Source organism: Cydia strobilella, chromosome 9 (genome assembly GCF_947568885.1).
Source record: "Cydia strobilella chromosome 9, ilCydStro3.1, whole genome shotgun sequence".
In the NCBI taxonomy this organism is placed as follows: domain Eukaryota; kingdom Metazoa; phylum Arthropoda; class Insecta; order Lepidoptera; family Tortricidae; genus Cydia; species Cydia strobilella.
The window spans coordinates 11,393,364-11,501,012 of NC_086049.1; the positions used below are offsets into that span (position 1 = coordinate 11,393,364).

The following is a 107,649-nucleotide window of genomic DNA, read 5'->3' on the forward strand; positions in this document are numbered from 1 at the left end:
TTTACCCTTTGGGTACGGAACCCTAAAAATCGATTGGAAAGATTTTTCTTAGCGGATTTAGAGATATTCCTATATTTGCATATACTCGTCAAACACTTTAGGTTTCAAACGTTTTTTTGGGCAAACTCAACAACAGAAGTCACTACGAGCTACGTAAATAAAACTATTATTACCCTCATAAACACATGTGTTTATTTCATTAATGAGGCTGTAGGACACTGGGATCAAATTCTTTTCCTTTGAAAGGGGAGCCTTCGGCATTCCATGCTCTCTTAAGAATTTCTATATTCTTGATTTCGTCACTTGTTGGTAATCCCTTGAGTTTCTGCTCTTGATTCCACTGCAGTTCTCTTACCTACAACGAGGATTTATTTGTTATAAATATATGCAGGACTGTTGCGCCGCCTGGCGGCTATTTCATAACATAGTTCAAGTACCTTGTCGATATGGTCTTCTGGCAATTCGTTCAATGGCCTTGAACAATCAATTTTGTCCAAGTCAATAGCTTCTTCACTATTAACTAGTTTCGTCCACCAGCGCTCCTGTACCTTCTCTGAAATGATAGATAAATCTTATAATTTATTTTAGATAGTAACTATTAGCGATGAAACTCTCCCACTCTTACAAATTTCGCATGTCTGGTGTGCGAGCAAGACATTGCTATATATGTATGTGCATAGCACTGTCTCGCTCACACACCAGAGCGAGCGGCGTCCGCATCAAGTGTGACATGCGTATTAGGTAGGTAGTGTGAAATTTTCATATAAAAATACCTGCAATAGACCGACGACGGTAGGTAAGTATCAAGACGATGGTAAGGTCAAGATTAACCAAGGTACCTACAATTTCATTAATTCACTATTATTCATCATGACTTTCCATGTAACAATAGGTTTCTCTAGATTGAATGGATTAGAATTACTAATTGAATAGCAAATCCACACCTGCATTTTTAATGACATAAGACATAAACTATGAAGAAACAGTGATATAAAAAATCTATAACTATGTAGGTACTTTGGAATTAAAGTAGGTAAGGTCAGTATGGGCATAGAGTAACTTATACTAGAGCGGTACTGTCATAGTAAATTTTGTAACCCCAGTAAATTCACTGCCATCTGTAGACACACTTTAAAACTAAAAATGAATATTTATAAAAATACGATAAAATGTATTTAAATATGAATAAATGATTTTTTTTATTTGCATTAATTATTTTTATGATTTTGACCCATGTTCTTTCACTGATATGCGTTAAAATTGTTAAATAACAAACGAAACCGTCAACGCCATCTATACGACAGTTGGCCAAAGCTAGTAGCGCCCTCTTAACGAGAATCAAATTTTCTTGATTTTCGAGGCACGTTTTTTCCTTAGACTGTATCTATCTATTACGGAGTTATATCTATCTTTGGTATGGGTAAGTGTGGCTGGCCTTCACTTTGGGGCCATTTTATGAGTTGATTAGTGTTAATTGCAAGTTCGTACATAATATATATGTATACTACTTGTGTTTAGTGGCAAATGTATGAACTTGCAAGAAATATTAATCACTATTTAAACAGGCCTTAAAGATAATTAAAATGACTATAACACCTATATGTACCATGGATTGCAGTCAATAAATGAAATGAAATAATGCTAGACACACCCATATTGACCTTACATATTTACTATAAGTATGAAGATTATAGAAAAAAAATTGTAGAAATAAATTAAGTGGAAAAAACACTGTCTTGGGTGGGACTTGAACCCAAATTATAAACTGAAATAGATAACATACACTAAGGAAAAAAGGGCCAAATCCACCGGTGGCCGAGGCGGGAGTCGAACCCGCGTCTTCAGCTTACGCAGCTAACATCCTGACCACTAGACCACCCATCCCAAATTTTCAGGTGTATGCTATCTTTGAAAAGCTAAGCGCCTTTGACGAACTCTTAAGGGTGAGCAATGTGTGCTTGCACCTCTTATACTAGCAATTTATATATAGTAGTGTGACTACTTAAAAACACAAATCAAAAAATATTTCATAAAATAATTTGATTTGTTCCCTAATCCCTAGTTTTGTAATTCCTAAAAATCTTTATAATTTAAAGATTTTTTCACTTGCACTTTTTCAATAGAAGTAGGCTGCAGGCTGAGTGACTAGTGTGAGTGAGTATTATTAGAATTCACATTTTTTTTTTTTTATCTTTATTAAAGGGCTTTTTCGAGTGAACGAATATGTCGCCCCATAAAACATCACTTAATTAACAAAGTTAAAAAAAAAACAGCCAAATCTAGTATGTACATCACACATTTCTGTCCCTCAGACCGCACTTAACAACATTTAATACCTTTCCAACTACATCGGACATGGGATTCGATAGGTAGGTATTACATAACATTGCCAAGCTTTTCTATCGTACTTGCCATAGACAGGTAGGTAAATCTTGCCAGTTTTGCATCAAAAAGTGGGAAGCAAGTCATTAGTTAGTTAGTTTTACTGGGCATTTTCCGCAAGTCGACATCCAATGTGCCTATTTTGCGTGAATACGAGGTAGGCCTATTCTAACCACCCCAGCTCGTTCATGAAACCTAGCAAGGTCTTCAGGTTGCTAACTGCCTCCTTCAGTGTGCACGGATTCCCTAGGTATTTGCTCCTGTGTACTTCTACCTGTTTACAGTCCAGGAGAATATGTTTTGTTGTTTCTTCTTCTTCCACACACGCTCTGCACATGGGGCTGTCCGTTTATGCAAGTCATTATAATAATTACCTAAATGGATTAACAATTTTCCCCCACTGATGGTCCAAACACTATCGCTGGCCTTGATCTTGTACTGCAGCGTATCCTTGATAATTGTATCACCATTTCTGTATGCAACATATATGTCATTTGGATTGATTGTTACTTTCAAGTCTTTTGCCGACTTTATGTCTGGAGGCAGAGGCACAGTTACATCTGAAAATTATGACAATAATGTGTAACTTTTACTGTCTTAGATTTTTATAAACATAAAACATTATATAGTAGATGAACTGAATAAATAATTTACAAGTAACAATTCACGTTGGGTTGGTACAGCAGAAGGAGCACATCTCTTCCTATATTATCTTCTCTTTTTTTATCTGACTGTGGCTGTGACATACATATACAATTACAAATACAAGTTCTTGCCACATGACGGTCTTCCTAAAAAAAAATATATGCCGGTCTTTCCCACATTGGCCTTAATTAGAATAAAAGATTAACACATTCGCAGACACTAATGCTATAGCCCCCATAGCAAAAGGAAGGTGGGAAATCCTATAACAAGGTGGTCCAAGGATATCATAGCCACAGCTGGAGAAAATTGGCTAATCAAGGCAAAAGACCGAGAAAGGTGGAAAGATAAGGAGGAGGCCTATACCCGATAGGGGTCCTTAATATAGTAAAATGAAAAAATAATAATATTAGAAAACTTTTACTATGTAAAACGATTTAAGGAAAAATAAAGGCTTAAATAAAATAAATAAATGCTATAGCATTCATGTAGTTTTTTGTTTCCTTTGGCCTATGACACATGACGTCACTTACCATCCGCAAACATGTTAGTTTAAAATGTGGTTTTCATATAGAATGACAGAATACACATAGTAATGTTGGCATGATGTACTTCAGGAATACAACAATTAAATAACAAACCATTTCTTTATTTAATTTGCAAAACAAATGTTGATATTTACCATTTTCTGTGATAGTTTGTGACCAGGAGTATTTATCTCTCACAGCACCATTATATGATTCACTATTCTTTTGCACAGGGATAACCGGTGGTTTGTATTCTGTTTTTGTTTCACCACTTGATGACGCTTCTAGAATTTTTCTCTCCGGTTCTGCAGGCTGAGCAACTTCAGCTTCAATAGCTTCATTTTTTAATTGATCTTCTTCATTCTCAGCTGATACTTCAACTTCTTGGGCCACCGTGGAGCACATGATCTCATTGTTAAAGTTGCCCGGTTTACGGGCACCGTTTGTGCCCTTCCATTTTTTAGGATCGCATGTTCTTAAGACCTTTATGACTAGCTCTTCTGCCACTCCGGGAGGAAAGCCCATGTTCTCATAGGGGCCGTCGGGAACATAGTAAAAGTCCGTACTGAAATAAAACAGTCTTATGCTATTAAGTTTCATAAGTATAGGCTAGACTGTAACTAAACAAGACAAGTTTATGCTTACCGTCTAGCAAGGAAGTTGAATATTGCCGATAAAAATCCTAGAATTGACTGTTCGTTTACTAAGATAGATGATAAAACGTCATCGTATTTGGCAATATTGGAATCCACCGACATATTGATTGTGTTACGGATAAAAAACGAAGAAAAGTTTGATATATATTATTTAACTGAATATGATCAGGCGTTTGTTTTTGTGCTGGAAAGACACAGACAAGCGACATACGTCACATACGTGTTATGTCAATAAGGAGCGTTCTAATATTAGCAAGGTGATATTATTTATTCTAAAATTATAAAGTAAAATATAATCCAACGAAGAATGGAATTTTATGTGATATGACATTTTATTACTATTTTCGTATTGTTTAAAAAAAAATATCATTTAATATCATTTTGACTTGAAATGTACTAGTTATTATAGTAATGTATAGTGTAAATAACAACTAAAATCAATAAAAGTATTGCGATATCTAAACGCTCTTACAATAAAAAATGGCGGTTAATGACAGTAGCGACATTTGTAGTGTTGCTAGTGTTACCATCGGTTCTACTATTACCAGTATAAAACACTGGCGAATTGGTAGTTTGTAGCAGGGACCGGCCCGCTATCCCTTATCGGGGTTTTATAAGGGTATTGCATAAGGCTTAACTCACCATAGCCTTTGCCAGACGGAACCCTTTGTTTTGGTTTTAAAAACTCTTATATAAAGCTACCACATTTGAGTAATCGGTAGCCCAAATACCCTTACAAAACCCTTATCATCCGCTCATCAACACCTTGCATATTGCTTATAAGGGTTAGCCTTATAAAGGGCTTTCCTTTTAGCATATAAGCGTGCTAATTTAAGTCGTCTACCTTGTTCATAAAGCACACATTACTTCGAATCCGAGCGATCGTCGGCGGCGACGGCGGCGTTCTTTGACTAGGCACGTATTTTCTTTCCTCTTCATACACTACCGTAGATATATACTAATCCTGTCTCTTTCACGCAAAGGGAAACCTTTATAAAAAGCGCTTAAAGATAAGGGTAACCCTTATTAAGAGCTACCCTTATTTTGGGTTAGCTTTTCGGTAAGGGTTAGTCAAAGGTAAGGGTATGAATGGGCTTGCAGTTCAAAAGGGAAAGTCTTTCAATGTGTTAGCCGTGTTTAAGTGTCGCCCATTGAAAGGGTTTTATCGCGGAAAGGGTTGTCCGGTTCCTGGTTTGTAGATATAGCTGGTCCAACAACTTTGTCAGTGGGAAAAGGCGCGTAATTCAAGTTTTCTATGGGATAGAAAATTTGAATTTCGTACCTTTTTCTACTGACAGAGTTGTTCGATAGACATGACATTTTGTCAGTAACAGTAGAATAAAAAAAACCCTAAAAACTTCATATCCATCTTTTTGGGTTAAAATAAAAGCGATAGAAAAAGACAGTATAATTATTTCTGGTTATGCCCTCAGTTTGGGCTAGAGGCGTAGAGGGCACGCAGAGATTTGCGTATACCCTTTAGGGTATTCTCCTACTAGTCAAATTAGTTTCTTTTTAGAACTGTCAAAACGATTTGCTTATATGGAATTTATATGAAACGTTTCACAATGACGTCACGGTCAACTCACCTACTTTTGATTAAATAGAAATTGTCAAATTTATTAAAACATTAAGCTCATTTTACTTTAAAACATTACATTTAAATTAACTAACAAAAAACACACCTTAAATAAAAAATAATTTTACACAGCCTAAAATAACCCCCCCTGCATCGTACCTAATTATCTGGTGATTATGAAATAAAGCACCAGATAATTATTAGAAATATTAATTAGTGAAATATTAATTTATTTATTTTAAATACAGTGTTGGCAGGATCTGGAAAAGTGGAGTGCTCTCGTTTCGGAGGCCAAGACCCTCTTTGAGTCGTTGAGCCATGTTAGTTAGTTTAGTTAAATACAGTGTAATATATTGTTCGCTAGGTCAAGTCAAGTCGCTTAAATTATCTAAACCCTTACATTTCTGCGTCTTCGAAATCGGTCTGTTCGGTTCAATGCTCCTGCGCAGTGCGCACTCCAGTTGACAGTACGCTGCAAGATTGCGCCGAGTAAGCGGCTAAGCGCGCACCGGCGAGAGGCAAAATAAGTAAAAAAAAAAAGAAATTTTATCTTCGTTATTTGCACCGTGCTTTATTTAACCTTGTGCTTTATGTGCTGGAATATGCTCAGTCGCACTTTCGGCTAATCCTGGAACATTATTAGATTGCAAATACGAGTGTTACCCACCTGTTGTTTTAAACTAACACTGAGCTTTTTTCTAACATAATTATTTTACCTCAGTTTTGTAACTTTTACTTACTATTCCCATTTTTTAGGGTTCCGTACCTCAAAAGGAAAAACGGAACCCTTATAGGATCACTCGTACGTCTGTCTGTCTGTCTGTTACAGCCTATTTTCTCCGAAACTACTGGACCAATTAAGTTGAAATTTAGTATGCATATGTAAGTTTGTGACCCAAAGACGAACATGTAACGTAAACAAATGAATTTAAAACATGGGGGCCACTTTTGGGGGGTAATTGTGAAAATTAAAAAATAAAGTTTTTCAAACTATATCGTGTTACATATCAAATGAAAGAGCTCATTGCGCGAATCTCAAATATATATTTTTTATAATTTAAGAATAAACAATTTAGAAGTTATTCAAGAAAATAGGCAAAAAATTACCATTCCCCCCCCCTTTATCTCCGAAACTACTGGGTCTAAAATTTTGAAAAAAAAATACACAAAATAGATCTTTACCTATAGATTACAGGAAAACCCATTAGAAATGTGCAGTCAAACGTGAGTCGGGCTTAAATACTTAAGTCTTTGATCCGACCCCTACGGGTTTTCACTCACGTTTCACATAAAAAATACATTGTTTGAATTATGTAATGTACGGAACCCTTGGACCGCGAGTCCGACTCGCACTTGGCCGGTTTTTTTACTAATAATAATGCTTATTAATGCTATTTCTTTCGGTCTTTTGTTCCTATTAAAGCGCGCTTTTTCGCCGGGAACGATGCGGGGTGGGTTATTCGATTAGTTTTTAAAAATTAACTTAGTTTTAGTTTTATTTAAGAAATGAATGAAGACGTACCTTCTTTAAATACAACAGGAAAATAATTTTAATTTAAACATATCATAATGAACATAATGATTTATTGTAATTTTAATTCTAGACATACTTTTTTTTATTATTCTCAATTAAGTTTATTGATTGTATTACAATGTTAGTAATTGATTTATTGACTTTGATGTTGTTCATAAATATCTCATTAAAGCGCTTTGGGTATAGGTTTGTTTTGTAGCATGTTTTGTTTTGTTTGCTTGCTTCAGGGTATAAAATGGGAGCGCATTTCTAAAATTATGGCCCTTGTGCCAACTTAAAATGCTTGCTCAGATGATGGTAGCAACTCTTCCGAATAAGAAACAGAATGCCACGGTACTCGTACTCTTAATATTCGCCAAGAACAAGATTTCTCTGATGCCTGTTCCGAACCACTTTCAATACCGTCATCCATGGAGTTATAATATTTCACGTTAGCGTTAAGTGTCAACTTTGCTAGTTTTTGCTAAGAAACTTGTTTTCTTACTTTTTTTCTCAATTCTGTACATTTAGCAATGTAGTCTAAAAACTACATAACTGAAAATGTAAGTATTGGACAATGTCGTTTTTTAACTATCATTTATCACTCAATTTCAAAAAACACTACCTTGGGCTTTAAAGGGTTAAAATAATTGCACAGTCTGCCATGTATTGGCTGTTATAGCTCAGTGGGTCCATAAATTAGAATTTTTTTAGGACTGTAAATGAGAGAACTTCTTTTTTTTTTCAAGGACTATAAAATGAGAGTAAAACCACGAGTAAAACTATACTTAAAACTCGAAGAAACTAAATAAATCCATAGCAATAAATTACCTAGTTGTGAAATAAGGTATGTTGTCAATGAAGCGACATGTTTTTACCTTGGTGACAACTTGACAAGCTCTTAAATGAATAGAAAATCTAAATTTTTAACACTGGTCGTAAATATGGGATGCCAGTGCGATAAGATAAAAAATTACCATTTGGTAGAAACTATATTTGGAGCTGGTATCATTTAAACCTGTTTTTAATTTACATTCCCGCCACTTGGAGGAGTCGCATCGCTTTCGAAAGTTTCACATCCGCAAGAGAGCGGCAAGGCAAGGCAAAGAAAGAAGTCTCGCGCGCGAACTCGGTACGCTGCAGGCGATGACCGCAATTTATATGCGTTTTTATTAATTCGTGAGTGTGCTGTCGTGATCTTCGTCCACAAAGTGTTTACAAAAATGCTGCATAGGTGAACTTTCGGCTAGATAAGTGTTGTGATTGTGAATATCTTCTAGCTCTTCCTCATTACTGTCTTTCAAAGGTTGTTAAAATGCCTTGCTCAGCGGTAACTTTGTCTATAGCGACCATTACAGCAATCGTGGCTGCTGCCTTAATGGCAATAGCATTTTCGACGGATAACTGGCTTTACATTGAAGTGAAACGAACCAATATCCAGGTAAGATCTAAAAATATTTAAAAATATTATTGTAATTTTTTAACACAAATATTTAGTTAACACACGAAAACCGGTTTGACCTTCGTTTAATTTGGCATTGCAATATTTGCAATACGAGGATATAGCGAAATCATAAATAAATTTAACGATTTGTTGCCTAACCAGTTTGAAAACTTTATGTTCATCGCGATAAGGTTCAATTTGTGCGAGGATTCCCTGCAATTGCTACAACCATTAATCAAACTTTAACCCTTCAACTTTTCCCTCAGGCAGCAAAATGACCTGGAATCTAGATAGTGACTAACTAGTTGTAACTCGAGCTACAACTTAGTTTACAGATGTGAAAGATGTGGAGTTTTCAAAATTGTGGAAAAAATCACAGGCATCAAGCGAAACTTTCATTGGAAAATGGAAAATTTTGATTCCCATAAAAAATATGCACCGATTTCTTTGCATATGGAAATTTCGCAATTTAGGACACTTTCCGTCGGCACATCAGTATCTTAGTTACTTCTAGTTTGTGAGTGATTTTGATAGTTTGTATAGGTACCCGTTTGATTTTCTAACTTAATATTAATACTGCGTGTTTTAAAATATCGACTTCGTTTTTTGCTTTAGCGTTTGATTTGATTATACAAGATGCAAAAGTGCGGTGCGTAAGTAAAGAATATGTAATTGTATTACTATTGTATACAGGTACCTTTGTCTTTAGATACCCAAAGAACAATGGAAAAATCGAGATGATCGCAAATCTAAACGTCTTGTGTAACACTATCCTATTGTTTTGGAAATTGCCATCTACCCTAATTTCGATACCTTTACAGATAACGTAAGGTACACTTACTAACGAATATAGTTAAATTTTCAGGACAGTGTAGAAACTTCACGAGTTCCCAAGTTGACATACGCCTTACCTCCCTGGCAACGGCAATGCACTTATTTTTTGGCCACCCTGTATAGATAGAATTTAGGATTTTTAGGCGGAACAGAGGAATCGGCAAAGGTAGATTTTTTTAAATTAGGTTCTAACTGATCGGTGATTATTGGCCCTAGTCTAACCTGATGGAAAGTGAAGACAGGGCCTAAGATGGGCTCACCGGTTCAGTAATAGACCATTCTCTCTTGCTTTAAAGAGACCGAGGGCATATTTATCAGGGAATACAGAAGGCGGGAGCGCAACAGCGCATTCCATTCTTTAGCCGTCCGCACCAAGAAAGTGGAGGCAAACCGTTTTGTGCGAACACCCGTGCATTCGCTCCCCGCGCTTGGATGTCCGATGATGGAAAGGGGAAGGTGGAAACAGGTCGTGCAGTTTTTGTGCGCAGTGCGCACTCCCCGGAATGTATCCGATAGAACACCGATAGGCAAGCGACTCGAAGGCGATGCTCAAGGCTCTGTAACTTTGACTTGAATGATGTGTTATCGTCAAAGAGTATGAGCCCGGCGGTCTATCGAGTCCAGGGCTGCCAGCTGATATTTGGCGGAACCGTCCGTCCCATAGGTGGCAGCAGCAGTAGATATTGTAAAGAAGGCCTTCCAAGGATCTACACAGGCGCCTATTATTAGGACGGCGGTAAATCGTGCAGAATGGAGAGCCTTGGTGCACAAAACAACGACCACATGTGGTTGTGACTCAGACATGAGGAAACGAGGAAGAAGATATGATTTTGTTTAATTAAATATTGCTGAATTCTTACCGTATTAATCAATTCCGTTTAGATTGAAAACATTGCTAACATGCGCGCTCTCTCTACCTCGTAATCAAATATTCGCAAGATCAGATATTCTAGACTTTAAATTAAACTCTGAGCGACATAATGAGCGTCGAAAACCACTCGGCCCACATATTCCAAGTCCTTGCGTTACTACCGTTACAACGTGCGCGTTACGCATAAGTATTCGGTAACAGTACCGTGCAGGGCCCAGTGCAGATAACACCAAGACCGATAGCCGCTATCTATACATCATCTTGGTTTGGACTTCAGGATATCTTTTAGAAACTAGGTGACCCAATTGGGTAATAGAGCCCATCTAAGCTTACCACTTTATGAATTAATTCCATTACATCAATTGCAATTTACATGAAGTGATACTTCAACAGATTTAAAGCGAAAGGGCCGTATGTCGTGCCAATGTAACGAATGATATACATAATAGGCATGTTAATTAAAACCCTATACCCTTAACTACCCAAAACCTTAAGTAATCGCCAGCTTACGGTATTTAATACCAAAACTGGCCGCGTAATGTTACATTTAGGTTGACTTTTCAGAAAGTGCATAATTCACGAGAACTGGTAACGCTTACGCTTAATTTGCTTGAAAGTTTTGTCTGGCATTCTGGTTTCTTTCAAGCCTTTTTGCGACCCCTCTACCTGCGTTACTTGACTTTTTTCGTCAGGGCCGTTGTATAATCTTTTCGAAACGTGACTTTATCTTTACACCCTATATTTTGCTTTTAAGTTGTACCTGCTAGCTTCTTACTATCTCAAAAGCTTTCTGGGAATCTAATTTAACTTCGGCCCTAGAAGGACGATTTGTGAACGAACCTTTGAAGTTCATTGTCAGATTTAATAACCTGCTTGCGTAAGGCAATTAAATAACCACTAATTAAATCAGAAGTCCGCATTCTTTTGGTTTATTATACCTACTTAGGTGTGTAATATTTTAAAACACATGTATATGAAATGTGAATATTGTGAATACAGAAAAAACATAAAGTAAACAAACGTTTATATCACAATAAAATCCCATCTCAACATGAATTACTATGGGGCCAACCCCCAAATCGCATGAAAAAATTTGGCTGTTTAATACATTATGGCTGGTCCATTTTCTATGGGAGGGTACATTTTTTTCGCGATTTCGTGGTTGGTCCCATAGTAAAAGTTGCCACCCTGTATACTATCGAAAGAATCTTCTCTGTTACTCAAGTGCAATAACAAAAAGGTAGAATCACACAATAAACACTTTAAGTCAAATGGAGTATGAAGTGTGATCTATGAAACCACAGTTTTACATTTGGCAACCACAGCCAGAGTTCAAGAGAAATCGATCGAGAAAGTCACGCCCGTGAAATGATCCGCGAACATGCATACGTATACGCGTATACCTGGGAAATGCTCAATACCACACAGTTAATACTTAATGTAAACGAGGCTTTTACTACGTAATAGTTATTTAAAGTCGCACAAAGCCGGAGAGGAGACTTTCTATTGGCTTAGCGATCGGTTTTCGTTTGGACATCGTCCACGGTATTTATTATGCAAGGATCAAAGAAAGTTTTACGCAAAAGTGAGAAACTTTGTGCTATCCAATTTCTTAATATTACATAAGTATACTAGACAGACTGTATGTCACTTGTAGTTTATGTATGATACTTGAGATGAGACGTATTGGATATGGGATAGCTATAGCCAACATTGTATACCTACATGTATTGATTCCTTGCAATATCCAATGCGCCAATATCTAACTTCATCAATAACTTCAGTCTAGTGTTACTTTCTTGTAATTTGACATATCGCCTAATGATTTGTCATCTCATCTTTCAAACGGCCGAGACATCACAGACTGCATACCACGCAAGTGTAGCGATATGGCAAACATTATTGGTAACCAAGTAATCATAACTTTCTCGAGTCGAATTGGGCCCCTAAAGATTCAAATATAAGTACTGTTACTTAATAGTGGTCATGTTGGACATGGACATGCTGAAAATAAAAGTAGTGTTGCATGGCTTTCAACATTTTGTCCGATTAAATCAATTGACGTTGACTGCATGTAGCCGCCGTGCAGGTCATAGGATCTCGACGACTCAAATAAAATGCTTCAATTTGTAGTAAACTGATATATTTTTTGAAAAATACTAGTTTACAAGGGTTCTTGCCAAAACGGTTAAATGCAGAAGTGATTGTTGATTGTATGGAGGATGATGAAAAAGGGATATTGCAAAATTGAACAGTAAAAAAGGTGGTTTAAATTTAGGTGCCTTTAATTTAATTGTATAATATGTGGAGCGCTCCTATTGGTACTTTAGAAAAGCCTCCGAATACTAGCCGAGCCCGACGGCTGCGTTTAGCTACTGCATAAGGAATATTTTTATACAATAATAAGTTGCATTCGCAACACTGCATATCGGATTTAACTCGGCGCCCGAATGAATTATTTTATCCAGTCATCCTATAGAAATCGTGACGTGAATCTGACAAAATACCTAAAAAGTACTACCGACACGACAGGAAGAGAACAAATAGTAAACACGACTTTTTATTATTATACCTGGGAAGGGACCGGATGTTATGTTTGTTATGCACGTTAAAAATACAACTCATCTGGGGTGATGATGAAGAAGGTTTGTGACTGTGTACGGCTTGAGTACGGCCCATTAAGAAATGGTAACGGACGACAAACTAATCTGTTCCTTTTTTTCCTTGACTTTTGGATGATGAGTAGGTCTCTTGTCAAATTTGAGCTTAATAACCTACCTAAGTAAACGCTTTCCTACCTGGTTATGCATGTCGATGCAGGTATTTATAAACCTACATAACCACGAAACAATTACCTAATTCACGAAGAATTAAGTTTGAACGACTTTTCCAATTAACATACCTGATAAATGTTACAAGTAATAAACTTGATTTTATAGATACTAATGATTTCTTATAAAGCCGCAATAAATATTACTTACTTACTTAAAAGTCAGGAAAGTGCCATTGATTGAGTCTATTGAGAAAGATGGTTCGTCCTGTGACAATGGCTGCCTGGGTGTTCTCAAAAGGCCACCCTATAAGCGATTGTTGACCGCTTCATTTCCTTCTTGTTTCTACAATCTAATATTTTGATTGCTTTAGATTATTCAATTCTGGTGCGCTAAACACAACAGTAAGGATCTGCATTTGAAATATCGTCGAACTTTGTAACTTATTTTATATGAGGATAAGGTATGCAATGCGCCAATACTATATAGTAGCAATATTGAATATCAGCAAACAAATCAGACACGATGTATGTATATGCAATATATGCGCGCGGACAGAATTCAGTCAGGTAGGTATTGCCCCTGGAGTTACAGGCGTCCATAACCTACAGTAACCGCTTACCATCAAGCCATCAAGATTGTTTGCCACCGATGAGGTATTTAAAAAAAGGCCTAGCTACAATAGCCTCATTTTTAGGGTTCCGTAGTCAACTAGGAACCCTTAAGGGGCCCACTGACTATCAGTCCGCCGGACGATATCGGCCTGTCAGTTGTTCGGAACTGTCAAATTTTTGTTCTAACTGACAGGCCGATATCGTCCGGCGGACTGATAGTTAGTGGGCCCCTTTACAGTCGCCATGTCCGTCTGTCCGAGGCTTTGCTCCGTGATCGTTATATCGTGCTAGAAAGCTGCAATTTTGCATGGATATATAAATCAATAAATCCGACAACTCGTAGTACAATAAAATTAAAAAAAAAAAATTTGGGTACCCTATAAAAATGTTTTTTTTTTTTTTTAATTTACTTTAACTCAATAGTGTGGGATATCGTTGGATAGGTCTTTCAAAATGAATATGGGTCTCTAGCAACCATTTTTTGATAGTATTAAATATATATTAAATATATTAATAACGGGTCACTCACGTATTTTAAGTCCAAAACGCTCGACATGTTTCACTCCGTACCGAGGATCGTCATCAGGAGCTTTTTTTGATAGTGTTTATTTTCGGAAATAATCGCTCCGAAAGAAAAAAATATGCCCCCCTCTAACATAAAAAAAATCGTAAAACAAAAGCTTAACAAATACTTTCAATGAAAAGTATAAGTAGCGAATATAATCGGTCCAGCCGTTTTTGAGTTGTTGCAAAAAGTTTTGTCTACTTTAAAAAGACGTACAAAGCGCTGCGAAAGTAAAGGTATTAGGTACTCCCTTTTGATGTAATATACATGATACTTACTAATAGCCCCCGTTTAGCCTATTCTGACAGAATGGTAACTACGGAACCCTACACTAAGCATGGCCCGACATGCACTTGGCCAATTTTTGTATTTGTAAAAAGAACATTAATATTCAAATTCAAAGCAGACTATATCAAAGATGGCACAGACAAACCTGACAAGGGTTATAGTGATCTAGACGATTATTAGGCGTTGCGTGATGTTGTCACTAAGTGCGTCAACAATAGCTAATTAAAATACAGCAACCTGCTTTCTTCGGCGTGGTGTCACCTACTTCTCATGACTTCCGACGATGCCTACACTTTTTGTGCTATTCGCTTTCTTACGGACAGATAATTCGACGGGCTTAGTGGTGCAATAATCGACGGAAGTATCGGAATTTAAGTAAAATTTGCACTTAAGATGCACTAATGTGATCTCATATAGTTCCGAAGAAACTATTGTAGTAGTTTGTTATTTATTTATAACATTGCTGCGCTCTTGCAGGGTCCATATTATGTAATAACTAGCGACCCGCCCCGGCTTCGCACGGGTTACACAAAACCTTAACAAATTATATACTTAAACCTTCCTCAAGGATCATTCTATTGACATAGGTGAAAACCGCATGAAAATTCATTCAGTAGAATTCGAGTTTATCGCGAACATACATACACACACACAATTGACACAATGCACAGACAGACTCGGCGGGTGACTTGTTTGCACTTGCAATAAAATGCTTTTGACTTTGTAATTTAGCACTTTGCTTTAGATGCGGCAAAAATGTCACGCGAAGTAGTGGACAGTTGCAATTTTCTACTCATGTGTTCTGTTCTGAATATTTTTATGGTTCTTTTGCGACACGGCTTGGCTGTTGATATCACATGTTGTGATAGTGATGTATTTCGCAAAATATACTATAGCCGTGTGGTAAGTGGTAATAATCTGTCGTTTGCTTGCCCAAGCTGCGTGCGGATATTGCAGTCAAGCGTCATTGCGGCTGGTAATAGTGGTGTAGTGTAGCGTCCGGGGGAGGTTACAGTTTCTTGGGCAGAAAGGATACTTAACCACATGTGGTCACGTGGAAGAGGCTAGTTGTGAAGTCTGTTACTCTGTTGACTGTTACGATATTTTTAAAGGACCTGAGCGCTATAAGCGGTTATGCCACTTTCGTCGACGTTACTAAATAAGTATATAGTTGGATGCTCTAGTAGTGCATTCCTATTATAGTATGAATTTTCTCAAATTATTATTACGCCTAATCTGTTAATTGTGTCTGAGCGCGTGCCAAAGCAACAATGTCGTTTAAAAAGTGTTGGTTTAAAGGTTCAAATCTATGTACTTGTAACATGTTTTGGTAATGTAGGACCATCGACCACCTCAAAGTAGGCGAGCGCTCATATTATGACATAGATGCAAGCTCGGTTCTCCATTCTAATGTAGTTACGCTCTCATTTTAAAACGACTAGCTCTGCTCTGAAACCTTGTACTTATAATAGGATAAGATATATCTAGGTCTGTAATTAGTTTATGTAGCTTCAGATACTATAGTAAAAAAAAGCGAATTTAAGTTTTTCATACAAAACTTGTTTTTGCTCTATTTCGTTTGTTTTCTATACTAGATTTATATAAACTAATTACAGTAATTACAGACCTAGAATTTTGAATGATTCACGGTTAGTTTCACTAGACTTATATTGACCGAATACATAACAAAACAATTGATTGTCAAATGGGTGACCCATTTGACATTACACATAATTTTTTAGTCATCACATCACACCAAGACTTTAGTAGTACTTGCTGTAAAAATAACAATATTTTTAATAAAACCTAAGTGTTCCTCCAAACCTGCGTTTAATTCAATCACTAAATACAGTCAAGCAAGCAAGACCCTAAAAATATTCTGTAACGCAACGCTGTAACGTAAGCATATGCTCTAATATGATTTGCTCCGCCACTATGTTACTTCATGTTTTGGAATGAAATAATAAAACTTAAGCTTGAAAGTGTACCTAATCTCCTATCATTACATTGCTTTCACGATTGGATGAGTAACCATCATTTATTTTATAGTTTTCCGGACTTTCACTGTTTACTTTGAACTTAACGAGTCTTACTTACCTCAATAGGAGGTGTAAATTGACTAAGATTACTATTTTTAAGGATTCGTTTTTCGGCATATAGGTACGATTTTGTATGTAATTTTGATAAGAATACAATACAACATCCATATGTGCTCTATTTGGGTAGGCAAATGTTATGCCAACATTTCATGTCAATGTCAACCATACTCTGCTTTGAATAGTCTACCTATTTTTTTTAACTGTTCTAATTAGTCATTATCATGCATAATATTAGTACACAATGTCTTCGACAACGATTTATCTTTGTCTAATGTTTCTTCACACAGCGCGGTGTCTCATGATTGTGTCATTTGTTGCAAACTCGTTTTGCGAGGCTTGAAAGGCAATTTAGATGTAAATATTTTTTAACAATTATAAAGATCTCTAAGTCTTTAAGTATAAACATCCAGTGCTTGGTCGTAATGACGAAGGTATTCGTCTCTTAATTTTTTATTCAAATTTTGTGTTGTTGTTGAGATGTTTTATTGTAGCAAGAAAACTGTACGATTAGTGCTTAGGAAAAAATTAATAAAAAGGCAATCTAAGTACACGTTCCATTGTATGTATATTATAGATATCGGTAAACCACAATTAGCACGTGTCTTAGAAAGATGATTATATACTCTTACAGGTAATGCTAGGATTATTCACTTGCGTGACTTCGATGCAGCGGTCACGTGCTACAAACTTGTCTGTCTCACGACAAAACAGCTGAGCTCAACATATTAGCAGTAACTATTACCTATTACATTTAAAAATGTTTTTGTCTAGAAACAAATGATACATTTTTCATTGATCGATACCTAATTATTGATACATAGTTGAACTTATCTCGGCGGAACAGACGCGCACAACTAAGTATTATCAGTTTGTTATAGACGAATAAAATGCTACTAATTTGTAATAAAAATGATGTAACTGAATGCGTGTTTTTCTCCAGTCGGAAGATCTGTTTTTTTTTCCGTACGCAGTCGAATGCTGATAGTGATCCTGCGGCGCTCCTCTACAAGGCGGAGTCGGCTTTCGTTGGTGGTTTTAGACGGTAGTCCTACCACTGGTTAGTCCGTCATCGGCTCCCCCGGGCCAGGTGGCATGCGTAAACGCATATCCCCAACGTTAAAAAAAGAATGTTTTTTTGTGGCATAAAGCTCCCTCGTTTTTTAAAATTTAATTTTTATCGTGTTGGCGCTTCACAAGCGGCAGTCATTTTAGAGAATGTTTATTTTGATTAAGTACCTACTTATGAAGTTAATTCAAGTTGTGTCTAAGAAAGCTAGCGATTTCCGACAAAAGATGATTATGATGATGATGAAATGGGAGATTCTTCGTTAATTTGATATATAGGCAAACCAAAATTTTATTACAACCGCAAATTACCAATCGTCACAAAAATGTTGAGTTTAGCCCTTAATTACACAGTTAGTGACACGTCTGAGAAGACCAGCACCATATAATCAGCCTGGACCTAAGGCCATGTCAGACCATTGTTTCAAAGGCGCACAACGTCATGGCGTTAAATTACTTTGTGGCAGATGATAGGAAACGTGATACCTACGCGACAGGTGTGAGTTATTTATGCATCACAAGCGGTTTACTTTAACAAGGAATATAATGTCCTTAACACACCAGCAATACCTACCGCTAGGGAAAATTCAAGTGACTATTGTAAAGGTTTGAAATGAAACAAATCGAAGTGAACTTGAAAGTCAAAGTTTGTAACATTAAATGGCATAAAAATTTTCGGGTCTGGTGGCTCTTAATATAAGAGTAATGGTTATGGTTTCATGAATTTCATGACACATTAGAAAACTACCGGAACGAATCAACTAACTAAGAACAATTATTCATTTAAAATATATTTTTTAAGAAAAAAAAAAAGACTTCAATGGGGGATACCGGTGAAAGATTATTGTTGATGGTGCACTCTTAGATTCCATACAATGAAATGAAAAAGACAGCATATTTTGCCTAATTATGTAAAAACTAAAAAGCCTTTTGCCTAATCAGTTCTAACCTGACCCACTTTTCTGATAGCATTTCGTTTGTCTAAAGGGTCGCAGTTCTAACCTAACCTAACACACTTTTCTGATAGCAGTTCGGTTCTGTGAGGATCGCAGTTCAAACCTAATCTAACCCACTTTTCTAGTAGCGTATTCGGGCCCGGGCCCGGCGTGTCCAAGTTTGGGTCTGAGTTCGGTCCGGATCCGGGTACGAGTCGGGGTCCAGGTCCGAGTCCGGGTCCAAGTTTGGGTCCAGGTTCGTAACGAAGAGGACAAATCGCCAAAGTCGCCAAACGTGAACTATGTGTCGTTGAAGAGTTCCATTCTGAACATCATCAGCAGTTCCACTTCATCAAATGTCACTTTTTTAAATGTTAATGCTGGATTTGTTGATGAAGATACAAAAACCACTATATGTATGCCTTTCACATTTAAGGAGTTCCCTCGATTCTTCATGGATCCCATCATCAGAACTCGAGCTTGACAAAAAGTGTCTTGAAAACCTAACTTGCTTAACAATCATAACGATGAGGACAAATCGAAAAAAGGTGAACTATGCGTCGTTAAAGAATTCCATTCTGATCATCATCAGCAGTTCCATTTCATAAAATGTCACTTTTTTAAATGTAAATGCTTGATTTGTTTAAGAAAATACTAAAACCACTATATGTATGTCTTTAACATTTGAGGAGTTCCCTCGATTCCTTATGGATCCCATCATCAGAACTGCGTTTTGATAAAAACGGAACTAATCTGTATGTATATACTTACAATCAAAAAACAATTTTCATAATCGGTCCAGAAATCACGGAGATATGGAGTAAAAACATTAAAAAAAAAACATACATCCGGACTAAGAACCTCCTCCTTTTGAAATCTTGAAGTCAGTTAAAAAGTGTTATTGAGTTACTTATGTTGAAACTGTGCTTGGATAAGTTTACATATAATTATCACTAGTAACACAATTAGGAAACAATTTTGTAGATTATTTTACCATAAATGTGTGAAGCTTATTAGAATGTACACTTCCGGAAAATGGAGTATTAGAAGAAATTTGTGAATCTTTGCCCCTAATAATAAGCAAGTACCTACCACTATAAATAGGTACCTAGTAGTTTCCCCAAGAAAGCACCAGAGTACACACGTACAAATTACAAAGCAAATATTTACATCTACCTACCCAGACCTACCCATATTTATATTTACATACAACATTCGATAGGTATGATGAGAATTCTGTCGGCAGCAACACAAAAGCCTATAAGAGCGGACCAACTTTCTTGTACAAAAGGGCGTTCTCTATATAAATATAACGTCAGTTAAGACTATTACGTAGGTATTGTGAACACACACACACACACACACACACACACACACACACACACACACACACACACACACACACACACACACACACACACACACACACACACACACACACACACATACAAGCCCGGGGTGAAGAACTTGCTCATGGCATTGCAAGGTGAACGAGACGAGTCCCGAGCCCGAGGCACGCGCACCAGTACGTATAAATATGTACGTATTGGTACAATGGTACCTACTGTACTACCTAGGTATACCTATAGATACCCTATTGTTTGCATCTTGAGATGACATTAATACCTAATGTTCTAGGTCGTAGATATCTTAATAGACTATTGTTAGAATATTTATAAAACTTTTTTTACCGGAATGCGCAACAGCAAAGATCGGGTCTTAATAATACTATACTCGCTATGATTGTTTCTCTCCATAGGATTGCAACAATTGTTTAACCGCTTGGCGTTCAATATAGCTGATATTGCATATTCATTGACAATGCTTTAGCTCAGCCATTCTCAGTGTACTGCGCGACCCCTAGAGCTCCGCAACGCAATGCCTCTGTGGGGGCTCCGCGAGAAAAATCGAAAACAAATCAATAACCAGGTCTTCTACATCTCTGGGCTACAGTTATATAGTGACGAACGATATATTTTTTTGGGTCTCCGTCATATATTTCGCTTTCCAAAAGTTTGAGAACCGCTGCTTTAGCTAATCTAGCGGTGGAAGCGGAAATTGGACATAGGAAAAAAGTGGTGTTTGAGATCTTTGGATTCTTCTCGGTGATTATTTAGGGCCACTTGCACCGACAAGACATAAACTTATTTGGGCCATTTTTTTTTTTCAGATTTTGATAAAAATTGGTAGGTTTGAAATCTCCTTATTCTGGTCGGAATAAACACGAAATCCAAAGGCCGTGCCAGGATAAGCTAAGTGAATCTGCCCCCAGCGAGTTTTGGCTTGTAATTTTTTTTGATGATGTGGCTTTCTATTAGTAACAAGTATGCAAAATTTCAGACCCCGGAACTTAACAAAAAAACGAAATATGATCGAAAAAAGATCCCGCTGGGGGCAGATTCACTTAGCTTATCCTCGCACGGCCTTTGGGACAAAAAAAAATAACGTATGGAATTTTTCCGTAACTCAGTGGAAGATTTTGTAGGACATACAGTGAAATTGCGCTTATGTTGTACAGAGTAAGTATCTATCCACAAAATTTTATCAAAATCTGAGAAAAATAAAAAATGACCCATTTATCTGTTGACAATAGACAGGTTAACAACCCTGACTTAAGCCAAGAACGCGTATAAAAATTAGTATTTACAAAAATAAAAACATTTTCATTACTTTTTAGATTTTATATCACGACACTATACGAGTAGGTTAGTTACTGTAGTGTAGGCATAATTTATCAATGAGCTGGCTCGGGGAAAAATCAACATATACATATACACATACATGTATCTAATTTCATATTAATAGCTTGTAGAAAACGTTCCCAGACTATATAATATCGTTTTCTTAAGGAATCCATTTCATTTACTTGTTTATATTGCAAATAATCTTGTATTACTACATTTATTTTAAATTTACACTTTACAGCGTGATGGCGTTTATTCACTAGACTCGACAATCTTTAGATATTTTATTTATCTTTCTGTAAATAATAAGAATAAAGATGCTGCCTTGACGGCCTCCTAGTCTTTTAAAATCGGATTTAAACATACTTAACTGGTCATCGATGGACCTCACGTCTTTGGAATAAGATTTACGAATCGTCAGTTATCAACGTGGACGATTGATACAATAACTACGTCTGGTCGCCGTTGCCGTAATAGAAAAGATATCAACGGGCGTTACGTCGAGCGACGAGCATGAAATCATGTTATTTTCACTTCCAAATTAGGTAACTGGACTTTGAAGAGAGTTTGAGTTCTCGAATTAAGAACCTGCTATTATTTCGTTTATTAGAGTTGATAGTTTGTTAGTATAATTACTAAAACCAAATTTTAACCTTACACTAAACTAATGCATGTACAGTCAAGGACATAAATATTTATACACATTCTTCTCAAAGGTGGAGAAATATATACATATTTATGGACTTGGCCATACATGGCTTCACGTAAAATCGCTGTAAACGTAGGTCCTGGCGGGTTATTCAGTCAGTGACCTTGAATTATGAGGATTTTACAAAGACCAAATCAGTTAATCCTAGCGTCTTGGGGAGTACGTAACGAAAAGGTCACAATATTTAGTTAGAAACATAAATAGAGAAGCTAAAGCTAAACAAGCTAGCGAAAGTCCCAGACAATGGCGGCGCTTGTAATTACCGAACGTCGTGGGATGCCGGGGAAAGTAGCCAAAACAAGCACGTGTGTAAGGCTGTCGTGTCGAGTGATCGGTGTGAACAGACTTTTAGGCTGGGGTAGGTAGTGGGTACAGTAATGTGAGGTGCACGAGCGATGTTGCGTGGAGATTGTCCAAATATTAGTGGCAGCGGCTAAAAATGCATTGCTCGTAGTATTGCTGAGTTCTGGAATGGCTACAACGTAGGTAGAACGCAGGTGGCTAAACTTTCCACAAAATGAATCGCTCTAGTAAAGAGTAGACTTGATGAGAGTGGCAATAAGGGGCAAAAGTTTGTGGAGTTCAAGGAAGAGGGAAGCCTATGTCCAGCCCAGCAGTGCCAGTGTTTTGTCTGGTTTGATGAAAACTATTACGTAAAAAAGCTTTTCTCACCAATAAATCTTCCTATTCAGTAACACAAGTGGGTATAATTGTCGATTCATTCACCATACCATTAACGGTTGCACCGGGATCCAAGTCACGATCGTACCACCGTTGACCACTTCCTTGGCCTGCTTTTGGTCTCCGCTCAACTGAAAGGGAGGTCGCTTTTAGTAAGTTACGCTTAAATTGTATACTAATTACTATTAAACGGTGCGATTCGGCCAGAATGACTTGGCCTTTCACAGTAATACTGTTTCGATGGAGTAGTAATTAAAACAATTTATATAATTCAACCAACTCTTGCGTGACGCTGCATCCAATTATGCAGGTATAATAATTGGATTGATTTGTTATTATTAGCCTTTTCAGATTAAAAACAATGCACGATTTGTATCATCCTTCATTCATCTTAAATACCGAATCATCGCGTTCATGTTAATGTACAACATTCAATAAGTTTACAAAACATTTAGTATAGTATTAATACAATGTACGCTTTTGCTACTATGGAAAGAAAATGCTCACTAATATTGCATACCACCAATTAATTTCATTATTCACTTATCATAAATATGCAGTTATATGTTTTACTTGTACTACTTGAGTAAGCTGCAAGAAACAATTACTTGAATAGGTGCAATAAAATCAATCAATTAGTTAAAACTAAGAGAAAGCCAAATCAAGCATTTATCTTGCCTTGTATTTTCTTGCTATTTATGAATGCTTGTTGTATAGCCGTCGATGATAATAGTACATTGTGCTACGAGGGACGTAAGTGAAATTTTGCAAACAACCTTGTTTGCAAAATTTAGATACACGACAGCCACAGGCTGGAGTGCATTAGAGACTCCAGTTTTCAATATTCTTACCCTCCCCCCAAGTTACACGTTACACACGATGTTTTTCGTCACACATGCGAAGAAAAAAACTAAATTTACCTTCCGCTACACATGCGTGAAATAGCACGCTTACGGAGCAAGTGTGATGAAAAGTTTATTTTTCATTTCTCATGTTCTGAAAGAGGGTCATTGTTGTTCTAAAAGGTGTGCAGAAAACGATACGTGCAGCATTTTACGTTCGAAGTACGATTTTTACAAGCTTTTATTTAACTTGCAATGTACATATGTAAATATGTAGGTAATATGGATGTAACATGTTTGTAAGGGTCAAATCTTGCAAGTTAAATTTGACCCACTTCCCGGTTTCCGATGAAGCTGAAAATTTGCATACATATAAATGTATGTCGGGTGACAATGCAATATTATGGTACCATCAAGCTGATCTGATGATGGAGACAGGAGGTTTATCGGAACTCTGTGATAAAACAACGCAACCTAATTGTGTTTGGGGTTTTTAGAATTGTCTCTATGAGTATTAGTTGCCTGTGGAAAGAAAAGTACAGTCAGCGATAAAAGCTTGTACCAAAAATGTTTTTTTTTTTTTTTACGATAAGCAATTGAAATTTGATTTAAAATGGATTTTTTATACAATTTCCATTCTGATATTTGACTCTCCATTCCATAAATAACGATACTTTTGTCTGAATTGTTGAAAGTACCCTCAAGAAATACTATAAAAAATGTATACTTAGTCATGTGTTAAAAAAAACCACATGCATTTTACTTTCATCGTATTCGAAATGAAAAGAAGAATGTTTAACTCTGGTGAAAGGCATCATTTCTGCTTCTGACTATTGGTCGGACTATTATTCGGACTCACAGAACTATATCAAGATAGAAGTAAAGAGCTCGGCAAATTGTAGGGAGACCGAGCGTGTAACATTTTGCGTAGGTACTTTGACGTCACGAGCGTAATTTAGTGATGAGAAACATAAGCCACGCGAAACGATTCAAAAGCATCGATTCACAGATCGATTAGAACACGGCATCGACTCTAAAATATCGATAAGAACCGACAGAGGAAATGATAATTATTTTCGACAGAGGAAATGATAATTCACGTTGACGATTCAACGGAGCCACGCCGTTCTATTGCCAAATTTGTGTTTAGTTTTTAAGTTTATGAAATTTATATGTATGTTAGTCTATAAGGTACATGTAATATGGGCCTTGTTGCCCGAATTAAATTTTAAAATAAAAATCACAGAACTATATCAAGATAGAAGGAAAGAGTTCAGCAATTTGTAGAGAGACCGAGCGTGTAACATTTTGCGTAGGAAACCATTTTTTACGACCAGTTGCTTCAATCCATATATTTTTAATATTAGGATCATTCGGAAAACTTAAACAAAATTGCAATATAGAAGTAACCATAACCTGTTTGTTAATAATATTTGCTTTTCACTACGTACATTATATAGCTGCATAATAATATAAGAACGTAGTTATCATTTCGTCTGTTTTCAAAATCGATTTTAATAATCGAGTAAGAAAATCGCAGTGTACATACTTTATTCTTATTCTTACTTTTGACAGAAAAAATGAGAAATCGACCTTGAATGTGACTCGACAGTGCTCGACAGTTTGAATAGCTTATTTTTACATCGCTGGTTTTGAACGCACGCCAAGTCTGGCTCGTCAAATTTAAGCCGCAATGGAAAGCTAGCACACAATCGCCCGCTACTGTTTTGATGAAAATAATAAAATAAATAGTTTTTTAATCAATAATAGAGATAAGAAATGAGTGGCGACGTTAGTTCGAAGGGTTACTCAATTGCCCACCTGTTGAAATTCACATTGATGTACCAGAGGATACTTCACACAGTACACAAGTGGAAACGCCCAGTTTTGAAGAGGTTGGAAAGGCGATAATGAGGCTGAAGAACAATAAGTGTCCAGGTGTTGATGGCATACCAGGAGAAATATGGAAGTATGGGGGGGGGGGGGGGGGGGGGAGCGGTACAGTCCAGACTGTATGAAATTATTGTTAAGATCTGGAATGACGAGAGACAGCCACAGGAGTGGAACCTGGGTGTAATATGCCCTATACATAAGAAAGGTACAAGGAAAAAAAGTGCGAACTACAGGGGGATTGCGCTGCTCCCGAAAGCATACAAGATACTCTCTTACATTCTTCTGGGTCGTCTGGAACCATATGCGGAATCAGCTCTCGGAGATTACCAGTGTGGCTTTCGCCGTAACCGGAGCACTGTGGATCAGATCTTTCTCCTAAGGCAACTTATGGAGAAAAAATGGGAGTATGGCCAGGACATCCACTCAGTGTTCGTTGACTTCACTAAGGCATATGATAGTGTCGACAGTTCCCTGTTCGCTTTTCCAAATTCTCAAGGCCTTAGGACCCGACAAGCTGGTAAAAATGGTCAAAGTTGCCACTCAAGTAAGTAAGCTGCGGGTTAGAGTGGGTAGCGCCCTCACAGAGGAGTTTGAAGTCGTTACAGGGCTCAAACAGGGCGATGCACTCTCACCCTTGCTGTTCAACTTGATACTTGAGTACGTCATCCGGAAAGTCTTATTGTATGATGGGGGAGTTGAGTTGAACGGCCAACACAAAATAGTAGGATACGCCGACGACCTGGCGCTACTGGGTGAGTGTGAGGAGCAAGTGCGAGGAATGGCGCAAGCTCTAGATGAGGAGGGTAGGAAAGTGGGGCTTAGGATCAGTCTGGAGAAAACGGAGTATCTCCACATGAGAAGACGGAGAAGGGTACGCAGAGATGGGCTAACCGTTAACGGGAACTATTACAAGCGCGTATCAACGTTCAAGTATCTCGGTTGCACAATAACAGACACCAACCAGAGAGAAGACGAAATCGACATCCGTATTCAGAATACCCTAAGATGTTCAGCAGCCCTTCACAAAATATTAACGTCCAAGCTCATCAGCAGGAGAACCAAGATTAGAGTTTATAAGACCGTGATAAGACCGATCTTCGTATATGGATGCGAAGCGTGGACGTTGACCTTGACGTTGATCTTTAGAAGGATCTTAGGCCCTACGAGACGGGAGGATGGCTATTGGAGAGTAAGGAAGAACTTGGAGGTGGAAGAACTGGTGGGCGAGCCCAACATCATCGGCGAGAGCAAGGCTGCTCGGCTTCGCTGGCTCGGTCACGTGGAGAGGATGGGAGAGGTTCGTGCGGCCAAGAGAGCTTATCTGGGGCGACTAACTGGGAGACGTCCGGTCGGAATGCCTAGGTACCGGTGGATCGATGAGGTCCAGAAGGACCTATGTGACATCCAGGCGGCTGAATGGCGTCGGATCGCACAGGATAGGAACGAATGGCGAAACCTAGTATCGGAGGCCAAGATCCACTTCGGGTCGCTGAGCCAGCGAAGTAAGTAGTAAGTCAGTATTTATTTCCATACGGAAGACCGTAAAACGTCCACACTCACAATTATGCGTGTAGACAATTTGTGGAAACGGAACGGAAGTTACTTTATGGAATTATTATCCGTATAATATTTCATACTTGTTCCGTAACAGAAAATGTACTGCAGTTTTTTTTTGTTGGAACACGTATGCTACAATTTACATATGGGGTACTTAATAAAAATGCACGACGATAATAAATCGCGCACACTTTTCACATAATAGAATCATATCGTCTTTCAAGCATTAGGTTTCCGATTCGGCCTTTCTTATTTTCCCATCGAATAGCATCCGATACTGGAAAGACTGATTCAAAGATCGACGAACTTAAGTTGAAGGAACGTCTCGCTCGGTTGGTTGATCGCGCTCTTTTACTATTTGTAAATCTACATTAACATCCATAACCCTACGGCATAAGGTTTATTACGATAGCCGATGCCGGTGAGAATTACTAAATTAATGTTCGTGGGAATGCGCTCGGATTGTTCTTATTAACTATCAGGTAAAAAGACGATTTGATGACGAAACATGACAGCCGCTACGTTATACAATACTTATCTATAATGTTACCTATATTCCTATAGGCTGCGTGATTTCTAATGTACCTGAGTCGTGTCATAGAAAAAAAAACCGGCCAAGTGCGAGTCGGACTCGCGTACCGAGGGTTCCATACTTTTTAGTATTTGTTTTTATAGCGGCAACAAAAATACATCATCTGTGAAACTTTCAACTGTCTAGCTATCACGGTTCATGAGATACAGCCTGGTGACAGACAGACGGACAGCGGAGTCTTAGTAATAGGGTCCCGTTTTTACCCTTTGGGTACGGAACCCTAAAAATCTGCGATCATGCAGCAGTTTAGAGTTTAGACCTTTAGACGCAGGTTACAGTCGGTCGGATACAGGTTACAGGTCGCGGTCGGATAAATACATTTGCAATAGACCCACAATGAATTATGTTTGATATGATGTTATTGATGTTATAGTTGATTTGATACTTGAATACTTGACACATGTGTTCAAATTAAAACACGAACGATTATGAATAGAAATACTGTTAGCCCAAGCAATAAGAAGGTATAGAGGGAAATGCAAGGAACACAATTTTTAACTTCGTAGCTTTGTTTGGACTAGTTAGGAGATGAACATATCAAAAGTCCCCGGCCGTAACCCTGGTGCTGGGGGGGGAGAAGGGGGTTTGAAGGTTCCATTTTTCGGTTTTTCGATTATATCTCGGAAACTATGCGTCTGAGCGACTTGGCCACTTATACAAAATGAAAAGAGATTTAATTTGTTACAAGTTTTATTCAGTCAAGTTTTTCGATATCTTATATAGTTTTTGAGATATCCGCTCTTGAAGGTATATTCAGGGCTGTCATTTTTATCTTGATTATCTACATCAGTAAAGCTGCTAGGCCGGGTTTGGTAACGTTTTCGTATAAATCGGGGGTGCTGAATTCATTTATGGTATCAACAATACACCTTTCCAAAGTAAAAAACATATAAACTTTAAACAAATAACTTTTTTTTTAACTCCTCTTTACGCTTAAACCGCTGAACCGATTTAGTTGAAATTTGGTAAATAGGTGTTTTAAGTCCCGAGACAGGATATAATATAGTTTTTATCTCAAAAATCATACTTTGAAGGTGTGAAATTTGGTGTGAGGGGAATTCAGCGTCTTCGCCGAAGTTGAATTCCTGAGGCTAATACTGTTTAAATTTAGGTTTGAAGTCATGTTTGGTATCATTAGCAACTAAATCAAACTATTTAAATAATTTATTATAATAATTTAAACAATTATTTAAATAAGTTCAGCGGTTATTGATTCCCTATACAAATTTCCACCCCACTTTTCACACCCTTAAAAGATGATTTTGGTTATAAAAACTATCCTATGTACTGTCCCGGGACTCAAACCATCTCTGTACCAAATTTCAACGAAATCGGATCGGCGGTTTAAGCGTAAAGAGGAGTTTTATAAAAAAACATTTTTTTAAATTTTGTTTTTTCTTAGGAATGGTGTCAGTGTTGATACAATAAATGAATTCAGCACCCCCGATTTATACGAAAACGATCCCAAACCCGGCCTAGCAGCTTCACGGATGTAGATAATCAAGATAGAAATGAGAGCCCTAAATAAACCTTGAAGAGCGGATATCTCAATAACTATACGAGATTTCGAAAAACTTGACTGAATAAAACTTGTAACAAATTAAATCTCTTTTCATTTTGTATAAGTGGCCAAGTCGCTCAGACGCATAGTTTCCGAGATATAATCGAAAAACCGAAAAATGGAACCTTCAAACCCCCCTCTCCCCCCAGCACCAGGGTTATGGCCGGGGACTTTTGATATGTTCATCTCCTAACTAGTCCAAACAAAGCTACGAAGTTAAAAATTGTGTTCCTTGCATTTCCCTCTATACCTTTTTTTGGACATTTATTTCCCGGCCTATGTCGAAACAAAGTTGAGTTGATGGGAACCTGCAGTAAAAAAATTGATAGTTGGACAAACGACAACAAACTAAAAGGGGATTGTGTCAGATCAAAATCAATTATGCTGCTAATAAAAATAAATAAAATAAAATAAATATTATTGGACATTCTTACACAGATTGACTAAGTCCCACGGTAAGCCCAAGGAGGCTTGTGTTATGGGTACTCAGACAACGATATATATAATATATAAATACTTAAATACATAGAAAACACCCATGACTCAGGAACAAATATCTGTGCTCATCACACAAATAAATGCCCTTACCGGGATTCGAACCCAGGACCATCTGCTTCACAGGCAGGGTTACTACCCACTGGGCCAGACCGGTCGTCAAATAAATAAATTAATAATTTAAAATTTGTATCCTTACGCATTGCAATTTCAGGAGAAACATTATCTTCCATGAGCTGAGCCCCAGTTCCTCCGGATTACGGATTCTTTCTCATTCTTAATTTCTTACCCAGTCGTAGACAGGTGACGTTGCGAGGTTGCGACTTGCCCCGTACCGCGGTCTCCAACCGGTTCCTAGGAATTCGCGGCGCACACAGACGGAGAAAATTTTGTTTGAATAACCGAGACCAGAAGCATCGCTTCAAGAGCATTTAAAACCATATATTCGCGAATGACATGTAAAGTCTTACTGGCTGAAAGTATTATTAAAACAAAAGAAAAGTTTTGGTGTCGTTGCATCTACGATTTCGTTATCTGTCATTTAAAGCGGGAATTTCGTTATTGCATATAAGTTTTTCAAAATTAATGATCAGAATATGAAGCACTTTCTAATAGGATTATTCAAAATTGCCTTTATTTTACGAGTCTCATGCTAAAAAGGATATAGTAAAACACTTTCTTCAAGTAAAAGCTTGACAAACTAGTATATATAGAATAATAAGACTTTATGAAGACACTGGTGAGATTAATTTTAAGAAGATTGCGGTTAGAAATAGGACAATCACGGTCCCTGAAAATATTAACCGAGTTAAATCTACTTTTGATAAGACTCTTTAACGTCCGTCAGAGTGGCAGCGGATAAATTAAAAGTATCAAAGTCGTCTGTCGCCAGAATGAAAAAAGAACGATCTAGGTTTAAAACCACATGAGCAACAAACTGCTTCTAGATAGGAATGTAAAGGACCAAAAGGAATATGCCAAAAGAGGTAACCAATAACTTTATAAAAGTTAGCTGAAAAAAATACTCAAAGATTTATTGAGGGTTGAACCTATGTTCCGGCGAATCCCAATGATGCTTATGAAGGAAACATTTCCGTACAACCACTCATTAACTTCCATTCAGTCGTATAGATGTGACTTAGGACCAATTTTTTTTACCAAAAACGATTTTTTTTAGGAAATAGTTTGTATGGCAAAAGGAGTGGCTGCAATTTGCTACAAAATCCTGAAAAGCTGTAATGTGACTGGCGGTGGCCGCGAAAAATCTAAGAAAAAAAATATTCTGTTGTCCACGTTGTCGTAGGTGCAAATTCGGTATCAATCTAATAACTTAATTAACTTTGTGTCTACTTTTAACCAAAATCATTACTTTTAATGGTTACAATAAATTTCATGTTTTGAAAAGAAATTTTTCTCTACTTCCGGAACACCCTATTATTATTACATTTTTTAATAATTACGGAAGACGCGGTCTTGGCGATTGTATTCACACACTCGTTCATGTCTAACTCTAATTCACCTCTGTAACTAACACTGTTACCTATTCTTATTAGCGTCACATATCTTGTGGTAAAAAACTGGAGCAGGTTTTTATTTTACATTGTATACGTGTGTAGTTTAAGTGATCTGTGCCTGTGCCCTAATTCCTACGTAAAGCTACCAATTACATAACAAGTAAAACCATATTGAAGAATTTCAATGAAGCCCATTTTAATTGCCACTTGACAGTCTTTAAGTTTCTGTCAAACATTAAGTTTTTGATACACGCTCTTATTGCAGATTGTACTTTTCTTTACACACTAGATAATAAACGGTACTCTTTAATATGCATAATTGTAGAAAAAAAATGTATGACTGTGAAAACTGCTGGCATCTTACTCTACATTAGGTTATAATGCCGGTTAGAGTAGTGAAATTTTTAGAGATAAAGACAGGCGTTATTGTTTCATCAGGTTACGTTACGTCTATAAGGGAGGAATATCTACTTTTGTTGCCTACTACCCTTGTTAAAAGTAAAAGTAGTCACAACCAGTGTTCAACCAGTGCTCGTAAATAACGGCACGGCCGAAACGTGTCCAGCAAATCAAAACAAGGCGCAACGGTGCGCCGCAAAAACGAGAGCCACCGGCGCATGAACGAATATTAAAATATGGACTGCACTGTAAGTGTACAGTGCAAAGACTTGTATTGTATACAATGTTCGCCTTATTACAAGGGAATAAGGTGCTACAGTGTAAACATATATACGACGTCGACCGTACAAGCTGATGAAGTCGAGACACTCGAGACTGTGTATTTTATGCAAGGTTTTTACCTGCAGTTTTACTCGCAGTGAAATGCTTGTACTTTTGGTTGTTCAGTTTAGTTTTTACTATGCCTACATATTATTATTATTTTTAACTGATGATTTTAAAAAAATCAGGGGCAATATACAGGGCGAGTATGTATAAGATAAAACAATCCTGTAAAATATGCAAGCAATACCTACTATTATTCTGTCTCAAGCCTGCGTGCTAATTGCCAATGAATGGTCATAAGGCGATACCTTCCAAGAATCTCCATAACAAGGCGGCTTGGGAAAGCAACCTTCATGACTGTTGTCGATTTAGACAATTCTTATTGTCTAAATACTCTAAATGTATGTATCTATGAATAGGTTTACCGATAAGGGCATATTTATACAACTCTTGCTCATAGCAAGTTAATGACTGCAGGTTTACATAGGGAATTTTGTCGCCAATAGGTGGTAGCGCGTAAATAAAATTCGTGCTCAATTCATTTACAAACTTCCGAAAAACGAAAAATACGTCTCAAACTATCAAAAATAGAAGAATAGGAACAAATTGGATTTCAGCCACTTAGCTCAAGTTGCGTAGGAGTTTTCTAGTTTAGATATTTTTGGTTTTATTGTTTTTACAAGATACGAGTACAAATACAAACCACGCTATTAAATCTACGTTCTCAATATAGTCAACTACAATAACTTCTCGCCAACAGTCTGAGTTAGATGATCTACATACCTATAGTATCCATAAGAACTAGGAGGTATACATATTTATAATCGTATTTTTTATAAGACAGGATTTCGGGCTGATCAGGCTGATGCAAGTAGGTAACAGTAAAACCTGTTTCCTAAACACGTTATGTCTAAATTAGAATTTTGATGTTGAACAACGCGTCGAGGACCCGAGGTAACTGTACCCTATGTCAAACCTACACAGTCTATTCCAGCTTGACTAGGTAATTTATAATGCTTTCGTAGCGATTCGTTAAAACGCTATTTATACCTACTAAAATATAATTGTATCCTTTTAGAATCAACGCTTCTTATTTTAACCAGAAGCATACCTTGGATCTACTGCTTGAGATAGTCGTCTTATCCTTTAATTGTTATCCCCTGGAATGTTTTTTAACTATCACTCAATTCCAGTCTCTCGTTCTGGCTTCGAGCTCCTCTCTGTGTTTTAACATTAATCACACTTAAAAAGAACAAACTCGCAAGAGAAATCTCGATACATCATCGGGATCTGCACCGTCAGCGTCATAGCGAAACTCTAATACTTACCGTTCACATGATGAATAGGACATGTTAATTTCCTCCGTAGAACAATTTCATCGGTTCCCACTGCTTGCTTTCGAACCAATTCGTATCACGACTGGGAACAGCTCAAGAATGCGTGTGTAGGAGGAGGCTTTTGGCTGCCTAATTACCTTTTGTGTAGTTTTGTGGCCGCTGCAATCCTTTTAATTCAAGTTAAATAAATTGATTCTTCTGTGTTTACAAAGAAATTCCCAGACATTTGACTTATGCTTGACTTTTTCAAACTTCAAAGTTTTATAATAAGGGTGCGGCCACACATATAGGGATTCGGCGAATATTTGTGATGTCGTCTCTCGCTATCCAAGGGAAATGAAAGAGGCCATCACGAATATTCGCCGAATACCGATAAGTGTGGCCGTACAATAATGTCTATATTGTCTTTGTTGTAAATAATGCCGTGATAATGCCATCATCTGACAAAAGTTGTCATTCTTTATCCATAGATTAACTTTTTATGAGATGCCCAGGTGTCATTAATATGGAATGTGTCTAAATTTTACTAATAATTAGAAACATGGTTTAATTCAAGAAAATAAATATACTATTTTTGTATTAACGACAGATTCTTAGGTATTTTTTACATTATACTTCTTAGGTATACAATTAATAAATCTACAATCGCGGTCTGTTTGTCTACTTGCTGTAAATACATAAAAAAGCCTGATTAGATCTCTCTGCTTGAAATTGCCTTAAGGTTGACTGGTAGAGAATGCCTCATGGCATTAAGTCTGTCCTTTGTATTGGAAATATTGTAAGGTTTTGTTTTATGCGATCATTATAAATTCAACATATAAGCTGGACTACATTTTACTTTTACTTACCATCCAATATCATGCCATTGCACCTACTTTTGCTGAAGCAAAAGCTGAAGGCCAACCGAACGTTGAGTTTAATAGAGTATAATAATTGTTTCAGACATATGCTGGAGCTGAGAGCTCGTCGGGCATCAACCCGCAAGCTCAGGCCATTCTTGACAGCCTCAACACGAAATACTACTTCTACACGAGGACGAGGGGGCTTTTCCGGATCTGCTACCCGAAGGAGCGACCTCCTACAGGTTAGTTCAGTCCTACCAAAGATAGATATAACTCCGTAATAGATGGATACAGTCTAAGGAAAAAACGTGCCTCGAAAATCAAGAAAATTTGATTCTCGTTCAGAGGGCGCTACTAGCTTTGGCCTACAGTCGTATAGATGGCGTTGACGGTTTCGTTTGTAATTTAACCATTTTAACGCATATCAGTAAAAGAACATGGGTCAAAATCATAAAAATAATTAATACAAATAAAAAAAAATCATTTATCCATATTTAAATACATTTAATCGTATTTTTATAAATCTTCATTTTTATTATGTGAGCATGTCATGGATAAAGCCAATCACTCAATCAAGTTTGATAAGCCTCTGGTTCTTGCCAAGGAGAAGCGTTACATACCCAGAATGCTGCGCGAGGCCATTGAGATTAAGAAATATCCAAACTTTAATAGGGAAGATAGCTTTTCTCTACCACCAGCTTGGGATCCTGTAGTCCATCTGATAAAGGAGCAAGCGAGACATAGACTGTGAGACCTTAGTGTTGGATGATGCTGGACATTCTGATGTTTTGAAAATATGTGTCCCGCCGAGTTTGTTGCCGGTCCCATATTGGGATACCCTCCTACAATTTAGGAGGGAATTAAATCTTCTCGGGGCGTGGTGTAGGGTTGGAGCCGGCGTAGTTTTTATCGCGTATATATATATCTTTACTTGAAAATAATTGGTGTATAACTAGCCTTATGAACCGATTTTGCATGTACAACTAGCCTTAAAGTTTGTAGTCTATGATTATTCATTATTTTAGTATGTGGGTATTTTTGCACTTTGTAATTTTTCCTCAGTCACCCGTTGACCACGAACGCTGTAAAGGGTTCGAAACGTCGGGATGTATTATAAATTCAATATACGCGATATAATCCGTTTTTCATAGTTTTATTTCATGAGTAACTATCGCGGTAACCGAAGACAATATTATCTTCATTTTTAGTTTTAAGTGTGTCGACAGATGGCAGTGAATTTACTGGGGTTACAAAATTTACTATGACAGTACCGCTCTAGTATAAGTTACTCTATGGTCCTACTTATGAGTTCATGTTACGAGTTAGCCTGTAATTTAGACAAAATGAAAGTAATTTGACACCACTACTAGAATGTAAGGATTGAAAGCAGTTGCAATGAACCGATTAGCATTTTCCTTCATTTTTTTCTTCTAAAACTCTGTATTTGGAAGTCAAATGATACTTGATCATCAGAATCACAGATATTCGAATCTCGCTAAATACCATCTTCATCGAAACATAGTATTGTAGTTAATTATAATTACACATTCCGTAATTTCTCAGAAACGCCACAAAACAATCATCACAGTGTTAACTTTAATGAACGCCCATGGTAATGGTAATGATCATCTCAGCCTATTGGAGCGTAAACTGAATTTTGCGGAAGTATAAGCTCAAACACCCAAGAAATATGACTTACAATGGTATGATATCACTTCCATTGCTATGGTCAGTGGAACAGGTGTGCGGTAAATCGCTAACTGTTGCTAATAAATACAATACATAACGTCCTAAATAACTGGTCTCATTTGTATTGGAACTTCCAATGTCATTTAACCACATTGTAGATTGAGTCTGATTTCTAAAAAATGTTATTGAGAATTAGGTTTAGGTTGCCTTGATTTCATAAATGTCTGGTGATAATTCCTTAGTTAGGTATAAAGGTAAATTTGGGCTCCGAGAGTTATGATGATTAATATTGATTGTGCTAGGTAGTGGAAACAATATTTTTACCGTCAATGAGTTAACAAATGAGTCAATAAATAAAATGATGAATGAAAACCAAGTCTCTTCATCATAATTATGGACGATATCTACTGACACCTTAAACTTGCAAGTAATATTGAATTTGAAGTCGAATTTCACTTTCAATCGGCATCCATCCAACTTATAAATTATAGAAAGCGATAGGTACATGTAACAAGCGCAGTACAACGCCTCGGCCCATAAAAAAGTAGTCATGAAAATTAATAACATTCATAGATAGGTACGTTTTAACGAGATAGTATTAAATGTTTTAGATTAGAGCATAAGGCACCGGTTTTTCAATTAATTTAAACCTTGAATAGCAATTGAGAGCGTGTTAGCAAACACGTGACTTCGATTCAACAATACAAAGTGACGAACTTATTAGACGATATATGTATTATTGTTTTAAAGCATATTCGTTCACAGATTGAAGACAATAAAAGAAAGTTTGTTTTACTAAAATTTACTTATAAACTAAATAACACTCGTTACCTTTCTTTGATCTCATTTGGGTTATGTTTTGTGGAAATTATATTTTATTTACACTTTTTAGGGTTCCGTACCCAAAGGGTAAAACCAAGACGCTATTACTAAGACTCCACTGTCCGTCTGTCTGTCTGTCACAAGGTTGTATCTCATGAACCGTGATAGCTAGATGATGCATGCATAGCACAGATGATGTATTTCTGTTGCCGCTGTAACAATAAATACTAAAAACAGAATAAAATAAATATTTTATTTATATATATATATACATATATATATTTGGGGCTCCCATACAACGAACGTGATTTTTTTTGCAGTTTTTTGCTCGATATTACGCAATGGTATGGAACCCTTCGTGCGCAAGTCCGACTCGCACTTGGCCGGTTTTATTTAACTTTCCGTAGAAATAGATATGTCCGTGGTCCGTGAATTTTTCCTAATTATTATTGGGTTATTTATTGGTATTCGGTTGCTTCCGGTTCGGCCATCAGCTAGTCGCCTTCGAAAGTGGCCGGGCTTTAATTACCTCTCATATATTCAGCTCAAGTAAGACGCGCCTTAACGCCGTCGACCATACTTGCAAGGTTGGACATCGATTTCGTACATGTTAAACGTTTTGTATGCAAAATAGTTCCTATAAGGTCTAGGTCGTACGTGGATATTTAATTTGTGTTTAACGTCGCTTCATCTTGATTCAAATGTTACGTATGTGTTAAGTATTGTCAATTCAAGATTGTGTCAATTAATATTAACACATGTTTTTTTTACTAAATTCCAAAATTATGACATTATTTCCGTCGCCGTGTATGACGGACCGTGTTACACGCGACGTTATTTGACCGCAAGAATTACAATTAGTCATTTGTTTGAGCATAATGTTGATTAAGTGCAAGCCATCTATATCTTAGTCAGTACAGTAATTTTAAGAATAAGAATATTTATTTAAAAGAAAAACCTTAATAACATTAGATATTATCCTGTGGCCCCACACTAGGCTATGCTAGGCTATTTTAATTATATTTAAGTGTTATTGCCATTTGGAGTCTCAATATCCGCACTCATTATAACATTCTTATGCCTAACAAGAAGCATTAAATAGCACGTTAGTTTTGATTGCGTGCTCTCTAACTGTAATTCTATCTTTTCCTATGTATATCATTTATGTGAGTATCAATGCAATAAGCATACGTACGGTCAAATATAGATATAGCTCCGTAATAGATGGATACAGTCTAAGGAAAAAACGTGCCTCGAAAATCACGAAAATTTGATTCTCGATCAGATGGCGCCACTACCTTTGGCCTACTCTCGTATAGAGGGCGTTGACGGTTTCGTTTGTTATTTATAATTGAAGTGAAAGAACATGGGTCAAAATCATATAAAAATAATTAATGTAAATAAAAAAATCATTTATCCATATTTAAATACATTTTATCGTATTTTTATAAATATTTATTTTTAGTTTTAAAGTGTGTCGACAGATGGCAGTGAATTTACTGGGGTTACAAAATTTACTATGACAGTACCGCTCTAGTATAAGTTACTCTATGCTTTATTTACACAAGCAACGGTTTCTACACGATACTTGGGTAATACAATACATGCAGTTAAATTTTTTAGGTAGTAAACCGATAACAACATGCTTTCGTGCTACTTATACGTATTGGCTACCAAGCTTTACCAGCAGACAGACATTGTTAGTCTATAGCTGATGGTATGTAGGACTCGTACCACGGCTGCGTGTACGCATGTACGTGCCGCGCGTTACCCACTTCGCCAAGGCTTCACAGGCGAATCACGTTTAGATTGTCACTGCGCCGATAACAATGACACAACGACTTCAAGGGTGCTTTACTAAGAATAACATGTTTCTTGTTAGGAAAATAATAGATTTCTTTCTTAACAGGAGATAATAAGCTGATGAAAGACATGGTATTATGGGCTGAATGAAAATAGTTTTATTCCTTCCATTTTTTTTAAATCATCTATCGAAAAACATATTTCATGATCACCAGTTTATATTGTAATATTCTGACTGGTCTTGCATTGTCTGGGTTGGACACAAAAGGCCTGGGGGGCTGGCGACAAGAGGGGTTGCATGGACTTTACGCTGCGTCTTACGTAAGCGAATAACTCGCGAATGCGAAAGCGAAGCGGCGCGGCGGGCCCACGGCGTTCGCGTTCGCAACGAGATCGCCCACGTAACACTTCGAAATATAGGTATCAAAGGATTGATTCACCCCGCGCCGCATCGCTTCGCTTCACGTTCGCGTGTTGTTCGCCTACGTAGTACGCTGCGTTAGTCCTCACATTTGCTAAACCTAAATGCGAATTGGTAAAATCACACGTAACCCTTTGAATTTCTTCGCAGATGTATGCAATTTTGCGGACGGTGTTTTTCTTTATTGTTACGAGTTGGGGTTAAAAACTACGATTTTGAAAATTAAGTAAGTAAATTTATAGTATTTATACCTATTACCTATGTCTTATATTTATATTTATAAGACGTAAAAAACTAGCAACACATGAAATGTCATTTTAGTCTACGGAATAAAAACCAGACTATAGCAGATCTCAAATAATTAGCAATTATAAGATTTGTGTAGTAAGAATCGTTAATAGTACATTGTGCAACGAGGGGGGTAAGTGAAATATTGTACGAGAGTATATATTTACGACAGCCGCAGGCTGGAGTGAATTAAAGACTCGAGTAACGATATTCTTACCGCCGGAGTTTCACACAATGTTTTTCATCACACTTGCAAAGAAAAACTAAATTTTAAGCGAAATAATTCTTTAATACGTTGACATGACATTCGTCTTCCATATTGTCATATTTTTACTAGTTATTAGCAGAGATGGGCATTAATCGATTAATCTTTTAGTTAACTAATCAATCGATTAAAAATATCAATCGTCATTTTTTAATCGCGATTAATTTAGTTGCGATTAAATTAGTTGTGAGAATGTTCGACTAACAACTAAATTAGTTTTAGTTTCAATCGACTAGATTTCACGATTAAATCTATATTAAAACTACGTAGTCGCCCGTTTTTGCATTTTTTATCTTGCAATATGTAACTACAAGTACGTATGTATGTAACATACGGAGGTACTCGTATGTTGTAACTATGTTAGTTTGGGTAGAATTTTGCGACTTATTTTGAAGCAGATATCTTCATCCGATTGAGCTAAAATTATGTATACACGTTTAATTTGAAATGCTTGAATGACAATGCAAATAATGCCATAATATTATTATAACGATATATTGGTAATAACGACAAATAGCGAAAAACTGCATTGTTTACAAATCGCAAACAATAAAGTAGGTTGGTGCATTATTAATACTTTGAATTATACGATACTGAGTAAATCTTAGACATAGAAACTATCAATATTTTGCTGTCTCTGACAATAGTAAAACTCTTTTTAGTGTCACGCGGTGACAAAACAATGGGATAATCCTACTTACCTGGAACTGGAAGTTGTTTGTTGCATTTTGGTGCAAGTGCCGACGCATCTTCTAAAAATAACACGTTCTATTGAATGACACATCTGCATGTTGTTTATTATCTACGCGGTCAATTTTGTTTTCAACGTGTGGTCATTAAACTTACTTACTTTAGTAGCAAAATAATAGTGAGAACAGATCTCACTCCTTAGAAACGGTCAAAATATCGTAAGTAATACATGACTAATATTGTCTTCGGTTACCGCGATAGTTACTCATGAAATAAAACTATGAAAACGGATTATATCGCGTATATTGAATTTATAATACATCCCGACGTTTCGAACCCTTTACAGCGTTCGTGGTCAACGGGTGACTGAGGAAAAATTACAAAGTGCAAAAATACCCACATACTAAAATAATGAACAATCATAGACTATAAACTTTAAGGCTGGTTTTGCATGTACAACCAGCCTTAAAGTTTATAGTCTATGATTGTTCATTATTTTAGTATGTGGGTACCACGAACGCTGTAAAGGGTTCGAAACGTCGGGATGTATTATAAATTCAATATACGATATATAATCCGTTTTCATAGTTTTATTTCATAATACATGACTATTTTATTTTTAAACATCCGTTAAGATGTCCTAATCAGTCTGTCAACATAGTCATACCGAGGTATTCTATTCAATTTGCTTCTAACATTAGTCGCGAGAAAATAGTCTAACTAATTAGTCGATTACAAAATTTAGTTGTCCGAAATCAATCGGCAACTAATTTAGTTGCAACTAAATTAGTTGCACTCTATACAACTAAGATTGATCAATCGTCGTTTTCAATCGTCAGTCGCAATTAATTCTTCACGTTCTTAATCGTTAATCGTTAGTCGATTACATTTTGCCCATCTCTGGTTATTAGGCATCGAAGGACCGGACGGCATTCAACTACGATTGAAAATTGTGTAAAAATATTTTAATAGGCTTTAAATTAATGAAATGAAATATTTTTAAACATAAACAAAACAATTAAATTATAAACGCTAGCATTTTAAAAGTAACACTCTTTTTTATACCTTGACTTTTAACTAGTATTTTACTTAGAACCTAATTTAAAAAAAAGCTATAACTCCCATAGCAGTAAAATGGACGTTACCTCCCGCTGCACATGCGTGAAATAGCTCGCTTACTAAGTGTGATAAAAATTAAAAAAATACGGAAAATTCGATGTAGAAATTTTAGAATATGATATAAGAATCCAATCCTATAGGTTGGTTATAACCAACAATACATACATTTGTATAACTTCAATACGCCATTAGTTTATTTTGGTGATAAATTCTAAGCACAGAAAGAAGCAATTTCGCATTAACTCTTACTATCCTGAAATCGCGCGTCTGTGCGATTGTCGCAGACAATAGATCTGCCACTACACCTAAAGTTGAACTGCAGAGGTAACAACCTTGACCGCTCGTTTTTTAGTTGTAGTCCTTCGATAATTGGTGAAGCTATTGTCGTTTTACCATGCTGTCTGAGCAGAAGTCGAGTTGACCTTTGTTACTTCTAACGGTTGTTGAAATAAGTAGCTTAATCATCGATTCGGGACAATCTACAAGTTACATCCAAGTACTGTCTTCGTCTTTTAGGGTTCCGTACCCGAAGGGTAAAAACAGGACCCTATTACTAAGACTCATCTTTCCGTCTGTCACCAGGCTGTATCTCATCAACCGTGATAGATAGACAGTTGAAATTTTCGACAGATGATGTATTTTTGTTGCCGCTATAACAACAAATACTAAAAAGTACGGAACCCTCGGTGGGCGAGTCCGACTCGCACTTGTCCGGTTTTATTAATAGATGGCCCAGCCATTGGGATAATGGCCCATTAACCGAAAGTATTTTACATTCGTTAAAAATGAGCATGATCGTAATAAATTCGTACATATGTGGCTTTGCCTTTATGTTATGTTATGACACTTATGACTGTTTAATATGTATTAAATGTTTCTTATAGCGTTAGTAAAATCACTGCTAAACAAAGCATTTACTTTTACCGCATCCAAATAAATATAGGTACATTTGAACAAGTTTGGGAACAAATCAAATTATTTTATTAAATATTTTGATTTGTGTTTTTTAAGAATTCGGCCTTCACCACTGGAGGGCTTCGTCACTTTTTCTTTAATATATGACATCTATTACAGTTTTTAATTTATATATACATTTACTAAATTATAATGCTAATTAAAATTTCTACGTCGTTAACTCTTATGATGAACGTTAACTTCGTCGTCAACATTTACCTAAAATTGTTCTCCATAATTTGCGCAAGTGTTGACTTATTACTAATTAGTAACTACATTCCGCTACTGTCTTGACAAACTACATTGGCCAGCTGTAACGTCGCAGGTTTCGAGACAATAAACTCGAGCATTTAGTTGAGCAAGAACCAGCTTTGATACATGTTAGCAAACGGCCATATTCAAAGTCTTGAGTCACGCAATCCAATAACTCAAGATATAGTAATCAGCATCACGCATACATAATAATATTAATAATTTAATTTTATAGGTCATGTAGACAAAAGTTACTATGCTTAAAAAAGTGACGTACTCAGAAAGTGCATGACGAACTCTAAATGTGACTAACTCAGAAAGTGACGAACTCAGAATGTGACTCAGAGAGTGACGAACTCAGAAAGTGACGTCCTCAGAAAATGGCGTTCTCAGAAAGTGACGTACTTAGAATGTAACAACCTCAGAAAGTGACAAACTCAAAATGTGACGTCCTCAGAACGTAACCTCCTAAGAAAGTGAACATACTCCGCCTAAACCCTAAAAATCATTTTGGCGACACAGTTTTCTGTTGCGTCACCTGTTCCGGTGTAGGATGCATCCTGTCCTGTATATCAAGACGGTGAGCATTGAGCATTCGATCCATGATCTCATGTTCGTAACCGTCTGGTCTGAGTACAACAGTACCTACAGACAAATTGCATCTTAATTTCTACGTTACTCTTATTGTAGATTTTGCCCAAACGATGCCTACAAATATTACTGCTATGTACATGTGACCATCATCTTATTTTTGATCTAGCTATGCGATACGAATTATCAAAAGACAATTTAGATTGACGCGTTGCAATAATAAATAATGAAAATAATCGATCATGTGGCCTAGAACCAATTGAGATTGCATTAGATTCTCGGTTACAAATCGTCGTCTCATTGCTTTCTCGGTGTACGACGATTATAATCGCTTTGTATCACACTACAGCAAAAACGTTGGTGCGAGGTATCACAGGTGAAATCTTCGTTCTACAAACCGACAGACAACCGGTCCTGAGACGGCTATACTCTCGTCTTGGTCGTGTGTAGAAGGGAGATGCGCGGACCTTTTTTTTATATGCGATTAAGATAAGTTTGAGGCAAATGAAGGTCACGACGAGCCTACGGCGGCATGCGGTTGGCTTCTAAAGAACTCTTCGGTTAAATTGTTACCTGAGCCTGATAATTATTTCAACACTAAGCCACTAAACATGCAATTTAGGTCGAGTAAGCCAGCTACTTATCGCTACACGTTTAGAACTATTCAGACGTAAGGTCACGTTTCCGCCGTATTCATTGTCATTGGGATGTTAATTGTTTAAGTTATTTGTGGAAGCGGATGACATCGGTACACTAATGAGAACTAGAGGGCACTTGTGTTTTTAATGGATCCTGCAAACTTAACATTTTAGCTTTAGGTAAACATCATACAGTCTGTTGCCACGGTGCTAAATAATATGAGGTGAAAGACGGTTAATTGGTACATTTATCCTTATTTATTAATAGTATGTTAGTGTGACTATGAAATGCGTATGTTTGTCCGTTCTTTCGTACACATAAGCTGATAAGTACCTAAATAGGTTACGTGGCGTGTGTATTTATAAAAACAATGTGTGTATGGACAACGGTACAAAGACATAAGATAATTACTAAACTACTGCTCAGAACGTACAATGAACATTCTTACATTCGGATTTCGGAATGCTGCCCTAGGCTAATATTCCTTAAAGAGATAAGGTCTGTGAGTCATTTTTTACTATTGCTGAGTCTCACTTTGTATGGAAATCGCTAAGTCCATAATCATAATCATTTATTTCGTAAATGCACACAAAACATTCCACGTCAGAAACAGGAAAATACATTTTCTATCATTAACATAAATAATAATAAAGACCTCGTACTCGTATAGTTACACTTACAAACTGACTAAAATTCTATACAAAATACGATATTTGGTTGTAAAATGTCCCACTTTGTGGAAATTATACCATGACGTGCATTTCAGGATTTGTGTAGTTTTCATCTATGCACGTACATTTCTAAGAAAAATGATATTGCATCTTATAATTCTCTCATCTTACATACCTATGGTATGATCGTTTCTGATGATTTTGTGGTGATACGGACTTTGGAGGGTCCTTCCAAATAAATAATACGAGTAGGTGTAGGTAGACTGCAATGAGTCAGAGATTAATGCTTACTGTTTGTTGATGAAGTCGTATCGTGGCCAGATGTTTTGGTATTTCTGCATGGCGTGGATGGTGAACTCATGGCAATTGTACATATGTCGTTGTCAGGATGTTTTATCTGCATTTCCATCTTAGGGTTTAATAAGATGACTTAAGCCTTCGTTCGTGTGAAAGTAGTTAAAAATCTTCAACCCCCCTTGGAATTGAATTTATAAAATACTGTTATAGCTTTACAACGTTTGAAAACTATGTGTCAAATATTTAGGATCTGAATGTGCATTGTACCTTTATTATGTGTGCAACTTCTTCTTACTAAGTGTCACAATATAAAATAACGCGGTAATATATTTTGTAATATTTTTGATTCGTCTGATTAGCTTGTAAGTGGAGCTAATAATGCATGTAGTTGCTCTACAAGACCTTTATGACCTCGAATTTAGAAATTAACTACTTAATACAGTGTAGGCGTTTAAAAAACTTCTACCCGTATTGCAATTGTCAAAAGTGCGCAAGGTTGAGCCTTGTTCTCGCCTAATAATTATCATCAGCCATTAGCATTGTATTCAATTCCGTCCACGCTGAATTATTTTAGCCGTATTTAGTTTACAATGTTTACATTAAGTAGTTGTTTATCAGTGGCAGGACACTAAATGAATTGAATTACCAGATAATTGGGCAACTTTAAAAATAAATTAATACCAAAATGTCGTTAACACTTAATAGGTGTTACAAATAAATAATAAATATAGTGGGTCAAGCAAATCTGTCAGTAGCAATGTAAAGCAAACTAAAGTAGGGCAACACTCAAACAGCAGTATTCATGCAGTATTGCGCTAAGAAAAGCAGCAATGTACATCGAACCAAAAAATGTTTTTTCACTTCTCATGCTCGTAAAGTTCTCCTTTGTGCTAGATGTAGGCTGCACAAAATGCTACTTTTATGCTCTAGTGCACAAAGTAATTTTTTTTAAAGACTAAGACAATCAAATCACTGCCATAGTACACAATAAAACATAATCGGATAATATTGTTATTCCACTTAATTTGGCCCGTTTTTTTTAATAATCCGTGTTTTATATATTACTAAATCATTAAAATCTTGCAATACAGCATAGTTATTATAGAAATAAACTACAAAATGTAGTTATAATTTGGCGGTATGAATAAAGATTTAAAGCCCCTCCACACGAATTGCGGCGCGAAGCCGTGAACGCGAGTGTGGACAATCGCTAATCAGCGAAATCGACACCACACTCACGTTCGCGGCTTTGCGCCGCGATTCGCGCACGAGTGTGCAGTGGGCTTAAGGTAAATATGACGTGTTAAAAATTAAAAAAAAAGAAAAAAAATGTATTTTATTTGTTTGCCATTGTTTTATTTTACTCACAATCGAAGTGAAAAGCAGTGTGTATAATATAACTCAGGCACAAACGCCTATTTTTATCCTCGGCTATATTGGTCCTCGCTGCCGCTTGGACCAATAAATTACCTCGTATGAAACTAAATCGCTTTGTGCCCTTGTTGTACAATCTACTATTTTTTCCCGCTGAGCGCGCTCTTCGTACGTCAACTCAAATTGCCGATCGCGGTTTATACTTTATTGAAACATTTTGAAATGGTTATTATTATGGAGTAAAAACGATGATAATATTGTTAATCAATAGGTGATTAACAAGTTTGACAAGATCAAAAAATATTTAGAAACGGATTATGTTGGAAAAAAGAATGTGAAACAAATCATTGCTTCCGCAGGTACATATCCTACTGGATTTTAATATTTTAGCTTACTGGGCGGTTCCATCCCCTTAGATCATTTTTAACCGACTTCAAGATTTCAAAGGAGGAGGTTCTCAATTCGGTTGTATGTTTCAGTTCAGTTTTTTGAACTGCGATTCTCACATAACAGAACTGCTATCAGAAAAGTAGGTTAGGTTAGGTTAAAGCTGTGACCCTTACAGAAACGAAATGCTATCAGAAAAGTAGGTTAGGTTAGGTTAGAACTGCGACCCTTACAAAAACGAAATGCTACTAGAAAAATGGGTGGTTTTACCTCCTTTTCTACATAATTAGGCAAAAGATGCTGTCTTTTTCATTTCATTGTCTGGAATCTAAGAGTGCACCATCAACAATAAGTGAACTTTCAGCGGCATCCCCCATTGAAGTCGGTTTTTTTTTTCTTAAAAATGATGTAAAACTAATTTATTAAGTAAATAAAGAATTTTGTATTTGTATAAACCACTGAGCAGTCACTGGTAGGGTATCACTGTAACTATTCCTCTCACGATTACAGGACTTACACTATAATTCAGGTCATTCATCGAAAGAATATTATTAAGTTACAAGATATATCCATTGCTCTCAATATTTTTGTTAAATTTCAAATAATAAGTTTATTTTTCGCCTTGGTTGCGTTGTACTAGGGATTGCAGAACCGGTACTTTTTTTTAAAACCGGGATTTTCGGTACCAGGCAAGGATGGAACCGGGATTTCCCCGGATTACCCGGTACTTTCGGGAGTGCTTTAAAAAATCAGTTTTTACATCAATTTTCAGTAAAAAAATCGTAAAACGACCGTAAATCTTTCTCTTAATACTGGTACAATATAAAAAGTACCATAGTGAAGGTACACACACTTCTTTTTTACGAAAATATTATTATGAGTCTAACCATTGCCTACATTAACAAAGAAGTTTAACACCCGAAAATATGGGAATGAAATTGGTAGTGTACTTACTTCGAGAATCATGTAAGAAAACCTGTGTGATGGTTTTATTGGTGATGGCAATTTGAAAACCAATCTTGGTGTATGTGTCATGGAGTTTTTTTTTAAATTACGTACTAATGTAATGTGTGTGAGACCATTTCGTGGCACTTTAATCTTATTTTATGTTTTCTTTTATATTATGTAATGTCTTTTGTTTGTTTGTGCTTACGATCAAAATTTTATTCTATTCTATTCTACTATGTAGGTAAAGTATTAATAATATTATTGTTCATTTATTTCTAAACATGCCACATTTGTTTATATTTATAACATTATTATGGCAGTTATAAGATATCGATAATATACGATATCGATGAACTAAATCTCGGAAGGAAGTCACTAGCGTTGCCTCGTTCGTGCTAGTAAAAATCTCTATGTCTACATATGTGTCACTGTAATAAATTAACTCATTTTAAAAAGGAACGATAATCATTTTTAATCGTTTAATTTTCTTTTCTAATCTGTTTATATTTTTATTCATAATTACACAGGTCAAAAATACAGAAATGCAAAATACAAAACTTTAAAAATGGTATTATCATTATGAGTTTCTAATACCTTGTTGGAATTAAAGGGAGTATTATATTAATTCCAAATGTCTTTCTATTTTTTGCTCCTATTTAGTACTTATACAAATAACTAATTGTTTGTATAAAATCATTTATCTTAGAAAGAAACACTTATGCACATAAAGTTTCAAATTGCGCTATTTTATATTGTCAGCATTTTCAAACCCGTAGACTATTTATATTTTGATTTTAATATGTGATCAGCCTTAAAATTGATAAAATATATTTCTTTAAAGAACATGCTATTTCATGCTATGTAACAGAAAACAGTCAAATATTGTACCGGAAATAATAATTTATATATCGTCGTTTGCACTTACTAAAACAGATTTAACAGTGCGAGATTTTAATCAAACCTTATTATTAGGGTTTGATTCCAAAAGTACCGGTATTTCCCGGGATTTCAAAATTAAAATCCCGGTTCTTTGCTTGGCTCTAAATCCCGGGAATTCCCGGTACTTTCGGTTGTACACGTACATAAACCGCCGTAGGTAAGTTGTCTAAAGAGAAAATACTACGAACGCCTTATATTGGGCGAGTTTTAATCCTGCAACAAAATATGTAAGGATGTTGCGAATGAACGGCGATATATTCAAGGTTCTTAATCTTAATACTGCTTAAAAAGTTTACCTTTGTAAAAAGTCGAATCAGTCGCTGAAAATATAAGACATGTGGGCGGTTTTCAGAACTTCATTTGTGGTCTTATTGGATAGATTTAGGCATACTTTTTAATTTTATTTATGCCTTTTAACCCTAAAACAAAAACAGCACAATCTTATAAGTTCAGTTCTTCCCAAGTTCTTCCAGTAATTATCATAACCTCAAATTTTAGAAATGTTTACAATCAATGAGCACGATTATACATTGTAGCATAGAGTAACTTATACTAGAGACAAGAGAGGTACTGTCATAGTAATATTTGTAACCCCAGTAAATTCACTGCCATCTGTCGACACACTTTAAAACTAAAAATAAATATTTATAAAAATACGATAAAATGTATTAAAATATGGATAAATGATTTTTTTAATTTGCAATAATTATTTTTCTGATTTTGACCCATGTTCTTTCACTGATATGCGTTTAAAATTGTTAAATAACAAACGAAACCGTCAACGCCATCTATACGACAATAGGCCAAAGCTAGTAGCGCCCTCTGAACGAGAATCAAATTTTCTTGATTTTCGAGGCACGTTTTTTCCTTAGACTGTATCCATCTATTACGGAGTTATATCTATCTTTGATTGTAGGTTGTAGGCACCTTAAGTTCATGCACATTTGCATAATCTTATTTAATATATTGGTATTTAATGGTGACAATGACAACAGAAATTCTCCTATAAAATAGAGACGATTCAGAATATAAACAAACAAGATGGCGATCCACATTCCACAAATAAGACACAGATGACACGCGATTTTGGAATTATTCGAACACAGTGTTGCTAACCCGCGATTTTTCAAATTTGCCGCCTTTTTCTACTGACAAGATTTGCTTGACCCACTATAAATATCAATACTTTAACTTGATAAACCTACCCAAAATGTAAAAAAAAATAAAGTGGGTACTCGGGCACTAGAACACTCTACTGCAGTGATCTGAATGGTATTTACTGCTTGTAAACTAAAGAAGCATTTCAAATGGTATTCACACAGGGTTTTCATATGATACTTTGTTTAGTATTTCTTGCTGTAATTGATCTTTTATTGTATATGTTTGGTTCATCGGTGTTGGTATCTTTTTCTAGTTGGCTTTCTTTGCGTTAATGGCTATTTCGCCAAGTTAAAATTTATCGGGCTGGCATATAATAGCCCTATCCGAATACTATCATATTCTTGTGTACTTAACAAACTCTGGATGTCATGTCTGGACATCTAGCTCATCATTTATATGATGCCTCTCGCTAAGGTTATTTACGAAATTGTTAAATGTCAGCACGTCATCGTCATTAGCACTTCCTGCATGATTTTTCATGGTGCTCTTTTTGCTCTCTTGTAGCTATATCACAGACTAGCGTAGTTGAGGAGAGCTAAGCAGACTGATAAAAATTTATGATTTTTTTGAGATGTATTGTTTTTATACTTATTACTAATAAGTGACTGTTAATTTGATTTGTGACCGCCTGAGGTACCTTCACAATATAAAAAATATAATTTTATATATTTTAAATATCTCATGTAAATTTACGACTAAAAATAAATGCATATTTTTTTAAGGCTACGTGGTCAAAGAATGATGTCATGACATGGCTATCATGTTGACTTGATAGCGATGCCTGCGCCGTGTGCCACATTGTGGCAAGCAAACAGACTTAATATCCGTAATTACCGGATTAGAAAATGAGGCTCTTACGGCGTAATTTTTATCAGTCGTTAACTCTTTAACTTAGAGCATAAATTGCATCCAGCCAGCCAAGGGCGTGCAAATAATCTTACGTCATTCCTAAATTAAGGTTTTATGGACAGTCCTTGACCGATTTACTCATAGTGTTGTATTCCTGTCGGTGCGTAAGGCTCAGTAAGGCTAAGGTCAAGCCTCAACGAGGGTGCGGACTGCGGAGCGTTAGGATCGGCAACGCGCAAGTAACACCACTGGAGTTGTAGGCGTCTTTAGGCTACGGAGAATGCTTACTATCAGGCGGGCTATATGCTTGTTTGCCACCGACGTAGTATTAAAAAAAGATTTAACTCCTTCAATTACGTATACGCGACATAGGTTCTGGAAACGCGTACGCCACTGTATACATTATACATATTATACCTACTGTGTACATAGCATGGCCACTTTTGAATTTTAGGCGCTCAATTCATCCCACGTGTCGTGTGTCAATAAAAGACTACTAGCCTTGCGTTTAGTTCGATAATGATTTATCAATAAAAAGAGTAAGCTTTAAATTTGTCCTTTAAGTTGTCTAAGATTTACATTAGAGCATTTGTTAAACAAGTAGTTGCCGGGGTGGATCTAATTTATGATCAGAAATTGTTAGGATCCGGTATCCGCAACTTTTGGGTTTTGTTTTTATTTGATCATTAGGTTTATTTTTAGCGTTGACATATACAGGATCAACATATTACAATTTATATTGCAATTGCTGTTATACTTAATTTACCTGTAATTAAAGGAAGTGTAGTATTTACTCGTACTAGCAAAATAAATATTATCCGTACTGTATGTTGTAATAATCACACTGAAAACATTTTGCGGTCAAGCTGTCAATTAAGAAGGTATTGTTCCACTGTTAACCAAGTTAATGATGCATATTATGTGCGAAGACGCGGCATTGAGGATTTCGCAAACTGAATCTACGACCGAATCTAGTGTTGTAACTAGTGCATTCGATGCCGAAGCGAAAACGAAATAATTTCTTATAAATTCGAAGACTTAGGGCCAGTTGCACCAACCACCAACCACAATCGACGGACTGATCAGCGCCATCGCCACACAGCACAGAACTATGAAAAATCCCATACGGTAAAATGCGGTTGGGTTCAACCGACCCTTAAGGCATTATTAGTTATTAGCGAGCGACCACACCAGTCGATGGGAAAGAATGTTGCCCGAAACCCAGTGAACCTAGTTTGGATACTTGATTAGACGAGTTAGAGCTAAGGTAAGCTTTCAGATGGCTAGCGTAAGGTATGCTGTATTTGGTATGCACCGACTTTCGGTTTGAGTTATGCAGGTATGCTCAGAGCAGGTCAATCGTTGAAATCCGAGATAGAGTCACTTTGGCAAATATTTTGGATTTTGCGTATTTTCGATTAATTACATAGGTACTTTCGGTTAAATTTTTGATAAGAGGCCTTAATACTGATTATAAACCAAAAAACGATTATGTTTAGGTACATTTAATTTTTTATTAATAATTAAATGTATACAATAAAATACGAATATAATCAGTAATAGCAGTGTTATAGAAAAGCTCTTGAAAAACGTAATGCTTTTCGTGTTAAGGATCCTGAAATAAAGGATGTGGAGTTGGCCGCTGTATAAACATTCCTAGTATTATGATTATTATGAATCATAATTTATGTTATTATAATTAAACTGCTTTACCAGTAGAATTAAGATTAGCTAAATCTCTCCCCATATTCAAAAATCAGCTAAAACTATACTTTCTATCTCTGCCTTAAGTTGCCATTTTATATATTGTATATATGCTTGTATAAATATATTATATATATATATATATATATTGTATTGTATATTTATTTGTGTGTTAGGTTTCGTTTTAATACTTATATGTATAAGTAGTAATTGTAGTATGTGTGTTTGTGTTTAATAGTCTCCATATTTAGCTCTTTGCACTACCTGTTGACTTTTGTATGAGTTCTACATTTCCTGCTACCCAAAGGTTGTCTGGAAGAGATCGCTTTTTAGCGATAAGACCGCCTGTTGTTACCTGGTTCTATTTTTTCTTTTAATATTTCTTTGTAGTTTTACATGTATGTAAAATGTATAATTTTGGTGCAATAAAGAATATTTACTTACTTACTTACTTACTTAAACATAAAACGGCGAATAACTTAACTTTCTTCCAAACCAATAAAAATGGTGATTGAAGTTTTTGGATTTACAACCTTGCTTCTTGACAAGGGGATCAATCAAACTTGCAGCGACGTTCCTAACCCGCATTTTATATACAATTATACCTTGCAAGTTTAACTCGGTAATGCACAATCAATCACAACGATATTATCACTTCATTTAGCTCGGCATGCGTGCCGGCCGTCCAATCCCGTTGCTTGACCGTTCGCAGCCTGCCACGCTCAGCAAGGCACACACGAGTTGCTTGTATGCTCAATCTGTATCTTTCCATTGCTCAGAGAGTATAGGTGAATCGAACCCTAATGCAAACCACTGCAAATGAGACCTCATGATACGTAATAGCTGAAGCCTGAAAAAATATGATTACCTACTTTCACCAACATTCAACTCCTTATTACTATTAGCCTGTCAATTAGATTAGACTGTTCGGTTCTGTTATTTTTTTGTAATCAATAATAATTATGAATTATTGCCATTGTTTAGATACTAATAGTAACACGAGTTGATAGCGTATAATCGGAGAGCGCGTTTATAGTGGTTTTCTTGAGCGATGGACGCACGTGCTCTTGCACAGCGAGTATTCCCGGGCAGATCAGAGGCAAAAACTAACAGGTACTCGTACCTGCTATGCAGATGGCTGTTCCAGGGACCTGGTTAATAATTATAGCGTTTTTGCTGACAAACGTTGTTTGACATGATTTTTAACTGGGTCAAGACAGTTTGGGATTTATTGAGTACCTATTATATAATTAATAAATTACTTTTGTGTTATTCTTTACATTTCTCTGTGTAACATATTTAAAAATGATCAACGTGTGATTACCGACTGTTGCTCTTGCGCAAGCAATTTCAACGAACAATATCATTTACAACTTTTTTATGTTTTGTGCTATTGCTTTTTTATGCTAGTGCATTAACTAACAAGTGCTAGACTGCTAGCACATAAATATGTAATAAATCTGAATCGATATTGCACTTTCTAATGTTAACATAACGAGACACGTCAGTTCAAGCAAAACAAATATAACATAGAAATTATACTATGTGTGTACATACATAAAGTCTGTAGGTGTACTACCTATTTGCTTTTATTGATCAAATAACAGACTTTTGTTATGTTCAGCTAAGGCATTATTTTGTAGTAAAACTCGTGGCATAGTTAATTGTTATTATTATAAAATTAATAGAAATTTAATATAAAATAATGTGCCGTGGTTGGTCCATAAGCTAAGCCGTTTTAATGATCATGAATAACATAACGATAAAGCCAATTTTCTTTATACCTCGGATAGTTACCACGTAATTTTATTAATTTACCATTTATCATATCAGAATGCACCTCGAAAGGTGCGTTTTAGAGTCATAATAACGTAAAATATAAATACCTATAGTCATATTAAAACGTGCCTAATGTGTGACTTCTCGCCTTATAGGTTGTACCATACCTTTAAGCTCGTTGTATGAAACTCCATACTGTAATGTAACGCAAGGCTTATCACCATCGGAACAGCATCGTCTCACCTCGGCCAAAGTTAAGCGGTGCGTTGATAACTCACAGTAACAGCACAGAATAACAGTGCGCTCACATTTGGCTGTCACCGCGCCGCTGTCACACAGAACCTGCAAGCGCGATGGTAATAAGCTGTAGCTGTGCCTACGACTACATCTCCTAAGTGATGAGTCGCTTCCGTTTTGTGCTTACTTATGGTTGACAGTGTTGACACCCAGTTGATGGCGAGCCAATGAGCTAGGGCGGCGCTGGTCTGGTGTCAATCAAGCTTTTAGGTGTCCTCCAACCTTATGTGACGTTACACAGGTAAAACCATATAGCGGTTGGGGCTTACGCTACGACCCTCCAATACTAATGTTACGAGACTTACGAGTAACCCGATTACGCGGCAAAGAACGCGTGACGCGTTTTTGTTGCCTTTTCCATTTTGGCCAATTGCAGTATCACGATTCACTTGTTTTTCGACTGGATCTATGCATGGACATATCGTGCCTCATGTTTATGGATAGGCACGGGCACGACGTTTAGTACTCGTTTTTATTAATAGTTAGGTTTCTTTAAAGTGGACTGTTTGCTTTTTTGGGGCGTTAGTGACAAAAATAGGTATTCGTAAAGCATTAGTGTATAAAACATTTGTGATGACACCAAATAACGATTATGTGCCTTTGATAGCTAGCTTTACTTACTTACTTATAGGTCTATTTTGTTCCAGTAAACTGATAAATTTGAAAACGATTGTTTATTGTTTTTATGAATCTCAAAAAGATGATACAGTTGATACAAAGTAACAATAGGTTTTTAAAAATAAACTATAATTTCATATGATGTATGTGTATTCAGTGAGAAGTGGTTTTGTGATGAAAGCAATAAATTCCAAGGCAGCAAGCCACATTGAGAGATACGATCCTGCGCTCTTGAGCTCGTCCGGACTTTTGCAACTCCGGCCGGTGACGCAATAAAAGAACAAAATGCCAGATATAATTGAAAACAGTTCTAACACATCGCTTAATATGCAATGCCTGTTACACTGTGCGAATCTTAATCAAGATGGTATAACAAGTAAGGATTTGAAAATTGTTTAATGATCAAACATGATTAGCAAAATGTCTTCGGCCTAGGAACTTTTGGGTTTTTAGCTAACATTGATATTTTGATACTCACTAGTAGTGGTTTTTCTATCGACATTTCGATTTTCTAAGCCGATCTTATTATGAGATATGCTTCATATGCTGCATATAGGTAAATTTCTACCTACCAAGCACCTACTATCCAAAATTGCATTGACTTATAAACCTAACGCTACATTTGGCGCTTTACAAAAACCTCAGGGCGAGTTTAAATACATCGATTCTTTTTTACGTTACTTATTTAGGGTGGTTTTCCACTGACCACGATCACCAGTTTACGTGGGGGCTTATTGTATCTGGCCTAGCCCTAGAATATTATGCCATCTTTTTAGCCTCGGTATGTATAGGTAGTCTTGTTCGTTTAACAGGTTTCTGGCTAATTCGTTACAGTTGTTTTAAAGTCTTTCCTTGTACTTTTTTGCAGTATTCGTTTATCTCTTGTTTTATAGTTGGCATTTCTGTGTATTCATGTATTTCACTATTTCTAACCAATAATGGAACATACGTGATCATTCTTAGGGTTTTGTTTTGGAATCTGAAGTATTTCTAGGTTTGGGTTGCTGGCTGATCCCCACAGCTGTATTCCATATGTCGATATCGGTTTTATTATACATTTGTATATGAGTAGGTAGTATGTTGTTAAGTGTTAGAGTTGATTGTCTTCCAATCAGCCAGTATAAGCTCCTGTATTTGATATCTGCTTCTTTTCTTTTCATCTTGATGTGGTTGGCCCAGGTCAGTCTTCTGTCGAGTTGGAGTCCTAGATATTTGACGCAGTTTTGGCAAGGAAGGGGTTCGCTTCACCTCTCATAGTCACTGGTGGGTTAGGTGGGTAGTGTTCCTTGCGTAGTATGAAGGTTATTTGGACAGATTTTGTTACACTGGTTTTGATCGTCCAAATCTCGAGCCAGTGTTCTACATTCTTTAGATGTGTTTGTAGTTTTTGTGATGCGATTTCAGGTTTTTTGTCACTAGCAAGACAAGCTGTGTCATCCGCATATGTTGCTGTAGCTACTTCATCAGAGACCGGTAGGTCAGCAGTGTAGATTGAATATAATACTGGACCGAGGACAGATTCTTGTGGAACTGATGCTTTGATGTCATATAGGTCGGTCATATTTACATCGAATGGGACTCTAAATTTTTCTATGCAGGAATTTTCTAAACACTTTAGTAGGTATAGTAAAGTGTTTATACCATTAATACTTAAACCACGCCTCTACATTCCAAACGGCATACATTACGAGCACTGAGTAAATTAGCACCTGTTGGCCTTCTAGGCACGATGAAAAGTGCGGGGAAAGTGGAACTGGTAATGGCCGGGAAAAGTGACCCGTTACTGGATCGCCATTTTTGATTTCCTTTCCTGTCGTTTACTGCTTGAATGACGGGATACTTATACCTAATTATTTCACTAGAAATTAATACCACGACTTTTCTGTTCCACCACGCAATATTGCCATAACACCCGAGCCGTTGGAACACCAGTATTAAGAGGTAGGGGACGGCCGTTTCTCTATACATTTTCCTCTCTGGATTGACATTATGTTTTTTTTTTTACATAATTGGATGTATATTAACCATAGCTATGCCCCTACGATTGACTTTTTTTAGATTTTTTGATTAGGTATGGTAAAAATTACGAGCGAAAAAATATTTCATACAAATTTTTAAATGCTCTCTTAATTTATAAAAAAAATTCTAAAAAAAACACGTAGTTGGCATAGCTAATGGTTGATATACAGCAAATTGTGTCAAAATATTTTCAATAATATTTATTTATTTTTATTTATTTATTTAGACATTATTGCACAAATTTACACAAAAAGAGTACAAATGGCGGACTTAACTCCTTGAGGCATTCTCTACCAGTCAACCATTGGGCTAAACAGAGACAGTTAGTTTGGATCAGGATTGTAAAGAGTAAATATGAAAAAGATCCAAGTCAGACTACTATGATACTATATTTACACAAATATCCATAAAGAAAATAATAATATACCTACATATATACAAATTTAATATTAGTATCCAGAGAGGGAAATGAGGACTACGTTTGTATGGAAAGGCGATTCCGCGCGGGTTCTCCACTTTCGTCTTAATTTGGATTTTTTTGCGAGAGAATATTGTTAACAATTAAATGCATTTTTTAATGGCTGTTACAGGTGTAAACTGTATAGTATGTATAGGCGTAAGGTTTTCCACAAGGGCCTGGATTTATATCCAAGCTCACAATAAGTTTCTTGTAACAAGAGAAAGCGATAGTTAGTCATACAGTTTACCTTATTTATGTTAATTTTAAACGATAAGTACATGCTTGTTTAAATTACATCTGACTGGTACTAGAATCAGAATCATCTATTGTGTTATTTGTGTTTAAACACAGTTACAAAGCTAATGATTATAATGATTAAATACTAAAATTGCGTAAACAATCATGTGGACTTATGTCTCTTTGGCTCGCGAGCATAGTAATGTCTATAATATATAGGGGCCACTGATTATCAGTCCGCCGGACGATATCAGTCTGTCAGTTAGAACAAAAATTTGACAGTTCCGAACAACTGACAGGCCGATATCGTCCGGCGGACTGGTAGTCAGTGGGCCCCTTAAAATGAAAGACCATAAACAAGTGAACGTCCAACGGCTCGTCCGCTGCATTCTTGCAAATTTATAGTTCAATCTTAATGCCCATGCTATTGTTTTAGAGATGTTATTATAAACCTTATGTAACTCTTACGTAATGTAGAACAAGGAAGTTCTGTCTGTCTTAAAAATACTTGAGTATGCAAGCCGCGGCTGCATTTTGTTTCTTCGTTTGACCGATAGCGGACTGGCTTTCACCTAGCCATAAATTAATGCTGTAATAATTTCTCCTGATGTAAGCCCGATTGCGAAGAAAGTAGGATTTTGGAATGCGTCTGCTTTCTAGTGTCGCTAATTTGCCACTGTTGACCCTAGAGGGCAATGTGAGCAACGAGACTACTTAATCATTGCGATAAGTAATGGATAAAACCACAAAACAATTTTGGCACATTTACTTCCTTTTAGGTAATTTATTTAACGATTTTCCTTGGTTATAGTTTTCTGTTTGGCACCTTTCGACGGATGGAACATTACAAAAAATACTTTACATTGACATTTTCAGGTTTCTCCTTTTCAAAGTCCAAAATTAAGCGTGATTATTTGCTTGTTTATTTACTTAACTAACGTTATTTGAGAGAGCTGCTTAAGCAATCGTTCTCAGCAGGTGATTCGCAAGGACGACGAACCGACTTTCTCTAAGCTACAGTCTGAAATGTCGCGTGGACCGGGTCACCTATTTCGCTGTACTCGTCATATTGGGCGGCGGTACAAATACGAACGTGCAGCGATTTTGAATTGTATTATAATAATACAATTAATCGTATTGTGTGGGTTTGTACATCCTTTTGATCCTCTTGTAGCTTTTTTTTAAACATAACGTCTATTTGATTTGTTGGTCTGTGGTTTATTTTCAGTAATATACAAAAAAATTATAACTTGAGTTTATAAACATATCAGTAATTGTACTGTAAATAGACGCACTACATGAAAATACTGTCTTAAATAAGAAAAAAAAAACAACAGTACTGTATTGCCAGCCTATGATATAAAAACCTTATGACTATCACTCGTTTTATCAACAAATAGGCCACGTCTTGCCTTCTGATCTGTCTTGCCTACCTTACTTTGTGATCTACGTATGATACGACATATAGGACATACTGGTGCTTTTGGCTCGGCCCATACATAGCTAAGATATTTACTATGATATATAACTGTGGCCGCGTGGGCGGGACAAAGCCCCTGTGCTGTGTTAATGTTTAATGCTGATTGAATATTCATCAGCACTAAATGTCGTTATGGCTTTGTAGTAGTTGTGTTGCCCTTTGCATTGCTTTATTGTACTATGCTTGACACCTTTTTTCTACGATTCTGTAGTAATTTGTAAATTTTAATTATACATGGTTCTTTCTGCATATTAAACTTGCTTTATTAGGTCTTGTTTTATTTTTTATTTCGTCCCCTTCATTATTGTATTTTAAAAAATTTAATAATATTTCCTCTGTTTAATAAGGCGCTTAATGTATCAAATGGGTCAGGAAAGGTAAAGGTTATCAAATTGATAGAGTTATCCAAAGAGTAAAGTAAGTTTATAGGTAAAGAGAGTCCTCTTGAAGCATTCTATGGAAACTAATTTGAAAGCGCCACCTCTGATTTCATCCTGAAACTATAAGTATGTATGTGTGCGTGCTCAACTACATATGCATCCATCCATACGTGTACTTTCGTTCTACATAATATTAGGACTACTTGGTCTGACCTAGAACTCTTTCGCGTTCGCAAAACTGACTTGCCAGGTTCTCAACTCCTTCTTTGACATTAAGAGCTTGAATTGAAGATATTCCGGAGGTAAAGTGTCCAGGATCATACACATTAGAATTTCAGTTTGGTCCAGATATTCTTTAAAATTGACACATGAGTAATAAACTAATGATGTGATTTGGGTTTTTGTTGTAGCTGAATGAATTTCAGGCATAGGTTGTATGTCTTGTCTACGCACGTACCTCCAAAGATGCGCTCTAATTCGTCTCAGATGCCTTTGGCGCGATCTAATCGCACGAATCTTTGCAGTGCCACCGTACATGTTTTTCGTAAACAAAATTAAAATTACCAATATATTTTCAAAATTTGAAAGGTGTTTTTCATAGGTAGGCTTGCTTCATTTTTAATCAGCTACCCCTTTAGAACTAATAGAGAATAAATATGCTCATATATCTGTTCTGTTTACGACATTTATTTTTGTCTTACAGAAAACAACCGTTGTTAAGGTAACAACATTGTCAACATTATAAATAAAGAAAGGTCTTGACAAAGAGATGTATATGCAACCTTCTTAATGTTGTATCCATGCCTTAAAATTATATCCCTTTGTAGTGACATCTAGTGATGTAGTTTGCATAATCGGAAGTCAACTTTACGCAAAAGTAGGTTGTCTAGAATGAATTAACAGAAATCGCTACCATCTTTACTAACTTAAACTATATTTCTAGTGTCCCCCCCCCCCCCCCCTGGAGTTATCACAGGCTTAAGGGTTTCTGGTCCAGAAAATATTGTTACTACAAACATCGACAGGCTCGCTATACAGATCCGTTAGGTACAGGTACAGTACACCTTAGACCATAAAGTAGTATCTAATGTTTATTTGTGGCACTTATGTACTGCCACCTTGGAGATGAGTAATTATGATACACACATCACAACTGACAAAAATGACATCACTGTTTACATCACCAACATGGAACAATATATACAATGTATTCCTCAAGGCGTGTACATATCCAAGAATTGCATTGTATGACAGTCATGAGACTCACTTTACGCGGTTTTTTTATAAATTGAAACACGATCATGCTTTCGAAGCTAACCATTCCATCACTCTCTTTAAATAGCAAACAGGCTAAAGCTAGAAAGAGATGGCTAATTAATTGTACTGCCTTGCAGTGTTGATTGGTGGGAACCAGGAACTGGTTAGAACATTATCTTGGTTTAATGGCTGGCTTAATTTTTTTCGGAGAATCTGTAAATAATAAGGAAATGTGGGTTTGTGATGTTGCGCTCCTAAATATTTCCGTATAGGGTCGTGTATCTACAGATAATACTAGTGTATGCATGGCATTTGCAATGGAAAAGTGTGGCAATGTGATGAATGTCAAATTTCTATGGATAATATGTTGTTTATAATGACGCTCCTGCACTTTGTTCTATTCTACTCGGTGTAAAGTTATCGCTATATCGTCAGGTATAGCCGGTATAGGGCTCGCTCGTCACGTGCCCTTCATTATCACTGACTGCCGAAATATCTGAATTTGTATATACAATTATACATTTCAAATATGTACCTATCTAGGTGTTAGCAGAAAAAAACTTGCATAAGCATCAAACAGTTGTCTACCTTTCTAATTTAACTAAAAATTATCCATTATTTACGCTCATTCCCCATAACTATTGAAGACGAAATTGAAATCGCAGCATTTATCTATGATCTGCCAGAACAATGGTGATGGCTCGTCTCCGGAGTATTGTGTGCATTGTCTTCCTGGTTCAATGCGCATCAACGCCTCTTACTTAGATCAAGGTTGCGGTGAATCAATCGCGTAGAATTCCATATTTGTCTGGTAGGTTTATATAGTGTGTGTATGATTAAGTAGCTGCTAATGATTATTTGTATCTAAGAATTTTGCCTTGTGACCTACGTTTTCTAAACTTTACATTACGACACTATGGATTCGATTATGTGCATAGGTACCTACGAAGTTGATTTTTCAATGAGTGGAATTAAAATGTGGAAGTTACCTACGAGGATAAATTTATTGTAAATAATCAACTGAAGCTAAACTGGTAATCGAACTAACGCCATTATTATTTAAAACTACCGGATCGGGATGGTTATTGCACAATGCGCACCGCATTTTTTTGTACTCCGAACTTTTTGTTTAATTGTTGAACATTCAACATTGCCCTCTAAACTACTTTTTTCCACGGATCATGCTTTTTTCTACTCCAGCACTCTTATTTGTAGATTAAAATGACTGCCAGTCAGATCGAAATCGAAGCGCGGCATGCGGGGCCCCGGCGCAGTGTTATTAGGATCCTTACAGTAGTGTTTTTAGGGATATTCATACAATATTATGCAGCTGTTGTTTTTTTTTTAAATTCTGACTTTTAGGCAAAGATTTACAAACTAATATTTACTTTGATTTTATTTCTAATTTTAGGTGTTTGCCGCTGTCTTAGAAAAAATATTGTGTGCAAGTGCAACAGGTCTTAAAATTTTCTTAATAGGCAGCGCAGCGTAGTCCAAAGAGTTCCTATATAGGTATAAAGTGTTTTAAACGAGTGAACTTAACTCATAGAAAGAGGTCACTCGTCGAATCCGACTCGGTTGGGCAGCGTTCGGGAAGCTCCACAGTATCTTTTCATCCAAATTGCCGCAGTGTCTTAAGTCAAAAGTCTTTGACCAGTGTGTGTTGCCAGTGGTGACATACGGATCTGAGACGTGGGCGCTAACGATGGGCCTCATAAGAAGGCTCAAGGTCACGCAAAGGGCAATGGAGAGAGAATGGAGAATGGATGGCTCGGGGTTTCTCTGCGTGATAGAGTCATAAATGATGATATCCGCAGTAGAACTAGGGTCACCGACATAGCTCGCAGAATTGCAAACCTTAAGTGGCAGTGGGTGGGGCACATTGCTCGCAGAACTGATGGCCGGTGGGGCCGGAAGGTTCTGGAGTGGCGTCCGCGTACCGGAAGACGAACTGCCGGTAGGCCTCCAACGAGATGGAGCGACGACCTGGTGAAGGTCGCGGGAATTCGGTGGCTGCGAGCGGCACAGGATCGGTCGGAGTGGCGAGCCTTGGGGGAGGCCTATGTCCAGCAGTGGACGTCTATCGGCTGACATGATGATGATGATGATGAACTTAACTCATGAACTCTTAAAAAAACATGACTAGACAAGTAGACACATATTAGACGTAAGGAACACTCTTTGCACACATAAAACAAATGGCAGTATTGTTAATGTATCACGAATATATAATTGACGTCGTATTCCTATACGACTATTGTTGGTTTAGGAGTTTAATAGGACACGACCTTAATAATTGTAGGCATGTTTACAAAAACAACATAACTACACTAGACATGAATTTACAGGAAACGAAAAAAACTAAATGTCTTCTTATATATTAGTTATTGGACATAAACATTGTATAGGTGATTTTAGTAAGTGGCCAATAGTTCCGAAATATACGATTACACATTTCAAAGACCAGTATTTTTGGAAAAAAAAAACCGGCCAAGTGCGAGTCGGACTCGCGTTCCAAGGGTTCCGTACATAACACAATTTAAACAATGTATTTTTTATGTGAAACCCGTAGGCGTCGGATCAAAAACTAAAACTAGTAATTAAGTCCGACTCACGCTTGACTGCACATTTCTAATAGGTTTTCCGGTGATCTATTTTGTGTATTTTTTTCAAAATTTTTGACTCAGAAGTTTCGGAGATAAAGGGGGGGAATGGTCATCTTTTGCCTATTTTCTTGAATAACTTCTAAACTATTTACTTGAAAATTATAAAAAAAATATATTTGAGATTCTCACAAAGAGCTCTTTCATTTGATACGTATGTAACACGATATAGTTTGACAAACTTTATTTTTTAATTTTCTCATTTACCCCCCAAAAGTGGCCCCCGTGTTTAAAATTAATATGTTTACGTTACATGTCCATCTTTGGGTCACAAACTCACATATGTGTACCAAATTTCAATTTAATTGGTCCAGTAGTTTCGGAGAAAATAGGCTGTGACAGACGGACAGACAGACAGACAGACAGACGCACGAGTGATCCTATAAGGGTTCCGTTTTTTCCTTTTGAGGTACGGAACCCTAAAAATTTAAAAATAAGTTCGTCACTTATGCTGTTTTTGTAAAATTTTGTTAGTTATGTTCTTTTTGTAAGAAAATAAAACAAGTTTCTACCTATAGAAATTATGTTTGTATTCTATCAGAGAGGTACAGATTTATCTTACTTAACTAGTGGATTTATTTATTTTATACTGATTTTGGACAATTGGGGTCATTTTTGAACACTATCTTTTGCTCTACGTGTAGATCCTGCTTAGACGAATGCTATGATACCAAAAACTCAAATCCGCAAAAAATGTTAGTTATGTTGTTTTTGTAAACATGCCTTCAATTGCAAAATCGCAAAAAAATCCTACATAGCGAAAATACCTTATGACACTTCTCTCATACAACTATCTTATTCTTTCTGGCCCTTTATTTATTTATTATTAATATGTGGTGATAACCCTGTGACTCGGGCGCCCAAATCTTCAGCGACAAAAGGTAACGGGCCTTTACGTTCTGTGATCTGGAGGGCCTACTGCGAACTCCGAAGTTCGCAAATTGCGGGCATCTTTCTCTTTTACTCCAATAAAGGCGTATTAGTGTGTCAGAGAAAGATGCCTACAATTTGCGAACTTCTGGTTTTGCAACTGATGACTAATTGATTCATATTTGAACATAATCTTACTCATGCTTCTGCTGCTATGAATAGTATGAATATACTGGCAAATAATTCGTAGTCATTTTAAATACATGTTTTAACTGGCTAGGCAATGGAATGGCAGCTTAGATAGTTGTAATAATAAAATCTATATATTATATGATTTATTTGGTTTTAATGGTTACATTAGTTCGATCGTATGTTGATTCATCGGGTAGAATGGCTAGGCAGTTTTTGCTGTCATTACCTATCGAATAATTTGTGCGATGATCTAATAACGGATACTGATCACTTCACTGTGTTGTATGATAATACTATATTACTTATTTTATGGCTTCTTTTAACCGACTTCCAAAAAAGGAGGACGTTCTGTATGGAAAAAGTAGTCGGGTTAAAGGTTGTAATTGCTGAAATCGGAATTCAATAACCGAGGAATCTTGTAACCAAGGAATCTTGGAATCTTATAATGAACGGTGTATTGTAAATTGATCGAATTAATAATGCATATATGTGCTTGATATACTCGTACATGTATAAATAAACCTTGCTCGTTTAATAATTCATGGTATATTATATGTATGTGTACCTGACTATTATAAGACATTGTAACAAAGGTTTATACATACTTTTACTCGTACTCGTATTCTTATTTCCCCTCAGCTGTGGGAAAGCCCGATACCGACAGGCTCCATCAACTTTGATATATATTTATGACATACCTATATAAATTCAAAATTGGCTGTGCCCCCTGGGCCCGTTCACAGCTGAGGGGATATGTAGTTATTAATTTATAAGTTTTTGCTTGCCGCCACAATGTTATGAACTATTGGTTTAAATTATAATATGTATAACTCCTGTATACGTGACTTTAGATTTCAATGTAGTCTATTTCTTCTTTTCCAGTTGAGATCTACCTGTCTCCCGTGGAAACTCACTGCAGCAATGTGGACTACTTCATCCCCGACGAGAACAACGAGACCAAGGGGCTCTCTGACGACGCGATGAACAGGTGAGTGTCTTAATATATGTTGAATAGAGTTCATATTTCGATACAAAGAGCAAGTTATCAAATGTAGTTACACGGCTCAAAAACGTACTGGAAAATTGACGTCTCTGTTGTGGACGGTATAAAAGTTCACGATGTGTACATTTTGTGAAGGTTATATCATACGTATAAGCCCCACCAGTATGAACATGCGTATAAGCCCTAGCAAGACATATAGACTTTAAAGCCCACATTTACACTTTTTACTTTATGATGTCCACAGGAGATATATATATATATATATATATATATATATATATATATATATATATATATATATATATATATAACCTGAAACCATACAAAAAAGTTTTAAACCCAAATATACGGTGGCGATTTACGGATACTTACCGTTATAAATAGATAGATAGAATATTCTTTATTGGCACACCTCAGTAAAAGACACAGCTTAAAGAAAAACAATAGAGAGAGGCAGGCAACAGGCGGTCTTATCGCTAAGGAGCAATCTCTTCCAGACAACCTTGGAACTTCAGGGTGAAACTTTTCCTAAAACAGACAATGTCGCTGTTCTTGTGATTAAATCAAACAATAGTAAACGAAATAGTTCATAATAAATTTAAGACAGTTTTTATTGAGTGCGCCAGTTATGCAAAACTGTTCTCACAAAACTTTATGCATTTTCAATAGCATTGTTGGTAACAAAAATTGCTGAAATGTGAATCTAATTGTATCTCACTCGTGACTGTTTCTCTCCAGTGACCACTTTAATGAAGTAATATGGGGAACATTATAACAATTTAGTTGTGTTGACAATTAGTAAATATAACTATAAAATAATTATTCAACGTGGTTTGCCATTCAATGAAGTTAGCAACCATAAAGTCCGTTCTTGCCGTCACAGGTTTTACCATTATCATGTCATGTACTGTTAATACAAAGTCTGTAAAAACATTAACTATGCACGGCATAGAGAATGCATTCCGCATCCGTGTCTGTTGTAATTGCTGCCCTGGGCTGTAACGGTACGGCTTGTACTGTAGCTTTGGTTTTATCAGCTCGATATTTCTGGAAAAACTCTTTAAGTGCTCATGCAACAATTGTGTGAAATCTTTAAAGAGTTATTTATAATTCAACGACATCCTTCTAAGTAGATTCTAAATCTAAGAGGAGTTGATGAAATGAATACAATGAATCGCTTTACTACTTTTGGCTTCAGAAATAATAAAACATTGAATTTCGACTGCTCTCTCCTTTTCTCGTAATACATATATTATAATTATTGTTGTTACTAGTAATAAATTTGTGTTAAGTATATACAAAGTTTATATACGTAAATTAATTTTGTATCAAGCAGAAACGTCTGCAAACGATGCTATTAAGCTTAGAAATAAATTAAATGTGGAAAAATTTACTGTCTATAGATAGTGTGGGTGTCCCACACGAGACAGTGATTTTTTCTAGGTTTATATACGTAGTTATAAGTTTGTAAAAGCAACTAGATATATTAAGTGAAGTAACTGTAATTAAATTAAATTATTTGTATTTGCTACACCCTATTCAGGGTCCATGTGATACCATAAGAAATATATAAATACTACCCAAAAATGTACCATGAAAGCAAGAAATAAATGAATACTGAATACAGAGTGGCAGTGGCAAAACATAGTACCTAGTAAGATCCTTACATAATTTCCGTATGTAATTTCAGATTGCACATGGCGCGGTCCACGGTAGCTCTGTTCATCGTGGCGTTTTTCTCGCTGTTCGTGGCGTTCTGGACCGGCGTCGTCGGTTGCTGGAAGCGCAGCCCGGGCAACATCACCGCTACGGCTATATTAATGCTTGTCACTTGTAAGTTGACCCTCTCCTAGTAGCTAGAGGGGCGACAGTAGAATAAAAAAAGTCATCAATCACAGCATTGACCTCTGCCTTTGTAGGTGTTTTATACGGCTTTATTTATTTATTGTAAACTACAATTAGAATATTGTAATTTTTTACCAATTATGATGTGAAAGTCGCTAAAATGATTGGTGGATAAATTGGGTGGAGATATTTTCCTCTTCGATATTTTATTTAGTAGGTACCTACTAAATTTGGAGCGTATAATTAAGAAATGTTACCTATTGAATGACATCCTAAAAATTGCACTATAAAGAACCATTTTTCCTTCTAGTCTTATCTGGAATGGAGTATACTCGTACCTACGTAGGTACTCAAGTATTAATTTTTATTTATATTACTTATGTCGTTCCCTAATACCCCGCAAAACTTATTGAGCTTACTGTAGGACTAGTTCGATTTGTGTAAAATTATCCCATTTTATCTATTATATTATAAAATTGTACCCATACACCCATTATTTCTCCATAGAAATAATCCCCGAAACCAAGAAACCAAAGTCTGTTATAGTCTTAATATGGAGTAAGTACTTTTTACAAAATAAATCCATCCTTTATGTAAAACACTTAGTAACTCGGTCTGCACAGCGTAGAAACTTGCCTTTTGATTGGTATGTTAATTAAGTTTTAATCTCAGGTGATTAAACGGAAATGAAACTCATGCTGTATCCTATATATATATTTATTTCAGTTTAATCGCGTAAGCCTTAATTGCTCATGAAAGTTCTCAGATCTTTAAACAAGTTTTCGGATTAAATAGGTTCAATTTCTGCTTTCTCATTTTAAATTAAAATTAATGATCACATTGGTTTCCTTGAACTTGCTTGGTCGCAATCATAAATTTATGAAAAAAGCAGAGTAAGTATCTCTTACTGTTTAGTTACGTACTACTTACATGTCTTCATCATTTTTAGGCTTCCGTACCCAAAGGGTAAAAACGTGACCCTATTACTAAGACTCCGCTGTCCGTCCGTCTGTCCGTCTGTCTGTCACCAGGCTGTATCTCATGAACCGTGATAGCTAGACAGTTGAAATTTTCACAGATGATGTATTTCTGTTGCCGCTATAACAACAAATACTAAAAACAGAATAATATAAATATTTAAATGGGGCTCCCATACAACAAACGTGATTCTTTTCCTGTTTTTTTCCGTAATGGTACGGAACCCTTCGTGCGCGAGTCCGACTCGCACTTGGCCGGTTTTTTTTTCATGTATGTAATCTGTAAAAAAATCCCGGTAATTGTAACCGCGCCGTTACTTGTGCGCATATCCAATATGGGTTGTGATGATCTTGAATAATTTTCTCTCTCTCCTTGCCGATTTCGGCCACAGCGACTGCATTACATTCCTTAGGTGCGCCCTATGTGACTGCAGTAGCCAATTTTCATCTGCAGTGCTCGTCCACAGCGAGGCCATGTCAAGACTCCGCCTACGTAGTGATAGGTTAAGGCTGTAGGTCGTGTAGGTGGTCGGGCTTTCAGAGCATCTAGCTTATTATCAAGGTCTACTTTCTTTCCCTCTTAGAAATCATCTAACAATATTGTAAGTAAAGAAAGTACATTTTTGTTGCAGGTTTACTAGCGGCCGGGGCGATGGCGTTATGGCACGGCGTCGAGTTCTACGAGAAGGAGAAGGTCGTCGGCGAGGAGTACTACCAGCAGTGGCCCAACGTAAGCCTTTTTACTTGTGCTGCGTTTTAAAGTATCACAAAAGAGTTGAAACAGACGGAGTGCAACACAGCTGAAACTTGTTTTTAAGCAAAATTCAGACTGTGTTCGCTCTTTGCTCCCCCATTTACTGTTTCATTTCACCCTTGAATTAACGAAATGTCGCATCTAAAGTTAGGGACATCAAATCTTCAGTTTTAAGTCTAAAGTTGACTACTGGCAGAAAAAGGTAAGTATACACCTGTGACTCCTGTGAGAAAACCGAATCCTTGAAAATATGAAGGGATCTGGTAGTATTAGCAATTTTAATTTCTATGGACCAATTATAATGTATAATACCGAGGTTTGCCAATATGAGTAACCAATCGGTTTACAGTGTTGGGTTCGAATCCCAACCAATTAATTGATGTGGTATAATTAGATTGACAGATCTTCCTCAAGCCTTAGTTTAATTCCAACCGACCCGCAACAGGTGCTAAAAGACAACTCCTCGATATGGTACGACTGGTCGTACATCCTGGCGTGGCTGGCCGTGGGCGTATCCTTCGGCGCGTCCATTCTTTTCTTCTCGGCCGCCATTTGCCTGAGCAAGGAGAAGCGGCGCGAGCAGCAGAATAACGTGCAGTACATAATGCCAGGTTAGCCGCCATTGCCGCCATTTTGCGTCGGCCATCTTGACGGTTACTAACGCTTGGCGGTTACGGAGTTTCTTTCGAAGATGTTTTTTTATCTTATATTTATTTATATGTTTATCCGGGACAGTTTATTGTTTCAATTGGCTATTTGTAAACTTACTTGATACTGTGACGTTATCGGGTAAATCTATAGTACTTTGTCAGTTGCCAATAGGGATTACTTAGACTACTTAGAGCATCTTTACTCTAGTTAGAACCTTCATTGACAATTGACTAAGTAGTGAACTTTCACACAAATATTTCACACACACATCGACACAAATATTTGTATTATGTGATTGTTAAAATATTTCTGGTCCTATAAATCGTCTTGTCCCGGTAATGTTGGTATATAAGTACCTATGTGAAACTAACAAAATGCTTTTTCTTTCTTTTCATGTATCTATGAAACTTGGCTACTGCGTATAACGGACGGAAACGACCATTAATTGCATTATAAATAATTGCGCTATTTCTTAATATCTGGTTTACGCCAAACGCAATACTAACACGCTTTCGAACAAACGGGATTAACACACGGTGTTGTATATATTCGACGTAACATTGACTAAACTCCTTCAAACTCTTCAACAAATGTACATAAACTTGACTGACTCTGAATTCTTACCACACAATTCAATTACTACAAACTCTCATAAAATAAATGAACCTCAACAACTCTTATGATGTTGGACACATCTCTCTCTCTCTCACACACACACACACACACACACACTCACACACATAATACTTTAATCGTGTCAAACACAAACGCGAACACATGTAAACACGACAAACTACACATAAAAATAAATGACAAACGCATAACTCGACACGCACTGCGCTAAACCAGATATTGCGAGATAACGCTCGCGTGTGGTACGACTGGTCGTACATGGTCGCGTGGTGCGGCGTGGGGCTCGCGCTGCTGTCCGCCATCTTGTTCTCGTCGGCCGCCATTTGCTTGCGCGGCGAGCGCGAGAGGGAGGAGGCGCTTAACATGCAGTATCTCATGCCGGGTAACGCTTCTCATTTAAGTCATCAAGGCTGCTTTTTCACTAGATATGTGATGTGCGAGTGCGACCCTTAATTATTTACGTGTCTGTTCATCTCTGGTAAAAAGCAGCCTAAGTCACGAAACAAGTGGATATTTCACTGTCTTGTAATAAAACATGCATTGACAGACGCTGTACTACTGAACATGCAGCACGAGAAACATGACTGGCTGGCTGTGCACACAGCCATTGGATTACACTTACGGCTTATATGTATTAGGGTTCGTCACACTGTAGCGGGACGGTAGCGCAGCGCATCGAGCAATCCCACCCAGCTCAGTGCCAGCAGTTCGAGAGCGACAAGAGCTTACTTCGTTTTAGGCATTTTATTGTCGTTAGTCAAAATGCTTGTGTATTTTGGTGGGCGGAATGTTCAGTAGCCTTATAATTGGCAACACTATCATAATACCTATGTTTTAGTCGATCGAACGGCCAATTACTTTTGTTCGTAAACAACAATAAGCTATGCCGTCAAAAAAGTGGTGTTACGAGACAGTGAAATATTCATTAATAATCATCATAATAAACATCTAATTTAAATTATTATACAAAAAGACACAAACACAGGAATTATGCTGTAAATATTTTTCAGTTTAAACTATAGTAAAATTTTGCTTCGGGTTCGCTTGGTGGATAGTGGTATTTTTATTGAATTTTTGCTCCATTGAATGTGACAGAACTAAAGTTTCCTAAGTTTATTTCAACGAAATAGTCCTAACGTACATATATTAACGCCAGTCTAAGCGGTACCATGTGATATTTCAGTGTACCCACAAAAGCAGCAGTACGCGTACGCGGGCTACCCGCCGCCGCAGGCGTACCCCGGCCCCTACTACCACGGCTCGCAGTACGGGCCCTACAACTACTGAGCATGCGACCAGATGAGGGAACTAGTGGCGGCGCACTTTAACAACGCGCCCGCCCCGCAGGCGCCCGCGCGCAACCTCGAGCGCCGCGACTCGCTCCTCACCTTCAACTCCCACCGCCGCCTCCGACCCGCCCCCACCCGCGCCAAGCTCGGCGAGCGCCGCGTCTACCGCCCCGTGCGCCGGCACACGCTCTCCCGCATCGACGAGACGCCGCCGCAGACTCACAGGCCCCGGTCCAAGAGCCTCCAGCATTCCACTGATTTCTCCTCGACGCGGCGGATCTTGAGATCCCGCTCGAACATATCGGCCGACACGAGCAGAAGCGTCCCCGTTTGCAACGAGAGCCACGAGATCGAGAATCAGAACGAGTGCCACAGCCCGCAGTACGCAGAGCCGAAGGGCTACGACTCGGCCTCGTCGTACGACCGGCCGGTGTCGATGAGCGACCTGCCGATCATGGTGCCCGTGGACCCGGCCACCGGGGCCTACATCCCATACCCCGAGTACTCGTACTACAACGATGACGGGCGCGGCCGCTGGTGGAAGTACAACAGGCGAGTCGGGCGGACGTCTGCGAAACACAGTAATTTGTATCTAGCGTTCATGTACTGACGCGCGGGCGAAGGAGCGACGTTACGAGTTTCGACGAATGCCGTCATAGTATAGCGACCCCACCCATGGTTTTTCGATAAGTCTCCCTCTCGAAGCAATCGTGGTCTTCCGATGGGTGGCCCGAATCTGGTTGAAAAGTGATAAATCTGTTACTATTGGCACAATTTATTTTGGCCGATGGAGGAGTTTGATTCGGGCTCGATCATCCGCGCGGGACTGATTTCGACGTCGATAGAATTTTACTAGTTAGGAGTTATTTTATTTGACTGACATTTTCGTCTGTGGACGTCGAGACGCGATCCCGTCCGGAGGTGCCTGATAGTTCATTCTGTAAGTTTAATTCGTTTGGAAACTCCCGGCCTCTGAGCACGGCTTTTCGAAACTCCGACACAGCTGGTCTCTTCAAATCGCGATGTGATGTTACTTCGAACAAACGTCTCTGTTACGAATTTAGTTAATAACGATATTTTACAAGGTGTACTTATTCGAAAGTAGTTTAGTAAGAAGTGTCACCACTCCGCCATAAGTGTGTCGACGCAAACAAATGTAGCGGTAGGATCAGTAGTAAGCGATTCAGAATTTGTTTTGTAAAGGATAATACAAAGAACAAGTTCTATATATTGGAATAGTGTGCCTTATGACGTCAATGCTCATTTATATTGAAAATTAGAATAAACTAGTAACTGGTAATAGATAATTTTGTTCAATATATTATACGAGTAGGTACCTACTTATTATAATTATAAATAAAAGGCAACAAGGTAATTCTGGATTATTTTGAAGTTTTTAAATAAATTAAATTAATATTCTTTCATGTATTTGGATGATTGATGTGTACCATTTGGTATGAGTGAAACGTGACTGAGGATCCCGATCCGTCCTGTGGAGTCATTGGCAAAATATTTACGCTTCTAACTTACTCAAATAATGAGTACCTAGAGTTAGACCAAGAAAACTCTGCAGAGATTTTGACAGCACACGCAGTGCCCGTGTTATTTATACGTCATAATTTCATAGAAGTTTGACGTTTAAAATAACACGTGCACTGCGTGTGCTGTCAAAATCTTTGCAGACTTTTCTTGGTTTAACTCTACATCGCCTCCATTGTTAGTGCAATATAGTCGACGTTGACATATTTTTGAGAAAGCTATAAACATAGATATTTTGAAGCTGGCTGTACCTGTAGTCTGGTTTTTTATTCCGTAGACTAAAATGACATTTCATGTATTGCTAGTTTTTTACGTCTTATAAATATAAATATAAGACGTAAAAAACTAGCAACACATGAGATGTCATTTTAGTCTACGGAATAAAAAAACAGACTATAGTCGTCGTCAATAATATCAAAGCTTACAATTTGCCACAAAAAATTGTTTTGTAGCTATTTTTGGTAAATTATTGCGCTTTTTTATTGACGCTGACTGTGATCTATGTAAGTGATTTTTCTAAGCGTTTCTGGTAATTTTAATGTATTTAAATAACGGTTGTCAAATAGCAAAGGTACTGGACCAACTAGTTAAGTCGCAAATACTGTAAATTAAATTAGGCTAGGTCGTTTTACGAGAGTAGAGATTTTTAGAATTATACATATTACATTCGATAATTGATATTGTATTTAAAATTTCCAAATTAAATTTTTAATGAAATATCCCTTGTTTAATTTCTAACACTGCAGCCTTATTTAGGAATCGAGAATTTGACGATCATGTTGATGAACGTCAGTTCATTGGTGACCTTTCATCGACAATTGTTTCATAGAATGTAATTTTTCTCAGAATTTTCATTTCATTGAGTTATTTTTTTCAAAAACTGTTAACTTTTTAAATACAGCTATTAGGTCATTGTGCAGAACCATTGGTCTAACAGAAAAGTAAGTTTGGTTAGGTTGGAACTGCGACCCTTTGTGAAAAATATGTTTTCTATGAAATTAAAATTACATTCTAATATTACATTCTATGAAACAATTTTCTGCAAAACAAGGGTAAACTGTTTGGCTGCGATACGGTGACTTTTATTTGAATGACCCGAACAGCTGTTTTAATGGATTGGTTGCTGGCTGATTCTGATGACAGCCCGAAAGGGGCTGGCATTCTGAGAGGAACCGTCAGTCAGATTTGAATTGGAAAGTGTCGCAGTCAACCTCTACATTCCTAAAGTTAGACCAAGACAAGTCTGCAGAGATTTTGATAGCATACGCAGTGCAAGTGTTATTTTAAACGTCAAACTTCTATGAAATTATGACGTATAAATAACACTTGCACTGCGTGTGCTATCAAAATCGTATACTAGTACTTAGGTAGGTACTTCATTTTGTCCGGAGGATTAAAGCCAAATTCAAGCAAAAATAGACATTAGGTAAGTAGGAAATAAAAATCCAAATGATCGTATAAAAATATATTTAAAAAAATGTACAAAAATATTTTATGGCGACACATGGGTAAATTGTCATTAGACTTGACACGATTATTGTGGTTTGTTATCACATTTTAGAAATACTTTTCATTAGAAAATCTCAATCAGTACCACGACTTCATACAATAACATAAATATCGCCGTTAGAAATAGCGCAAAATAGTATGTTGTTGCAATAAATAGGTACCTAAAAGCCACGATGTAAAAGCGGTAATGATTGTGACACTTAATTATATACATCTAATATTTATAATGTATATTTCGCACTTAAACTATCGTGAGACATATTTCAAAATATTTATCAGTACGGTTTTTACTCACTATTATTTTTAGTCGCTTTTGGCGACATGTTTCATGTTTGTGTTGTTGTTGTTTGTTGTTTGTGCGGGCAGTGCATGACGTACAACCGCCGCGGACACTCGTGCCTGAGGATGGATTCCCAAAGAATCCGAAACATGTCGCCAAAAGCGACTAAAAATAATAGTGAGTAAAAACCGTACTGATAAATATTTTAATGTATACCTATTTCATTAAACACTAGTACAAAAAATGGAAAGCATCTACGCATGAAACACGAAAAAGGTGCAAAAATACAAAAAATAATTTCAAAAGTCAACGATATGGTTCTTTTTAAAGTTGACTAGGCAACTGGCAGTGGCATTAATTTTTGAAAATCTCAATAGTATGATTATATATACAATAGGATGAATGTGTATACCTCGAGGACCTGTAATGATCGCGTATGCTACTTAATAAAAACAGAATAAAGCAGTATTAATTCAGATAATAGCAATAAATACTTTATCTTGTCCTTATGAGAATTACGGCATCTTCGCGAATCTCAACTTGGTAAACTTGTGAATACAAAAATATCCAAGACAGACGCATCAATTGTTAGAGTGTAACGTTGGCTATACTCACTTTACTCAGCATTGCAAGCTTATATAGCAGAATCAATAATAACCCCCGGATTGCTCAACGCCTGTTTTCTCTCCTGCACAGCAGTGACCAGTTTCCTATAAGGTCCGAGTGGGAGGCCCAGCGACTTCATGTCGCTCTCCGTCAACAGCATTAGGGCGTCCAGGTCGATCTGCTCGTCTTTGAACTTCTGAACGTATTGAGCGAGGCCCCATGCCGTGAGGAAGCGCTCGAGAGATGCGTAGCCCGAGTCGTCTGCCTCGCCTTCTTCGTCGGACGTTATTGTTGAGCTCTCTGAAATGATAGCAAGGATAGTCGGTAAAGAGTGCAACACTGACATTATGCTACGCGAAGTAGGTAGGTACCTACTATATCTAACCTAACATAACAGTACAATAGCCTATCTATTGCTTCCAACGTCACGGCAGCACATGCTCACAATATGTTTATTGTTTACATACGCAAAAGGCGTAAAAGAGACGGCATAATTAAAAGAATACCTAAGCAAAAGTGTCGTGTTTGTCACTTGCCAAACTTTTTAAAGTCCAACGACTAAGAGCAAACTGTACAATAGTCACAAGTGCTTCAATTTTGGAGCGCGTATAACCTACTATTTAGTTATAATATAATTTGAGTAACTTAATACCCGATTGCGCGGAGTTCCATTCAGCGGGCTGGTAGGCGTGGCGCGCCGCCAGCGAGCCCGCGGAGCCGATGGACATGTCTTCGCCTGGTGCACCGCCCGCGGGCAGTGCCCCCAGCGTTGCTGTTATTGATCGTCTGTGGACACAATGCAATGATAACGCTGAACAAGGCCGTTTAAAGTAAAGCAACTACCTCGGAAACAACTACAACTATCATCCAGACAGCATATCATTTTGTCTTTCGAAACAAAGAATATACAAGGTATATTGTAAAAAAAAACGTCGCATCGTTATTCAAATCTCGTAAGTCGCAATTGACTAACTAACCGGAATGCGACGCTCCCGAAACCAGGCCGGTCGAATATACTGGCGGGTTCCTGTAGTAGCACCTCTTGTCCAATTCCGCTGTCCTCGCCTTGTGCTGCCGTGAAATCAGGCTGGCTCAGCGATCTGGGAAAACAAACATGATGTCATGTTTTTGTTTCATCTCACCAATACTCACAATGGAACACATCCTTACCTTGAGAAGGCCAAGATTATTAAGAAATTTTGAGTCATTTGAACGTTTTTTATCTAATCTAATGTATTGCATCATAAAAAATAAAATACAAACGTCGAAACGAGAAATGAGTTCAGGCCACATTGCTACCAGTCAGCCATGGGGAAAAGATAAAACAGAAGAAAAATAACGCAGTCGAACTTATCTCATCAAAAAATCTGTGAAAGACGAAACCTGTACCTACCTACTATCCAATGAGGTATTTTAATTCCCAAAAAAACATTTTGCGCCTTCTATGCTATCTCATGCAGAGGATTCCAGGACCTTTTGAAGGAGGGGTTAAATCCTGGAGTCGTCTGGTGACACACTGCAGGTATTAATAGGTAGTTGACTAACCTAGTGAGTGGCTGTCGCTCCGTCGGTGCTTGCTGTTGTTTGAACACGTTGTTGAGTTCGCCGCGAGCCTGAGGGCCGGCGCCGAAGGTACCCACGTACATGACCTCAGAGTCGCGTCTCACGCCGCTCAGTGACGTCACGGACCGCCGGCCGCCGTGCTCCACCTCGCCAACCTGTTGCCAACATTTATAGAACAATTGCACATTGTATCGTTACTAAATAAATCAGGTATCCATTTATTTATCTTATAAGAACAACATCGGGTCTAAGGAAGCAAGCGCTACTGTGTCGCTATTTCGTTGTCAATTAATAAACTACATTGTCGCCGATTCAGCACCATCCTGAATACTCTAGCACTGATCTGCCATTGAAGTCATTATTGAGCGAGAAGTTTCATGTAAGTACGTATAAGTAGTACGTATATACAGGCTGGCTAAACAATGAGTGCATTCCCGTTGCCAGGGAGGTTTTGGGATTATACTGATCCTTGATAATCCCAAAACCTCCCTGGCAACGGGAATGCACTTATTTTTTAGCTACCGTGTATTATAAGAGCTAAGCTGGCGTCATATCTAACCATGTAAGTTAGTCAACCCTGATGATTTAAGTAATATTTTAAAATAGGTACATAAATTTTAAACAATAGGTGGCTTTCCACCAGAGAAGGGTCGTTATGCTTCATGTGTATAAGGACCCTTCTCTGATGGAAAGCTTCATTTGAGCCATCTCTGGCATTGGGCATTAAGATTGGGCATTCTCAAGTAAATTAAGATAGGTACCTCTTCACGCCTAAATTCAGGTATACCTTGAAATCATCAGTCGGCCCAGCACGACCCACTGTGCCGTTCTTCATTTTGCTAGCTAAAGCCTTCTTGTAGACGGCGCCGCGCCCGCGGGCGCCCGAGTTTACTGTTCCAACTAAAGCACTATATGTTGGTCGAGGCTGCTCGTCAGCGAGTAAGTTACCTGACAAACAATTAAAATGGTTAAAAAGTAGGTTCCTGGTAATTGTTCTCAAACTTCAAACTTATTTCTGGCTTTATCATGTTGTGTAGGAGCATAATCGTTCAGTTGTGAGATCATATCATGCAGTGACTAACATCTAATAAATACATGACGAATATCTTAACCTATTAACTTCAATCAGTTTAAATAGTTATTTACAGTACATATGGTGCTACTTTCTCGCACTAGTGCGTCAAATAGCACTTTTCGTGCATATGTCGAAAGTTTAAAGGGCCATATGTACTGTAAAACGTTGTACGATACACGTGCGAATAGGTAATTCGCAACTCGTGTCGATTTAAAACACTCCCTGCGGTCGTGTTTTAATCTATCGCCACTCGTTTCGAATTTCCTCCTTTCCGCACTTGTATCGTAAATAACTATTACGATACAAGTGCGGAAAAGAGGAAATTCGAAACGAGTGGCGATAAATTAAAACACGACCGCAGGGAGTTCGTTCTTACAGTACATATGGCCCTTTAAACTTTCGACATATGCACGAAAAGTGCTCTTTTACGCACTAGTGCGAGAACTAGTGCGAGAAAGTAGCACCAACTGTACTGTAAAATAGGTAACGTCCTCATTATTATTATTACTCTACCTACATCTATGTCTATGTACGTGCCAGTGCCAGCTATACCAAAGATACATTGACTGAGTAAGATGTGTAAAATCTAAGACAATGAGTAATGACAATTTGACAACAACACGAGATGGCGCTGTACAGCTCCATACATTTTGCAGTAACTCTGATTGTCAAAAGTTAACGTTTGACAATTCAGTGACGGCGCCTTCTGTTTTGGATGTCAATGTAAGGGGCATGTTTTTTTTCTTAGACTACCTCTCTATTACAATCAATTCTCTTTGGCTATACGCTACTGCCTGCCTCGGATTTATATTACGCAATTTTAACTTGACTTTAATTACACGTATTATGAAGTAGTGGGAACGGGAACAAATTAACAAAAGATTGTAGTCACCAATCGCCATGAAAATCGGGAAATGTATATTTTTATTTTTAATAACAAACAATGGGAAACATGAATAAAAAAGCTTGTAAAGTGACAGCAACTAACCCTGGCTTGTGGACCTGGTCATCTTCTGCTTCAGAGCCATGAGCACGGTGCTAGGCCTGTGGGGCATCGTGGACACATCCTCGTTGTACCCCTGGTCCCACTCCTTTGCTAGCTTCTTTAATTCTTTTTCAGCCATAATCTCAGCTTTGCTCTGTCGCTTTTGGTATTGTTTATGAGATTTTTCGTGGTCTTTCTTAGCTTTCTCTTTCATGGATTTCGCCTTTTTTCTGTAAAATAGAAATCGGTTTAAAATTAGGTTGGACATTGTCGTCGTGTGGATGGTCGTCCTGTTGAAGAAGGCTTTTGCAATAAATGTTTTTCTCTTTTATTTTATTCATATCTTACGTTTAATCACAAGTAAGTAGTTAGATATTACAGGACTAAGTCAATTTTACATGGTTTCGTTTGTGTTATGAGACAGGGTTATTTTTTTGCGTGTAAAGCGTGCCTTCAAGATAATTTGGAAATATGATATGACATATTGGTTTAAACTAACACGATTTTTACTCATAATATTAAACTAACACGGGACAATCGCGTAAAAACTTACGTTTATTTATGGCCTGACGTTTCGAACATGATGAATAAACGTAAGTTTTTACGCGATTAAGTCCCGTGTTAGTTTAAAATTATGATAATTATGTTGGTTTGGAACCGGAGGCAAAACTGTTGTGCAGCATAGTGCTGTGTAGGAGTCCGGCAAATCATGTGTGTGAGTATGATATCTATTTCAGTTTAAAATTTATACATATATAGTAGTGTTACTACTTAAAAAACACAAATCAAAATATTTCATAAAAATAATTTGATTTGTTCCTTAGTTGGAAATCTCCAGGTTTGTGATGCTTTGGGGCTCACAGGTAGTATATATAACGCAGCGATCTACTCAAGAGGTTACAGAAACAGCCGATTCGTACTCACTTATCATTATTCTCCAACTTAGCAGTGGCCTGATCCAGGAACCGCAATATATCATCCCTCCCGTTGATAGCGGCCAGCTCCTGAGCTGTGTGGCCGTCCACGTCCATCGTGTACACATTAGCCCCGAAGTTTACCAGGAATGTGACGCATTCCTTGTGCCCCCGCGCTGAAGCGAGGTGCAGGGCCGTGTTACCGAAGTAGTCTGCTTTGTCGGGTTCACCTCTGAAACAAATAATAACATAATAGTGCTTACTAACAAGGTAGGTGGGATACACAAACCCCTTATTAGCACGTACATAACTACGTAGGGAGCTAAATCCTTAAACAATTAAGGATCACGAATGTGATATGATTATAGGCATCAATAAGCATCATGCAGCAATGTTGTTTCAATAAAGCTACACTATCGAGGCTTGGCTCCTTGTCGCTATAATCTTTATCGATCGATGGCAGTAAATTTCTAGGTATTAATGACGTATTTATTGCAGCACTTATGTTGTGACGCTGAACCGGCTTAATTACGCCCTATTGTTACCTGTATGAATATATGTGCCATGTGCCCAATGGTTTTAGCTTTTAAAAATGTGACTTTCGAAATCACTCAAGTTTTATTCGTAACCTCTCGCAAAAACGCCAGTAAACCTGTATGCTTATTTTTTAGAAGTATTTATAAAGATAAATACCAACCCTCGCCCGCAGAGTAGGCGCAGCGCCTCGACGTGGCCCTCGAAAGCGGCCCAATGAGTGTCGTTGCTTTCCTTACTCATCATCTCTGGCAAAAACTCCACAGCCTGTCTTGTTATTTACGGATTCTTTTTTGAAGTATTTATAAAAAAAGGTAGCTAATACCGACCCTCGGCCGCAGAGCAGGCGCAGCGCCTCGACGTGGCCCTCGAAAGCGGCCCAGAGAGTAGGCGTCATTCCGGATTCGTCCTTGTTGTTGCATTCCTTGCGCGTCGCCTCGCGCAGCACCTCCAGCAGGCCGTCTTTGGCCGCCCTGAAACCAAACATACAGTCAATTACTTTAAAATAATCTGGCTTCCTATAAGCTGTTAAAAATTGAATGTATACTCAACTTCAAAAGTCCATGGACACTTAATGAATTAATAATGTATCCATGCAATTGTACAGCAACAGTCGGTCGCCATCAGATCAGTACCCTGTTTATCAAAACTTACAAGCCTTGTATTACAAGCATTTTGCCTGTAAAATTTTTCATTATTACATGTATCTGTTCATCAAAACTGCATTTGTAAATTACAAGTTACAAGTGTCGTTTTTAATTTCACAAGTATATTTTTACACGTATATTCGTGATTTTGTTTATCAAAAAATTCTGCGTAAGTTACAACTTGTAAAAAATCATGCAAAAACCTTAGAGTGCCCGGCGACCCTCCATTCCGTATTACAAGTTAACGAGTGTCTTCTCTCTCTCTCTCTCAATTTCAAAATTCTGCTACTAATGAATACTTGTCCAATTATAGTTTCAATAGACGGGAAATGAGCGGAAAAACAATTTTGTCGCTACTATTTTTATTGAACTTTTCATATCAGGCACAGACAATATACCATTCAGCCATGCGTTTAAGTAGAGCATAATCGATTTAAAAAAAAACTGTGACATGGCGGGAAAAGAACGTGACGGCCATAGACATAGTATAGTAGTTATAGACATGAAACCGAGCGACCAGGGGTAAGAGAAAGACATATTCATGTATTGACAGGTTAATGTATGGCAGCATAATCCTTTTTCTCTTTCACCAAATTTCGGTATTTCGCCATCGCCTCCTACCTATGCTGCCATAACCCGACCATGAAAAAAAACCCGGTCGGTGATAAGGATAAAGCATGGCACTATTTTCTCTTTCCTCTTATAGAAATTGCAATAAGACTATCTTTCTCTATCAAAGAGTGTCAGACCCTTGGTGACGGCACATTATTTTGATTTTAGAACTTACAAGTGGAATTTACAAGGGTCCAATTGTACAAACCTTGTAGGTTTTTTTTGATAAACATAATTTACACGAACTTGTAAAAAAATTCTTGTAAGGTGTAACTTGTGAACTTGTAGACTTGTAAGTTTTGATAAACAGGGCACAGATATATATATATAAATGTCTGAGCATACAGCGGTGTGAAATAGAGATTGTCGCGGCGTCACAGTGGTCGCTACGATTATATTGCTGGGGAAAACTAATTAATAGATATACAGTAATTGTAACATAAGTATTTAGCTCTCATTTTAAAACAACTAGCTAGATTGATCTGGCACTTTGTACTTACAATAGGATAAGGTATATCTAGGTCTGTAATTAGTTTATGTAGCTTCACATACCATAGTAAAAAAAATACAGCGAATTTAAGTCTTTCATACAAAACTTGTTTTTGCTCTATTTCGTTTGTTCTATATTATATACTAGAGCTATATAAACTAATTACAGACCTAGATATACCTCATTTCATTGTGCAAAGTTTCATTACAATCCTACACGTAGTATGGGAAGGTGAAATTCGGCCGAACTTGTTAAGTTTGCGGCTTTTATTGAAGTAAATATTATGCTGTTATCGTTTTTTACAGCGTTATAACATTAACGATCATGTTTAATATCTGAATGACTGACGTCATCATCATCGGTCGTCAATATTGTTCATTGTTATTAACTATTTTATTTAGGACTCGCCCCTAAAGTTTTGACAAAAATATATTATAAGTACCTACAAAGGCCAGTCTTTGCTTTCTTATGTAAGTACTTAGTAAATTACCTACGTGATAACTAGGGAATGTTTTTCCTTCTACTAAGGGCCCCCGGCAAGCTCGGTTCTCCATACAAACATACTCGTAGTTACGCTCTCATTTTAAAACGAGTAGCCCGTTTGCTTTGAAACTTTGTACTTACAATAGGATAAGGTATATCTATGTCTGTAATAAGTTTATGTAGCTTCAGATACCATAGTTAAAAAATACAGCGAATTTAAGGTTTTCATACAAAACTTGATTTGCTCTATTTCGTTTGTTTTATAAACTGGAGCTATATAAACTAATTACAGACCTAGATATATTTCATGTTATTGTATGTGTAAAGTTTCATTACAATCCAACACATTTAAAATGAAAGGAAACTCCGTTTGTATAGGAAGGTGTAATTCGGCCGAGCTTGCCGGGGTCTCTTAATCAAAAAGACTAGTCCCCCAGGAACTGGAACCTCTTGCGTAAAACTGGGACCTACGCCAATTGGTAGAATTGTTGTACCCACCGACACCGACTCCGGGCCGGGGTCATTTACAATGCAACCGGGCATTCCGGGCAAGCGCTACCAGGAGGAATAGTAGTGTGGGGAAATGTGCAGAATGGGGATGTGGGGAGGCGTGCGAATTCCAAACCCCAGTTCATTCCAAACCTAGGCTTGTATTGTACCTAGTTTTTAAGTCCAGTCCCTTTAAGGTAAGGAAACTACCAACCGCCAGGAAAACTAACTAATTTAATGCCGAGTATACCTTCAACCTACATAGTTTCGCCTCTGGTTCCTATATCTCTAGGGATAAGGTTGCTGGCTCTAGGAACGCAAGTGATGCGGTGTAGTTCGGTTCGTGACACGACGACACACCTAGGGCCCATTTCTCAAACGGCATTAGACTAATATTATTAGTCTACGAACTGTCAAACTGTTTGACAGTGACACTGACATATTCGATTGCGTGTGCGTAACTTACTTTCAATGCATCTCGCTCGTACTCGCATATTAGTGCAAACGTGAGCGAATATGAGAGTTTGACACTGCTAAGTATTAAGGCAGTCGTGGTAAGGCTACTCTGCGGGGGTAGCACGGTCGCATTTTTATCCCTTGTCACCATGCCTGTCACGTTCTAACAAGTATGTAAGTGCAAAAGTGACGGGCATAGTGATAGACGACAAAAATAGAACCGTGCTGCGCCTGCTGGAGTCATGGTGTATTTATAGGAGTAGACAAACTCCATTTACGAAATCGCCAAACCGATATAAACCACAGAGGACCTAAGTGTGGAACTCATCTGTATGATGATGATGATTGGTTAATCACGTTTTATTTATTTATAAAATTCAAGCAAATGAGACGTAATGAAAGAGTAGGTAGGTATCAGAAAAATAATTTAGTATTGGTTAAATTGGTTTTTGTCATTATCGATAGTCGTATATATTTATCTTGATTGTTACGAGTTATAAATAATTACACCTAGTTAGTTAGTACAAGTAAATTGTTACCTACACCTTATTAGGCGCCTACCTATTGGTATGAACCTTCTTCTTCTTGCTCGTGTAGAGGGATCAAACTTCTTAAACTAAATTTTTGTCTGCCAATGTTTTGCCACTTCTAGCCCTCGGGGTGTGGCCCTCAGGAGATCTTCCTCAGTGCACATCGTTGAGCACAGAGAACACTGTCTCATGTGTATTGTTGTTTGGGTTACTCCACACTCGCAGAATGTATCACCTTGTCGCCCAATTCCCCATCTCAGAAGATTATCTTTTGACCGACCAACTCCCGTTCTAAGTCTGTTAAGGGCTTTCCATACTGCCCACTTTTCCTTTCCCCCTGGAGGCAGGTGTTCCGCAGCTGGTATTCGTAACGATGTCTCGCTGAGTTGCAGGTTCCATGATTTGAGGCGAGTCTCTTGGGGGGTTTGGTGGTGTAGAGCTGAATTTGTAATGAAGCTCTTCCGGGACTTAAGCCTTGCAGCAACTGGTTTGTGGTCGTGCAGTGGGTGACGCGGGTCGCGTAATTGTTTTTCTCGCTCCACAGCCACGGCTACGCCTCTGCGTATGTCCGGCGGTGCAATTCCACTCAGTTGGTATAGGTGGTCACGTTTGGTGGGTTTTAGGCATCCAGTTATTAGGCGGCAGGACTCGTTGAGAGCTATGTCAACCTGGGCAGCATGTGTAGAATTATTCCAAACTGGGCATGCATATTCCGCAGCAGAGAAGCTGAGTGCGAGAGCCGTTGTGCGTAGGGTATGGTATGAACCTAACATGGTGCATACCAATAGGTACAAAATACACATGAGCTGTTGAGTACATTAGGAATACATCGCATTAAATGATTTCCATGTAAAATGATTTTGCTGTTGCATTTGAATTAAATGTTATACTTATCTCATATCTCTATTAAATACTTGTGATGTAGTATATACCTGAAGAGCTGCGATACATATGCGACACGCGTTGATAATATGTGTCGCATATTTTTCGCTATGGTGTGGCGATACAATGTTAATGACGAGACTCTACTCATTCGATGGGATATATTCAGCGAATAGTTGAATAGAAGTAGCAGTGGTACCTATTCATGTGACGGAAACGTTTTATTACATTTACAGCTAAGTAAAATAATGAATATGGTATCCCTTACTGGACAGGGAAAGGGATGATTGAGTAGAGGCAGACCCATATCATCATATGATGATGATCAAAATAGGAAGTACCTAAATAACTATTCATTATAAATAACACTTTATCACAAGAGTAGCTATTAGTTATAGGTACCCATATAGCTGCCACGTATTATATATATTGTATCATAGAAGTGATGGGACGTCTTCTCGAATCAAAGAGATATTTATAGTTGGTCAAACCAAATTAACAGTAAATAAGAACAAAAAAAACTATACTCATCCTTTTCTTTTGGGTGCTAGTACTAGTCTAAGACAAAGATAGTATGATTCTCTCTGTCTATGTTTGAAATGAGACAGTCCTTTGACAAACTAAATTTTGTCATCTTGTTTGTTGTTGTCACGCATCCCGCTTGTAAGACATCTTGCTGTAATTAGAGTAGCTACTTCTTTACATCACAGTGCCTTCCACGTTGACATGCGTGTTAACAAGAACATTAGAGTTAAGAAGTCACTTGAGAAATTGAGTACTTAATGCTTGCAAGCGCTACTCTGTGAATCCGCACTGCTCATCCGAGGGAAAGTCACAACAATGAGGTATGGTTCACTTTTCATGACCGCGCTTCTTGTTACGCTGACGATTATGTAATTAATTAACCGAGCCAAATTGCTGCAATTTGGCACCTTTAGTGGTTTTTATAACACCAGTGGAAACAAGTAACTACTTAGATATCTGGCAGGCAATTACCCTGGATGGAAGCAAACGACTTAAGCAAAATAAGTAGGTGCTAGGTACTAGGTATTTCTATTCACCACTTCCATAAAAAAATTCACTCCTTTTTCATTCCCCTGATTTCCGGGATAAAAACTATATCCTATGTCCTCCATACGAAATTTAATCTAAATCGGTTCAGTGGGTTGTGCGTGAAGAGGTAACGATTTTGGGAATAAAACTATTCTATATCCATCCCCACAACTCAAACTATGTATCTCCGTACTCCGTACCAAGTTTCATCTAAATCGGTTCAGCGGTTATTGATTCCCCATACAAACATCCACGGCATCCACCCCCCTCCAGGCATATTTAGTACGATTCATCGACCACAACATACGCGCCAATAGAATTTCAACCTTAATAATCAAATATAAGGTGCAAATTAGATTGGACTTTCGAGAAATATGACTTGTCTTCAAATTAATCTTCAAAGGTGAATGAATTGGAATATTTTTGGATTTTTTGGGAAAATCGTGTATATTGGTGGGGCTTGGAAAAGGGTTAAGGGATGATTTCTGAGATAAAAACTATCTTATGCTGTAGTTAATATTTTAGGTATGTACATGTACCTATAATTTGTAGTTTTATGAACGCTATTGAACCCTTCCAAACATGCAAGCAATCATCGGTCACCGCGGCAACACGGTCCTAAGCCATAACAATCGATAAGCTGATAAAACTGCGACACACCTATTTGAACCTTAATAATGACAATTTAAGATCTAAACTTGGGTAATGTCGGAGTAACACCCTCGCCAGGTGTGTGTGCAATGTCCGTAAACATTGTGCTGGTAATGCTGGTATCAATTAAATTGCATTTGGTATTATAGGTAAACAATGAAATAAAAAACATGACCCTAAGTCCTTTAAAAATAAATTCATCAAACCTACACATCCTAATACCGCGTTTTTGAGAAAAAGTTAAAAGAATTTTACAACGCATTTAACCAGATTCTAGAAATATGGTGCAAATCGTTAAATAATAAGCGTAGTTTAGGCCTGAATATTGGCAACCTTCAATATTCAACGGTTTCAGTTTTGTACCAGTGTAAAGATGAGGCATACTTTTATTACATAGAAATAAATATTGGTGTATTTCAAATAAAAACACCTTAAGATACATATTCAATCATCATCTATGTAACTTCCAACGGGGACATAGTCATAGAATAAGTGATAGTTGACATAGTTAAAATACGTTTCAAACCTTAAATTTTCTCTCAAAAACGCGGTTTTAGCATGTGTAGGTTTGATGATTTTTCAAAAAAAAGTATCGTACCTACCTAAGTACCCTCTAAGGTCACGGTTTTTTTTGTATAACGTAGTTTTAGGATCCATGCTTAACTCCATATCGAGCATAAGGACCCTTTAGCATGGAACGTCACAAATATGATTGAGAAGGTATGAATACGAAGCCAGGTAAATAAAAATACCCAGTTACCTAAGTTATTATACGAATGAAATCTCATGAAATACCTATATATATAGGTGGTGGTGGTACACACCTACAACTATTAATCAGTTCTAATTCTGGGTACCTATTAGTAGGTATAGTAGTCATATAAAATGAGATTGTGTTGGTGATGTACGTGGTGATGTAGGATGATTAATATTGAAGGGACATTGAACTTGGCCGGTTTTCGGTATGAACCGGGGCACGGAGCGTGTCTCCTTCCTATGGCTTCCGGTTCCGAGTGGTACTGGTACTATTCAACATCAGAATATAATAGGTATTTGGTAGGTAGTTCGGCGAGAATTATTGTTGAAATTTATGCTTTTTGTAATAAATGTACGATTTATATTTAAAATTTTACGTTGTACGGTATATTATATAATTCTGTAAACCTTTAGGTACAGTAGTACTTACTAGACTAAATAGAATTTACAAAAAAAACCGTTAATTATATTCGGAATCTAGCCTTTTAGGTAGGTATGTACTTTTCTATCCGCTAAATGTGTTCTTTGAAATTGGAATATGAAATTTATGAAAATCCTTGCTACTATGATAGGTATACTTAAGTATACCGTACGTGGGCGATTTAACTTTAAGAGCGACACTAATCTGTCCACGACATTTAAACTTCAATCGAAAATTTATTATTTTAAGTTATAGGTGCTTTAAAACAAGTGATTTGTAAAGGAAACGTGATAGACCTAAAATTCAGACAAATATTAAATTGGGAGCGTGATTTCTTGGTAACTCTAAACCTAAATAATTAAACAAAATTATGTAAGTATCTCAGTAGATAAATTAAAAAAGACATCAACGCACTTCTTATTTATTAAATAGTAGCGCTTTTACAGAGTTTCAGATACATTTTTGGTAATGTAGGTACCTACGTATTATTTAAACATACAGGTGGGTACGCCAATACTACTATCAAGTTCTACAAAGGCAGTGTTAGCTGAAACATTAATGCAATTAACCATTAACTATTACAAATAGAACCGTAAACTGTAACCGTCCATTAACGTTCAATTTGTACTGGTTAATGGTTAATTGCAATTAACGTACGGCCAACAGTGTACATAGGTATGTAAATAGTAGGATAAAATGGAATAGAAGGTACTAAATCATAGAGTACGGTAGTTCTATCTTATTTAGTAGCTACGTAAAAATGTAGACCTATTTGTCTAAATTAATGGGTGAATGTATGTATGTATGTAAACAGTTTATTGTACATAAAACAGGGAGGTGAAAGTGACGATTATAAATTAATGTCCTTAATAACAATTAACTTCTGTTGTGGTAAAAACAAGGCTACCTACCACTACGTATATTATGATGAGACATGTAGCCAGTGTTGGCCGAACGTTAATTGCAATTAACCATTAACCAGTACAAATTGAACCGTAAACTGTAACCGTCCGTTACGTGCCTATCGTGCTTGTCCCGATCCCTCAGGAATCTGAGGATCCATTTAGGTAACATTCTAAGTAGGTACCTACCTAATTAAGTACCTGGGTACCTGTCATATTAGGTAAATAAGTAAGGGATAGGATAGGCATTAAATATAATTTCTTAAAACCGTGGTATGCATGTAAGGATAACGATAACATTATCTACCATTATTATCAGACATACCTATACTTATATGTATTATTAAATCTTATCAAACGGACCAAGTGGACAGGACACTTACTTATGGAACCTGTCTGTAGTCATCTTGATGGATTACAGCGAAACACTAACAGCAACAGCAAATACAGCTCATTTTAGCACCGCTGTTCACACAAAACACCGCAAAATTTGATAACACGAGAAAGTTTCTACTTTGTCACACTTCCGAAATTAATTTAACGGAAAAACTACGTTAAATTCTTAAAACACTTCAATAAAAGTTTGCATTAGTTTGAAGACAGTCACTGCAAAATTAGTGACACAGCATTGCACACCTGTTTCATTCACTTGTGAGAAATTAATCTATTGTTTTGCATAGAACAACACTCTTTGGCCGCAGCCGACCACTACGCTCTGTCATGTGGTGAGTGAACTGGCGAGAAAAAAAAACGGAATGGTAGGAACAAGCCACGATTCAATGACCTTATCGTAAACCGCTCCACCTAGCTGCCAGCGTTGAAACTAGAATGTTGTGTAGCGAGTAGTGCGTGAACGAGAATAACGAGATTTACGAGATAAAGCCACCTGTCGGCGAGTAGCACACAACTTTATCTGATGCTTGATAATATTCCGCTAAGTGCAAAATACACAACTGACACAACCAGCGTTTATCATAACAAATTCAGTTATGATATGATTGATAATATACAAAAAATTACATTGTGTTTTATTTGTTACGAAAGGCGAAATACAATACAAGATAAATAAGATACAGCGAGCTGCAGAAGTGCATACCCATTCCATTCATAAAGTGGGTGTGCACTTTTGCATCTAAGTGTACCTACATGTAGTTCAGACGTTTCGATTCGAAAACCAGACCAAACTTTCAGTAGGTAGGTACCAAGAATGTTGTTGGGCTTCATACTTAGTGGGGACCCCGAAACTGCGCGATGCAGTCTCGCAGGTGACTGAGGTGAAAATCTCCCAGGTGATGTGGCCCGTTCCTCGTTTAGAGCTCCCAGTACCCAAATCCAACAATTAACATAATATTATGAGTAATTGCTAGTTTTCAGATCGGCATTGTGTTCTCGACCATTTCTTATAAGGGTCAAAGACCAGCGAACATTTGTACAATTAAGTAGCTATATGGAAATCGAAGTAATCTAAGAAGATATCCATTGGTTCTAAACACTTATCAACAATAGGAATCGTGCAAATCACTCACCAGATGGAAATTATTAAGTTTCTTTTATTGCCTTTACAGTAACTCAGGACTCAGCAAGAACTACAGGCGATGGACCGAAGTATGAAGATGTGGAAAATAGAAGGGAATCTAGAAAGATCTCAGCAGGGAGCAATCTCTTACTATCAGTACTTTATAAAGTCGGTTCTTGTATTTTTGACAAGGTTGACATAGAATTTTAAATGACATGATAGACATCAAAGATAGTTGTTCTTATTCCTATAGTTGATTGGTCCTTTGGTCCAAACCAGATATACCTACCTACCCATTTTACAACTAAAGGGATGGATTGAAAATCAAAATGCTGTTTCATTTCATTTTAACTTACAACGAAAAAACATTCCTTAATCATATTTATCATATTTATATTTTAAATTCTTCTTAGATCGAATTGATGCTACCGTTTGGGATACCGATAGAATAAAAAAAATGCATCTTCTTTCACGTCATATTTGGTTGAATTCTGTCAAAATTCAATGAACGAAATTTACAGTAAAAATTTATAATTATTTTTTTATAATGTTAGCTTAAGTGTGAAATAATAAACAGATTTAAATGCATTGCTGTTCAATAGATTTATCACATTTAACGAACTTTATATATTATTGCTACTATACCTAGTTACACTACCCCGGTCACTATCGTATCTGTTCTCTTCAAAGACAAACTTGGTAAGTTCCTTTCGGCGTTTTCTTTTATTAGATATTTTCAACGATTGCTTTGAGTCTTACAAAATATTTGATTTGATTTTTAACAGGTCAAAAAGCACGAGAAATTTAAAGTTGTCATGAACATCTACTCAGAAGTCTGTAGATAATTAAGTATTTGTGGTAAGGGCACTAAATGCTTTGTAAACTGTATCGTGTGTTTGTTTACTGCAGTGACGGGTGTTTGTCTATTTCTAAATTAAATGACAACATTTGAAGAAGCTTATGAACTTACTGGTAAGATTTTCATACTTAACGAATTTAAAACGAATGTCACATCGTATAATCCAAATAATTCGATTAATGGTAAGTTCTGCGTAAAATCTGAAATAACCTATTATTACCTTCTGTAGAGCACTTGTTACAAATAAAGTATTTACCTTGTGTTTGTATGTAGAGTGCAACAGTTAATAGCAGACTGTTATATTTATTGTAAAAAAAACTCTGGTGTAGTGTGTCCGTAAAACAAATTGACTTAGAAATTCACATTCACATTGTTACTTAAAAAATAATTATGTGTGCTTTGAGAAAATGTTTATTGGACGGTACTGTTTAAGAAGGTCAATGCTATGGTTTGCTGACACTTTAACAGCAGTTGAATGTTTCCAGGGCACGGTAGATTCAATTACCTAGCCTTGTTCACCAATGGGTTCATCCTGCTCTACGTGACCGTAGAATGCCTGGGCCTGGGCTACGTGTTGAACACGGCGGATTGCGACCTGCAAGTCACTATAGGACAGCGCGGCGCGATTTCTGCTGCTACATTCATAGGTGAGGCGGACGACAGTGGTTTATTTAAACCAAACGTGAAGTGGCTTATTTAGGTAAGAGCCGAAGTGTAAGGAAAACTCAAGCTCACAATAGTCACAATAGTCTCTCGAAGAGGTCTAATGTTCTAGAACTCGTTAATTGTTAGGTACTTATGAATAATTGTATACCATACAACAACATGGCATGATTGATGCTATGTAATAATGATGCTCTCGTACCTGTTGTGCGCACGGGTCTTCACTCCTCATAAATATGATCATCTACAAGAGCCACACGCGAGCACATGAACACCTCCAGCAACAGAGCTGAAGCAGTCCGCATGGCCGAAAGCAGCCAGCAGAGAGTACATCCTTATACTTACAGATAGGCAGTGCAAAAAAGAATTCTAGCAATCGTCCTTTTATTCGAAGATTTGAATTTGTTAGCTTTGCAAAGATAAAAACCGGCCAAGTGCCAGTCGGACTCGCGCACAAAGGGTTCAGCAACATTACGCAAAAAAAAACGACAAAAAATCACGTGTATTGTATGGGAGCCCCACTTAAATATTTATTTTATTCTGTTTTTAGTATTTGTTGTTATAGCGGCATCATCTGTGAAAATTTCAACTGTCTAGCTATCACGGTTCATGAGATACAGCCTGGTGACAGACCGACAGACGCACGGACAGCGGAGTCTTAGTAATAAGTTCCCGTTTTTACTCTTTGGGTACGGAACCCTAAAAAGAACAAAATGCGATTAGCGATTTAAGAAAAATGTTGACGTTTATTGATCGGAAGGTGTGGTGGTGCCGGCAATAGTGTGGGGGTACCTCGGTGACAAGTATGGGCGGCGTAAGACCATGCTGCCCGCGACCGTGCTGGCCGTCCTGTTCTCCTTGCTATCGTCTTTGTCTACGAACTTCTGGTCCATGTTCCTGCTGCGAATTGTCACTGGTACTCTGTAAGTCTATACTAGTTTGTAATACACGCCTAAGAAAATGCAAGTTTGTAAGAAAGATTTGTTTACAAGCTTTCAAATAGCATCGATTTGAAACTTGTTCGATTTGATATTTGACGACCGACAGTAACCTGTTATTTTTTATATACTATGTAGATAGGTATATATTTTTCTATGAACAAAGTTGACATGAAGTTAAATGTAAAAGCGAAAAACAGTAAAACGCTTAAGAGAAAATTAATGGGATGTACCATCAGAAGGAACCGGAATAGGATGCGCTTAGCGTTGTCATGTTTTGTGCCCTATCAGTCTCTATTTAACTATTTGTAATCCAGGGCTCTCGTCTCCCCAGGATTTCAGCTTCCTGTGCTACTGCGTACGTGTACCTGGGGGAGCTAACTTCCCCATCTAGACGCGCCGCATCCATCGCATGGGGCTCGGCCTTTATCGCGGGTTCTTACTTAGCCATGCCCTGTAAGTGTCTGCTTACTCAACTTGCCTTTTGGACTTTTGGAATATGATATTAAGAACCAGGCACACAGAGGCGGAGATTAAATTAGCTGAAGTCATGTACCTAAACAACATGTAGTCAATGAATTTATTTTTAAGGAATTTAAGTTGTGTTCCATTTCGTGCCTTGTCACATTGACAATTAATATGAGTGCTAGATCTCATATTATTGGCACTTTGACAAGATAATAAATGGCGCAGAAATCATCAAAATCCTTGATCCTACTTTAGTTTAACTGAAACGGACGCGCAAAATAAGGAACTTGTGCGTTCGTCTCAATTTACCTATAGTTTTTGCTTCGGTGCAAACAAATTAAATTTATGAGGACTAATCTTAAGTGAGATTTACTAAATTACAATGGTACTTATATAAACCACCCAAGCCAAGAAGTATCAATGACTTCGTTGAATTTTAAAAGAAAACGGTTAAAAGTTCTTAAATTATTGGATTTGAAGTAGCTACATGATCGATAATGTATTAGCAAGCTCTATCATTTGATTGATTTTCTTCATATAACTTCTAGTATTCGCCTGGATTCTATTGCCGCTAAAGTTCTCTTTCGGCGATGGCGCCCTTAAAATCGTGCCATGGCGGGTTCTGATGTGGGCGTACACAATCTGGGGCATCACCGCCTGTGTCGGCATGGCCATCCTGCCTGAGAGCCCCTCCTACCTGCTGTCCACAAAGGGCGGCCCGGAAACCTTAGCCGTCTTGGCTAAGATCTATTCGTGGAACCAGAAAAAAACAGCCGCTGAGTACCCGGTAAGGTACCCCTATCTAATATTATGGCGCAATCCGAGATAAATTTATCAGGTCCTGATATTAAACTCAATAAGGCTTGTGTCGTGGATACTAGACGACGATATATCGAATAGAAAGATATTCCATAACAGCAACGAAAAATACATACACCTATCACACAAAATGCTTTTACCGAGATTTGAACTCAGATCAACATCAGCTTCGTAGGCAGGGTCACTGCTAAATTTAATTACTTAATATTTGTAATTAAAACTGTTTTTTCCTTTCAGATAAAAGAGATAGTTTGCCCTCCTATTAACAGTCCAAAATTTAAAGAGTCCATAGCGCGAATGAAATATATGATAAAGCCACCATTGCTGAGATGTGTAATTTTAAGTCATATCTGTAACTTCATGGTTTTTATGCAGTAAGTGAAGTTACCACCATTCATGGCGTCCTTTTTATATACCACGTCAGTGGCATACAAGCATACGGCCCGCCTGATGGTAAGCAGTCACCGTAGCCTATGGGTATACATGTGCGTTGCCGACCCTGTAAAAACCTGTACACTCCTTTTTTGAAGAACTCCATACTGCAGACCATCAGGAAAACCTCGGCAGAGGGAGCTCATCCTACAGTCGGAGCGTCCGCGGGAGGAAATTCCTCTTAAACCGCACAGTTCGCGACCATTCAGGCTCTAGGGTATGAGGATGAACAACCTGCGGCGAGCGGTGTGGTGATAGAAAGTGGACGTTGACATCATGTCAATAAATTACTTAGAGCACAGCCCATTACAAGCGGTAGAACACACACAAGGAGGCAAAATCTCCTTAGACTTAAAGGTTCAAAAATAAATTCCTCGTCCCTAAATTATACGAAAATGATATATAACTTGCCCAAATATCTACATAATGGCACTGCCTCACCATCTATAACAGCCGTAACAGCCATTGGTTTTTACTTTTTAATTTGGAATTTGTTGCGCGAGAATACGGTTAACCCTTTAAACGCTTTACATTATAAACAAAAACGTCACTGACACGAGGTCCCGGGCACAAGCAAGCTAATATAAACCTTACTTGAAAGTGTGAAGGTTACTTTGACAGCGTACGTCATTCGAGTAACACCTATAATTTGTCCATGGCGCGGTGGGCACGACTAGTAAAGTAGTAACGACCTAACGACGACTTTAGGTGTTCTTGGCGTTAAGAAGGTTAACAAGTAAATAGGTAATTGAGTGGATTTTATAAAGCTTGTTAACTTGTTATGGTGGAGCAGAGCAGTGACATTGAAAAGCCCAAAAATCGAATAATTTAAAATTAAGGTTTTGTTTTTCAGGAGTAATGCTTTTTACGTGTGGTTGCCACATATTGTGGACGAACTTTTGAAACACGGTCCGAATAAGCCTGGCCTCAGTCTGTGTCGGATTATGAACGATTTACACGGCAATATCGATGTACGTGGGTATTATAACACCAATATCATCCTATTGCTTACAACCAAACTTAGAACAATAAAAGTTGTTGACAAAAACGGTAATACAGTGTTAAATCAAGTGATGTATTTTTTAGGGTCTCTATTGTTTTCCATATAGTATAAAGTCATAATGTATTGTTTGTCTACCTTTTAGTTTTTCTCAGAAACGCGTAACTTTTCAGGATTGCCATAAAACAAACCTAACCTAACCTATCTGTAGGATAACCTGAGGAAAATCCTGAAAAGTTAACGGTTTCAGAATTATTACTAATGATAATATCGCCAAACTGTGACCAGTTTGTTGGCGAAGCCATTTTTGCTAAGTTGGTCTTAGGAGTTTTTGTTAGATGTCGCGATGAGCCTGATAATATGCAATAGCAACCGTTTTGTGCTTATGTACTGTTGTTGTGTTATAGTCTTCAAGCACTTATATTTATAGGTAGGCGCACTTATCTTGACTTTAATTGGCCTTATAATTGCAAACTAAAACCTAAATAACAAAATTTTGCAGTTGGTAATGGACGAGTGTATTCCGGTGCAGATGGAAAAACGCACGTACCCAATAGCGACAGTCGTCGGAATAATTACAGCCAATATATATGCAGCCATTGCTTTCGGGATGAAAAGAGGCTGGGCAAAAGCAAAAATGTACTGTAAGATGGTTTTTAAGCTTTTTTTATTTCCATATACTCTTTACTAAATCATGAAACATTTAAGATAAAATTTGAAGTATTTTTGATATTTCACTGATACCTACAGGTACAAATTTCTACCGCTTTGTGTGTTAAAAGTGTCCTATTCGTCTTTTATGCTTTCGGCGTAATCACGGGTGGTCGGCTAACGGCGTAGTCGGGTAGGTGGAGCTTTCATGGGATTTGGGGACTTCGGGAGTATGATTGATAATTCATCACTAGTACCTAATTACATACTTGACTGCGGCGCGTTTCGATCAAGAAGACGCCCTTTGCAATACAATAAATTTATAAGTTTAGGTTCTAATAAGGAATAATTATATGGGTGTTGCAGGTGTCATCATGGGCACATGCGCCTTGTTGATTGTGCTGGCGGCGTTGCTGCCGCACTACATGGCGGGCATCGTGCTGTTCGTGCCGGGCGTGTGCGGCATCGCCGCCAACACCGTGCTGGCTGCAGCCGTGGTCGAGGTGTTCCCCACCAGTATGAGGTACAGTTGCAGCTAGCTCTTGTAGTTGTCGGGCTGCATGACGGCGTTGCTGCCCCACTTCATCGCGGGCATCGTTCTGTTCGTGCCGGGCATGTGCGGCATCACCGTGCTGGCCGCAGCCGTGGCGTGGCTGGTATTCCCTACCAGCATGTCACACATCACAGACAACCACAGACCTCCAACAAGATGGGAGGATGACATCAAAAATATTGCAGGCCCAGAGGAGAGAAGTAGCAAATCGGGTTGCTTGGAGATTTGAAGAGGCGTATGCCCGACAGTGGGCGCATACTCGCTGAGGAAGATGAGGTACAGTTGCAGCTGGCTCTTTTAGTTGTCCAGCTGACGGCGTTGCTGCCGCACCACATCACAGTCATCGTGCTGTTCGTGCCGGACGTGTGCGGCCTCGCCGCCAACACCGTGCCGGTTGCAGCCGTGATCGAAGTGGTGTGTTGTGTGTACCGTTCAATGTAAGGTATATACAGATTACGGAATAGGAATAGGATAGAAAATATCGACATCTGAACTGCGTCGGTCGAGATTTATGATACCTACAGACGAGCTGTAGAGTGTAAATAGTTTCTTCCGTGATTTAATCATATATCAAATTCACATACCTAATTATAATCGCACAATATGGATAAGGTTTGAAAAAAATACCCTACAGTTCTAGCTGTCACTTAATAATCTTAATATAGGCAGATCGAAAAGAAATACGTTTGAGAACGTCCTACTTATGCAATCTAATAGCGGATTACTCAGAAAATGTGTAAGTATGTAATAAATTTGTCCTCAGAGCCCTGGCGATGTGTACCCTCTTCATGATAGGGCGGCTGGGCGCGGCCGTAGGGTCCCATACGCTGGCGGAGGGACTCGAGAGAAACTGTATCGTCATAGTCCTGCTTATTACCATACTCACTACAGGTTAAGGTTGCTTTTATACTTTTTAAACTGTAAATGTGAATGTTCGTTGTAATAATGAAGCTTCACTCAACTCATCCGTAGTATCCACCAGCATGCCACTTAAAGTAAAGAATGTTGCGGCGATCATTTGAGAGAGCCATGGATGGGTGGATCTGTTTTGGTAATGACGGCTTTGGCAGAAAAGCGTTTCTCAGAAAAAACAAACGTAGTGAACGCGCGTAAACGCTAGTGTGCGAAAACTATAAGGCTCTTACATCCAAATAGTTTACAAGAAAAGATAGTAAGACGATAGTGGACGACCGCTTCTTCATATAAACGTAGTACCTATTTTTCTATCTGGATATTGAGTTTATGGATAATATTTTGACACAGTTTATTGTATGTTAAACATAGCTATACATATAGGCCAGGAAATGAATGTTCATAAGAAGTTATTTCTATTTTTCGATTATATCTCGAAACCTATGCGTCTGAGCGACATGGCCACTTAATACAAAATGAAAAATGATTTAAAATGTTGCAAGTTTTATTCAGTCAAGTTTTTCGATATCTTGTATAGTTTTTGAGATATCCGCTCTTGAAGGTTTATTTAGGGCTCTCATTTTTATCTTGATTATCTACATCAGTGAAAGCTGCTAGGCCGGGTTTGGTATCGTTTTCATATAAATCGGGGGTGCTGAATTCATTTATGGTATCAACATTGACACTATTCCTAAGTAAAAACAAAATTAAAAAGAAAAGTTTTTTTTTAAACTCCACTACACGCTTAAACCGCTAAACCGATTTCGTTCAAATTTGGTATAAAGATGGTTTGAGTCCCGAGACAGTACATAGGGTAGTTTTTATAACCAAAATCAACTTTTGAGGGTATGAAAAGTGGGGTGGAAGTTTGTATGGGGAATCGATAACCGCTGAACCGATTTAAATAATATTTGGGATTGTCTACATGTTTGATTTAGTTGAAAGTGATACCAAACATGACTCAAACCTAAACTTAAACAGTATTAACCTCAGGAATTCAACTCCGGCGGAGAAGCTGAATTCCCCTCACACCAAATTTCACACCTTCAAAGTATGATTTTTGACATAAAAACTATCTTATGTCCTGTCTCGGGACTTAAAACATCTCTATACCAAATTTCAACTAAATCGGTTCAGCCGTTTAAGCGTGAAGAGAAGTTTTTATTTATTTATTTTGTTATTAATTAGGAATGGTACCTCGTACGAGTATGAAGGTATCGCGGCTGCTCGCGTATCTTAGCTGTATACTTTTGGTTTGTTTACCTATATGATTCTACTAGTTTAAAGTATTTTTTTGTTGACTTGTAGAAAAAGTATTGTATACAATAGTGATATATAGCTATAATAGTGATATATATATAATATACAATAGCTTTTCAATCTCGTACGCAATAACACGGTACCCGACTGAAAAGCTCTCCATTATATCACGATTGTATAAAATACTAATACTATAGGTAGTATACAATAGTGAAGTAATCAAGTTTTTCAATCTCGCAAACTCAGCAAGCTTCGTTGCCTTAACATGGTCCTCCATTATATCACGACAGGTATATAATGTATAATGTTAATATCTAGAGATAAAAATTGGGGCTATACGTTACTTAATAATGTTCATGTTATCATCCCTAGTAACGGGGATCCTGTTGTTCCTGTGGCCGGATAATGCAAAAGTACGGGCTGCGATGGAGGCGCAAAATTTCAACTATTGAACACTGCAGCAATTGTATATTGGTAAAAATACTGTCCTGTAAATTTTTATATCAAAATAAAATAAATTAACTATTGATACTAATATTTCACACCTTCAGTTGCACCTATAGTAGAAAAAGTAAGAGCGAATCGCCTAGCGTGGTACGGAAATGTAATGCGGAGGGATGAAAGTCATGTGACGAGAAAGGTATTACGAATGAATGTGGAGGGAAGTATCGGGAGAGGAAAACCGAGGGAAAGGTGGATGGACTGTAGAGATGATATGAAACGAATGCGAGTGAATGATGAGATGACGGGCGAGAGAGAGGTATGGAATAAAAAGACATGCTGCGCCGACCCCAATGAGGGCTATCGTTTTTTTGCTCACCAGTTGGCGCCTCTGTTGATGGTGGTCCAAAAGACTAAAGAACAGCTGTCAGTCATTGAAGTGACAAGTAACATTTGACATTTCGAACTATGGAAAAGACCATCTACACTAGCGCCCCTAGCGGCGAATTCATACGCGTTAGCCCTCATTGAATGGGATAAGGGCAAGCGAATGATGATGATGACTAATATGTCACACTTATTGTTTGTAATTTGTAATTGAGACTTGGTGACAGTGTTATGCCAGAAAAAATAAGCCTACGTTATGTAAAAAAATGCATACCTAGGACACCTAGGTATGTAAAAAAACGCATAGGTATTAATTATCTTTAAAGTACGTATTTTATTAAAGGTACATTTGGTAAGTACTTTAGTTAATTACATAAATAAATGATATGTTACACAGACCGCACAAACGACATAAGAACGTGAATAAGTACGAGTGGTGCATTAGACAATTACGGGTTTAAAAAATAAATAATGCTATTTATCTAAAGCTACACGCTATTTTCCCCATCTCTATCGCACGCCCATAATATTGCTGTCCCTCTCGTGCAGTGGCATTGAAAGCCGCCCCCGGCGTATTGTATGAATTATCTCAGATGATTTATTCGGGCTCGGGCCCTAATCTGTTAAACAATAGTTATTTGTTATGCAAGGCTGCAAAGTGGTTATTTGGCGTGAGTGTTGAAATTGAAAGCTGAGCAAGCGAAGGAATCTAAGATTGAACCATGAGCGAAGCGAATGGTTCAAAGATAGATTCCTAAGCGTAGCGAGACTTTCAAGACACGAGACGCCAATAATTGCGGAACACACAACTTTTTACCTCCCTACAGCGAGGAAAATGCGAGATGCCAGAAAAACAATGAAAATAACCATATTTAATTTTAATTTAAGACATAACACACTCAAATCCAAACAAAATAAACAAGAGAAAAGCACACATATTAACAATTATAAGTAATATTGCCGTAATTCATCGTGTTTGAAATGTATATGACTTTCGCACGCTAGCGGACAAAATAGACTTTTGCACGCAGATATCGCGCTATAAACTGAGGTTTTCCGAGCGAGTGAGGTGAAAAAGGCATTGTTTCCTTTATGCAGTGGTTACCTACACTGCTTACTGCACCCTGATTGTTCTCTGAATGAGCTGTCACATAAACTTGAACCTTAATACTATCACGATAGTTGCTTTTTAAACGACATGGCTGCTTTGGCACGTGCTAACGACCGCTCTTACGAGAAACAATAGTAGATTGTGTCACAAAGTCACAAGGGAGCAAAATGACATATTTACGGCGAGGGCGTACATTGAATCCTGAACGAAGCGAAGGATTCAAGTGATAACGCCCAAGATGGAAATAATTTTGCTACCATGTGCCACATACTGTTTTTCACATCACCTATGAAGAAATTATAATGTTCCAAAATACTAATTACCTAAAAAAAGAGTGCAAAAAAATATCGTGTCCTAAGTGCCACTTTGATCCCTCCTAGCAGGGAACAAAAGTGCCACTATGATCCCTCCTAGCGGGGAAAAATAAGCCCTTTTTCGAATAGGTGATGTGAAAAGGCTTTTGTTTAACATATTAGGACCCGAGCCCGAAAAAATCATTTGAGAAAATTCATACTATAATCAGTGGGACTGCTGGAATTAATATAAGTAGTAGTTCGCCCCGAACTGAGAACTCGCGGTTCGCCAAAAAGTTAGACCAATTGAATGCATCACCTACCTAGTCGGCAAAGGATCGAAAACCGCGTGCGATTTATTGCAAGGTCTGTGGAGCCCTATAACTGATATAGTTTGTCAAGGGACTGTCTCATTTCGGGCGTAGACGGAGAGAGTCATACTGTCTTTGTCTTGCACTGGTACTGGCGCCCAGAAGAAGGGGATGAGTGTAGTTTTTTTGTTCTTATTTACTGACAAGATTTGCTTGACCAACTATAGATTAAAGTCACCATAGACATTAAACTAAACAGACTGTATTTGTGGTAAGCCGTAATCTTTCTTGTCAAATGTCAAATACCTATATTATGTTTATTTTATTTCTTTTTTATCTTGCAAATTAATTTAATATCGTAAATTAATAAACAATATTATAAATGTGTAAGCTGAGCACTTTCATTTGATACCAAACTCGACCATACTTTCTTGCAAATAAGATGACCAGAAGAATAGCAATAGTCCCCTCACAAATAGCTTATTGGCCCTCTAGGCTCTTCTATCTCCATAACCCCTTGATCTAGCCTGCTCATAATTTAATGACTAAAATATAATGCCTTCATCTACACGTGTACCCAATTTCATTTACTTAAGTTATTGTCCATCAAACTATCCTCTGCTAGTTCAGCTTAAAAACATTGAAATGCCGGGATGTGCCCCTAGCCAGCCGTGTGTTCCAAGTTGAATGTAATAACTTCACTTCGCATCGCTCGCTCGTTCGATTATGTGCGTGCGATAGATAGGAAATAGTGGGACTATGTACGAAATTCATCGTGCTTAGTGTCCTTACTTTACGTAACGAGAAACTGTCTGGCTCCGCGGCCCTCGGCGGCTGCTTACAGCCTTATGTTGTCAAAACGTCATACAAGCGCGGCAGTCAGCCACCAGGCTGTCCTCCGAGCCCTTGCTGCAGTTCTCCGGGCAGAGCGGACACGTGGCGAGGAACTGCTTGGCCGCGAAGCACGTGTCGGCCGTCGACCAGCTCGGTATGGGCGCGTGCTGTCGGAATAAAAACATGTAAATGATATAGGTATCCGAAGTTTTTCTACTACTAATCTACACTCAATAAACTTTAAAAAGTTTTAGCTTATAAATCAATATAATTTAAATTCTCATTTCATGATTTATGGGGCAATACCCAAGTCTTACCTTGAACATTCTTGTCATTACGCAGAACATAATATCAAATTCTATGCAGTCCATATATGTGCCTAGAAATCTTGGGATGTTCGCCAAACACTCCGTCTGCGACGAAAAGAAACAAATTATGGATCTGGCTGCCAAATTTTTTAGTGCACCAACACCAACATTAAGGTTTGTCCAGATCTGGTAAATTCAATAAAAAAATGCGCCGCACATAGGTACTACAGTGCGAGTGGGTACCACGTAATGCACGCGAATCACGCGATCAGTCAGCGCGTTTATCACTAGCATCTAGCATACAATGTGCCGTTGATTCGCAAGATCTGGACACACCTTTACTTTTTTGCCGCCATTAACTTGATATAAAGTCAGTACATTTCGTACCCCACACGCCACGACTTGATTTGTTTTATATGGATTGTTTACGTTCAATTTGTGGCTTGGCGTTGATGACACTTTATTACTTCATTGACGTGGTGGCGAAAAGGTTAATGTTATTATTCTTATAACTTTTGACTGCCAAGCTTTCCTCAGACCCAGAACTCTAGTATAAGTTGTAATCCGCACCTTGATGGACCGAACCGCCTCCGCCCAGTCCAGGTCTGTTTGCGCCAGGTCGTCGTAGAAGGTTTGCAGTGCATTCATCTTCACTAGCCCATATTGCTCCAACCAGTCTGCCTCTTTCAACGCGCATCTAGCTTCCTCGCACTGCGAAACAGTCAAAGTATTCTGTCTACCCCTAATTTTACCCAGTGAACACAGAAAACAAACAATAATAAAATAAAAAGAACTGGGTAATGTATGCTACATACAGTAAATTAGTAATGTATGTCTTTGTCAGCACCGTTAAGACAGCACCGTAAGCTAAAACACTAATCTTTGTATACGCTTGCTGCTAAAAACACATAATAGGCCCATATTGCTCCAACCAGTCTGCCTCTTTCAACGCGCATCTAGCTTCCTCGCACTGCGAAACAGTCAAAGTATTCTGTCTACCCCTAATTTTACCCAGTGAACACAGAAAACAAACAATAATAAAATAAAAAGAACTGGGTAATGTATGCTACATACAGTAAATTAGTAATGTATGTCTTTGTCAGCACCGTTAAGACAGCACCGTAAGCTAAAACACTAATCTTTGTATACGCTTGCTGCTAAAAACACATAATAGGCCCATATTGCTCCAACCAGTCTGCCTCTTTCAACGCGCATCTAGCTTCCTCGCACTGCGAAACAGTCAAAGTATTCTGTCTACCCCTAATTTTACCCAGTGAACACAGAAAACAAACAATAATAAAATAAAAAGAACTGGGTAATGTATGCTACATACAGTAAATTAGTAATGTATGTCTTTGTCAGCACCGTTAAGACAGCACCGTAAGCTAAAACACTAATCTTTGTATACGCTTGCTGCTAAAAACACATAATAGACGATCTACCCTAAACTATAGTCCGTATCTTTAAAAGAATATAAACAAACCACAATTAGGTATTTTATTGGGCAAGAAAATGCAACTCGATATCGAGTCAATTAATTTAACTTGAAATGCCAAAACTTACAGAAGTTTTACTACGATATATTACTTACTCAACATAACAACGAAGCTGCTATAATCGTGCTATTTTGTTAATAGGAATATATCGGAATGATTTGATTAATCAATAGTAATTTAGTTTTGTAATATACGCTATTACTTCGCCGTAGTAAAGAACATAAAACGAGATAGAATTGGAGTATTTGAGGGTAGATGAAAACATTACACGATTAAATGAAATAGGTTAAAGCGCAAATTAATTAGAAGTGTGATAGATGCCATAGACAATAAAACGCCAGTTACGGTCCTATTTATGGACATGAGTAAGGCGTTTGATTTCGTATGCCATAAGCGACTACTTGCCAAACTATACAGATATGGTATACGAGGTCCCTCACTCGATTGGATTAAGGACTACCTTGATAACAGAAAGCAATGTGTAGAGATTCTCAAGTACTGTAACAATTCTCGAACTATAGTCTTATAGATCTTCCTATATGAATAATGGTTACGGAGTTCCTCAAGGGAGTATACTGGGACCTTTACTATTTTTAATGTATATAAATGACTTGCCGAATTACTTATCCCACAAATGTATTCTATTTGCAGATGACACATCTATTATAATTAAATGTAATGATTTGCTGACATATAATGATGATATAAATTTAACATTAGCTCAAACAATTCAGTGGCTTGAAGTAAATAATTTAAAGGTTAATATTAAAAAAACTAATTATATTCAGTTTCATACAGAACGAGCTACGCCGCCTAACTTAAATGTACACTATAATAACATTAATAACGATCCTATAGAAGAAGTTAAATGTACGAATTTTTTTTGAATAATGGTGGACTGTCAGTGCAAATGGCGAGAACATGTAGATAAGGTCTATTCAAAACTCAACAGTTTTGTGTTTGCCTTGAGACGAACCAGACAAACAGTTTCCACAGAAGCGGCTTTAATGGCATACCATGGTTATGTTAGCTCAACAATAAGGTATGGTTTAGTCATTTGGGGTAATTGTACACTAATAAATCAAATATTTTTGGCTCAAAAGCGGTGTGTCAGGGCTGTTTTTAATTTAGACCGAAGTGCATCGTGTCGGCCTTTCTTCATACAGCACAATATTCTAACTGTTGCTTGCGTGTATATAGCTGAGGTCTGTATGTTTGTTCATAAATATAAAGATGAATTCATAGAAGCAAAACAGATGAGCTCTCGTAATGTTAGACAACAATATAAACATAAATTACACAAACCAGCTACAAAACTAGAATTAGCATCTAAAAATTCATACATCATGTGCATTACAATTTATAATAAGTTACCGGATGAATTTTTGAATTTAAAGGGGAAAAGAATACAACATTTAAGAAAATGATGAAAGCTTGGCTATGTGGGAAATGTTTCTACAGTGTGGGCGAGTTCCTTAATAGTTAAGTTAATATAATATGCATGGACTTAGGCTAGTTTAATTAAATTTGTATGCCAGTTAGTAGGCACAATGTGGAGATCCTATGTAATTACATATTGTAAATAGTTTTAAGACCTCTGTAACCTATATTGAGAAATAAATTATCAATCAATCAATCAAACGATGAGGAACAGATCCAGGCAGTTTTCTATTTGGTTGGTTAACTGATAAATGTTTCAAGTACCCGAAAGTGAAAAAACACATTGTTTACATTTATTTAACTACCTAAAGAACAAACACCAAGGAAAACATCCGCGGCACACGCCACCGCTGTTGACAGATCGTTTGACTTCAACATAGAGGGTTACTGTCATAGTATATTATGTAATCACAGTAAATTTACTTCCATCTATCGACACACGATTAAAACTAAAATTAAAAATATATAAAAATGTATATATATATGAATAAATAATTTTTTTATTTGTATTTATAATTTTAAAATGATTTTGACTGTTCTTTCACTGATATACTCGTATGTGTTAAAATTGTTAAATATCAAACGGGGTCGTCAACGCCATCCAGCCGAGAATAGGCCAAAGGTGGTAGAGTAACTTATGCGAGAATGAAATTTTCTTGATTTCCCAGGCACGTTTTATCCTTACTGTATTCATCTTATACGGAGTTACATAGGTCTTTGACTTCAACGATAGCGACACAATTGACACTCTTACAGTAGGTATACATATATTGTACAGTCAAAGAATTAAATATCGACACAAACAAAGTGCCAAAAATATGTACACAAACACACTAATTAAACGTATGGTCAATAAGGTCGTGTATACATATTTTTGTCACTTTGTCCGTCTCGATATTTAATTTCATGGCTGTTTCATAAGACTGATCATAACATACCTAACAATTACTAACCGTTAATTTAAGAACGTTAACTGGCTGCTGGATACATTTGGTAATGGCACGTTCAGGAAGCCACGGAATGTTGCAGCATTCGAACAACTGAAAGTGTTTTCACCATGACAACTCAGATGGGATACTTACAGGCGTAGGTATTCAGATTTTAATAACAAGTGAATTAATCTGGATTACTTATGGATCTGATCTGTCAGTGTCAAAAGTGAAGTTTTTGGTTGAAGAAATGTTGACAGATCAGATCCATAACTAATTCATACTCTGTTATTAAAATCAGAATCATCATCATCATCATCATCATATCAGCCCTTTATCGCCCACTGCTGAGCATAGGCCATAAATCAGAATACGCCTGTTAAATAGATGACACACGAACTGCACGATTATTGGTGACCTTTAAACGAGCAATTCTTATATATATATATATAGTCTGTCAAGCAAAGCATGTCAGTAGCAATGTATAGCAAACTGAAGTAGGGCAACAGTCAAAGAGCAGAATTGCGCTAAGAAAAGCAGCAATGTACATCGAACCAAAACATGTAATTATTATAATCTCAAATTTTACAAATATTTACGATCAACGAGCGTGATTGTACATTGTAGGCACCTTGACTTTGCTTAAATTCATGCACAATGTTATTTAATACTTATATTGGTACAAATTACCAATTGGTACCAGACGTGAAAATAATAAGTCTACTCTTAAATCTGTGTTAAATAGTTATTTGTGCAACAAGAGAGGAAAGTTGGTTTTTCTTGCGAGTGGTTATTTTGAGTCCTGAGAAAGCGAAAGATGCTATAATTGAATCACGAGCGAAGCGAGTGATTCTAAGTTAGAATCTTGAGCGTAGCGAGGGACTCAAAAACACGAGATGTAAAATAACTTTGCTCTCGTGTTGCACATATAACTTTTCACCTCAGTAGTGAAAACATATTAAAGGTTAAAATGTATTTCGAATTACACAGAATAATACAGACAAAAAAAAGTTCATCGCTTTCACTAAATTAAAAAGCCTAAAAAGTGCGACTTTCCTCACTCCAGGGAGTGAAGAAAGTAGGCTTGTTCGAGCTGCTGAGGTGAAAAAACATTACTATAATATATTGTAGTAATTAATTACCTACTATAGGTAAGTTATTTAAGTTAC

General features: G+C 37.3%; 5 protein-coding genes across 6 annotated transcripts; 3 read left to right on the top strand and 2 right to left on the bottom strand.

Annotated features, from left to right (window-relative positions):
• Positions 1-164: 164 nt before the first annotated feature.
• LOC134744295 (nudC domain-containing protein 3) lies at positions 165-4,392 on the bottom strand. Its single transcript, XM_063678061.1, has 5 exons — positions 4,197-4,392; positions 3,707-4,116; positions 2,757-2,942; positions 438-553; positions 165-355 (listed from the first exon to the last, which is right to left on the bottom strand). The coding sequence occupies exons 1-5, from the start codon at positions 4,307-4,309 to the stop codon at positions 200-202; spliced, it is 981 nt and encodes a 326-aa protein (XP_063534131.1). The 5' UTR covers positions 4,310-4,392; the 3' UTR covers positions 165-199.
• A 3,973-nt stretch (positions 4,393-8,365) lies between these two features.
• LOC134744302 (uncharacterized) lies at positions 8,366-71,628 on the top strand. Of its 2 annotated transcripts, none has more exons than XM_063678075.1 (7): positions 8,366-8,740; positions 34,316-34,457; positions 65,213-65,318; positions 67,024-67,166; positions 68,788-68,885; positions 69,355-69,520; positions 71,377-71,628. In XM_063678075.1, exons 1-7 carry the CDS (start codon positions 8,615-8,617, stop codon positions 71,478-71,480), a joined length of 885 nt encoding a protein of 294 aa, XP_063534145.1. In that variant the 5' UTR covers positions 8,366-8,614; the 3' UTR covers positions 71,481-71,628. The 2 variants fall into 2 exon arrangements, with proteins under 2 accessions (XP_063534145.1, XP_063534144.1); XM_063678074.1 differs by lacking the exon at positions 69,355-69,520 and adding an exon at positions 70,410-70,575 and having other exon boundaries at positions 8,371-8,740.
• Positions 71,629-74,472: 2,844 nt separating this feature from the next.
• LOC134744296 (pre-mRNA splicing regulator USH1G) lies at positions 74,473-89,606 on the bottom strand. The gene is made up of 9 exons (XM_063678062.1): positions 89,243-89,606; positions 80,817-80,960; positions 79,964-80,185; positions 79,043-79,269; positions 77,767-77,927; positions 76,962-77,134; positions 76,394-76,516; positions 76,069-76,202; positions 74,473-75,716 (listed from the first exon to the last, which is right to left on the bottom strand). The coding sequence occupies exons 1-9, from the start codon at positions 89,263-89,265 to the stop codon at positions 75,445-75,447; spliced, it is 1,479 nt and encodes a 492-aa protein (XP_063534132.1). The 5' UTR covers positions 89,266-89,606; the 3' UTR covers positions 74,473-75,444.
• A 1,676-nt stretch (positions 89,607-91,282) lies between these two features.
• Positions 91,283-96,245, top strand: LOC134743996 (synaptic vesicle glycoprotein 2C-like). The gene is made up of 8 exons (XM_063677627.1): positions 91,283-91,347; positions 91,720-91,881; positions 92,658-92,820; positions 93,170-93,291; positions 93,852-94,090; positions 94,360-94,496; positions 95,408-95,525; positions 96,057-96,245. Exons 1-8 carry the CDS (start codon positions 91,314-91,316, stop codon positions 96,243-96,245), a joined length of 1,164 nt encoding a protein of 387 aa, XP_063533697.1. The 5' UTR covers positions 91,283-91,313.
• Positions 96,246-96,566: 321 nt separating this feature from the next.
• Positions 96,567-99,436, top strand: LOC134743898 (uncharacterized). The gene is made up of 3 exons (XM_063677531.1): positions 96,567-96,728; positions 97,522-97,649; positions 99,303-99,436. The coding sequence occupies exons 1-3, from the start codon at positions 96,580-96,582 to the stop codon at positions 99,380-99,382; spliced, it is 357 nt and encodes a 118-aa protein (XP_063533601.1). The 5' UTR covers positions 96,567-96,579; the 3' UTR covers positions 99,383-99,436.
• Positions 99,437-107,649: the final 8,213 nt, after the last annotated feature.

What these genes read in the sequence shown, in the direction of transcription:
- LOC134744295 (XM_063678061.1), bottom strand. Translation starts at nt 4,309, where the DNA reads ATGTCGGTGGATTCCAATATTGCCAAATACGATGACGTTTTATCATCT. An exon ending in ACAAACTATCACAGAAAATG is followed by an intron (nt 2,943 to 3,706) that starts GTAAATATCAAC and finishes CATAATTTTCAG; the next exon opens with ATGTAACTGTGCCTCTGCCT. An exon ending in AAAATTGTTAATCCATTTAG is followed by an intron (nt 554 to 2,756) that starts GTAATTATTATA and finishes CTATCATTTCAG; the next exon opens with AGAAGGTACAGGAGCGCTGG.
- LOC134743898 (XM_063677531.1), top strand. Translation starts at nt 96,580, where the DNA reads ATGGGCACATGCGCCTTGTTGATTGTGCTGGCGGCGTTGCTGCCGCAC. An exon ending in GTGTTCCCCACCAGTATGAG is followed by an intron (nt 96,729 to 97,521) that starts GTACAGTTGCAG and finishes ATTTGTCCTCAG; the next exon opens with AGCCCTGGCGATGTGTACCC. An exon ending in TATTACCATACTCACTACAG is followed by an intron (nt 97,650 to 99,302) that starts GTTAAGGTTGCT and finishes TATCATCCCTAG; the next exon opens with TAACGGGGATCCTGTTGTTC.
- LOC134744302 (XM_063678075.1), top strand. Translation starts at nt 8,615, where the DNA reads ATGCCTTGCTCAGCGGTAACTTTGTCTATAGCGACCATTACAGCAATC. An exon ending in TGAAACGAACCAATATCCAG is followed by an intron (nt 8,741 to 34,315) that starts GTAAGATCTAAA and finishes TAATTGTTTCAG; the next exon opens with ACATATGCTGGAGCTGAGAG. An exon ending in ACTACCAGCAGTGGCCCAAC is followed by an intron (nt 68,886 to 69,354) that starts GTAAGCCTTTTT and finishes GACCCGCAACAG; the next exon opens with GTGCTAAAAGACAACTCCTC.
- LOC134744296 (XM_063678062.1), bottom strand. Translation starts at nt 89,265, where the DNA reads ATGACTACAGACAGGTTCCATAA. An exon ending in GGCCGACTGATGATTTCAAG is followed by an intron (nt 77,135 to 77,766) that starts GTATACCTGAAT and finishes TGTTGGCAACAG; the next exon opens with GTTGGCGAGGTGGAGCACGG. An exon ending in ATGGAACTCCGCGCAATCGG is followed by an intron (nt 75,717 to 76,068) that starts GTATTAAGTTAC and finishes CTATCATTTCAG; the next exon opens with AGAGCTCAACAATAACGTCC.
- LOC134743996 (XM_063677627.1), top strand. Translation starts at nt 91,314, where the DNA reads ATGACAACATTTGAAGAAGCTTATGAACTTACTG. An exon ending in AAACAGCCGCTGAGTACCCG is followed by an intron (nt 94,091 to 94,359) that starts GTAAGGTACCCC and finishes TTTTCCTTTCAG; the next exon opens with ATAAAAGAGATAGTTTGCCC. An exon ending in ATTTACACGGCAATATCGAT is followed by an intron (nt 95,526 to 96,056) that starts GTACGTGGGTAT and finishes AAAATTTTGCAG; the next exon opens with TTGGTAATGGACGAGTGTAT.